The following is a 119,591-nucleotide window of genomic DNA, read 5'->3' as shown; positions in this document are numbered from 1 at the left end:
CAATGGCAGAAAGGCTCCAGAATTTTAAAGGGAGAAGAAACAGTTAATTATGAAAAAAAATTATGAAAAAATTATGCACCTCTCTAAGCTTCAAAGCGATATATGTGGCATAATGTAAGCTAAATATTTATAAAATGAATATAAATAATGAGAGGACTTTTTAAATTTGCAACTGCAAAAATAGTGCAGAAAATAGTTTATTGATGTATGTGAACACAGGGTCTTTCTTATGAGGAATCATATCATTATCATATGTGTGACTAATCTTACTAAATCAGAATCTCCACATATGGCATTAATTCATAAGCTAAAATTATAGTGAAAGATTTGTCTCTTCCCTAGACACAATCAGTGGTTTTCTTGTTATTTCAGAGTGAGAATATTTACTTCATTGAAGTAATTCATTGAATCATGATAAAAATGGTATAAGACATTTTTTTCTCATTAAAAAAAATTGTAGTTACAGTCTTATGATGGGTTGCCTTTGTACTAGAGGAAACATCTTTTGTTACTTTCCTAATATTTTAAAACGACAGGAGTCTCTGTTCAGAGCACCTTGAGGAAATGGTGAACATGAATAAAATTATGTAGACGATTTTTAGTTGGCTAATCGAATCACACTTTAGTTCATCCAAAGTGGTTCCTAGAGTCTGTAGCAAGTAAGTAGTTCATTTATTTTTAATTGCAAATTTAATTTCAGCTCCAATACTTTTATTTAGGAAAAGACTTCACAGGAGAAAGTATTAGGCAACAAAAAGAGTAATAATCAAATATGTAATAATCTTTAAGATTCCATCAGGCGGGGCTCATGATACTGTTTAGAGGGAATGAGGCCATTGTGTATTTTTAACTTTCTAATGTAACATATATTTGTAATAAAAATACATATGTATCTTTTTACTTTCTTAATGATTTAAATATATTTACAAAAAGAGCTGTGCGTCATAGTGGAAGGAGCACTGAATGGAAATCTAAGGTATTGGTTCTAGGTTGTACTCGGAAACCATCCAGCTCTATAATCTCAGACTTATAAGTTAATGTAGCATTCCTGATTCCTGATTCCTTTTTCTGGAGAACATACTCAAGAGTCTCTAATATATTTCCTGGCTCCAAATTTCTGTGATTAATTCCATAATCTTCAGGGTGTGCCTACACCATGAACATATGTAGGAGTTGTAATGAGCATGGGATTGTAGTCACACTAAATGGATCCCCAGTTCTGCCTCTTACTTGCAATGTAACCTTAGGCAAGTAACCTTTCTGAATTCCAGCTTATTAACTATAAGCTTCCAGTTTATTAACTTTAATACTATAACAGACACTGTTAATGCCATGGCCCATTGCCCCTCAGCCCACTGCTGCTGTATGGTATAGCTCTCATGCCCTGTCAGCTGCCCACCTCTGGGCCTGCCTCCATCTCCTTCGCTGCCCCTGGGCTTTTTCTGACACACAAGAACTTGCGCAGCCCAGAAGTACAGGGAGTTAATGTCTCCAAGTGAAAACCTCCACCAGTGAGAGACAGAGTCTTCCTGACTCTCAGTGGGGCAATTTGGGGCACATTAACAAATTCCTCAGTGTGTCTCCAACTAGACTGAGCCCCTGTTCCCCACAGTTTACCTAGCTCATCAATCAACCCTGTATTAGCTTTTCTCACCTACCTGTCTCACTTTTCCCACCATCTGCTTTGCACTTCCTGGGCTCACATCCCAAATAATCTATTTGCACACAATTTCTTGTCTCAGGTCTTGCTTTTAGTAATCCCATTTCACAATTGCTGTATGATTAATTGAGAACACGTGTATAGCATCTACTAGATCCTATATTAAGATGCTAACAAATTGTAATTATTATTATATCTGGCAATTGAAACAGAATTTCAGGGACGCCTGGGTGGCTCAGTGGTTGAGCATCTGCCTTCGGCTCCGGTCATGATCCTGGGGTCCTGGGATTGGGTTCCGCATCGGGTTCCCTGCATGGTTCCCTGCATGGTTCCCTGCTTCTCCCTCTGTCTATGTCTCTGCCTCTCTCTCCGTGTCTCTCATGACTAAATAAATAAAATCTTAAAAACAACAACAACAGAATTTCATGTTTCTAGGCAATGCTTAGATTGTGTTTCTACAGTTAAGCCAACGTTGACATCCTGCTAAAGTGTATTTACGTAATTTTATGAGGTTATCTAAAATGCATAGAAAATTTTGTAAGTGGTGAAACTTTAGGTTAAAAATTTGGTATAGAGGGAGTGCCTGGCTTGACTCAGTTGGTAGACCATGTGACTCTTGATCTCAGGGTTGTGAGTTTAAGCCCCAATTGGGTGTAGAGCTTACTTAACAAAAAGGAAAAAAAAAGTCTGGTATAGAAAAATAATATTTGGTAAGGATTTTTTCCTTTTCTTTTCACTTTCTCATTTCTCCTTTTCATTGTCTTTCTATATTGAGGTCATTGTTTTACTATTTCCTTGAAGAAATAAGTAGAATAGTATTAATAATATAAGAAACAGCCTGTGTATAAATATACATTTTTTGACAACTATTCAATGATTCCACAAGTGTTTAATCATGAAAAGTTCATTTATTTGACTTTATCTAACATGACAATTCTACAGAAGAATGGTAGAAACTTTGTTTTTTTCAGTACTAGGATTGAATTTCTTTAATTATTTCTTAGTCTATATCTTTCCTAGACAACTAACTGTATTTAACAAATATGCTGTTGTTTGTGGTCAGTATGTCCCAATTCAATTTAAAATGCATTCTTTGGGGGGTGTGCCTGGGTGGCTCACTTGGTTAAGCATCCAACTTTTTTTTTTTTTTTTGTATATAATTTTTTACTGAAGTTCGATTTGCCAACATATAGCATAACACCCAGTGCTCATTCCGTCAGGTGCCCCCCTCAGTGCCCGTCACCCAGTCACCCCATCCCCCCACCCACCTCCCCTTCCATTACCCCTTGTTCATTTCCCAGAGTTAGGAGTCTCCCATGGTTTGTCACCCTCTCTAATTTTTCCCTCTCAGTTTCCCTCCTTTCCCCTATAATCCCTTTCACTATTTCTTATATTCCCCTTATGAGTGAAACCATATGATGATTGTCCTTCTCCAACTGACTTACTTCACTCAGCATAATACCCTCCAGTTCCATCCACGTCGAAGCAAATGGTGGGTATTTGTCGTTTCTAATGGCTGAGGAATATTCCATTGTATACATAGACCACATCTTCTTTATCCATTCATCTGTCGATGGACACCGAGGCTCCTTCCACAGTTTGGCTATTTTAGACATTGCTGCTAGAAACATCGGGGTGCAGGTGTCCCGGCATTTTTTTTTTTTTGTCCCGGCATTTCATTGCATCTGTATCTTTGGGGTAAATCCCCAGCAGTGCAATTGCTGGGTGGTAGGGCAGTTCTATTTTTAACTCTTTGAGGAACCTCCACACAGTTTTCTAGAGTGGCTGTACCAGTTCACATTCCCATCCAACTCTTGATCATGGTTCAGGTCTTGATCTCAGGGTCGTGAGTTCAACCCCCGCATTGGGCTCCATGCTGGATGTGGGACCTATTTAAAACAAAACAAATAAAATGCATTCTTTGCTTATTTGGTAGTTCTAAAAAAAATGATGAAATGGAATAAAATGAATCTTGTAACAAGCAGGTGTAGGTATGTCAATACAACAAGTTCTTAATTACACATGCTAACTAAAATGACCACTGTAAGACTTCTGGGTTTATCTGAACAGGCTTAAATTCTCTGGGCTTGTTCCAAGAGCAGAAGGGCATCCCTTGGGCAGTGCCGGGTGCATGCAAAGGCATAATTTTTCTTCTATTTTTTTAAAATTTATTTTTATTGAGATATAATTGACATACAACATCATGTAAGTTTAAGGTTCAATTGTTCAATGATATCATGTAATTATCATTTCTTTTTGTGGTGGAAACAATAAAGATGAAACTCTTAGCAACTTTGATGTTTATAATATAGTATTGGTGTATGTAATTACTACTCTGTGCATTAGATCTCCAGGACCTGTTTATCTACTGGTTGCAAGCTTGTACCCTTAAACAACTTCTCCCCAATTTCCTCATCCTTAGGTAACCACTATTCAGCAGTGTGCAATGCCTTTCTGTAAAACATCAGTATGTATCAAAAGCTTCAAAATGTGCAAAATAATAATAATAATAATAGCTTAATTAAGACTTCTTAAAATTTTCTTTGTAGGAGCTTGTTTCCACCCAATGGTAGTTAGATATTGAATGAAAGGTAAAAAGGAAGTATGGGCATATTGCTATCTGGCAGAAAGTAATTCTGAAAAGGCTACATAATGTATGATTCCATTTCTGTGACACTGTGAAAGGCAAAACTATAAAGTCTATAAACAGATCAGTGGTTGCAAAGGGTTTAGGATGGGTTGAATAGGTATAATACTTGGCCTGAATAGGTATAATACTAAAGATGCTTTAGGGTGGTGAAACTGTTCTGCATGATGCTATAATGAATCATATATGTAGTGAATACATGACATTATGCATTTGTCAAAACCTATAGAACTTTACAGCATAAAGAGTAAACCTTAATGAATGCAAATTAAAAAAATATTTTAGAAGGTTGGGGATCCCAGGAGAGAATACAGAGTGTGACAAAAGAATCTAAGTGTATTACAAATGATATGAAATATCCTCATTAAAGAGGTAGTAGGAGAAAGATGCTGACCTGAGTAGCTTTGAAAATGAATGGAGTCTAAAGATTAAAGTGAAAAGAAACTGTACACAGTGCAGAGCACATAATAAACATCGTGCTCCAAGTGATACAGTTGTTTCTTATGGGGTATATGTTAACAATTCTGAAACTGCTGAACATGTGAACTAAGATTGAACAATGAAGTAAATGAGTGAGGGATATAATCTGAGCCCAGTTTCTCACTGCTGGAGTGAGAGGTGACAGACAAACAAGGAGGAAAGCTAGGATGTTCTAAGGACTAATGGATTTGAATTAGAGACATCGTATGCACTCATGTTTATCTTCATATAGATACAAATCACTACATAAAGAAATATTTGTAGATATGTGCCAAAACATTGGTTCCTATACACACATATTTGCTTACTCGGACAGCTAACGCCTCGAAGCAATCACATTCCAATAAGCAATGAGCACACCTAAGGCCCAGATCTTGGTTTCTAATACCATTCTCCAGTAAAAGAAACCAGAGCCGATTAGAGAAATGGTAGATTCTAGGCCTGGAGAGGAAAATATACAAGATAAGCCTGAAGCATTTTGTAAGTGTCAGAATTAAGAAAGTGCTCAAAACAACAACAAACAACAAACTCAACACACCCAAAAACAAAAACAAAAGCCAATAATGGGGTATGTTAAAGGGACTTAGTAGCCAACTGAAGGAGCTCCCAAACCTATTCTCATTATATTTTATCGAGGATACCAAACTATCAACATGACTCATTGTTGACACTGACCTTAGTCATATGGCTGAAGTAGTGTTTGTCAAGTTTCCACACTCTATGATGTAATTAGAATGGCACTTTACCTCTTTCATCTTCCTGCCACAGACACATAACCTTAGTCTAAGCTTGAGGGAAATATCGGACAAATGCAAGTTGAAAGACATTCTACAAAACATTTGACCAGTACTCCTCCAAACTGTTAAGGTCATCAAAAGCAAAGAAAGTTTCAGGAACTGTCACAGCCAAGAGAAGCCTGAGAAGACATGATAGCTAAATATCCTGGAATGGGAAAAGGACATTAGGTAATCTGAACCTACTGAAGGAATTTGAATAAATTATGGATTTAAACTAATAATAATTTATCAATTTGGGTTCATTAATTGTAATAAGTGTACCATACTCATATAAGATGTTTATAATAGGGGAGACTGGGATCCCTGGGTGGCGCAGCGGTTTAGTGCCTGCCTTTGGCCCAGGGCGTGATCCTGCAGACCTGGGATCGAATCCCACGTCGGGCTCCCGGTGCATGGAGCCTGCTTCTCCCTCTGCCTACATCTCTGCCCCTCTCTCTGTGTGTGTGTGACTATCATAAATAAATAAAAAAATTAAAAAAAAACTTTATAATAGGGGAGACTAAGTATGGGTTATATAAAGTATACTATCTTTACAATTTTTCTACAAACACAGAAACATTTTTAATAGAATTTTATTTTTAAAAAATGATAGCCAATAAAAAAAATAGCTTCTACACTGGGAAAAAATTAAAAGGACCTGTGGCTTATAGTAAACAAATACACAACACAGATCCCTTTCAAGGGAGGATTTGCTTTCTAGCCACTGGGAGTGCGGTTAGCAAACAATCTCAAGTATCCACTCCTTCAAAGTTTTCCTCAACTGTGAAGAGATGACCCTTATAAGGTCACAGCTTCCAGAAGCAGCCCATCTAGTGACTGAACAAGGTGGGTGTAAAGTCATGGCCATTTCTGCCTAAAGATGGACAACTCTAATGAGTAGGATTTGCTCTAGAACTCCTAACTGGATTGGCTGACTCTCCAGTATTTGCTCTAGAACTCCTTACTTTGTTGGGTCTATATTATGGTTCAAATTCCCCTGGTGCCCAATCCTGCTTCATCCCACTTCTTTTTACAAGTTTTATCTCTAATAAGCATCTTGCACTCCAAACTCTAGTTTAGCATCTGCTCCCAGGTTGCTCTCTGCCAATCATGAGCCTCCTCATTTAACAGAAGACTTTTATTTAGCATTAAAAATAATTTCCCTCTAAGCCTTAGCTGGATCCCCAACTTATGTTTAAATATTGAAACATATTTACTTAATGCCTTCTCTGTTATCATCTAAAGACGTTTTTAGACATGGACTTATATCCTAATTTCATACCCATATTCTGATACAAATAGCATCCTGATAGCACAACTTTTGCCTGTCCAGCAGCTCTAAATTCTTCTTTTGGAAAGAGTATTTCCATTTTTTCTTTTAGGAACTAAATATGTCTGTGCCTTGGGATTTTGGTGGAATCTATGAAGGTACACGTGCACATGTACATGCACACTAGCATAAGGATCTAAAATAGGCCAACCAGACTTCCACGCAGGCATTCGAATTTTGAGCAGAGTGACTGCAATTTGGGAAATGAAGCTGAATCCCACCATAGGTGATGTAGTGCCTAAAGAGTTGGTTCTCTTCTATGTGAGGCCTGACTGTTCACTCCTGTGTGAGCTACCCAGATCCTTGTAATGAATATTGGTTTTGCCAATTTTAGCCAGTGTTTCTTTCACTTGAACTAAAAACAATAACAACAAAAAATATGACCCTAGTGGATATATTTTTGCTTAATAATCTTTATACATAGCAATCCACAGAAATAAAGAATATTTGTAGTGACAGTTGGTAGCTACACTTAATGGTAAGCAAAGCTTACTGTACAGAGAAGTTGAATCACTATGTTGCACTCTGAAACTAATGTAACATTGTGTATCAACTATATCCAAATAAAAAATAAAAACACAAGAAGACTATTTGTACACTTCTGAAAAGTGGAGGGAGTTATTACAAAGTATTGAGGACAGTTAGAGCAAGGTAGCTAAAGGTGAGGATTTTTCTCAAGTCCCTACAATATCTACCAATCCTACTTCAGGAATTTCTTCTAAGGAAGTATTTAAATAAGCAGTGAAAGGTGTATGTGCTAGGCTGTTGACTCCGGAGTTACTTGTAAAAATGAAATATAGGGGCACCTGGGTGCTCAGTCAGTTAAGCATCTGGCTCTTAGTTTAGGCTTGGGTCATGATCTCTAGGTCGTAAAATGGAGCCCCTTTATTGGGCTTCCTGCTTAGCAGGGAGTCAGCTTGAGATTCTCTCCCTCTCCCTGCTCCTCCCTCCACTTATGCCTCTCTCTCTCTCTCTCAAAATAAATAACAAATAAATCTTCAAAATAATGAAATATAGAAATAATCTAGGTATTAGTTATGGTCATTAAAAATGTAATAAAGGCTTGTATGTATTAATATGAAAAGATGTTCTGTATACCTGTAAGTAAATAAGGCGATGTAAAATGAAATACCATTTTTGTTTTTACAAATATGTCTATATCTGTATATGTGAATATACATAGAAAAAATCTAGAAATGAATATGCAGAAATATTGACAGCAGCTATCTGAATGGTAGGATTATGAGTGATCCTGGTTTTTATGTTTTTCAGAAATTTTCCAGTTTTTTTTGCAGAGGTACATCTATAATAAGAAATAATCAGTGGATTATTAAAAAGTAATACTCTTGAAGGATCTTCAACAATATAAAAATAATGTTAAGTAGAAAAAGGAATAAAGTACTATTTTTAGTATCACCTTAATTTTTTATAAAAATATTCACTATTTTAGAACAAAATGCACCATCATATTAATGTGCTTTTTCTAAGAACCTAGATTATTAAAGATTCTAATATTCTTATGCATAAATAATGAACAAATAAACACACAAACATGCACACATATATAATTTATCTAAACAAAAACAAAATAAAAGTTAAAAAAATTTTTGAATCTAGACACAAATATAAACCCTGTTCTTGCATAAGACCAGAGAAAGAGTATTACACATTTAAATTCAATCCCTTTCTGATTAGCTGGTTTCATCTGACTGGGGAGGATGTTGATAAGAAGGATCAGAGAGAGAGAGAGGTAATCAGATCCAGTTTGGGATTAACCCTAAAAAGAATAAATGGACTTGACATCTTTTTTTCTGCCAATCACCTCTGCTGGGGCCAATTTGATTCATACCCGACCACTCTTCTAACTCCCCTTATTTCTATTACTATTATTATTATTAATATAATTTGCTCCTACTGAAACTAGAATGTCAATCAGGCATGCACAGTAGCCACATTAAAACTTTGTGTGTTAGCTTTTCCATTTTTAATCTTAATTTATTGGATGGATGAATAAATAACTACTGAATGTCTACAATATACATGGACTTATAAGAAAAATGAAAAATCACAAAATATGGTCATTCCAGAATTATTGTTTTTTTTTTAAGGATTTTATTTATTCATTCATGAGAGACACAGAGAGAGAACAAGAGAGGCAGAGACACAGGCAGAGGGAGAAGCAGGCTCCATGCAGGGAGCTCAGTGCGGGACCCAATCATGGGTCTCCAGGATCACACCCTGGGCTGAAGGTGGCGCTAAACTGCTGAGCCACCGGGGCTGCCCCAGAATTGTTATTAAACAATAACAATGATATAAAGTCATTCCAGGACAGTATGCCACCACATTAGAGGCAGGATAACAGTAGAAAGTGTATGGACTGAAGAGTCAGATTGTACTGGCTTCCCATCAGTCTCTGCCACTTCCTTTGACATATCCCATAGATATGACATATCCCATAGATATACTCTACAAGCATCATTTTTTTTCATCTATAAAAGGGAGAAAATAATACTATGCTATACATAGTAGTTGGTTTTCAAGAGGGTCTCTAGTGCATTTGTATCTTGCTATTCACAACCCTGTGTAGTCACCTCTGACACTGAATAGGGATAATTTGATAATCAATAGGATGTTGCAGAAATGATACAGTGCAATTTTCTAAAGCTAGGTTGTAAAAGCTTCCATCTTGCCCTTTTCTTTGTTTTGGGAAGATCAACTGCCATGTATGTCATAAGGACACTCAGCCCTATTGTAAAGTCTACATGGTAGAAGAACTGAATCCTCTTACTAACAACTGGTGCCAGTTTTCAGGCATCTGAGTGAGCCACGTTGGAAGCAGATCCTTTACCCCTCCAAGCCTTCAGGTGACTGCAGCCTCAACACTCTAACTGCAATGTCATCAAGAGATGCTGAGCCCAGAATCACCTAGATAGGCTGCTTCTGATTTCCTGACCCACAGGAACTATGAGATAATCACTGTTTATTAAGTCACTACATTTTGGGGTAATTTGTTATACAGCAATATCTAACCAGTATTTGAAATCATAATATATTAGCATCTTTTTGTTTTGTTTTCTGCTCCAACACCAGACAATTGAGAGGACAGGGTTTGAGGGCAGCATCTTTGGAACGAGGAGGGATGTTGAGGGCTACAGAAACATGTGCCAAGTTGTACCTGAGGGTGTATAAGGGCACATATACACTTATTCTGTGGGAATATTTGGTTTTCTCTCTAGGTAAGAAGCATGGAATAGTTGCTAAAGGAAATATCACATAATAGAAAAAACAAAAAACAGTGCTATTTGTGTAGATAGCACAAATGTGTAGTGATCTGATCTACAAGACTCTTTTTTTTTTTTAACTTTTAAAATTTATTTTTGATAGTCACAGAGAGAGAGAGAGGCAGAGACATAGGCAGAGGGAGAAGCAGGCTCCATGCACCAGGAGCCCGATGTGGGATTTGATCCCGGGTCTCCAGGATTGTGCCTTGGGCCAAAGGCAGGCGCCAAACCGCTGCACCACCCAGGGATCCCCTATGAGACTCTTTTCTGTTCTTTCTTCATCAGTTCTGTGGTGTAGGAGTATAAATGATGCAAATTGTCAGCAACTGGGGAAAGCCCAAGGAAAAAGGTCATCAAGAGCCAGAATATTTGGGGCATTGGTAGGGGATACTGATGCCCTTGGTACTAACATATGTATTTCTTTTATGTGAACCTCTAGTTACTAATTTATACTATAAAATTGTCAATATTTGACTATTCTGACATATAAATCTTCCTATACTTCAACTTATATTGACTCTATAAGGCTAAATCCACAGGCTCCTTGTAAAGCAGTGGAGACAGTTGAGCTCATTAGAGGAAAGAAGCAAGTCTCTTAAGAAATTACATCTTGAGGGGCACTTGGCTGGCTGGCTCAGTCAGTGAATGCAACTCCTGATTTCAGGGTTGTAGGTTTGAGCCCTGTGTTAGGTGTAGAGATTATTTAAAAATAAAGTCTTAAAAAAAAAAAAAAAGAAATTACATCTTGAGAAAAAAATCTTTAAAATTAAAGGGAATTTTCCTTGAATGCTCTCTATTTTCCAATGCCTGGAACACAATGAACTCTTAAGTCTTTTAAAAAGATGTACATGCACATGATTATGAAAGCAAATTACAGCAAGTATGTAAAAGAAAAAAAAAGTCTCTTACCTGCTTTATTTGTTTTCAGCTTCAAGTAACAGAAATGTGACACCTAAAACTGGCTTAGATAAATGAACTAAATACTAATGTGTTTATTTATCAGAGGTGGGAGATAGGGCTCAGAGTTAGTGGATTTAGCAGCCTAACAGTATTTTGTGTGTCTGCTCTCTAGTCCATGGGCTTTAGCCTAAGGCTGAATTTCTTTCATAGTTGTAAAATGAAAACACTTAGGCTTCATGCTTCCTTGTTTGCATCCAACAGAAGAGAGAAAAGCTGACCTCCTGTGAATTTCTCATAAGAGTGAGAAAGCATAAATCTGAGAACCTTCCAGCAAACCTCTCCTTTCTTTTCATTAGACAGAATTGGGTCACTCATACCAGGTCACTTTCGAGAGAATGGAACCGTATTTATACCAATCTCCTCCCTGGAGAAAAAGTCAGTCTTCCAAATGCATTTGAATAAAATGGCTATGGTTGAGTCATCCAGTGTTTATTACCTTGGCCCACACCTGCCCCGTGTGCCCTTTCTTCTTTTCTTTTCTTTTCTTTTCTTTTCTTTTCCTTTCTTTTCTTTTCTTTTTTTTTTTGGTCTTTTTTTCTTGAGGGGGAGGGGGAGGGAGGAGGAGGGTTGAGGTTCTTTGAGGGGTCGGGGATGCGGGAGGGGAGGAGTGGAGGAGGAGGAGTGCTTCTTGCTTATGCTTTGAGGAGGAGGGAGGAAGGAGGAGGAGGAAGGAGGAGAGGCGGAGGACGGAAGGAGGAGATGAGGAGGAGGAGGAAGGAGGAGGATGGAAGGAGAGGCGGAAGAGGAGCGGAGCCTTCTCCTTCTCCTTCTCCTTTCCTTCTCCTTCTCCTTCTTCCTTTCTCTTCTTCTTTCTTCTTCTTCTTCTTCTTCTTCTTCTTCTTCTTCTTCATTTTTATTCAAAATCTTTTAAATAACAAGGCAGGCTCTAGGGTTAGTTTCTGTAGCCTCGGCTGGCCCTGCGGCCTCTGGCATGCTCGAACTTCCGGCCCTTGGATCTCACGTAGGGTTTGGTGTGGCTGTGTGGGGTTGCTGGGGCCTTGCCAAGGTGTACACCTCTCGGCCCTTGCGTGGACCGGAGAGCAAGACGGTGCCACAGCCCTTGGGGGAGTCCAGGGCCAACTGGTCGTCGGTGAGGATCTTGCCAGCTTTGAGGACGCGGCTCCGGGCACGGCTACCCACGCGCAGTGCGCACACCTTCAGCTTGGGCACCTCCTGGACACGCACATCATCCGTTATGGTCCCTACAACCACAGCTGTTTTGTTTTCCCGGCCAGGCAGTTTCATCTTCCGGATCATCCGGGAAAGGGACAAACCTCTTCAACATAACCTGGTTAAAAGTGGAGTTGGCTCGTCTGGCCAGAAACCTGTACAGCTTGACCAACAGTCTCAGGTAGACGTCCTGAGCTCCTTGCTGTGGCAGATGTCGACTCCCATGACGGCACCTCCTGCTCAGCCGGTCCGGGAAGCCCCATGTGCCCTTTCACAGAGGCAAACACTACTGCCAGTTTCCTGTGCGTCCTAAAGATATTCTATGCATATTCATTTTTAGGAGTCCTTCTCTTTCTAGTCTCTTTTTAGAGGAATGGTAGCATATTGTCTCACATTTCGCTTTTTTGTGTAGTACATTATTCGTAAATGTTTAAGAAATGGTAAGAAGATATATTTTGTAAGCCAGATGGTTTTTATTCTAAGTGTTCACTTTGCTTACCTCACTAGCATTAAAGTTTTGTTTTGTTCTTGGTTTTTTTTTTTTTTTTTTTTTTTTTTTTTTTTTTTTTTTTTTGGTTCCAGCCAATTTCTATTGGGCTAAGGGGGAAATGAGGTAGTCTGGCTAGACTGAGGCCAGAGCATTAAATGGGATCAGTGGACCCTGGGTGTCTGTATGATAGTGGTAGCAGAAAGGAAGAGAATCTCAGAGGTTAGGTAAAATAATAGAACAACAATAATACCAAATGTATGTTGAGTGCCTCCGTGTTCCATGTTGTGCCAAACATATACTCAGTAAAAATCAAATTAGGTCTGCTTGGTTGCTATCTCTTCACATATAAAGATTCTCCTCCAAACAATAAAGCTTGTGTTACTATTTTAATAATGGAAGTTCTTCTTGGTAAGTAAAACTCCAAAGAAGTGTGTTTGTTAAGAATGATGCAAGTGCTGAGGAAAGGCATAGCATGATGAAGGATGTGGATGACGGAGTCTAACAAACCTGAATTTGAATCTTGGCTCTGCTTCTTACTAGTGTCACAATGATGATTGGACACTGGGCAATTTTCTTAATGTTTTTGTGCTTCACTATCCTCATCTGTAAAATAGGGAGATATCAGAGAGCTTGTTGTGATGATTAAATGAAATGCATGCAAAATACCTTACATGGTGCCTGACAGAGTAAGCATTCAGTAAGTCTAAACAGAAGTTTGATATTATGTGATGACTTCTAGAGAAAGAGACCTGTTTAGAGTTTTTTTTTTATTTATGATAGTCACACACAGAGAGAATGAGAGAGAGGCAGAGACACAGGCAGAGGGAGAAGCAGGCCCCATGCACCGGGAGCCCGACGTGGGATTCGATCCCGGGTCTCCAGGATCACGCCCTGGGCCAAAGGCAGGCGCCAAACCGCTGCACCACCCAGGGATCCTGTTTAGAGTTTTTGATATAAAAGCAACTACAGTAATTTTAAAAATAAATTTTATTGATATATGATTGATATATAATAATATACATTTTAAGTATATAGTTGAATGAGCTTTGACAAATTAATTCACCTATATAATCACTATCATAATCCTAGAACATTTTCCTTGCTCCAAAAATTCCTCTTGTACCCTTTTCAAGTCAATCTTCCCTACCTGGGACCCCAGGTCATCACTATTTTTTTTAATACAAATTTTATTTATTTATTCATGAGAGACACACAGAGAGAGAGGCAGAGACACAGGCAGAGGGAGAAACAGGCTCCATGCAGGGAGCCTGACGTGGGACTTGATTCCAGGTCTCCAAGATCATGCCCTAGGCTGAAGACGGCTAAACCGCTGAGCCACCAGGGCTGCCCAGGTCATCACTATTTTGTTTTCTTTTTTTTTTTAAATTAATTTATTTATTTATGATAGTCACAGAGAGAGAGAGAGGCAGAGACACAGACAGAGGGAGAAGCAGGCTCCACGCACCGGGAGCCCGATGTGGGATCCGATCCCCGGTCTCCAGGATCATGCCCTGGGCTGAAGGCAGGCGCTAAACCACTGTGCCAACCAGGGATCCCTGTTTTCTGTAACTATAGTTATGTTTTAAAATTTCATATCAATGAATCATATTATATATACTTTTTCTGTCTTGTTTCTTTCACTCAGCATATTTTTTAGGTTTATCCACATGTTGCATGTATCTGTAGTAAATTTTACTATTGAGTGTCCAATTATATAGAAATTGCACAATTTATCAACTAACCAATTGAGACTCTTGGATTATTTCCATTTTTTGGTTATTATAAATAAAGCTGCTATAAACATTCTGTGGATGCATGTTGTTATTTCTTTTGTGTAAATAACTGATTGGAACTGTTGAGTTAAATGGTAGATAGGTATTTATAAGAAGGTGCCAAGCTGTTTTCCAAAGTGGTTGTATATTCTAACAATGCATTGGAGTTCAGATACAATACATCCTACCTACCAATTAGTATTGCCAGTTTTTCTGATTTTCATCATTCTAGTAGCTTTAATTATGGTCTAATTTGCATTTCTGTAAAGACAATGATGTTGAGTGCCATTTCATGCACATTTGGCCAAACATATATCTTCTTTTATGATGTGTGTATTCACATATTTTGCTCATTAAGAAAACTTCTTTGCAAGAATTGCGGATATTTTTTTTCAGTATGTAGCTTGCATTTTCTTAACGGTGTCTTTGGAGGAGCAAAAGTTTGAATTTTGATGATATCCAGTTGGTTAGTGTTTTCTGTGTCTGAAGAAATCCTTGTCTAATCCAAAGTCATTAGGATTTTCCTATGATTTCTTCCAGAAGGGTTACATTTTTTTTTTTTTTTTTTTTAAGAAATCTCTAAGCCCACTATAGGGCTCAAACTCACTACCCTGAGATCAATAGTTGCATGTTCCACCTACTAAGCCAGTCAGGCACCTCAAAGTGTTAGGTTTATGATCCATTTGGATTCAAGCTTTGTGTATAAGTAAAATCAGTCATATGCATGTATCTGTATGAATACGTGAATCTTGGCTCTGCTTCTTACTAGTGTCACAATGATGATTGGACACTGGACAATTTTCTTAATGTTTTTATCCATATGACATCTAATGGTTCTGGTTTGATTTCTTGAAAAGACTATCATTTTCCATGGAATTACCTTGGCATCTTTGTCAAAAATCAATTCACCAGACATGTGTGAGTATATATTTGGATACTCTGTGCTCTTTTGAAGGACTATATGACTGTATTTTTGCCAATTCAACAATGTCTTGATAACTAGCTTTTTAGTAAGCCTTGAAATCAAGTAGTTTAAATTCTTCAACTTTGTTCTTTTCTTTTTTTTTTTAAGATTTTATTTATTTATTCATGAGAGACACAAGAGAGGTAGAGACATAGGCTGAGGGAGAAGCAGGCTCCCTGCAAGGAGCCCACTGTGGGATTGGAACCTGGATCCTGGGATCACGCCCTGGGCCAAAAGCAGACTCTCAACTGCTAAGCCACCCAGGCATCCCTTCCAACTTTGTTCTTTTTCAAAATTATTTTAGCTATCCTAGGTCTTTTGTGTTTCTGCATTAAATTTTAGAATCAAGTTGTCAATTTCTATTACAAATGCTCCCTGGAATTTCAACTATGATTATACTGAATCTATAGATTGATTTGGGGAGAATTACATTTTTAAAATATTGAGTCATCTAATCCATGGAGATGGTATATCTCTCAATTTAGGTTTCCTGGAACTTGTCTCAGCTGTGTTTTATACACACACACACACACACATATATATATGATTTTATTTATTCATGAGAGACAGAGAGAGAGAGAGAGAGAGAGAGGCAGAGACGCAGGCAGAGGAAGAAGCAGGCTCCATGCAGGGAGCCCGATGTAGGACTTGATCCTGGGTCTCCAGGATCACGCCCTGAGCCGAAGGCCCGCTAAACTGCTGAGTCACCAGGCTACCCTCAGCTGTGTTATATACGGTACAAAGCTTGTGCATATTTTGATAAATGTATCTCTATTTTATGATTTTGATCCTGTCTTACAATAGCTTTATATTTAGTTATTTCATTATCATAATGACCCTTTCTATGATGTAAATATGAGCTTCATTTTATAGGAAAATGGGACTCAATGAGATCAAAAGACTGGCTCAGTATCATAAGATTGGCTAATCTTATTTCTGGAAATGTACCTTAGAGATATGCTTTCTCATGTTCAAAATGACAAGCAAAAGGTTATTATTTCAGCATTGGTTGTAATGGCAAAAGTTTAGAAACAACACTGAATATATCAGTGGGACTGTTAAATAGATGATACATCTTTAAAAGTATTAGGCAACAGTATAAAAGAATGAGGAAGATAACTGGTCACTCATATAAAAGGATGTGTAAAATACAGTGCTAAGTAAACAAAACAAGGTGCAGAATGGTACACATTTTTTTCTTTTATGTAAAACATGGGATAGGGTGGGAAATAAGAATATATATTTACATTTACTTGAAGTTGCTTTAAGAAAACTCTGGAAAGATACAATAGACACTAATCAATTATCTTTCAGGGAAGGGATGGGGACTGGACAGATTGTTAATGGAGTGGGAGACTTCATTCTATACAATTTTATACTATTTTTTTTAACCATATAAATATATTACTTCTGAGACTGATTTTCTCCCAGTATCAATTTTTTCATTTCTTCCTTTTATAAATAGGGTCCTCTACCCAACTTTTAGTATGGCATTTGGTGCCATATAAGAGATTTAAAAAAAAAGAGGGATTATATATCCTAGCCTCCCCTAGAGCTGAGTACATTTATGTGACTGAGTTTTGCAATGGATTGTAAACAAAAGTGATGTGTGCTATGTCTAGGTCACTTCTTTAAAAGGAAATTGCTTCCCTTCCATTTCCTCTTTATCTTCCCCATGGGCTAAACTATGGCTATGGTGTTGGTAAACCAGCTTTGATCAGAGTAGATGAGGTAATGATCAGAACTTGATGGAGCAACCAGATAGCAACAGGAATGTGGACTCCTGGATGACATGCTCAAGAAGCATAGCTGTCAGGCCTCTGGACTGCTTACCACCTCCTGGACTTTTCATGAGAAAAGTCTTTTTCAGGTCACTGAGTTTTGGGGTGTTTCTATTATAGAAATAGCCTATACCCCAACTGCAATTTAATTCTTCTAAAGAGAATTAATGATGAGGCATGAAGCATAATCTGCCAAAATTTGGGACGCCTGGGTGGCTTAGTGGTTGGGGGTCTGCCTTTGGCTCAGGGCATGATTCTGGATCCCGGGATCGAGTCCCGTGTCGGGCTCTCTGCAGAGAGCCTGCTTCTCCCTCTGCCTGTGTCTCTGACTCTTTCTCTCTGCATTTCTCATGAATAAATAAATAAATAAATCTTTAAAAAAAATCTGCCAACAGATTTTTTTCAACAGAAGTTGATCCAGGTGGACTAAATGAAACAGAAGAAACCTGAAATATAATGCTGGTGACTTTTGAAGTCAGGTTGGAAAAGGAGAATTAATGGCAAAGCAAATTGAACTTGGAGAAATTAACAGAAGGAAATGAACACAATCCAATAGATCTTGGTAGATGAAGTTGTAAGGAACTTATGACTGAAATAAGTAAAGGAAGTATTACCTCATTTAAAAGGAACAAGTCTACAAGACAAGAAATGTAGTGCAGTGTAGCCCCATGCACTAGAATTATCCAGCTGGTGGCAATTGATAATGGTAGAACGGTAGCTAGCGAATAGGTTGAGATGAAAGGTGAGAATATAGAAGTGATATTTCTGTCAGAATATATAGGTGTGTATGTATGATTCTCTTCCCAGTGACAATGTCTAGTAGCCAGAGGGACTTCAACTACATAATTTTTTTTTTAGGCTCTCAAAGAGAAATAGTAACTGGCATCACAATGGCCACAGGGAAAAAGGAATTATCTGATAATTATAGGTGCTAGAACCAGGAGCTAGAACCTTGGAGTGACCACACTCCAAGGCTGGCTGCCAAAGGGAGTAGCCAGAGTCCAAGTCCTCATATTCCAGTGAGCATGTCATTTCACGGGGTGTTTCTTAAGATCAGAATTTAAAAGAGCATGCATTAAAGAATAGCATAAGCCTACAGGGACGGATACTTTCTTGTAGGCTTAAGTAATTTTTGCTTTTAAAAAGAACACCAAGGAATTTTCAGAATTTTTTTTTGTTGTTGTTGTTTTTCAAGTAATGCCAGAAGACTGTGAACAAGAAAGGATGAAAGCTACTATTTGGGTGCTGATGATATAATGCTATCAAAAGACAAAAAAAAGGAAGGGGCAAAATAATTTTTCATTAAAAATATTTTAATGGGGATCCCTGGGTGGCGCAGCGGTTTGGCGCCTGCCTTTGGCCCAGGGCGCGATCCTGGAGACCCGGGATCGAATCCCACATCGGGCTCCCGGTGCATGGAGCCTGCTTCTCCCTCTGCCTATGTCTCTGCCTCTCTCTCTCTCTGTGACTATCATAAATAAATAAAAATTAAAAAAAAAAAAGAAAAAAAAATATTTTAATGATTAAAAGGCTACTGAAATCCAATGTGGTAAATGAGCAACCAACTGTTCTGAGTTAAACATTCCAGGCCTAAATAAATTATTCTTGAAAGACTTTGCATAAGTGATTGTAGAATCCATACTGGTCACCTTTGAGAAACTAGAGAAAAATGATAAATGCCAGAAGATTAAATAGGGGCAAATACTGCTTTAATTTTCAAAAAGCATAAAAAGCAAGAGAGTCTGAGGATCACTGGTAAATTTACAATGTCTAAAATGAAAAAATTTTTTTTTCAAGTAATTTCTACACCCAATGTGGGGCTTGAACTTACAACTCTGAGATCAAGAGTCTGAGGCTCTACTGACTGAGCCAGCCAGGTGCCCCTCAAAAGAATTTTTAAACAAATGTTTTAGCAATAGGAAAAGCAATTGAGCTCATGAATGAGAGTTTCAATTTTTCATGTTTCCATTTATATTTGTCAAGGTCTTAGTGGAAAAAAGAACTTAATGCAGATTTTTCAAACAAGGAAACTTACATAAAAGTACTGCTTCACGACCGTAAACTTCTTAGTCTAGTATGATACCAGATCAGCAGTATCAGCCTCAGCTGGGAGCCAGATGGAAATGGAGACTTTCAGGACCCACCTAGACCTAGTGAATTAGAATCTGCATTTACACAGGATCTCTGAGTGATTCGTAGGTACTAAAATTGGAGAAGCACTGAAGAAGGGAAAATTAGAAGGACAATGAGATGGCAAGGCGCCTCAGAACTAGTAACATTTAAGAAGCCGGAACGATTCCCGGGGCTAAAAGAACAACGTGCAGGGTCTTCCTTGCTTGCTCTCCTGTCCCACCTCCTTGGTGAAGCCTTTCCCGTTCTGATGACAGGCAGAGTGGATAGTTCCTTTAATCCCATAATTCATGTATCTTTTCTAGGATTCGTGTTCTCCATCAGAGTTGTTTGAACATCTGTCTCTCAGCAGACTGTGCACACTGGTTAAGAGTCAGAGAGGTACCCGCATTTAAAGATTTTTAGTTCCTGCCACAGTGCTAGGCATAGAGCTATCTCAAAAGGTGATTCTAATCCCTTAGCAACTCTGTTAGGGAGGAACGATCATTAAACAGATTTTAAGATGAGAAAATTAAAGTGCTGAAAGGCTAAATAATTTGCCTAAAGTCACATAGTTATGAAGTGGTAGAGCCAGGATTTTTGAACGTAGGTAGTCTGGTTGTAGAATGATAATATATAACTTCATGATAAGAAATGACATTCTGCACTAGCCTTCCTTGGCCAAAAGTAATTATATTGTATTTTCATTAAATATAGTTATGCCTGTCTGCCAAAACAAACAAAAAGCACACGGAGGAGGGAATTTAAGGCATTACTTCTTGTCCACCAAAGAATTCACGCAGACGTGGGGTAAATTGCGATGATTTTGTCCTAAAAGGACAAACATCCTCAAACAGATGATGGAATAAGTGATTTTAAGCTTTTGCGATTGAGAGTAATCTAGCCTACCCACCAAGGCAGGGAGTTCATATTCTTCTGATCTAATCAAAGGTCTTCAACATAAACACTTACAAATCAAAGACATAAATCAAAATAAAAACGATTGATTAATTCAATCCTGCCATCTGGTCTGGTCAATGTAACAGAAAATGGAGAGCTGGTTTCCGAAGGCCCTTTCATCCCATTGGCAACATGCGGAGAGCGGTTTTCACAGGATTTAAGTGGGACCTCCTGGCCCGGGTCGGTGCCGCGGTTCAATCCTCCCTAAGGCAGAGGGAACCAAGTGGCCATATACCTAGAACAGTGCGTCCAAGTAGTTCTCTCTTCCCCTGCCCTTTGCATAGCAACCCCCCCCCCCCCCCCGTGGTGATCTTAGTTCAGCACTTAGGGTCTACTGTATTCTCGACACAACATTGGTCCTCCTCTTCAAAGGCTTTGAAGTCTGGGGTGGGGGTGGGGGTGGGGGGGGTGGGGGTGGGGGCGGGGCGGGCAGTGGTCGGCACCGCGCAGGTTCCCGCTCTCCAAGGCTGGGCCCGCCCTCAGGCCCAACACGCCCCCATCCAGAGACCCTCCTCCTCCGCGGGAGTGTTTCCGTCCTGTTCTCGCCCGCGTGGCCGGAATCCTGCTCAAGCCCCGGAGCCCTGCCCCGGGAACCCAGCGTCCGCCTCGCAGCAGCCGGGCCGCGCGGGGAACCCGCTGAGCCTGAGCGGAGGGCGGCGCGTCGGGCTGCTGCGGCCCCCTGGGGACGGGCGGGCGCCAGGCGGGGAGACCTGGGCGCTGGGTCTCGGGTCAGACCCGGAGGCGCCCCCGGCCCGAAGGCGCGCTGCGTCTTTCACCGGCCCCGGTAGGCCCGGGTTCGCGCCGAGGGCGCAGCCGCGTGGGCTCATCATCACGGCCCTCCGCGGCCGCCGCGCCCCCTCCCCGCGCTCTGGTCGGCGAGTCCCGGCCCACCCCGAGGCTCTCCCGCCTCCGCGCGCCCCGGGCCCCCCGCACCCCGCGCACCCGGCTCTGCCCTTGCGCTCGCACCCGCGGCGACGCCCCCACAGCTGCTGCTCAGGCCCCTCCCGCCGCCCGGGAGCCTCCCGGCCCCGCCGACCCCGCAGGCCCGCGGCCTCCGCGGCGTGGGGCCCGACCCAGCGGTCGGTTGAGGCCGGCCGAGCCGCACGTGTGAGCGCCCAGCTCGTTCCCGGGGGCCTGGGCCCGCGCTCCAGGGCGGCCCCCTCCGTCCGCAGCCACCAGGCCGCCTCCCTTGCCCCGTGGTCCCCCCGGACGCGCGCGGCGGCCACAGCCTCCTGCAGCTGCCTGCCCCGCGGTCTCCCCGGGGGGAGAGGAGAGTCGCGGAGAGGCCGCCCCTGCCCCGGGCGGCTCTGCCCAGCCCCAGCCCCAGCCCCAGCCCCAGCCCCAGCTCGGCCGCCCGCGGCCCTCCCAGGCCGGCCCCGCCGGGCGAGGCGCGCTGGCCCCGGGCTCGGATGCGCCCCCGGCCCCGCGCCGCAGCCTCCCGGCCCGTCCGCCGCGGGAAGCGCTCGGCGGGACCCGGGGGGAGCTCCGCGCGCAGAAGCTGGCTCGGGCTGCAGCACGCGGTCGAGCGGGGAGGGCCGGACGACAGGCTGCGGGGCCCCGGCGGGGTCGTGCAGGGTCGTGCAGGGCCCGCGGCCGCCCTCGCGGAGGGGAGCCCCCCGGCCCGCGCGCCCCCCCCGGCCGGGCCCGCACGCCGCCCCCCACCGGCCGGGCCGGGACGCCGGACTCGCACCCCTTCCCGGGGAAGCAAATGGTCCCTTCCAGGCGGGTGGCCATGTTGCTCCGGCGAAGCGGGCGGGGCGGCGGGGAGCAGATGCCGCGGGCTGCGCGGGAGCCGGGGGCGAGCAGCGCGCGGCCGCGGGGGAGGCGCGGGGGAGGCGGGCGGGGCGGGGCGGGGCGGGGCGGGGCGGGCCGGGGCGGGGGCAGCGGCAGCCCGAGCAGCAGCCCGCGTCGGCCGAGAGCACCCGGGAGGCGCAGCCGGGGTCGGAGCCGGAGCGGGAGCGGGAGCGGCAGCCGCGATGGCCGTGGCCGTGGGGAGACCGTCTGTGAGTGCCGGGCCGCGCCGCCCTCGCCCGCGGTGCCCGCGGCTGCCGGGATGGGGGTCGGCGCCCCGGGGCGGGCGGGGCCGCGGGCTGAGGTCGGGCGCGCCTGCAGCGGGGGCCGGGCCCGGGGGCTGCTGCGCTGCGGGATGCAACAGGGTGTCGGGCGGTCGCCGCGCCCCAGGCCGTGCCCGCCGGGGCAAGGGCCCTTCCCGCGTCCCTTTACAGGGCGCAGGGCGCCGGCCTCCCCGGGGGCGCGCACACCTGTCTGCGGTGACAGCCGGGCCGGGAGCCGGGAGCCGGGTGCGGGGCGCGGGGCGCGGGGAGCGGGCGCCAGGGTGCACGGGCGGCTGGAGCCTGCAGCGTGGGCGTGCCCTGGCGGCTCCCGGTGCATTGTGAGGCCCGGGCCCCCGGCCCTGCCCCGGACGCGGACAGAAGCCCGAGACCCCCGCGTTCTCACGGGGCCGTGCGGGTGCGAGCGCTACGGAGCGGCGCGGCTGGGAGGCCGGGGGCGGCGGACCCAGGAGGCGGGGGCGCGAGGCCGGGGACCGAGGGAGGGAGGGAGGGGGCGCGGGGAGCCAGGGAAGGACGCGAGAGGGACGCTCCCGCCCCGGGGGCGCCGGCTGAGCTCGCGGCTTGGAGGGCGCGGTCCCGGCCGGCGCTGGGCATCCCCGAGCGGGAGGCGCGGGAAGGGGCGCGGGAAGGGGCGCGGGAAGGGGCGCGGGCCGTGCCGCTTCCTCGGGACCGGCGGAGGCCGCCTCTTTCCCCAGGTCTTTGCCGATCGATGTTCAAAGTCCACTTTCTCACCGCGGGTATCGGGGCGCCTCGAGCGAGGTCCCCCCCCCCCCTGTACCACCCCTTTTTTCCTCTCTCCCCTCCTCCCCGCAACTGTGTAGCTGCAGGTGGTGGCTTGAGAGGTCTTAGGGTTATGCACGGAAGTCGGAGACCCTGGAAGCTCCGAAGCCCCGGGCACGCCAGGCGGTGCTCCGACTCCCAGGCCTCCCTACAAGTCCACTCCGGAAACCCGCGCCCTGTGCAGCCCCAGCCGCCCCTCCCCCACCCCCTCCCACCCCGCCCCGGGAGGTCCGTGGGGACCCTCTGCGTGTCCTCGCGGTTTGCTGGCTCCGCTGCCGAGGTGTCTTCGGACACGTTCCCCACAGTCACAGTGTGCTGTGGTCACGTTGAAGCATAACGGTGGGTCCTTTAGGGGTCTTAGACGCTAATATTTAATGGTATACGGTAAAGAACCCAGGTCTCCTCTTGCACACAGTTGCCTTCTTGACAATTCGTGGTCAGGGATTGTTGTCACCGAGGGAATTGCGCGGTGCATTTTGCTGGCGAGGAAGTTGAGGTCCAGCAAGGTCAAGTTTATCTGAGTAAATTACTCCCACCCCTCTCCCCTGTCCCTACGCTATACTTCTTTCCAGGGCACAGATTCCAATAACTAACAATTACCCACTTTAGATCATTGGAGAGCATCTAGGAATGCAAATCTGGGGCGAGGGAAGTGTTCAGTAACACCTATTGCTGGTGCGTTCTTGAGGCTTGGGGGATGTGGAAGAAATAATTTGTTGCACGTTTTCTATAAATTAGTTAGTTCATAGATGTCAGTTAAATGGGAACAGTATGTGGATTTAAGGTTTAGTTGTGTGGCCATAATCATATCCAACACCAGGTCTGCTAACCAGATGTGAGCTTAATCCCACACAATTCTTGTGTAAGACCTCTTGTATTCAAATAATGGAGGAGATTTTAAAAAGTGTATGTGTACAGAGGAGGTAACTGCTGTCTCTGCACATTCCCTGTTGGAATTAAGATTAAATTACAGTTTAAAAACAAGACTTTTTTTTGGACTGCGTTGTGGAATGGGTCATCAAGAGTTGACTACAGAGTTGAAAAGTCTTTTCATATAGTTCCAAGGAATTGTTGAATTGTTTCACTTTGTTCATTCAGTTCTTAAGTGTGGTGCTTTTAGTTGTGTCTTCAAAACAACCCTGGTGAATGCAGAATATTTCTCCAAACCCAGCTCCAAGGGATCAACACTACATCCTCCGTCCTAGAATTCTCTACCCCTCCTGTGCCTTTATCTATTCTATGATTTGAACAAATAGAAGGGTGTATTGAGAGAAAAGAATCATTCCGAAGTTGATTTATGTATGGATGGAGTTTCCCTAGTTACTCCTTTAGAATTAGACTTTTTTTTTTTTTTTTTAAAGGTGTTTAGGAAAACATGAACAGACTCCTTTCCCTACAAACTGCCTCTCCCATCCAGATTGAAAGAAAGTTCAGTTAGGATAATTTGCTCTTAATTTTAGGCATTCTTAACTTGGAACATCTTAGTGAGATATCCTAGGTAAATACGAGATTTTACTGGAGAAAATTCCTTATATGTCAGATGGAATATTTTCTGTCTTATGAAGTGGTTACATTCACTTACAAACGTTTAAACCTTAAGGCTGAATTCAGATGTTTCTAAAGCAGATTTGTCGGCCGGAAAACATAAAGGCTTCAGGTTAGTGTGGTTCTGTTTATTTCTGTTCTAATCTCGACCCCTAGCTTCTCCATTTTCTCGTGGATGGTCTTGGTCAGAGAAGATCCTGAAGTATATCTGCTGTTCCCAGAATATAAACTAATGATTAGCAAGAGCGTTCTCCCCTAGGGATGTGTCCACATTTTGGATGAGTTGGTATTTTTGCATCCAAATCCCAGGACAGCTATTATCTTTATTTCAAACAGAGCATGGTAATTTACTGTACCTGGGAATGAGGCTTTATGTAGCTGATCCACTCTCTTAAGGTGTGATGTTCAGGTTACAGAGTCTACGAGGTGAAAGGAACTTTTAGAGGTTATTCAGTTCAGCCTTCTTCCCAATGCAGAAATATTTCCTACTTTATCCCTAACAAGGTATGTATTTAAACTTTTCTGGCGGTGGAGAGTTTCTATGATATCCTTCAAGAGACATGTTTAATTGTTCTTTTTTCTGTTGAGCCAAAAGAAATGGAAAACCAAGTTCATTCATTCACTCATTTAAAAACCATTAATCGAGTACCTCCTGTATGCCAGGTACTGTTCTAGGAGCCAAGGTTATAGCAGTGGACAAGACAGAAATTCTCTTTTTTCACCTGGAGCTTTTATTTTCTGAGAGATTTAGTGTCCATGTGGATAAAAGTGACGAACTTCAGTGGAGTATGTAAGCCATTTAGGAAGAAAGGGAATTACATGCCTCTTGCTGAGTCAACAATTATAATGCAGATAAAGATCTTGCTTGGGAATCATTAGAGAAGTTCATGAAGATATGGTCTGTTTTCACCAGGAAGAGGCTGGGGACTGACAATGAAATGTTATTTTCTCCTGCTATAAGTTTGCCGATTACATCTTGAGGTTGTAGCCTTCCATGTGGAGGGCTCTGGTTCTTTTGTACCTGGAGAAAAATTAATGGAGCTGAGAAAGGTCCTGGGGTGGCTACCTAAAGGCTAAAGGGGCTGTCGTGGGGGGAGGTCTTTATTTTTTAAAAAAGTCTTTTTTTTTTTTTTTATTCATGAGAGACACACAGAGAGAGGCAGAGATGTAGGCAGAGGGAGAAATAGAAATGAGCTCCATGCTGGGAGCCCGATGTGGGACTCCATCTCGGGACTGCGGGATCAAGCCCTGAGCCAAAGGCAGGTGCCCAACCTCTGAGCCACCCAGACCTCCCTGGGGGGAGGTTTTTAAAAAAACTAAAGCTCTTCATTCAGTGGTAAAAATGATACATATTGAGACTCTAAAAACAATTATTAAGGAACAAAGGAAGTGTTTGAGGTAGTCTTTCCTTAAATCTTTTGAAAGTCTTAGGGTTTTTTTAATCTTTTAAAATATCTTTTAAAATGATGTGTTTACACCGCAATGAAAAACAGACCCACGGAACTGATTAAAAGAACAAAACTACCCACATCCCACCATCCTGATATAAGAGCTCATAGATTGTTAGTGTATTTGCATCGATTACGAGAGATTTGCATAGGTAAGCATAACTCATCTCGTATAAGCTGCAACTTAGAAACCAAACTGTGTGCCCAGTAGACCCTGTCTTTTTGGACACTCATATAATAGAGGAAACAGATGCTCGGTGCTTTTAAAGGGGCTACCCTGTGTCTAGACAAAGGAATGAATGATTTGGATGTCCTACTTTGATTGATTGCCAGAAGATCTAGTGTGTATGTCCACTGATGATGCCACAGCTGATAATGATCTTTGGGTTTAGACTCCCTGTGGGGCAGGCTACAATCAGAGCTTTCTATGCCACTAGTTTCTCTTTATAGGACCTTAAACTTGATTGGGGGTGGGGTGTATAGGGGCAATTGTTGGATTTTATAATTTATTGAAAACTCTTTCATTGTGCTAGTTAGACCTGTCTCAACTGGGGTCAGTGAAGCAGAACCATTATTTAGACAAAGACCCAGAAGATCTAAAGCTTCTACTCCGTTGCCCCAAGGAGACCTACTTTACAATATAATTGATACCCCCTTTGTTGTTGCTGTTTTTAAAATCCAGATTGACAGAAAACTCCCTTCGAACTAAACAGTAACACCCCTGACCCACTCAGGCCTGCTGGCAGCCCATCAATGCAACCACTGTAAAACTTAAAAACAATACTGGGGCCAAGGTGCTAGAGACAGGCTTCTAAAAAGAATTTGCTGGGTGATAAATCAAATTTGCATCATTGCAGGCCTGGTCCGAGGTAGAAATCCGGAGTCTGTTCTTTCATGTGACTGGAATCCAGGCATTAGAACCATCTTTTTTTTAGGATCTATGTCAGTGAGTGTGAGTGCCTTACTCCAGTCAAAGGGTTCAGGAAGTTTACCTGGTGGATGCATTCTCTCCACCTGTTGAACCGTGACTGTATGGGATGGTGATGTGTTGCTGGAGGGGGCAGGCAGAGGTGAAGAGGCTGGAAAGGCTTCATGCTCCAAAAAGATTATCTTTGGTACCCAGCAAGAAGCAGCTTTGGTCATACCCCTCTCCTTTTTTTTCTTTTTTTTTTTTTTTCCATTTTAAAAATTGTTATAAAAATATACATAACATAAAATATAAGCCTCTGAGAAGAGAAGAGCAGAGTGTGGGAGCAGCTGGAGGCTGGAGAAGCAAAGCTGAGATGTTCCCAATTAAGGGCCTTGCGCAGAAGCTGGACCCTAAGGAGATGAAAGGAAAGGTGTATGAGGATGTGATCGCCACCATATGAACTTTCTGGTTTATGTGGCCCTGCTGTGAGTCACACCTTTTATCCTAAAGAAATTAGGATATAAAGAAGGGCATCACATGTGAATGCATGATATGAAGAACCCAGTTACAATTTCTACTATCTGCAAATGAATGGGCCCAGAAAGATGTAAGGGATTCTTTGATTGAATGGATGTAAAAATTCTACTTGTTCAGAACAAATTTGGCTCTGGTAACTGACCTTCATGGCTAAAATTTAAAACTACTTGTGAAGTAAAGACATCTTGTAGTGATAGTACACCCATATGTCTGTGATGTTCAGCCTCTGGGAATGTTGATATAATTGTAAGTAATGTCAAACTCCATTTTCTAGCACGTATTAATTACAAAGGAATTATGTCTGCAAAACCCAATAAAGTATACCTGTTTTGATAATTAACATTACTTTGGGATCAATTTATGATTTTCTTCATAATTTATTCTTATAGAAGTAGAATCACAATAGTACAGATAGCTTAGAAATTGAAAAACAGAACAACCCTCAGCAACCTAAACACATCAGTAATTATGCTTAGCTTCCCAATCTATCTGCTTCATCAGATATTTTTTCCATCCTTTTCTCTTAGCAGATACTGAAGTTATGATGTTGAGTATTTGAGATGCCAAATACTGATCTCTGATGCTCTCTTTAGATTTCTCTGAAGGATGAGTAAGCAGTAGGAGGAGTGAGGAAGTGAAAGGATGAGTAAGGAAGGTGAGGTGGAAAAGTGTGCTAAGCCAAGGCGATAGCATTTGCAAAGCTCTGGATGTGAGGCAGAGCCTCTTAAGGAAATCCAGCTATGACATCAGCACTCAGGGTTGAGTAGGGAAAGTGGACATATGTGACTCTAGGCAGGTGGGGGGAGACCACATCATGCAGTGTATTCTTGACTGGGTGACGGCCACTGAGGTGGGCACTTGACAGGATGAGCACTGGGTGTTATTCTATATGTTGGCAAATTGAACTCCAATAAAAAATAAATTTATAAAAAAAAGTGCATATTTTCTATACAGTTTTTTTTTTAAGATTTTATTTATTTGTTTATTTGTTTCACACAGAGAGTGCACAAACAGGGGAAGCAGGACCCCAGGATCATGACCTGAGCCAAAGGCAGGCACTTAACCAACTGAGCCACCCAGGTGCCTCTCTACACAGTTTTAAATTTAAAATATTTTATATCCTATCCACTCCTGTTCCCCAACTAAGGATAACTCCAGATTTTTGGAATTGATTGGTAGAAGATTTTCAAAGTCTGTAGAGTATGAATTCTTCAGGATTCAGTAGAATAGAGGGAAGATGAGAAAGGATAACTAATTCCTTTTATGACCAAATTGCACCCTTAAGAATAGAGGAAGTAAGTGAAGACTGAGGAAGCACACAAAGAGGAGGAGGGGTCCAGTGACATCTCTAGCATAGTCTTCTTTATTGAGGCCTTCATTGATGTAGAACTACAGATTCTTGTTTTCTAAAACATTGAAGCAACTGAGTCCTAAAGGGTAGGAAATATGGCAGGACTCCTACCTTGGACTGCAAGTGTCAGTCAGTGTTCTCCATAAAGAAAATTAAAAATCCTTTGGATTCTGTGAAAGTAGGAAAAAAGTCTGTTAAAAGCCAAGACCTAACACCTTTTTCATTCTCTTCATCCCTTTGTGTATTGTCAACATAAATTTTGAGTCTCATTAAGTGTGCCCATTACGTTTATTCAGACCTGCTGTTGAAAGAAAAAGGCTTAGCTCAAACCCTCTGCATAGAAAGTCTGCTCAGCATCTTGATTTTTTTTTAATTTTTAAAAGATGAAAGAAATTGTAGACGACACAAAAGGAAAGATATACCATGCTTATGGGTTGGAAGAATTAATATTGTCAAAACATCCACGCTACCCAAAACAATCTATAGATTCAATGCAATCCCTATCAAAATACCAATAGTGTTTTTCACAGAACTAGAACAAATCATCCTAAAAGTCATATGGAATCACAAAAGACCCCAAATAGCCAGGACAGTCTTGAGAAAGAACAAAGCTGGGAGTATCACAGTCTCACATTTCAAGATATACTGTGAAGATGTGGTAATTAAAACATTATGGTACTGACACAAAAATAAGCACAGATTAATGGAACAGCTTCGAGAACCAGAAGTAAACCCACATTTATATGGCCAATTAATCTACGACAAAGGAGACCAGAATATACAATGGGGAAAAAGCAGTCTTCTCAATAAATGGTATTGGGAAAACCACAGCTATATGCAAAAGAATGAAATCGGATCACTTTCTTATACAGTACACAAAAATAAATTCAAAATGGATTAAGGACTTGAATGAGAGACCTGAAACCGTTAAACTCTTTAAGGAAAACATCTTTTGTACATTGACCCTAGCAGCAGTTTTCTAGATATGGCTCTTGAGGCAAAGGAAATAAAAGCAAAAGTGAACTATCGGGACTACACCAAAATAAAAATCTTTTACGCAGTAAAGGAGACCATCAACAAAACTAAAAGGTAACCTACTGAATGGCAGCCTATTGCAAATGAAATAGCCAATAAGGGGTTAATATCCAAATTATATAAAGAACTTACACAACTCCACACCAAAAAAAAAAAAAAAAAAAAAAAGACTCAGTTCAAAAATGGGCAGAGGACCTGAAAAGATGTTTTTGAAAGAAGACATGTAGATAGGTAACAGACACATAAAAATATGCACAACATCACTAATCATAGGGAAATGCAAATCAAAACCACAATGAGGTATTACCTTACGTCTTTCAAAATGGCTAGTATCAAGACAAGAAATAACAAGTATTGGCAAGGATGTAGAGAAAAAGGAACTTTCATGCACTGTTGGCAGGAATGTAAATTGGTGTGACCATTGTGGAAAACAGTATGGAAGTTCCTCAAAAAATTAAAAATACTGTATGATCAAGTAGTTTCATTACTGGATATTTACCCAAAGAAAATAAATACAGTAATTCAAAAAGATACATGCACCCTTATGTTTATTGCAGCATTATTTGCAGTCAAGATATGGAAACAACCTAGGTATCCATTGATAAACGGATAAAGAATGTGGCATATATATGTACAATGGAGTATTATTCAGCCATAAAAAATGAGATCTTACTATTTTTGACAACAAGGATGGACCTAGAAGGTATTATGCTGAGTGAAATAAGACACCGTATGATTTTACTTATATAGAATCTAAAAAAGACAAATGAACAAACAAAAAACTAAACAGTCATAAATACAGAGAACAAACGTGGTTGCCAGAGGGGCAGTGATGGGGGATGGACAAAATAGGTGAAGGAGATGTAAAGGGGCAAATTTCCAGTTACAGAGTGGATAGGTCACAGGGATGAAACTTGAAACAGGGAATATGGCTAATAATATTGTAATGGTGTTGGGTGGTGACGGATGGGAATTATGCTTTTGGTAAGCATAGCTTAATGTATGGAGTCGTTGAATCACTATGTTGTGCACCTGAAACTAAGATAGCATTGTAAATCAACTATAATTCAGTTTAAAAAACCAAAAACCTTTGTGCACTGAAAGCCTTCTTGGTATCTTGATTTTTAAATTTCTACTTAAACTGTCAAGATATTCATCTCACTTTATACTTAAAATTCCCAAGAAGTGACATAGACAAGAAAACTGAGGAAAAGGGAGCTGACCTCTAATGTGGTACGGCCAATTACTGGGAGGCCTAGGTTTTAGAGCTAAGGTCTTATACCACCATATATACAGACCTACCATTTGTGTCTGTCTTTTAGACTAGGTTTTGCTTAGGTAACACATTGGTCCCATATTTTGGTAGCTTACACAGCAAAGGTTTGTTTCTTACCCATAGTCTTTGTTCCATCCTTTGAGATCTCCATGCTGTGTTGACTCCAGGACCCAGGTAGGTCTGGACTTTGCTAGTTTGGTGGCAGAGGAAAAAGATACGGAATCCTGAAGCATCAAGTTCTTAGATGGATCACTTTGGTACAAACTTAATTGGCCAAAGTAAATTGGTCACTCCTAACTTCAACAAGATGAGGCGGATCATCCTTCTGCAAAGAGTGGCTGTGCCAGTCACTTGACCAGGCTTGAGGGCCATGGGATGGGGAAGTAAATCCTCTTCTAGAGAGGGCAGGAAACATTTTAAATAATAAGACTTCACCAAACTGTACTAGTTAGGGTATCTACTATAGAGGCAAGGGTCTTTATTATTATTTTTTAAATTGTTCCCAATCCATATGATTTTTCTCACTCCCTTTGTCCCTTACTCTGATTCCAGTTGGACATAGTAGAATGAGAAGTGTGTGTGTTAAGCAGCCAGGATGAATTGAAGGCGGAGGATGTGATTATTCCTATTGTTCACTCACAGGGAGCTTCCAGTAGCATCCTCACTAAGTAAGGGATGGGTGGTGACCTTCTGAAAGACCTCTGTGTTTTTCTCTGGTGGCCCCAGCTCTGGGATTGTTTTGGGAAATGGTTTTGAGGCCATTAGACTTCCAGCTGCTTGACAGAATTATTTCTCTTGGGATGCTTCCAAATCTGTCCTTTCCTGGCCCATCTGCCCCTAAATGCAGATGCGTCAGATGGCACCTTTCTTTTCCTTGTTTTCTCTCACTGAGAGGCAGTAGTACTATATCCCATTTTGGTTAAGAACATAGGCTCTGGAGCCAGACTGCTTGGGTTCTAGGGTATCAGCTCTGCCATTTAACCACCTTTGCAAGTTAGTTACCTTGTGCACCTCACATTCATCAGCTGTAAGACAATAATAGTACCTTCCTCAAAGATTTATAAGATTAAATAAGTTAAGATCCACAAAGTGCTTGCAGTGATACATGAAACATTCATCCTCAATAAAAAAAGAAATTAGTATGGAAATAATAGTGTCTTTATACCAAAGACTTGAGTTCCAAGCAGAACTGCCAACCCATTCCACCCCAGCAGGGAGTGAGCATTTGTCCCGTCTCTCACACACCTGAAACGTCTCTCACACACCTGAAACGCAGTGTTCCCTTTTTCTAATCAGAGCATACTTTGGAGGCACAGATCCAATAGACCCTCCCCTTGAAGCCTCAACTCGCTAACCCGTTTTTGGTTATTTTTCTTTTTCTGAATTCCTGCAGCAGTGATTCCCTGCAGCACCCATCTATCGCCCTAATGGTGTTCTGGAGTCTCTGCACCACCACCACTTTCTTTAAGTTCCTATTTAAATAAGAATGATCAAGTGTAGTAGGGAATATTTAAAAAAAAAAAATCTCATTTCCACAAGCATTTGTTCTGCTAGCCTCAACTATATTCATGAATTCTTAGCCTGTATTACCAGATATAAGGGAAGAGACTGTGTGGTACACTCCTCATTAATAAACATGTGGCTGAGTGAAAACTGATCCTTTGGGGAAGAGTTGTGCCAGTCCACTTCATCTCAGTCCACCTTTTTTTAAGATTTTATTTATTCATGAGAGACACAGAGAGAGAGGCAGAGACACAGGCAGAGGGAGAAGCAGGCTCCATGCAGGGAACCTGATGTGGGACTCCATCCCGGGACTCTGGGATCATGCCCTGAGCTGAAGGCAGACACCCAACCGCTGAGCCCCCCAGGCGTCCCCTCAGTCCACCTTTTGATTCAAACTGTTGCTGTGTGAATTTCAGGCAAGTGTAGACCTCGGAGCTTTCTGTTTCTCTGCTGTAGCCACCTGGGCTCTGTCTAGTTATTTTGACCTGTGTGCACATCTGGATGTCCAAGGGCATTTCCATCCCATGGGCTGACACTTGCCTGATGGAGGATGGAAGCTGGTGAACAAATACTTCTCCCTTTTGTAACTAACTTGGACAATTCAGAGCCACAATATATATGGCTCCTCAGAGGGTCCAATATGGTCCCCAGCCCCAGTCCGCACGGGTGATTATCTCCATGTATATACATTTAGGATGGCTGTGCCTCTCTCTGTTTTATCCTCCTCAGTCCCAACTCCTCTTTTGGATCACTTCCTCAAAGAGCTGCATGTTAAATAAATAAAAATTTATTTAAAAAAAAAAAAAAAAGGGATCCCTGGGTGGTGCAGCGATTTGGCGCCTGCCTTTGGCCCAGGGCGTGATCCTGGAGACCCGGGATCGAATCCCACGTCGGGCTCCCGGTGCATGGAGCCTGCTTCTCCCTCTGCCTCTGTCTCTGCCTCTCTCTCTCTCTCTCTCTCTGTGACTATCATAAATAAATAAAAATTTATAAATAAATAAATAAATAAAAGAGCTGCATGTATGCAAGCCCTTGTCGGAGAACCCTGCGTTTTGATGAAAACACCTTGTTTCCTGGTTCAAGGCTCTTTTACCTTATGTAAATGAGGGAGTGTGAATGTCACATTGTAACATACCAGATTACTCTGGACTTAAAAAAATATATGCTGAGAACAAACTGATCTTTCTTTAATCAGAGTCTTATTATTTATCGGAGGGAAGACTTCAGACTGTTGTCAGAAGCTAGGTTCAGAAAAGAGAAAAACTGGATACATCATCTAATCTTTTCTATGATTTTCATTTCCGCTTCCTTGGAGTGGAACCCACACTGTCTCAGGATAGAAGTGCTTGTCTCTGAGTGTATAGCGCCTACTTTGTTGTGTACTTTGTTCGGGAACTTCTTTAATGTACCCATTTCAAGTCAACTACATATCTTATAATCTAGAAACTAGGTACAGAGTGTATAGGGGAAATACGTTTTTGATATATGAATTGTAAACTTGGGCCAAGGCTTAAAACTATTTTTGAAAAAGAGAAATTTTGTGGCTTACACTGCATTGATTGGAAAAAATGAGGTAAAAATTTTTGAAGCAACTTTTAGTGAGGTAATAATGTTGAGCAATTAAAGGACCCAGATAAACTTTTAAGTATCTGCCTGAGAATTCTTCAGCTCATCTGAGTTGTTCAAATCATCTCTTCACTTTGAGCCTATCCCAGAAGCATTTCTTTCTTTCTTTCTTTCTTTCTTTCTTTCTTTCTTTCTTTCTTTCTTTCTTTCTTTCTTTCTTTCTTTCTTTCTTCCTTCCTTCCTTCCTTCCTTCCTTCCTTCCTTCCTTCCTTCCTTCCTTCCTTCCTTCCTTCTTTCTTCTTTCTTTCTTTCTTTCTTTCTTTCTTTCTTTCTTTCTTTCTTTCTTTTCTTTTCTTTTCTTTTCTTTTCTTTTCTTTTCTTTTTCTTTTTTTCTAGAGATTTTATTTATTCATGAGAGACCGAGACAAAGAGAGAGAGAGGCAGAGACACAGGCAGAGGGAGAAGCAGGCTCCATGCAGGGAGCCTGATGTGGGACTCCATCCTGGGACTCCAGGATCAGGCCCTGGGCTGAAGGTGGCACTAAACCGCTGAGCCACCTGGGCTCCCCCCCCCAGAAGCATTTCTGATAATGTAGGAGACATGCTTGGAAACACTATAGGCCAAACAGATTCATTGTTCAGTTTTCCCAAAATTTGTTACCTTTGCTCTCACTCTGAAGTTTGGTTTGACTTTTTGTAGGGGCGTGTAATATAGGACTGTACTTCCACCTGTTGGTACAATGTGATTGTTTATTACATACCTCTTTGTTTGCAAAGCCTTTTCCAGTCTTTTTCTTTTTTAATTCCAAAATAAAGGAAGTAGGAGGAGAAAACTTAAACTCAATACCGAAATGTGTGATTTTTCCATTTCTCAAACTAAAGCTGGAATTATTTTTCAGATTTCTTCCCTTCCTTCTTTCCTTCCTTCCTTCTTTTCTTTTCTTGTCTTTAAATATAATTTGAGGGTACCTGGGTGGCTCAGTCCATTAAACGTCTGCCTTTAGCTCAGGTCATGATCCCAAGGCCCTAGCATTAAGTCTCCTATCTGGCTCCCTGCTCAGTGGAGAGCCTGCTTCTCCCTCTCCCTCTGTCCCTCCCCCGGCTTGTGATCTCTCTTGCTCTTAAATAACTCAATAAAATCTTTAATAAATAAATAAATACACACATTTGGAATGTTGTTGCTAATTTGTCCATTCTCTTTGCCACCGAACTCATTGCACCCACTGCAGTGATGTCCTAACTGAAGTTGTACAATTCCATACATTTTTCCTGGGGATTAGATTTCAATGGGTAAACACTGATCTTCATAGTTTTCTCATAGTTTGATTAGATACTAATCAACCCCTTCAGCTCCTCTTTGATGAATCATGACTTACACTTTCCCAAGATAAACAATAATGATCTTAAGGTCAAGTCTTCTATTGATTATACAACCTTCTTTCCAAATGGAAATATCACTGCAGTCTGCAGAATAATGCTGTCAGAACTCTCTGAGATGATGGAAATGTTCTATTACTGCAGTGTCCAATATGGTAGCCACCAGCTATATATGGCTATTAAACACTTGAAATGGGACTTGTGCAAGTATAGAATTTGATTTTTTTGTCTTGCTTAATTATAATTAATTTGTGTTTGAATTTAAATAGCTACATGTAGCTAGTGGCTACTATGTTGAATAGTGAGCTTTAAGAGTATGGCCTAAACGTATTTATAATCTGATATTTCTTTTTCGTTTTTTAGAAAACTTTTATTAAGAAAAATTCCAAACATTATACAAAAAGAGGAGGTATAATGAATCCTTCTATTCCATCATGTAGGCCAATCTTAGGTCATTTCTTTCCCTTTCTCTCTGACCTCTTCTCTCCCTACTCCAAATTCCCCAAATTGTTTGTTTGTTTGTTTGTTTTTCAAGATTTTGTTTTTTAAGTAATCTCTAAACCCAACTTGGAGCTTGAACTTACAACCCTAGCATCAAGAGTTGCATGCTCTACCAACTGAGTCAGCCAACCATGCTGTTTATTTATCTATGTATTTTTAGTAATCTCTGCACCCAACATGGGGCTTGAATTTATAACCCTGAGATCAGGAGTTGCACGCTCTTCCAACTGAGCCAGCCAGGTGCCCCTCAACCCCCAAATTTATTTTGAAGTAAATCCCAGGTACTACCTGATCTCATTTTAAGAGCTAAGCTGATGGGCAGCCCTGGTGGTTTAGCGGTTTAGTGCTGTGTTCCGCCCAGGGCCTGATCCTGGAGACCCGGGATTGAGACCCGCGTCGGGCTCCCTGCATGGAGCCTGCTTCTCCCTCTGCCTGTTTCTCTCTCTCTCTCTCTCTCTCTCTCTTTGTCTCTAATAAATAAATAAAAATTTTTTAAAGAACTAAGCTGACAACCTGGGGGTTAGGAGGAGCATGGCATCAGGAAGAGGTATTCAGAGATCTTCCTGAAGTGAATTTGTGATTTAAAAAGAAAAAAAGCCTTCAAGTGTATGGATAATAAAAGTTACGGTTTGACAGAGATCGGTAATGAATATATAGATGAATAATATTCTATATCTTTAAGATACTTCATCCCCATCATCATCATCATCATCATCATGAAATGCTAAGCATGAGCCCATAGAGGGAACAGTTACTGTACCAAGCTTGCTTACATATGCTTTTATTGAACTTTTGAGTTCATGGATATTACTTTTCTAAGGTTTTATATATTTATTCACGAGAGACACAGAGAGGCAGAAATAGAAAGAGGCAGACGGAGAAGCAGGCTCCTGGTGGGGAGCCCAATGTGGGACTTGATCCCTGGACTCTGGGATCATGCCCTGAGCCAAAAGCAGCCACTCAACCAGTGAGTCACCCAGGTGTCCCTAAACACTGAAACGTTCATATGCAGTATTTATCATTGAGCTTTATTTAATGCCAGCAGTGCTGGTAGAGTCATAGGACCTTTAACAGTGGAAAGCAAGCTGAGGGTCATTTTTGGTTTTAGCCCAATCTCTTCAGAATGCCTAATCCCAGTAGCTTGCTCTGAGCTCCCTTTTAGTGGTCAGCACTGTCATACCACACTTGCCAGATCAGCTAATTGGCCGAGTTAAAATCTGCAGCACGAAGTCTCTCCTGCCTACTTTTTAAAATGGCAGACTTTTAGGGCCTCTTTTAGAGCAGACATGTTCTTTCTAAGTCTATTTGAGGTATTAAAGATATTCTTATTGGAGAGAAATGTTTTTTTAATTAACATAAAATGTTCTCTTTTGAGAATTTATGCCTGTTACTTGTGTACAATATTGTGGAAAATGTCTGCTTACTTTTTGTGTTTTGTTTATGAAAGAAAGTTACCATGTAGCAAGCACATTTTGGTCATGTAAACACATTGAAGGAAATAATGCTTGTATTGATGATATTTAAAAGTGCATTTTTAGTTCATAACATAAAGCAAGAATTGTTATTCTTTTGTAGTTGATTTAGGAGCTAATAATGATATTCTTCCTTATGATAGACTGCAGTATATGGATATTCTAAATTTGGAACTCTACTTAGGATTTCAGGGTTTAAGGGGAATGAATTTGTGATGGTAAAAGGTTCTTGTGTCATCAGAAATACTCTCAGGCCTTGGCTCAGCTGTTTTATTGATGGAAAAAGATGATATGCTTCAGAATAAGAGCTATTAAGAATTTCAGCAACGTTCTGAACAACTGCAAGCCTACTGTTGCAATAGGATGCCATTCCTTTTCCATGGTCAATTCTCCAACAGAATCTGCCCTTTGTGTTCCTTGGACTTTTGTTAACCACATTCCTGGGAAGGAGGGAAGAGCAATGTCTCATCTTATCATCTACATTGCAGCTTAGTCCAACCTACTTTTTTTGCATGGTTCCTAGAGATAGTGAATAGTTGGTTAATACCCTGCATGTTAACGTTACTACAACTCAAGGTTTATGCCATTTTTTGCAAATAATACTCCTGTGAAATGAGCTTTCTTATCTCCACATGACAAGTATTTGAATCCACGTTAGGGCTACGAACAAAATTTAGGAAGACTTTCTGTTAAATCACATGCATTGTCCTCTTCATGAAGGGTAGAGACAACCTGTTAAGGCTTATAACAGAACTGTCACCTGATTAGGAAAATACAGGACCTATTTTCAGCAAAGAGGGTGAAATATTAGTATGAGTAGCAGGGTTTTTTTTATTGTATTAAGTTAATAGATTTTGAAAAACTTCAAATTTAAACTCAGCAATAACACATCTTGAAAAAGAAAGTAAATTCATGTAATCTAGGCCTCAATTAATGATCACACTTTATTACAGTTAGAAAAATGCAGAACTTGATGTAGCCATCACATTAATAAGAAATAGAAGCTTATCTTATGTATTCTCTTTAAAATAGTTGATGAATGGCTTTTCACAGCTTTCAGTGGCCTGTTTGGTTCTGGATTGCTTTAGTTATGGCATGGTAAAATAGTAAGGTAAAATACCAAAGATGGTAACATAAACCATCTTTGACCAGAGTGAGCTTCATTATTTGGCTCATTTATTGGAGGGGGAAAAAAAATACCAAAAAGACAACTCTCAGATTCTTTGGTTCAACCAGTGTAAATGGGCAAGCATGTGCCCCTTATCTCTGCCTGGCAAATGAGGACCTCAGCAGAACCAGAGTTTTCAGTTTTTCAGGAGAACATGGAATGAACATTTAGAGTTTGAGGTGAAATTTCCCCACCTAAAAATGTTGGCAGTAAAGTGAAATATTTTTAAAATACTGTGTGGGCCACATAAACATGTTCGTGGGCTATAACTGCCAACTTGTAATCTGATTTCCACTGAAAATAATTCGTTTATTTTTCTTGTATTTGAATAAAGAAACCATTAACTCTTTTTTTTGGGGGGTATGTCTTTTTAAATGCTTTAACATTTGAATAAATAAAGTGCTTTTTGTAGAAAATGTGCTTGTTTTTAAAACAGAAGTGAAGCCATTACTTGAACTCTAAAATGACAGTGTCTAGATTGTTGGAGGGGGGTATCAAAACTTGAAATTTGTTTCCTTAACAGGATATCTCCAAACAGGTTTGCACTGTAGGAGATCTGATTGGGAGAAGCAGGACCTTGTGTGAGTATCGAGGGCCCACAGCAGAGAGAGCAGAAGGCACTCCTGAGTGTATGGTGTCCAGTGCCAATGTCCCTCTGCAAAAACATGTGCTATATATAGTGGGTTTTTTTTTTTTTTCTTTTTGGTTTAGGTCCAATGACAGTTAATGACTGTTCCTTATAGGCTGTGAAATTATTTATGAGTTTGACAGTAGGATGATGTAAAATACAAGTGGAGATAGGTAGAATACAGTCTGTGACCAAATCCCAATAAATTGTTAGTGCTAGAGCCAGGAGGGACTTCAGAGGTCATCCAATCCAGGGCCTTCCTTTAAGATGAGGAAACTTGAGTCCTAGGTTTCAGCTGAGGCTGAAAGTTCTCATTAACTCTTCCCTGCCCAGCCCTCTCCCTTCCTTCGCTCTCTTCTTCCTGCCTATAGGGAAATGTATCTGCCAGGAATTGGAGAGTCTCTCAGAAAAACAAAGAAGTCCGAGAACCTGCGTGGCTCAGTGGTTGAGCATCTGCCTTTGGCTCAGGGTGTGATCCCAGGGTCTTGGAATCGGGTCCCACATCAAGCTCCCTGGAGGGAGCCTGCTTCTACCTCTGCCTGTGTCTGTCTGTCTGTCTATCTGTCTGTGTCTCTCTCTCTCTCTCTCTGTCTCTCATGAATAAATAAATACAAATCTTAAAAAAAAAAAAAGATGTTTAGTAAACTGAATATTTAGAAAAGATCTTCCTGGAGTTTGATTTAGCTTGTCTTTGTTTTTTATTGATAAAATTTCTGTTACTTTTTTTTTTTTTTAAGATTTTATTTATTTATTTGAGAGCCAGAGATAGCGAGAGATAGCAGGAGCAGGGAGAGAGGAAGAAGCAGGTTCTGTGTGACCAGGGAGCCTGAGTAGGGAGCTTGACTTGGGGCTCAATCCCAGGACCCCACAATCATGACTGGAGACAGATGCTTAACTGACTGAGTCACCCAGGCTCCCCCTGTTGCTGTTTTATGAGTTTTGATATGCTTCTTTCCAAAAGCCTACTCTTCCATATTATTTTTTAGAAAGGAAAAAACCAGTTAGATATTTGACAGGAAAATGTAGCAATTTATTACCCTTCTGTAGCGTTTCATTGAACCACGTGAAATAGATGATTTCAGCTATTTCTAAAGTACAAAAATGTTAGTTTCATATGATTTAAGATCGTAGCTTGAGCAAAAGGGTTATGAGTACTTTAAAAGGGTAGCTTCTTATTCTTATGACATTGTTGGCATTTACGTGATCATTGACCATTCAGGCCTTCTCGATTTATCCTGCTCAAACATTGTTATGCTGGAGCATCTTTTTACTAAAACATGTGGAATTGAAAGCTCCATGTGCATACATGGAGCAGTCTTCCTTCCACTGGCTATGTTTGGCTTGAAAAAGCCTTCCTTGCCTTGAAGAAAAGATGACCACGCTAAAGTCAGATGCTGGATTTGTTTCTGATTTTTCAGGCCAACGGAAGCAAGTTGGAATGGGCATGATTTTCATTCTCAGTCTTGGTCAACAGCACAGTAGTTTGATATGCAGTTATATTAATATTAAACCCTGAATTGAGGATCTGTGACTCTTGAAAACATTGCCCTGTAATTGAACCCTAATAGTGATTTGGGTGAGGGGTGAGAAGGAAGCAAATGAGTCCACAGAAAGAAATGTCGTAAACTTTACACCTTCCAGTTTTCTGAATTGAATCCACTGAATATTGGCTTTGTCAATACAACTTCTGTAAAAGAAGTATCATTTTAGCATTTTGGAGATTCCAAAAATAAGTATAAAATAAGAAGCATTTGTGCTTAACTATGATAGGGGAAAATTTATTTGAAGGATGTTATGACCTCTGAATCATATTTGAGACCCCTGACCAAATAAAATAAATCTTTTGATTTTAGGCATCATGGAAATTAATACTAAATATATGCATGCTCATTTTTCTTAAGAAATTAGAAAACAGAAATCCACTCTAAATCCAGTCAATTGGAGAAAGCCAAACTACAAAATTCCTGATTTGTAGAGATCTTAGTGCACCACAGCTGAATAAATAACAACTAAAGAGTCATCACAAACAGCAAGTTGGAAATGTGATTTTTCTGTACTACTTTGAACTAGGGGGGGTTAGTTAGAAATTCACTTCTGACATTTTAAACTCCTTTTGACCATTACTTTAAAATTTGAATGCTTTACTCCAGTTCTTAAAGAACTGTAGAACTAAACTGTAGAACTCAAGGGCCTTTTTATTGGGATAAAAGGTTTTCCAAAGGAAAAAAGTATGAGACAGGCTGAATCTGTTTTCTCCTCTCTTAATTTATTTCGGCAAAAATGCCTTTCCCTACTCCTCTGTTCAGGATGAAGACTCACATTCCCCAGGATGGCATGTATGTCTCTCCATGATTTGATGCCTTTCTTTCCATAATCCGCAGTAGGCACCATACATCCCCTTCTTTCACACTCTGCCTTTGCACCTCATGTCCATGCCTCTCTCCTGGCCTCTTCCCACCTTCTGCAGCTACTCATCCTCAAGTTTTTACAGGCCTCTTTGCTTCCTGCCACCCCTGGGCATAGTTAGGAGAACTATCTTCTTGAATTCCCATTTATCTTAGGCTCTTAGAATAAGCAATACCTTGTAGAACTATAATAGTGTTCATGCCTTATTCATTTTTGTATTGTACATCCAGCAAAGAACGGTGCCTGGCAAAAGGAGTTCCTCAATAAATGTATAAAAAATAACTGTGCTGGCCCAAGTTTCTGCATGTGTAAGGGACTTTATCAGTAAAAATAATTGGCATAACATCCTAGAAGGAGATTACAGAACAAAGAATTTAATGATCTGCTAAATTTCCCCAGGAATTCTTAGCATTATTTGATGGTTTACAGAGGGAGCTTTGGAGGGCTGAGAGATGAACACAAATGCAGTGGGGCTGAAGATTTAATTTTCATTTCATCTGTTTCTTGTCTCAGTCCAAGCTTTCTCAGCCTGCGGTTGTTCAGGCCATAAGAACTGGAGTTGACAGAGCATAAGATTATTTGCTCCTTTTCATCAGAAAATATTGTAGAGTGACCAGGTGAGGCAGCCTCAGGAAATGGTAAAGGTAGTTCACGTTGTAGTTCTCTTTGATGCTGTATTCAGCACCTTCCCTGGGCTTATTTTTCCTAATTATTGAAATTATGTGTGGCAACGACCCCTATGTGTGGAAATTAGTGTGCTGCTTTCAGTATTTTCATTATTTAAAATCTTTCAGAGAACTCTGAACATGCTTGGTGAAAATACTATAAATTATAGCATGAGAAGTGGTTTTTCGTAGGTATCCTGTGGAAGTGAGGGTACAGCATTCAGGGCAAGAATAAATATTTAGAATATTTTTAGAAGTTTATGTATGATATGTAGATCTCACATAAACATACTCAGTAGTTAGCAAAATTAACATTAAATTGGTAGAGAAAAACATTTTAAATATTGTCTACTATGAAAATTGCTTAAAATGGGCAAGACTGTACCAGGGGCTTTCTATTATATCAGTTGAAACTATAGCAAGCCTGTAATATAGATAGTATCCCTATTTTACAATTAAAGAAAAAGAGACTTAGAAGTAACCTGCCTCAAGTCATTCAGCCCAAAAGTTGCAGAGCTGCAATTTTTTACTCCGGATTGACTTGCAGCCAATGGTTAGAACACTGTTCCATGCTGCTTTATGTTTTTTTTGTTTTTTGTTTTTGCTTTATGTTTTATATTGATTTCAGAGATATTTTTTTCAAGCCTGTCACTGAAGATATTGATATTTAAAGATTAAATCTAAAAACGGCACCAGAGACTTCATGCATCCCTGCCTGAGGTGTGTGTTGGTGAAAGGTAACACAAATTATTCTTAAAACTTAAGTCATTTTATGCATTGTTCTAGAACAGAATATTGAAGTTAGTTATTTTAGCTAAATATTCCTTAATTATGATCATTGAATCTTGTCTGCAGGTAGCACAACAGTTGTGAATATACCAAGACTTTTATGACCTTTTTAGAACAGTATAGTATTTGCTTGGGAGAGTGGGGAAAAGAAATCACCTTGACAGGGATGTGACCTTGGGGCTATTCAGTGATAACAGTGCACATCTTATTCAGTGATAACAGTTCGCATCTTAAAAGAATATTGGAATAAGCCAGTGAGAGTGTGGGTATGAAATGCCAAGTTGTTTCAGCGCCTCTTTTCTGTCCAGCTTTACATGATCTTTAAAAAATAGGACTTTTAAAATATAGGGATGTAAATTACTTTTCTGAAGTCATAATTCTTAAGATGGTCAGTGGCTCTGCAAGATACAACAAACTTTAGGTGGTTATGATATCTCACTACCATGATGATGGTGTGGTTGGACATCTTTTAATGTAGTCATTAGCCGTTTGTACTTACTTTACTATCAATAACCTATTTACATCCTTGCTCTTCCTTCATTTCCAACCCCTAGCTGGGCTATTTCTGTCTATCTTGTTGACATTCATCCTTTTATATGTGCAAATGATCTTCTCCCAGTCTGCCATGTGTCTTTACTTTTGTTTTTGGTGTTTTGTACAGAAGCTTTAAGTGTGCCATCTTCTGTTTGGTTTGTATTTTGGGTCTTAATATTTTTTTTTTTTTTTAATTTATGATAGTCACACAGAGAGAGAGAGAGAGAGGCAGAGACACAGGCAGAGGGAGAAGCAGGCTCCATGCACCGGGAGCCTGACGTGGGGATTCGATCCCGGGTCTCCAGGATCACGCCCTGGGCCAAAGGCAAGGACTAAACCGCTGCGCCACCCAGGGATCCCATGTATTTTGGGTCTTGTTTTAGAAATCTAGTTTACTCTTCACTGAAGTTCATTTAATTATGGTTAACAACTGTTTTTGTCTTTTGCTCAGTGGTTAGAGGGGACAAGAATGTAGCAACTGTTAAGAAACAGAGTCCATTCATCCAGTGTGAGATGTCCTGAAATAATAAATTAGAAACAACTCAAAGAGGAGACAGAAAGAGAAGAGGCTGGAACCCAGGACACGAAAAATAACAGAGCTCAAGAATCCAGCCTTTTTTGGAGACGCAGACATTCAGTGCTCTGTGACTTGAAGAAACTTTTATGAGATAATTAACACCTAACTTGTAATTAGCAGTTGAGTACACAGTGAACTAGAGCTAGATGGAGGAACAAGCAGAGGAGCTTGGGTTAGCGATGGGGTCTTTAAGTTAAATGGTTGTTTTTGGCGGGGGTGGGGGGGAGTGGAGAAATCCCCTTTTAACACTCCTTTCAAGTGGGTTATTTGCAGGTTTATAGATTAAAGTTCTCTTAGTAATACTATAATAATACTAATAATACTAATATTGGACACTGTGTTCAGGCACTGTGCCTAAGCACTTTATGTGCATTATCTCATTTAGTCAAACTTATATGTATGCTACTTTACAGAAGAAAAACAGGCTCTAGAAGGTTAAATAACTTGCCCAATGTCACACAGCTAGTAAGTAAAATGGTATCAAGATTTGAATTCAAATCTTTCTGAACTCCAAGCCTTCCAAATGTGATTGTTACGCATTTTTTTTTTTTTGTTACGCATTTTTTAAAACTAAAAAAGGTTTTGGGAAGATACTATATGATGAGTCCTTGAAGTTGATGATTGTGCCTGTTCTACTTGAAAATCAAGTTCTCTCAAGATCTGTTGTCCTGCCCTTGCATTAGTTACTCTTACTTGGAGAAGTTTTTGTAGGACTTCACTACTTGAAGTCTTTATTTTTCATTTTATTATTTTTTAAGTAGGCTCCACACCCAGCATGGAGCCCAGGGCAGTGCTTGAACTCATGACCCTGAGATCAAGGCCTGAGCTGAGATCAAGAGTCGGGTGCCTACTTGGGTGGCTTAGCCAGTTAAGTGTCCACTCAGGTCACGATCCCAGGGTCCTGGGATTGAGCCCCAAGTGGGATCCCCTGCTCAGTGAGGAGCCTGCCTCTCCCTCCCCTGCTGCCTCTCCCTCCCCTGCTGCCTCTCCCCTGACTTGTGGTTTCTCTCTTTCCCTCTCTCTGTTGAATGAATGAATGAATGAATGAATGAAAAAAAAGATTAATAAAAGAAAAAGATTTTATTTATTTATTCATGAGAGACACACACAGAGAGAGAGAGAGAGAGAGACAGAGACACAGGCAGAGGGAGAAACAGGCTCCATGCAGGGAGCCCGATGCGGGACTCGATCCCGGGACCCCAGGATCAGGCCCTGGGCCAAAGGCAGGTGCTAAACCACTGAGCCACCCAGGGATCCCTATTTGAAACCTTTAAAAACAAATCAAAGTCCCACTTTTCTACCCTGGCTTTGCTACCTTCTGCCCAAGTGAGGAATGGGCCAGTCTCCTTCTAAGCTGTGGCCTGGCTTTCTGTACCCTTCACTCAGTCAGGTCACAGGCAAGCCTCCATATTGCTGTGGTGCAAGGGGATTGGATGGACTTTGTTGCTGTGGCTTTATGAGATGCATACATGTGTGTGAGGCAGCCACACAGAGCATGCATGAGGGAAGCAGCCCCCTTACTGGTGCTCAGAGCATGACTATCTTCCCAGGACTTCTCTGTCAACAGTTAACTCCCCAACTTGGCATGTATTTTGTCAGACTATCCTAAACCTGACCTTCCCACTTCAGTGGAAATGTGACATGTATCAAGCAAACAGGGCAGAAACCAAAATTTGTTTATATGGAAGAAATGCTGAGGTAAATCACTGAAATAATTAAATAGTGATAAAGCATGTTTAAAAACTCTGGCTTCATTACTTACTTTGGCTCTGAGACTTTGGGCAAGTTTCTTTATATCTCTGTGACTTAATTTCCACATCTGTGAAATGCAGATAATAGGATCTTTCTTACAGGCTTTGAGGATGCATAATACTTTAATGCAAGTAAAGTAGTGTCCAAGATATAAACAACTGTATGAATGTTAGCAAGTTTTATCGGTTTAAAGCAATAAGCCGCTACTTCTGGAGTGGGGTCCTTGCACTGTTCCAGTACACTTCATGGACATCTTTGCATTCTTTTTTTTTTTTTTTTTTAATTTTTTTTTTATTTATTTATGATAGTCACAGATAGAGAGAGGCAGAGACACAGACAGAGGGAGAAGCAGGCTCCATGCACCGGGAGCCCGACGTGGGATTCGATCCCGGGTCTCCAGGATCGCGCCCTGGGCCAAAGGCAGGCGCCAAACCGCTGCGCCACCCAGGGATCCCCATCTTTGCATTCTTATCTCTGCTAGTTTGGGTGAATTGAAAGCACTTTTACCTCCTCTTGTAGATAAAGGCATTTCTTGAGGTTTCTAGAGAAGTAGGGTTTATTTGAGCCCCAGGAATACTACTTCTGGCTTTGGGTCTCTGTTTTCACCATGGCCATGTTCTTTTGATCACTCAGATGTAGTCTGCCCATTTAAGCCTTAAGAATTGGGTTCTCTCTCCTTTAATATTGGTGGTGGTTACACCTTCTACCCAGTAGGTAAAGTCTGTATTAAAACATCCTGGATGTCACATGTTGACGCTCCCTACTTCCTCTTCCTTTTTAAAATTAGCCCTTAGCTGTGGTGCTTGTCAACTGTTTACAGCTCAGTAACCCATGTTGATCACTGACATTCTGCCACACACTGTCCTAGATGCTGTGGAGACAAAATGAGCACCGCTTCAGGTTTTTGTTGCTCGGGCTTTCACAGAGTGTTTGAGCAGGAAGGATTTTAAAAGAAAATAATCTCATCCAGCTCTTTCATTTTACAGAGAAGGAAGCCAAGACCCGGGAGAGTAAGTGACCTGCTTTAGCCCATAGACTCAGAACTGGAGCCAAATTCCCTGACTTTTGCTTATACTACAAATCCAAGGACAGTAGAACTGAGGCATTCTAGATAGGTAGTTTGTCAGCAGATTCTTTGGTGGTTTCTAGTTCCCCAGTGGAGAAAACCTAAATCCCCTTCCAGTCTCTTATGTCATGTTTAGGATGCTGGTCACCCACTGATTTATGATGCAAAATATCTCAACAGTTTCAGAGCTGGGTTGCAGATGCTATGAATTGAGTTTAACTTAGGTCCTTAGTGCACTTAGACATTTATAGTCAGCCACCATTTGTAAAAAATGTGAGCCCTTGTAAAAGTCTTATGTAACATAGGTTGGGTTACCATTGGCTCTGCCTGTGTATGCCCCTCTCTCTAGCCTGCAGAATTAAGAGTAACCGGTGACTTAGAGACAGCACAGAACACCATTTGGAAGCTCTCTCTGCCATACCAAAGTACTTACTGGGACAATGTCAGTTTGGGACATTTTGGGTAGTTGGTATACTTTACAAAAGAAAGTATGTCCCATAGCCATTCCCAAGGGGTTTTTGTTACATCAATCTATTTTTTTTTTTTTTTTAGTTTTAACAATGTTTACTTATTAAAAATAACAATAATCACATTCTATGGTTTTATGAAATGTAATCATGTTTTTCAAAGAAAAAAATTAATGAGATGCATTGTTTTACATTTTTGCAGCTCTTTTTAATGTCTGACTTAATTAAATAAAAAAAATAATAAAAAGTTAAAGAAATAAATAATGTCTGACTTAATAAAAGACAGCTGAGTCTTCAGATCTGCTTTTCATTTAATCTAATGGTCTATATTGTTTTGGTTGAAGTACACAAAGATCTAGCCTCACACATAGATAGTTAGAAAAGGAAGAACTTACATACACCTAATAGGTTCCTGGAGAGGCCTCAGCAAACCTCTGACCATACTTTGATAACTACTCCTTTAAAGGAACTCTCCTAGGGCACCTGTGTGGCTCAGTGGTTAACAGTCTGCCTTTGGCTCAGCTTATGATCCCGGGGTCCTGGGATCTAGTCCTGCATCAGGCTCCCTACAGGGAGTACAGGGAGCCTGCTTTTCCCTCTGCCTTTCTCTCTGTCTCTCATGAATAAATAAATAAATAATCTTAAAAAAAAGAATAAGGTAACTCTCCTATCTCTGTCTCCCCATTCATTCCCCTGTAGTGAAGAGCATTGGGTGGCATGTAGGAGGAAGTGGGCACTTCTATTATTTTGAAGTTAGGACTCTTAGTGACTGTGCTGAGGGGGTGTATAAGTTAATACTGTAAAGAAAAACAAGAAAATGACAATGCAAATAAGGATAGTGTTTTCGTCTGGTGGTGGACATGAGAGACAGGGGTGCCATCATGTAAAGTACCATAGAGCATCAAAACTTTCAATAATCTTCAGTTACTTGGGCTAGGTACTGGGTGTACCAGTGTTTGTTATATTTTCTTTACATGGTAAGGGTATGTTACAGACCTATTTAAAGAAAGCTCTGGTTTCTAGTACCGAGGAAGCCAATGAATCTGTTCTTTTTCTCATTTAATCCTTTCTTTCTTCTTTTTCTTTTTCTTTTTTTTTCTTTCTTTCTTTTTTTTTTTTTTTTTCTTTTCTTTTTGCATGGATCTTCTGAATCTTTCTAGGTCTAAAAAATACCTGTTTGGATACATGAATTATAACTATATCCATCAGTCTTTTTTCACTTCCTGTACAAGGTATTAACACAAGGCCTAAGGCTTATCATTCTCTCATTGTGTGAATAAACAAAATTAGAGATTCTCAAACTGAAATAGGGGGCTAGAATCCTGAGCTCTCTTGATGTGGGAATGGTATGACAAAAGCCTCCCACTGCTTTGAGCCTTTGGTGTCTCATTAATACAGGTCCACAAAGGCTGGTTAGTTGTTTTGCTTTCTGCTAGAAAATAGGCTGGTTTTGTGGTTTCAAAACTATACTAAGGTTGTACTTCTTGGAGAGGGCAACCCACTATTTGACTTGCATTAGGATCCATCCCTCTGTTGTATCTTCACATTTGGCTTCAATATTTTATACTTGTTTTGGTGATTGAATACTTGTAGTAAGGTTTTATTTGAAGCCTGATAGTTACTCTAATGTAGGCTCTGGCAACTTTTCTTCTCTTACCACATTGTGAGTTACAGAGTCCCATAATTTAAGAAGTAGACATTATTCATATACTCTTCCTCAACCACTCCTTTCCTCTTATCTATCTGTGTTATAGATGATGAAACTGAAGCCCAGGGGAATGGTAGTATATGTCATTTAAAGTAGATCCTACCTGGAATAGAGCTGGAAGCCTTCGAGGATTTTTAGCTTTGGAATGTAATGGCTAAAGGAGTTTTATATGTGTGTGTGCTTATTTGCTTTAAGATGGATTAGTGGAGCTGCACAGTATAATATGGAATTAGGTGGAGAGGAGAGTATTCTGAAGGCAGCATATTGGATGAGAGAGAAATTTAGGCCATAGGAAAAATTCAGGAGAAAGCCAACTACTAGTTTTTATTGGAGGAGAAGAAAATGGTATTCAATAATATGTAACTTCAGATTTATAGAAGTTTGATTTTTAGATGGCTTTGCCTTTTTTGCCCACGCAAAAATATTATTGCCTAAATAGGTGAAATCTGAATATGGTTTCCATGGGCCTGAGTAAACTGTTTGTAATTGCCTCATAGATTGTTAAGGAAACAAAATGCGTATTTGTGTCAGTGCCACAGTGGCTAGTAATTTGAACATTTGCACAAATTGTAAGCTGCAGAAGTGATTGCAAGTAAAATGCCTTGCACTCTAGATGGGAGTCTGAATACATATTACAATAAATGAAACAACTTAAGTGAAATTGCCAAGTAATGCCTTGCTCAGGGTGAGCTTTAGGATTAGGAATGTTAGTCACCCTGAGGGTGACAATATTACTAGTTTGAAAAGGTCTAGTTTGTAATATAAACTCAGAAGAAGTGGATAATGGTGCTCCATCTGTATATCAACAGATACTTATTTTCTCTTTAGTCTTAGAGTTGTGGGTGATAAACCTCTTTTTTTTTTTTTTTTTTTTTTTTTTTTTATGATAGTCACAGATTGAGAGAGAGAGGCAGAGACACAGGCAGAGGGAGAAGCAGGCTCCATGCACCGGGAGCCCGATGTGGGATTCGATCCCGGGTCTCCAGGATCACGCCCTGGGCCAAAGGCAGGCGCCAAACCGCTGCACCACCCAGGGATCCCGGTGATAAATCTCTTTAAACCTTCTCCTCTAGACAGGATGAGGTCATGAATCTGGAGATGTCTTCTCATCTCAAGGTGCATTTGTTAATTTGTTTAGCAGAATTAAGTTGCTAAAATGGCTTGCCAGTTCCTTGCACACAGTAGGCAGGGGTACAGAAAATATTTCTTCTTCTCTAGTCCTTACTACTGGAAATTTTAGGGGAAACACAACTGTATTTGTCTTTGCTCCTCAGTGGTATGTGAATCACTAAGGCAGAAGGGAGGATACTTGATGCTTTAGTCATGTGGTTTTAATTAGGGCAGCCACTGCCTTTCTTACCCTTCTGTCTGATGCATGCATGTTCTTTGTATCTTCTGTAAGAGCTTTGGTTGAGTTTTCTTTGTGACTAGTTTTCCTAGCCCTGCCAGAGAGAAATAAGAAAAGAGGCTTGATATGTTTGCTTTTTAGATGAGCCAGTGAGTATTGTCGGCTGCTCAGCTTTAGTCTATAATCTTTAGGTTAGACATGTTCCTTCTGTGTGAGAAGTAAAGAAGTCAATTTGGGCAGTTGGTGGTAGAAGTGCACCTCTTAGACTCTCCTTTCTCTTGCTTGTTTCCACACTCCCCTTAGCCTCTACTTTCCTTGCATCCTCCCACATGGCAGCCTAGGGTTGGTGTGTGTGGCAGAGCTTCTAGTATTTCTGGCCTTGCGAGATGGTGACTTCGGTCGTGCAATGCACTTGTGGAAGCTGTGGATGTACCCCGATGGCCAAGACACACCTATCACTCTGGTGTATACCAGATTGACCAGGCCTTGTTAATGTTGTAGCATACGCTTTGGAGGCAGCCACTTTACCCATGAACCACTGATGTGTGCTGCATGACCCTGAGCAGCTCAGTCTCTGAGTTTCAACTCTAAAATGGGAATAGTAATAGTACATACCTCAGAAGTGATGATAAGTCAGATCAATGTAGGGATCCCTGGGTGGTGCAGCGGTTTAGCGCCTGCCTTTGACCCAGGGCACGATCCTGGAGACCCGGGATCGAATCCCACGTCGGGCTCCCGGTGCATGGAGCCTGCTTCTCCCTCTGCCTGTGTCTCTGCCTCTCCCTCTCTCTCTGTGTGACTATCATAAATAAATAAAAATTAAAAAAAAAAAAAGTCAGATCAATGTAAAGTATCCAGGTTGATGCCTGACATATGCATATAAATATATATAGAGAGAGTGTGTAAGCATACACAAGTGCTTTATAAGTGTTAACTTTAACTTTAGCAGAATAATTACGTCCTGAGAGCAAGAGCCTCTGTGATTTTTGACCTCAAACTAGGCACAATTGCTTGCCTCTGGTATTGGGAAGTGACCATACTGAGGCATGCAGCTGAAGCATTAATTCTCCATTTTCCAATGACCTCTGAAACCTCATCTCTTCCATCAAACGTATCTTGAGGCTTTTAGCTCATAATAATGCCACTCTTCTATGGCAGTTATTTTTTGTTAAAGTAGGCAGAGGAAGACTGTTAACTGTGTGAGAACTGAGTCTCTGTATTCATTCACCCTAAATATACAGCACTGGCACACGTGACCTTGCGGTAGGGTTCAATGTAAGATGGGCCAGACAGGTTTCCTGTCCTTAAAGAAATCCACATTCTTCTGGGGGTGGACCAGTGGAAAGCTAAGTGTAGAAGTGTAGTGCCAAATGCTGGATGTGCTGAGTGGCCCAAACAGAGTGAATTAAACACTTACAACATAGAGAACAATGGTGTGTAATTCAAGATCCAGGTAAAGCTTAATGCAGAAGAGGAATTTTTGCCTGGAATTTTAAGGATGAGAAGGATTTGACGGGTAGAGTTGAGGAGGGAAAAATTCTCTGTGCAGAGGTGGGTGTGCTTCGAAAAGAAGTGGTCCAGCTTTAGGTGTTGGTGGTAATGGACTTACCATCTGGCAGAACTGGTTTTGAATACTGGTTCTGTCATTTAATAGAGCTTTGATTTATTTCCTCATCTATAAAATGGAGCCAATAATATCTATTTCACAGGGTTATTAGGATTAAGTGGAGATTTTTTTTTAAGATTCATTTATTATTTGAAAGAGTGCGTGGCATGCGAAGATGAGGGAGGGAGGGAGGGAGAGAGAGAGAGTCCTTTAAAGATTCCCTACTGAGTGCAAAGCCTGACCAGGGCTAGATCCCAGGACCTTGAGATCATGACCTGAGCCAAAATCAAGAGTTGTCCACTTAACTGACTGAGCCTCCAGGTACCTCAATGGGAAGATTTTATATAAAGGTCCAGGTATTGTATGTGGCACAAAAGCATCCAGTGAACCATTATTTATGTAGAGGGTTGTAGAAGGAGGAAAATACTGAAATGCTCAAAGAAGAGACCACACATGGTAGTCTCAGAGTATCTTGTTTTTGCTAAACCACACTTAGCATTGCAGTCTTCACATAAATCTTCAGCTGTTGCTTCTTGGTTGATCAATCAAGGGAAATATTACCCCCTCCCCCCCTTTCTTAGTTTCCTGGCTAAGAAAGTGTTAGAGCCTGTTGCCTCTTTTTGCTACTCTGAGTATTTTAACCTCCATTATTCAGGTACTTCAGGCAACTTTGATTTGATACCTTTAAAAGATATCATCTCTGTCTGCCTGTGTCTCTGCCTCTCTCTCTCTCTGTGTGTGTGTGTCTCTCATGAAAAAATAAATAAAATCTTTTAAAAAAATAAAAAAATAAAAGATATCAATCTACTTTTCTACCTTGAGCCCAGAATATGAAGTACATTTATTAATGCTTTACTCTCCATAAGGAATGAAGCCTCACTAATAATTAGTGATTATTCTTTGATGTTTTTGTGCATGTGAGTAGCCAGATGACTTGTGGCTGTCACATTAGCTTCCAAATTATTAATACCTGGGCTAAAGAGTGTGTAGGTAGTTGGCTTGAGCAGGCATTTTGGGGAAAGATGCCAAGCCTGGTTTCCCTACATTGGTGGTTGCAGCTACCACAATGCACAAAACCCACTCTTGGTAATAACCAACCTCACTATGTACAGTTGGTGCAATTGTGGCAAAAGGGGTTTAACTCTGTGTAGCCATGATTATAGTAAGATATATGGTCTGACCCTCTTTATGTGGGAGGGATTTGAGCCTTGGGTTTTTCTCAAATCCAAATGGCCAAAGTTGCTTTTCTTGCTTTTGCCCGTATAAAGATCACTTTCCACCCCTCCCCCTTGCCTTTCATTTCACTATGTGAATAATAATTATTCTAATGAACCATTAGGCTTTGGAAGAGTTTAAAGGCAACTACTTGGATCGATGCCTAAGACTTTCTTTTACCCTGGATCCCATTTAACTTTCTCAGTTTCTTCTTCATACGGAATATATGAATTACAGCCAAGCTGTAATTTTTCAAGTTTGGATTTCAGCTTAATGCCTCCCTGTAATCATGCTATGTCAGAAACATATTCCCATTCACATATCCCCTAATTTTTAATCTGTTAATCTAGGAGCATTGAGATGGAACCTGACACCATCTCAGTGAGAAATCTGGGCTGTAGACCCAAACCCTTTGTGCTTTGTGGGAACAACATGCAAGAATATGTAGCCTCTGCTTTTTGCTGCACATATTATTTTTAAGAGCTAATGGGATTTTATAACAGATTTTGTATGTAGTATCCTCCTTGGGTTTTACTTGATTATTCAGAAATACCGTGATAATAATGATAATGAAAATGCCTCTTTAAGAGACAGTGGAGGGGGTAGAGGGGACTGTGGGAACATTCTTCTGTGGCAGCATGTGAAAAGAAGGTTTGTTTTGCATTAGTTGATCAAGACAAGAGAGCCAGCATCCAGAACCATCCATCAATAGCAAACCTTTGAGAGTAGAGGAAAGTTATAATCCCTTGGGTCTACTTTCCTAAGCACACCAATATGTATGGGAAAACCCTTAAACCAACTTTCTTGTACAGCTGGATGTATGCTTCTGTAATATGCAGTTAACATCTTTAAGGCACAGAGTTGTCTAGTCTCCTGATGGGAGTATGTATTTATTTTTTTTAGAGGTCACTTGGTTCTATTTTTGAGCAGAAGAACAGAGTAAGAAAGAAGAAAGCTTTAGCTTGATTAGAATAGCAGAAATTGGGCAGCCCTGGTGGCCTAGCAGTTTAGCGCCGCCTTCAGCCCAGGGTGTGATCCGGGGACCCAGGATCGAGTCCCACATTGGGCTCCCTGCATGGAGCCTGCTTCTCCCTCTGCCCGCCCCCTCAATCTCTCACTCTCTGTCTCTCTAATAGATAAATAAAATCTTAAAAAAAAAAAAAAAGAATAGCCGAAATTATAGTCCTAACTAATGGAGTCAATCTGTTTTTGTCTCTGCAAGATATGCTTTATTTTATTTTATTTTATTTTATTTTATTTTATTTTATTTTATTTTATTTTATTTTATTTTATTTTATTTTATTTTATTTTTTTAATGCTTTAAAGAAAGCTTGCATGAAATAGCTTACCATTTGAATGGTTACCCAGCCTTATAATCTGGGTTAAAACTTTGGCTAGATTTCAGATTCTTCACTTCTTTCAGATTTTAATTCTTCATTTCTTCATTCTTTAAACTTCAGATTCTTTGGTCTGCTGCTCTGGTGAGAAGATATGTTCATAAGTGCATTGGTTGGTAGGAAACGAAATATGATGTGACTGCTCAGTGACTGTTCCTAACTCCCATCCCTCATTCAACACTTGAGCCCCCAGTGACAGAGCCTGGGCATGTACTTACTTATGTATTGCTTATATGTATCTTCATAATACTTTAAGGAGTATTTCTAGTAAGCTGAAATGCAAACCAGTTTTAGTCTTATATCCTCTATTTCTAATTACTCTTCAGTTTTTCCATTTCATTGATTTCTATGCCCTTTGGATCTCTTTGTTTTCCTGCTGCTTCCCTTGACATACTACTCCTTTCTCTCCTCCTGTCTCCATTCCTTCCCCACAATAGTCTGAATCTTATTTTTATCTTATCATGACCTTGGCCAGATCTGTCCTCCTCTAAGAAAGCCTTACTTTTTTGCTATGGCCCATGTCAATCTCCATTGTCTAACCTTGATAACCTTTGTGCCATATTTCATCACCAAACATTTGGCACTTCTGTTTTATCTCAATGCTTTTTCCTCCTAATAAGGCTTAAGTTCCTTAAAAGCTTTTGCATTTCCTAGAATTCTTACTATGTAGAGTCACTTAAATATTTGGAAAGTTTACTTCCATTATTGGAAGGCTTCCTCCAAAAGCAAAATGACTCTCTAGCTAGCTAGTGGTAACTTGCCTTGGTAACTTGAGGGAGATCTAGTTTTCTATCCTTTTACTAATTTGTCTTTTTGCTATTATCATATCATAGGGTATTATCAAGCCTATCCTAAATTTACACAGAAAAATATAGGAATATTATAACCCAGAACCCTAAAATGGCCCCCAAATCCCAGCTCCCTGGTGAACACATCCCGTATAACATCCAGAACTTGGGAATATGATGGGATAGTCACTCATGATTAAGTTGTTATGGCACAGCTGACTTTAAGATATGAAGATTATCCTGGGTGGACCTGACCTAGTCAGTCCCTTAAAAGGAACTAGACTCTTTTTGAAGATTTGAAATGTGAAGAGGCACATGAGGGATTCTGTGTTGGCTGTGAAGAGGAGGTGGTCACATGGCTAGTAACTGGGTGATCTTTTGTGTCATTCCCTGGTGGATAGCAGACATGGAGAAAAGGACTTCAGTCCTACAGCTGCAAAGAATTGAATTCTGACAACCCAGATGAGCTTGGTTGTGGAATTCACCTACAGAGCTTCCAGATCAGAACTTAGTTTGTGGGATCCCTGGGTGGCGCAGCGGTTTAGCACCTGCCTTTGGCCCAGGGCGCGATCCTGGAGACCCGGGATCAAATCCCACGTCGGGCTCCCGATGCATGGAGCCTGCTTCTCTCCTCTGCCTATGTCTCTGCCTCTCTCTCTCTCTCTGTGGGACTATCATAAATAAACAAAAAGAACTTAGTTTGTCTGCCACCTTGATTTCAGCCTTTTGATATCCTGAGCAGAGAACCCAGCCACGCCACACCCAGACTTCTGACCTTCACAACCAAGAGCTAATAAATAGGTGTTGTCTCAAGCCCTAAATCTGTGATAATTTGTTACGTGGCAACAGGAAACTAATAAATGCTGCCAAATGTATGTAACAACTTCTATTTCACACTGATAGTGTTTCATCCAGGGCTAAGATTAAGATGAAGTAGAGCTCTTAGGAAGGCTTGAGAATTTTGGCCAGGATTAATAATACTTGCAGAGTGATATAAAATGTTAATTTGTATGTTTATTTCCTAAGAATGTATTTACCATGGCTTTGGTCATTTGTGGTAAAACCCCTCAATTTTCAGGGGCTGGAAATCTATCACTGCACTCAGAAATGTTCTAGGCCAGCCTGGTTTAGGAACTGTATATGGCCTGAATATGACTATTTTGAGTGGTTGGGACTGAAATATCCGTGGTGCTTTTGTTTATGGACTGCCTTAGAGCTGGTTTGGATTTTTCTTCTTTTTCAGGGACTACTATTACATGGTCATTACCGTAACTGAAATCCTCTTCTATTATCAGAAAGGGACAGAAATAAATTAGATCTTTCAAAAAGGAAGTGGCTAATTTATATCCGGTGATAGAAATGGTGGCATAGGGAAGGAAGTGTCCCATCCATAGTTCATTATTTGCAGATTAATGCATTCAGCAAATAGAAGTACGTGAATTGAGCCATGAGATTTCTCAGATAGGAAGCACTAAGGAGTTGATGTGTGAATATGAGGAGTAGAACTGTACGTAAGAAGTTGAAGGAAAAACTTCCAACTGATAAGGGCTCTTAATAATCTTTGACCTCCTATTCATCACTGTTCTGAAAAAGTTTATGTGGAACCTATACCACACTGTAGAGACAGGGCAAATGAGCAACTGTGAGACATTTGGGTGGTCTTCTCCTCTGCAAGATAGGTGATATGTTTGAAGTGGAATCCAGTTATTTGGGACCCCACCGCAGAGCCAGAGGGTTTTAAGATGATTATGAACCTCTTCCATGGTTTTCTCATTAACTTTCCTGGGTGGCTAGCCATGGGAAGAGCCTCTCATCATCTCTAGGATGTCGAGCAGTGCATGAGAACAGCTGTAGCATCTGTTTCTAATTGGATCGTGCCTTTATAAATACTTCATGACTGTCACATTGCTTCCCTCCCACCTCCTCTTCCTCTGAGCACTGCAACATTTGTGTCTGGAATGCACAGGTGGGCCTTGTCATTCTCAAACAGGGAGACTTTCTGCTGATCTACACTTTGTAACATTAGGCTGTTGCAGGCATTAGTCACTTTGACTCAAAAAGAAAGGGTAGTCTTTGGAAACTTAAGAAAATGCCTTTGTTGTTAATTCTTGGCATGCAGTTAAATTTGCCTCTCAGAGTTTACGTTGACTTTTAGAAAAACATTCTGTCTGTAAGAAAAAAAGTGCATCCTTCCACTTTTTACAATTTTTGGATTGCCAAATGTCTGATTTATTAATAATTCAGCTCTACCTCTCCCATCCCCCCACCTGTCCCCTCAGGATCCGGGGTGGTAAGCAGCTGCTGGGGCCCTCTTCAGTTCAGGTACCCATTTCTGGGGACTGCTTTTAATCAGAATTTTTCCTAATTATGTGAGAAATCTAATTTCTGTTGGGTCCAAGGTGGGAATCTAATCACAGACAAGCCAGGCAGATCTTGGAGGAAGTGTGGGCTATTACTGTTTGATGGGAGGGAGGATGTAGAGAAGATAGGAGCTAGGGGCACTGATGGAGGAGAACAGGAACCCAGGCAGTGCTGTTTCCAGCTCTTGGGTATCAGGCTTCTGATAGCAACCAGTATGAATTCTTACCTTCAAAGTGAGCCCGAGTGTAATGGAGAGAAGGGTGGATCAGGCGCGCCAGGGCACTAGGTATTCACTGTGGCCCTGTCTCTCCTCCACCTGTTCCAGTTTATAGGGAAAACCAGTCAGCCACTGCACCTGCCTCCTTATCTGAAAATGAGGCCATTGGGGAATATGATCCTGTAAAATGTCACACAGATATAAATTTTGGTGAAGTCTAATGGGGGTAGTTTTAGGAGAAGGGGACTATCCAAGTAATGAATCAACTGATAGACTGGATTCAGTCTGTTAAAGGGTTGGGTGGGAAAGATTTGGCTAAAAAAGGCACGGTAGGTGTTTGTTACATCTGGGCACAGAGGAGAAAAGCCAGCTTGGTACAGATGTCCTCGAGAAGCCTTGACTAGAATTCAGAGGCCAGCAGGCATTGAATGATTTATACAGTGGGACTTTTTTTTTTTTTTTTTCCTGCAAGAGGGTGGAAGCCTATAAATTTATGCACATTTTTAAAATCAAGGTTAGCAATATGTATGCTAATTGATGTTATTCTAGGGGACTCTCTGATACCTTGAAGTAGATGTTGCCATTTGATAAAAGAAAAAGTGAGGGAGGACAGATTAAATTTGAGAATGGGGAATAGGAGGAGTTCCACTTAGGAGATGTTGGCATAGTGAAGACCATGGATGCGCAGGAGGGAAGAGGAGCTGCAAGTTATGACTAGGCAGTAATTAGCCTATGGAAGGTCACTAAAGTGGGCAAGGAAGAAGTCATCTGAGAAAAGTGTGTAAACTGAGCTGAGGATAGCGAATTATGTTAATTCTTGCAATACCCCTCTAAAGTACTTTATCTTAAAGTTGACAGGACTGAGGCTGAAATGTTAAATGACTTACCCTGGTCACACAGCGAAACAATGGCAGAGTTGCCCTGAGTCCTCTGACTTCACCCATCAAGCAGTTTCCCACTGCATTGTTCTACCTTTCTGCTCACTTTTATCACTTTCAGTGTGGTTTAGTTCTGAGAAAAAAATAGATACTTGTATATTTTATCCTATCATCCATCTATTAGCTGCAATAAAAATTACAGCATTACTTCCTTTAAAAAGATTTTTATTATTTGTTCCTATTTTTAGCATTCCCTGATGTTTAAAATCTTTTATTTTGTTTAAAAGGTGTTTTGCAATAATTCAAATATAGAACTATAACTATAAGACTCAGAAAGTAAAATTGCCCTATAGTCATACACATTTCCCAAAGAAAACCCCCCTACACATTAATTTTGCAAGAATCTGGAGAAACAAAATGCGTTCCTTCTCTTTGAAAGAGACTTCACTTTGAAATCACACTTGAAATTAAGGCAATTATTCAATTTTAATCCAGATCTTTTCTGGTTATTTGGTGGTGTTTTCAAGGGTGGCTCCCTGGGTTTGTTGGTCAGAGCTGATCTATCTACCTGGCTGGCTGAGTTGGGGCCTGGCCCTTGGATACTCCTTAGTCACCGTTCCCAGCTGGGTTGCATTCAAGTTCTTTCCTCTTATGGTTTTCCTCCTGTTCCCTCTTCTTCCTGGCTTTCTCTGTTCTGCTGCTTGCTTGTGTGAGACAATTTCCTTGGTGGTTTTCTTGGCTCTGACCTTGAGATTTCATGGTATAGATGACAAGCAGAATCATAAATGTTTTCCAGGTCATCCTTAAAGAACGCGATCCTCACTGGTAATGAGATGCTTCAGACATTTTATATTATGGAAATTACCCCCGCAATGCCTAGCTTTGAAAACATCCCCATGTGGACTTCATAGTTGTGGTTTGGGATATTTAGCATTCCAATGTTTTCCCTTTTGCATGGGAACTAAGGGCGTTTCCCATCTTCCCACCAACTTTTCTTTCTTTAAAAGAGAATATGAAACCATTTCTAAATCTCTAAAATGTAGTTAGATAAGAGTGTGTATTTATGAAAATGACCAATCAGGCACTTGGGTAAAACTTCTTGTGAGGCCAGGATTTCTCTAATATTGGCTGGTGTTCAGTCAAGGATTTCATGTAAGGAATAGCATATTCTTCTCTGCTTATCTTCAGGTAGGTGGCATCTATCTGTACACTGAAACAGGACCTCAAAACATCTACCTAAGATGAAAAAGGGACATGTACCTCCTCTTTTCTCCAAGTGGGCATCTTTATGGAGGTAGGGGAAGAAAGAGAGCAAAGGGAGCATGTCATTCAAAATTGGACATTCATTTTCTTAAGACTTGAGTCTCAATCTTTTCTACCTCTTCCCATCAGGCAGTGGTGGTCAGAAAGACTCTTTGTTTTCATTTGAATGCATGAAACTTGCACATCAACCATCTAGGGACTGTCTACTGAATTAATATCCAACAATGCTACAGACTAACACTGTTTTTACTACTGCAGGCTGGTGGATTCACTGGAAAAATGACACAGCCAGTCACATGAGTTGTAAGGATGCATTGCATCCTGTACTTTTGGATAGCTTATGATTGTATATTGTGACTATTTGATTAACATCGATGTGCCCCATTAGACTATATGGTCTGTGAGTGGTCCATGAGTTAGGGATGCTTTATTTTCTCACCATCACTTCCTTACCATTTAGCACAGTATCTAGCACACATTGGTACTCAATAAATATTTGTTGAGTGAATGAAAGCATGAAAATTTACTTTTTTTCTTGAACATGGATGATTAACACTTACATAGAAGTGTTATTTCCTGTTTGTTTCAAGGCTATAAATCCACTTTTCAAAAATCCTGTGGAAGACTGCAGATACAGCTGAAGGAAAAAATGTTTTAAAGCAAGGCAGTTGTAAGGGGTGGACTTTTTTAAGTCATTAGAGTTAAGCAAAAATGAAAAGTTAAGCTGGAAAACAGAGGCATACACACAGATTTCTATTACGTTTGGAGTTTCCTAGGATAACCCATAAAAACTCACTTTCAAAGGTCATTTAAAAATTGAGCTGTCTTGATCTGGCAAAAGAAAATATACTACCAGGAATTTTTCACCTCCTGTTGGCTGTCTTTTAAGAATTGGATTTATGTATCTGTGACTTCCAGTTTCAAGAAACCTTGGAATTAGCATTATAACCAAAGACTTTGCCTAGAGGCCATTTGATTAAATCTCATTTACCAATGAGAAAATAGAAGCCCAGGGTTTGACTTGGGTCAATATAACTTACTATCTATAAAATGAGGCTTTGAGAAGAATGTAATTGCCACTTCTTGTCAACAAAATCTCCAGCTCTCTAAGTGAATGTATAACATTATTGCTTAAATTTAAAAAATATATCATTTTAAATGGGTGAGATCTTTCTAAATTGAAACGGTAATATCTACTTGTAAAGGTAAAAATCAAGTCTAATTGTTTGCAACATACATTAAAACATCTATCACCTTGGTAACATGCGCCCCTGCTTCCGCTGGCTGATAAGGATCAGCAGCCATAGATGACCTACCTACACCTCCTGAAGTCTTCAGTTTTGTTTTGTTTTTAAAGATTTTATTTATTTATTCATGAGAGACACAGATGGAGAGGCAGAGACACAGGCAGAGGGAGAAGCAGGCTCCATGCAGGGAGCCCGATGTGAGACTCGATCCCGGGAGTCCGGGGTCATGTCCTGGGCTGAAAGGAGGTGCTAAACGCCTGAGCCACACAGCGATCCCAAGTCTTCAGTTTTAAAAGCAAGGAAAGGGGATATCATTTCACTTTGAATGCAGTGAATAGAACCCATCTGGGCACATCCAGTTAATTTCAGGAGGCTCTGGGCTGGATTAAAATAAAGGGAAAAGTGAAGAGGGGACTCCAGAATGGTTTCCAGCAGTGGAGGATGTTGATGCCAGCAAATAGGAATGTGATTCTATGGCTTTTCCCTCAGCTCTCTAAATGGTTCTCCGGGTTGAGGTGAGTTTTCTTCCTGCCTAGATCCTGTCTCTCTCCTCTGCTTCCTTTTTGTTCTTTCTGTTCTTCCCTTTGTGATTTTTCTTTCTTGATTAGTTCTGAGGGTTTTGCTAATCAGCAGCTTCTCCTGGCTCGCCCAGCAGTAGTGCAGAGCTGTCTCATTTCAGATTTGAAAATCAGTTATCTCTTCCTCCCACCTAATTAGGGAAGGAAACTCAGGTTTCCTGAGGACCTGTTAAGTGCCAGGCACTATCATACTTATTCCTTAACTCCTCCCAACCACCCTGCCAAGTGCTCCATCAGAGACTAAGAAAAGTAGGAAGCAAAGCTGGGATTCAAATCCATGGCTGTCTTACTCCAAACCCTGTGCCATACTGTTCCTGGTTAAGCAAGAGTTGGAATTGTGGAATTTATTATTTTATTTTACTTTATTATTTTATTTATTTTGAGATAGAGAGTATACATAGGTGGTGGGGGGCGGGTAAGGGCTGAGAAAGAGAGAGAATCCCAAGCAGACTCCATGCCCAGTGTTGAGCCCAATGCAGGGCTTAATCTCATGACCCCGAGATCACGACCTGAGCTGAAATCCAGAGTCAGATGCCCAGCTCACTGAGCCTCCCTGGTGACCCTGTGGAACTTATTTTAAAGCAGCACTCAGAATGTAGGTGTTGGCACACATTCTTAAATAATTTACTTTATAATTATTTTAATGATGAATTTAGCCAGGGCATATTCTGAAAAAACTTGTCAATTCCTAGTAAAGTGACCTGTTGTACATAGACAGCATTTATCTAGGAGGCTTCTGCAAGCTGGACTTTTGTTCCCCTGGTAGAGTTGGGGAGCTCTGGCCTCCAAAAGGTGTTCCTTGAATTTCCCTAGCCAAAAGCTACTTCTCTCCTCATACTAACTGTAAAGTTATGGTGTTTATCACTTTCATCCTTAGTGGTATTATTAATTGATGTCCTGTCTCTACTGCTACATGGGAAACCTCTTTTTTTAAAAAAAATTTTTAAGATTTATTTTAGAGGCACCTGGGTGGCACAGTTGGTTAAGGGTCTGACTCTTGGCTCTGGCTGGGGTTCTCAGTCCTGAGATCAAGCTCCAAATTGGGATCTGTGCAGAGCATGGGGTCTGCTTCTCTCCTCCCTCTGCTCCCCCTGTCCCATAAGATATATTTATCTATTAGAGAGAGAGCATGTGAGTGCAAAAGTGGAGGGAGGGTGGGGGGGGGGAGAGAGAGAGAGAGAGAGAATCCTCAAGCAGGCTCCCTGCTGAGCGCAGAGCCTAATGTGGGAGTTTGATCCTAGGACCTGAGCTGAAATCAAGAGTCAGCAGCTTAACCAACTGAACCACCCAAGTACCCCTAAATGGAAAACCTTTTTTTTTTTTTTTTTTTTTTGCAAAACCTTTTAAGAGCAGGAAGAGGGCAGCCCCGGGGGCTCAGTGGTTTAGTGCCGCCTTCAGCCCAGGGTGTGATTCTGGAGACCCGGGATCAGGTCCCACGTCGGGCTCCCTGCATGAAGCCTGCTTGTGTCTCTGCCTCTCTCTGCTCTCTCTGTGTGTCTGTCATGAATAAATAAATTTTAAAAATCTTTAGAGAAAAAAAAAAGGAAGAGTGTTTATCAACGAATAACAAAGAATATCTGTTCCCTTAGTGCTTTGAGCAGTGAGTGTTTTTGAATGAGCAAATAAATAATTGTGTCCATGTGGAGGTGACCTGAAAAGAGAAAAATGAAATCGTTAAATTATTCTATACCATAGAATTAATCACAACCCATTTCAAGATGGAGTGGGCATAGAAATGTAAGTACAAATCCCTCCGTAGATAGCAAATGGAGGACTAAATCAATTAAGGTCTTGAGTTACTTACTTGGTGGCTCTTGTTGGTACTTTCATTTAAAGAATGGTCAAAACTAAGCCCTATAGTACTGGTTTCATGTGCTATGGCTGCAAAAATCAAAGGCTGGCCTTGGCATTGCCAGGACCAGTGAAAATATATTTAGAGCTACTTTGCCAATTCTAATTCTCGACTTCTATCTCTCATGGCTGCCAAAGAATTATAACTTCCAAGAATTTTTTTCCTACTTTAACATATTGTATTTTTTTTAACATATTGGATTTTAATAGCAGCTAAAACCATTTATATTGTCTGGGACTATCTGAGAATTTAGTAGGTCATCCTGCCATACCAGTGACTAAATGCAAGGCCTCCGGATTCTAGAACCTGACTTGTGGGCTCAGATTTCAGCCCCTCAGCTTACTAGCTGTGTGACTTTTGACAAGTAACTAAACTTCTGTGTGTCTGTTTTCTCATCTAAAGTTGAGGTTGGGTAATAATAGTAACCATCTAACAGAATTGTTAAGATAAATTAGTTCATTAGTAAGGCTTTTCTGGGACACTGGAAATGGTCAATAAACATTATGATGGTCATGGAACACCAAATGACGTGACCCATCTTTATCCAGTCATTATTTTTCTTTCATTGTTAAGGGGAATGTTTATTGAAATTCCCTCTGAGATTTAATAGTAAAGATAATGTTAGAGATCAAATTTCAGTGGTATCTGAAAGATTTGGATATGAAAACATTGGCTATAAGGTCTTCCCAGATGGAGGAAATGATGTGAATAAACTCTGATGGCAGAAAGAGTTCTGATGGGGAGAAATGTGTGGTTGTCTCAGGAATAGTAATTCACGTTAGCTGCAGTGTAAGGTGTCCTATGGGGAGAAGTGAGAGGTTAGGTCGGAGATTTGGGATTAGCTCATGGAGGCCCTGAGATGGCAGGCCAAGGAGTTTGGATTGGGGGCCTTTGAGTTCAGAGGTCCCTTTTGCAGCAAAGTAGAGAGAGGAAAGATAAGAGGGAATGGGGTGGAGGTAAGGGGACCAGCTGGAAGGTGGTTGAGTTAGTAGGAATAAAGAGGAAGAGGATGTGGTCTTGATAACACTTTGGAATTTATGAAAGGGGTAGGAGGCTCTCAAGCATAATTAAGTGCCATTAACAGAAAATAAGGTTTGGGATAGAGAAATATAGAGATTTTGGTTTCATGAACATCAGTTTGAGGTACAGATGGGACAACCCAAGAGAACCATCCCTTTGATAGAAATTCAGAACTGGAACTCAGGCAAAAAGTTCAGTATTAGAGATAAAAAGCTGAGAGTCATTTCCAGGTGTGTAGTAGTGGTTAAGGACATGAAAATATATGAAATTCCTAAAGACCATACCCATAGACTTCAAAGGGATCCTATACTTCTTGGGGAGAGACAGCTAAGGCAAGAAGCAGTAAACATGGTGACAAAATTCTGGAGCATAGGAATTCAGCTACTGTTGTGTGTGACTTAGAGCCTCTCCTTTGCTTTTCCTACAGCATTTCCTAGGTTTTAAGCCTGCTCATGAACCACAGGAGGAACTTCCTACTTCCCTTTTTCCAGTCACATACTGATGGCCAGTAACCCCCCAAGTTACTTTAATATTGGGCAGAGAATTAAGCTCCAACTATGGAATTTTAAAATGGCCATATAAAATTTACATATTTTGTATTACAAAGTTAGAAGACGGACTCTGAAGAAATAAATTTAAATTAAAAAAATTTCAAGACCAAACTGTTTTATAACCCTTCATTTTGTATGTGGTTTTCAGTGGATATAAAAATATTCAGTGGGTGTGTGGGTGGTTTCTCGTGTTTTGGAAATGGTGAGAATATGAGATGCTGTGCATGGGGTTCTGGTAGGAGAGCTATAATTACTAACTCTGATTCTTTCCCAGGATTGGCTTATGGGTGGATATCTATCTGAATCTAAAAACCCAACAATGTGGAATCTACAGTAATAATCCACTCCCCTCCCATCCCCGGAAATGAACTGTTGTGGTGGGAACGAGGGGAAGCATAGGAAGATGGTTTTTCCCTGTCTTGCCTCCTTTCAGGCCATTCACTGACTGTTCAGGTCAGAGGTACAACTCAAACAAAGGCTGGTGTGGTGGCATCTCCCAGCCTGATGCACAATAGCCACTGCACAGCTGTGGCGGAAAGAGTTCTAAATATAACCCAGACTCATTTCAAACCCTCCTCCCCCACGTCTTCAAGGATGTGGTAAACAGCCTAAAAATACCTGTGTCTGAACCTTTGAGGTATGGAAGGGAGGGGCAGGTGGTAGAATTAGGTCCATGTGGTAGTGTGAGGAGGCCTGGCCAGCTACTGGGCCTCCTGCCCAGGGGGCCTGCTATGAAAGCTGCTTGTGGAGCTGTCAACCATGCCATCCTGTTCAAGGAAGAGTGCCTACTCTTGAGTCTCCTATTCAGTGTTGGCAGGTTTCAAGGAAACTATTCATAGACTAGGCATCTGCTCTCTGCCCCTTTGACCTCAAACCTGCAGCTGCCACCATGGTATTAAGGCAGTGTGCTGATTTTTAGTTTTATTTCACAGAATTAGAATTTTAGAGCAGCAAGGACCTTACCCATTATATTGTTCATAAAACATTCCTTTAAAAAACACTATATTTGGGGATCCCTGGGTGGCGCAGCAGGTTAGCGCCTGCCTTTGGCCCAGGGTGCGATCCTGGAGACCCGGGATCGAATCCCACATCAGGCTCTCGGTGCATGGAGCCTGCTTCTCCCTCTGCCTGTGTCTCTGCCTCTCTCTCTCTCTGTGACTATCATAAATAAATAAAAAAAAAAAAATTAAAAAAAAAAACACACTATATTTAGGGAGTCCTATTTCTCTGCCTATGTAGTTATGTGGAAATGGAGTCTCAGCCCTTGATTATTAAAAGAAATCACTGTCATCATTATGTAACAAATAGAAGAATAATGAACCAGTCTTTTTAAAAATATCAATGATCCTGTGCAAAGCTTTTTTTCTTTTTTTTTTTTTTTAAATAGGGTTTTGAGGCTCATTTTCTCACTCAAACTTCAGTATTTTGTATATAAGGATCATTGGTAACAGAGCCAGAAAGAACACCAAGAGTCTTGTTTTCAAGGAGGCTTTCAATATCTAGTTTCTGGAATCCCAAACCATACCATGACCTCTGTTTTCTTGGGAAGGAAGGTTTTCACAGATTACCTCCAATACGTACGAGATGCATTCAAAGTCATGGAGGTAGTCAATGCCATTATAAAATAACATAAATCACCCAACTTTTTAAGTATGTGGTGATTACCTTACCCCAGTCTCCTTCAATAAACTCTGAGAAGGCCCAGCAAGTGCAGAGCCTGTGTTGGGTGCTCTGCAGGGAAATGCAAAGATGCCCCAAAAAGCCTATACGGTTAATGGTGGTGGAGTTGAGACCAATTCAGGTGCTGAGTAGTTTTAAATATGTTGGTTGTGGTGGTTACACAATTTTTATAATTGTAACGAGTATGTATCCTCTTCCCTGAGGGTCTCAAAATGCCTTTCTTTATCTGGAAGAGTGTTATTTATTTTTCACCCTGGGTTGAAAGGAAATCGAAAGTTCTTCTTGAATTCTTGAAGTCATCAACATGGTTGTTTTTATGTCACTTAATGCATATCTGAAATAGCCACCTCTAGAAGCTCATAATTCCCTGGACCAGTACACTTGTAACCAGAAGTGAGATACCTTGGGAGAGAGTCTGCTTTGGGAGTCAGTGTGGTTTTGTGAAAAGAGCAGGGCTTTGGAATTTTTAGTTCTTTCAGATGCGTAGAAGCCAAGGAGGATGTGGGTACAGAAGGAATCTTCTTTTTCTGTGCAGGTCAAGAAAAGAGGGAGGGAGAGGGTAATATCTAACAACGTGTGGTAACCCAGGTGGCATAGTTCCTGAATTCTCAAATATTTCACCTTTGAAATTACAGAATGAAGAGCTTCGAAACCTGTCCCTTTCTGGACATGTTGGATTTGACAGTCTCCCTGACCAGCTGGTCAATAAGTCTACTTCTCAAGGATTCTGTTTCAACATCCTGTGTGTTGGTAAGTGACTCATCTTTTGCTGCTGAGCAAGAAGTCTGATCCTTAGATGTTGGCAGGTGACTGTCAGAGGGGCACATTTTGGGGAAACAGGGGAATGATATTTTTACTCTCTTCGTTAGTAAAGTAGGGCAATAACACACTTATATATGTCACACAGTTACAAAGATTGAGACTTATATTTGGTAAATGTTTCATAAGCTTCCTGATGTTACTCAAATTGTTATTTTTATTTGTGCCACATAGTCCAATGGTCAGTTCAATATTGTTAATTAAAACTTACTTTAATTTTTGGTAGGGGAAGGGACTTAGATCTCAGCTGGACTATTGGAAGTTGAATGAAGGAGCTGATATGAACATGCATATAGTAAGATCATGCAAAAGCATTTTTAGAATTTATTTGTAGGGTCTCTGACTACAGGGCAATAGTAACCTCTATTGAAGTGTTTTTTAAAGATATATTACCTAATGTAAATAAAACCTGAAATGACTCTAACTTCCGTAATAAACTTGATATTTACATATTTGTTTTTTAGAGCAAAAGAATTTAAAATTCTATTTTATATTCGAAATAAATTTTATGCCCAAATTATCAAATCAAACTTTTGTCTTTAAATTGGAATCTAAAATTGATCTTTGTCTATTCCTGGCAGATAAACGGGAAAAAACCCAAGAGACTTGATTTATCTGTCTCCTCAATATGTTTGATTCATATCTTGTACATGTACATTAGATTAAGCCTCTGGCCTTGGTGTTTTTCTTCTCTCCAGCCATATTGTTTTTAAATGAAGAGAAGGAAAGATACAAAAGAAGGTAGGAAAAAAACGAGGAAAATAGAAGTATAACTCTGTTTGAAGCAGAAATGCCCCTGGAAGAGATAATGGTCTTTCCCTCACTGTCACTCGTGATAAATGGCCAGGTTGTAGAGCAGTGAAGTGGTTTGAGCTGCATTGTTTTGTTGCCATTGTCCCCTGGGTGTATATTTCTGAGACATCACTCTGAGATAGACCAGAAGAAATTCCATACAAAGCCAAGTAGACCATCCTTCCCCTAAGCTTGGCAGAATTTACCAGACTTATTTCTCTTGTCCAAGTAAAATGAAGGGACTTTTAAAAAGGCATGCATTGCATATAAGAATCATCATTTAAAAACTTTGTTAGTTATTAGGGGAAGGGACAGATATCTTCTTTTTCAAAAACTTGAACATATTAAATGTAGCTCTTGTACAGGGGGTTCATTTGTAGAAAGCCACAACTGACTTGTACACTAGACCAGCTCACACTGTGACATTATGTCTTAAGCATTGGATATGAGAATAACTGGAGAGAAACATGACCAAAGCAGCCAGCTGTCGTGCATTCCCGTTTTCCCTACACAAAGCTGTTTAAGATTCAGCAGGGGAGCTCTTGAATGGCAGCTAGTTCTACAGAGTGGCATAAATGAGTTGTCTTTTCTCTTAGGGTAAATGCTCATTGCAGAGCAGGGCAATTCTTCATTAGCATAGCAATTTGTTGGCAATTTGTTGATTTTCTATTTAAAAGTGTGCTAAATTATAGGCCAATTACTATTCTGGCTTCTCTTCCCTGCTTCCACCAGTTCTGTCTCCAAAATCAGCTTTAAGAATACATGTGAGAGTTATGTCCCAGCCCCTGCAAGTAGGATAAAGCCTTTCAGTGGGATTGGGCTTGCTGGAAGGACATGGTTTGACCCAGTGTGTGGTGTGCAGTGGGGTGTATTGGTTCATTGGCTGACCCTGTGTGTTAAGTAGCACAATCATAATGCTAGTTGGAATTCATCACGTGCTACATCCATACTGCCCCGATGGATTTGTAAAGTGGCTGCTGTTCTGACTCTCCTGGGTAAGTGATATACCTAAGATTTTTAGATTTTTATTCTGGGCTCCTTCTTAAACATGCTTAAAATTAAATTAAAAAAAAAAAAGATTATTTATTTATTTATTCATGAGAGACACACAGAGAGAGAGAGAGAGACAGAGACAGAGACACAGGCAGGGGGAGAAGCAGGCTCCATGCAGGGAGCCCACCGTGGGACTCGATCCTGGGACTCCAGGATCATGCCCTGCGCCAAAGGCAGGCGCTAAACCACCGAGCCACCCAGGGATCTGCTAAAATTAATTTTTTAATCTAATTAAAATAATACAAATTTGTTGTTTAAAAAATTGTAAGCTCTCCTCTACCCCCTCCCCCCTCCTGCCCTCATTTCCATTCCATAGAGGTAGCACTGTAGAATCCTTCTAGAAATCTTCTACATTTTTATGTACTTTAAAATGATTTTTGGTGGCTTAAAACAACACTGGCTTATTATCTTATGGTTCTGTAGAAGTTCCATATGTGTCTCACCAGGCTAAAATTAAGGCATCCTCAGGGCTGAGTTTGTTTCTAGAATCTCTAGGGGAATGACGTTTCCTTTTTGTTGCCAGCTTCTAGAGGCTACCTGGATCTTTAGCTCGCGGGCCCTTTCCTCCATCTTCAAGGCCAGCAGTGTTGTATTTCTCTCTGATGGTTTTTGTATTTGGAAAATTTCGACAGAGCATTCCAGAAATCCAGTTTAAACCCCGTTAAGAGGCCTCTGCAATTCCAAAACACACTAAAAAAGTAATATATTGAATCACGTAATTAAGAACAGCTGGCTCTAGGGATTCACAGAGTGTTTTCGAGGCTGTGTCTCTGGTTCTTGATCCTACTTGCTTCTGCTTGGCTTCATGCTCAGGCTTTTTCTTTGTAGGGCTAGTATGGCTTCCAGCGGTTGTTGCTGGCTTAGCAGCGCAGGAAAGCAGCAGCTGTTCCTGACAAGTCTCGCTGAACAGACACAGGACATCTATGATTGAGCAGGCCTGAGTTATATGCCCACTCAGGGTGGGATAATGGGTTAGGCCACTGCAAAACACAAGAGGTTCCCTGTGAGAAAGAAGACATGATCAGAAAGATTGGGCGTAGAAGAGACACACACTGGACAGAGATGAACAGCTCCCTCACAATTATATAAGTACTTTATGTTTTGGTTTTACACAGATGAGATCATGCTGTTCATATTCTTCTGCACCTTCTTCTTCTTCTTCTTTTTTTTTTTTAAAACTCCACAGCAAGTCCTGGCTGTCCTTCCATGCCAGTATCTAGCTGTCCAGGTTCTTTTCCCTGACTCTTTGGAACCCTTTGGTTGGAGCCAGCAAGGGACACAGGGGTGTCAGCATCAAGTATTAAGCATACTTATCCACAGACGGTAGAACACATCGAATCCTGTTGTCACAAATATTTTACAGCAAAATATCTGTATAAAAAAACATTTCTCACTGCCAATTAATGGTCCATCTATTTTTAAAGTAAGAGTCTATGAAAAAGTATTCTACTTGATCAAAATATTTTGACAGCCACTTAGAGGAGTAGGTGTCATTTAATTGAGGCATATCCATGGTACTTTGTTTTCACCTTGTCACCCCATTCGTATTTTTTTTAACACAGTATGCACATGTGTGGTATTTATAGCATCATTATTTTCATGTGATAAATATGGGAGGGAATCAAGAATTTTATTTATTTTTTAAGATTTTATTTATTTGACAGAGAGAGCATAAGCAGGGGAAGCTGCAGGCAAAGGGAGAGGGAGAAGCAGACCCCCCGCTGAGCAGGGAGCCCAATGTGAGACTCCATCCCAGGGCCCTGGATCATGACCAGAATTGAAGGCAGATGCTTAACCAACTGAGCCACCTAGGTGCCCCGGGAATTGAGAATTTAAAAAAAGAGTTATGATTCCAGTAAAGAAACTGATTGTGTTTAGCAAAAAAGTCTTGGGATTTTAATTTTGTTTTGTGGCAGGAGCTTTTAGGTTACAAAGAGGGGAAACAAACCAGGGCAGAAACTAATCCTGGCATGAGCTTAGTGTATCTTTAGAGGCCATGAGTTAAGTGTCTGGTATTAGAACCCATCTCTGTTGAATCCTGTAAAGAAGTGTAATAAAGAAGGGAATAGTGTTCAGTCAACAGGGAAAAAAATTCTCGATGTTAAATTTGGTGCCAGAACACTCAGGAGTTCAGAGCGCCCCCCTCTCCATCTTGCTTGCAACATACTAAATCACCCCCAAAATTGTAATTGTATTTAAATAAAGCCTTTTTCTTAGCCAGGCTGTATTTCTCTAGGGAATCTAAATTATTGTCTTTCTTCATAATTTTAAATTTATAGACCTTATTTGTTCTTCAAAATGGCATTAGCTCTATGTGAAGTTTCAACATTGATCCAGAAGTATGTAAGTTCTTTGTGTATATACAAAGATGGATAAAATACTGTAATATCCCTGCTTTTGAAGAGCAACGAGTTCAATAGTAGTAAATTAACAATATGTCTTGGAAATGGAAATCTTTCTTTTAATCCAACCATAGTTGTTTTTTGAGAGGATGACGGAAGAGGAATAGAAACCACCCAATTTTAAGACCTTTTTCACCAAGACTATAGTGTGAACATAAACTGGAATTTTACACTTAAATCTTTTTTTTTTCTCAAGAATTCTATTAATTTTTTTTAAATTTGGGTGTAGTAGACACAATGTTACATTAGTTTCAGGTTACATTTTTATCCCATTTTGCTTTTCCAGGAAAGAATATGAAATGATTTACAGAGTGAAATGAATGAGTAAATGAATAAAGATAAGATTAACCCCAGAAAATAAAGTGAAGTGAAGAATAGAATCAGAACTCAAAGCTATCAAGTCAGTCTGTAGCAGTTAATTCTATCAGGGATACATTTGTCTCTCAGCCAGTGGTCAGAGCATAGAATGAATCCATTCATCCAAAAGATACTCGTTTAGCATACATTATGTGCCAAACAGAAGTTAAAAGTTTAACAATGACAGGTTTATAGTATTTGCAAAGTAAAAATAGTTGCTCCAGATGAAATAGTTTCACCTATAAAAATCTCTCCTGTGGATTTTCAGAAGAGATATGGTACGTATCACTACAGTCAGGTCTAGATTCCCAAGTATTCCCTAGATCCTTGAAGTTAATCCCTGCAATGCCAAGCGTCATATGTTGTTCTTTCAAGTCTGTCATGTAGGCTGGTGGTATTAGCCAAAGCCTGTTTCATCAAAGGTGATCCGAAGAGGAGTTAAAACAACACAGCTTAGGTATATAGCTCTCTGATTATCTGCCTTCATCCAAAAATAAAATCTAGGATATTTAGAGGAGGCAGGCAGACCTTCATGCACAATTATTTGGATAATTATATAGGTTGCCAGACTTGGCAATCAGTAAAAGATGCTGAATCATGGATTGGCTCTTTGATCAATCTATAGTTACCTTCTAATTAATAATACAATCCTTCTGCGTCTTTTTATCTTTTTCTTTCTTCTTCCTTTTTTTTTTTTTTTTTTAAGATTTTTATTTATTTGAGAGAGAGAGAGAGAGAGCAAGAGAGAGAGAGTAAAAGGAGGATGAGGGGCTGAGCAGAGAACCTGACATGGGGCTCAATCCCAGGACTCCGGGATCATGACCTGAGCTGAAAGCAGACACTTAACTGACAGCCACCCAGGCACCACTCTTTTTCTTCTTTTTAAATGTCCAGCTTAGAGCTTGTGGTTTAAATAAGCCTGACAATAGAATGGAAGAGGTAGCATTGCTTTCTACTGTGATGTGGGTGTCATGTTCACCAGCATTGGCAGGAGGAAGAAAAACAGAAGCCACAGATAGCACTTTAAGACTAAACCTCTACTGGAACAACGGAATGTTAGGCAGATGTATTTATAACAGAATAAACAACAAACTCAGAAAAATCTACCCAAATGGCAAATCTCAGTATAAATTATCACCATGATCATTTTTTCCTTCAATTAACTTTTAATAAATGCCTGATCTGTGCCAGATAGTCTGCTAGGGAGTTCTGAAATGCTTCAAAGTTGGTGTTAGTCATTTGTTTTCTCAAAATATTGTTATGGTTGTTGGGTTTGAATCCAAATCTATGCCCAGTAGGCTTTCAGTTACTCAGTTAGAATGAAGCGTTTTTGTTCTTTTGGGTATCTCAAAATTCTAGAAGATGCCCTGCTTTCTGAGGATAGAGAGAGAGGCCTCACAAACTGATGCACTCAAAACTCCCCTAGTTCTGTAATTCCTTTTATTCCCAAATCTGTCATTTCCTTCTCAACTGCTTTTGGTGAATCACGCTGCTGCTAGAGTAGCTGTGTCTAATTATGGCCCTTGGAAGCACAGAGCATAGAAATGGAAAGTAAAGCGCTCTGAAATTTAGAGGAATGGTGGTTTTTCCAACCCATTGATTAACCCCATGCTATAAGTAGTGCCTGGAATGCTAATTGTTCATAATTTCCACCTTAATGTAAATGATAATTAAAATTACCTTGCCTTAAAAAAGGGGGCATGATATTCCTGATTCACATGTGCTTAACTAATTCTCAACCTAGTAAAATGAATTGGTAATTTCAGTCCTATCTAGGTAACTTAGAATCCTTACCATAGGGGATTCCCTGGGTGGCGCAGTGGTTTAGCACCTGCCTTTGGCCCAGGGCGCGATCCTGGAGCCCCGGGATCGAGTCCCACGTTGAGCTCCTGGCATGGAGCCTGCTTCTCCCTCCTCCTGTGTCTCTGCCTCTCTCTCTCTCTCTCTATGTCTATCATAAATAAATAAATCTTAAAAAAAAAAAAAAAGAATCCTTACCATGTAAATTGAAGTCTTCATTGTTGTTAGGGAAAGCAATGAAAGTTAAATAGGTCACTTTGTACTGAGAGAAACTTTAACCTTGTGAAGAGACCCCCCCCCTTTATTTTTAAGATTTTATTTATTTATTCACGAGAGACGTACAGAGAGAAGCAGAAACATAGCCAGAGGGAGAAGCATGCTCCCCACAGGGAGCCCGATGTTGGACTCGATCCCAGGACCCTGGCTCAACCACTAAGTCAGCCAGGTGCCTTTGGAGAGACCTTTATAAGGTAGTTCTGCTGTTGTTCCTTTGTCCATGTTCTGAAAAATGGGTAAATCTGGAAAAGAACTTTCCTGCACTTGTGAAAATTACACACATAGCAGATACTTAAAATGACTCCAGTGCTTTCAGTATTGAATTGCCTGCCAGATTCTAAGTATCCAAGAGTGAGAGCTCTACTTGTTTCTGTATCCATTACACAGTAACTTTGTTTTGCTGGAAGTTATTCTGTTAAGCCATGAATCATGGATATCAGCTCTTATGCTCTATCACATTAGGGAGCAGAGACTGGTTTAGGTATCTTTTATTGATGGGCTCTTTTGTAAGAATATTCAGGAAAGTAAGGAAGACAGGAAATAGTCTGAACCATTATACATCCAGACTTCGTGGCAGTCTGGAATGGCATTCGGGACATTACAGAAGTTCAGTGAGTGTCAGTTGTCTGTTTTTATTTACCATTTTGTCTCCAGCACCCATGCTTGTCACATAGTATGCACTTAAATATTAATGAATAAATTTTGGATACTAAGCTCTACAGTGTCTATCAGCTCTCTTTCTCCTGTATTTCCAACTAATTATCAGCAACACATCTTTTTTTTTTTTTTTTTTTTTAGGTGTATAAGCAACCTTTACTTATTTACTTACAGCCTTTTCTGCATCTAGGTCTCTGCTCATTCACTTCCCTCTGTATATCTTTTCCATGCTATTGCTTTGTGTGTGGACTGTGTATCTCCCAAAGAGAGTTCTGATTGGATGGACAGGTCACTATCCGGTATAGAGCACTCTCTTAGAGCATAGTGATCAGGTGCTATAGGTACCTTTGGTCAGGGGGCTAGCCCTGGTCCAGTTATCGTGGTCACTAGCAAGGTCACAGTCTATGGTCTTGTTCATAAGAGGAATGTAGATGGCAGACACTTAGACTGTCATTCCAGGGTACTAAATTAGAGTCTGACTGGTATTCAGTCATGTTCCAGGTCAGGTTCTAAGCAGTTGGGAGAGTACCACATCAAGCTATTTCATTGCTGCATTCCCAGAACTTGGCACAGAGCTTGGCACGTGGGAGGCAATGGCTGGGTGAAGCCTGATGAAGGAGGACGTTCTTTGATCTTAGATGTAACCTTTCTAATGGGAAAGGTTAAAGTATAAGGCAAATGTACTTACATAGTTTTTATCCTGTAAGAGAATCATTGTAGCCAGTGGTAAGAAACATAAAGCTGCTAAGGAGAGAAAGCTCAAATCCAGAAAGGCTCCATCCCACTTCACTTCCGCATGTGTTTGAAAGTAGTGAGTATTAGAGACCCTCTCATTAGTAAGTGGATTCTGTCATTGCAGTGGAACAGTTGCTTTAAGGCTACAAATCCCAGAGCCCTTCTTTCTCTTGTAGAATTGTCACCAGCCTAAAAGTCTTGGTAGCAACCCTTTAGAAGAGGAATATCATGGGATTTGGATTATTTATAGAAAGAGCTGCAACATATTGGCATGTTTAAACTGAGCTAGAAATGTAATTGGGAAATATTCCAGATTTGAAAAACAAAAGCCTTCTCATGGATAACGTTTCTTGATTTCTGCCTCCCTCTTTATACTGTCGGACTCAGTCACCGCCGCCACCACCAACGACAAGGGTAGGTTCTTTCTCATTGCCAGCTATGGTTCAACATAAGATTTAGGATTAAGTGAGAGTTTTGCTTGACACTATTTTGGAGGCCTAGCTAATGTTTTTTGTTGTTGCACATTTGGGTCTTATCATTTGATTACTGTAGTGGTACCAGGTCCCTGCCACTCTTTTTTGCACATTAGGGCTTCAGTAAATGCTGATTTGAATTATTGATGTGAAATAACAAGACCTTTGTTGCAGGTTGTTTAACCTCATTTACTTTCATTGTCACAGATATCACCCTGAAACTGGAAAAACTATCTAATAAATGTTTCCCATCTTCATTCCACTTGAATAGGGAAAGAAAAATGGAAGTAATGTGGAGCAGTCACACAGATGCATAACTATAACTGGAAAATCAGGCCATGGCTTTTCTCTATAATAGTAAAGTTAGGATGCTGTGTTGTTTGAGTGTAGGTGTTAGAACCACACAAACTTGGGTGAAAACCCTGGCTCTGCCACATAACAGTGTGACTTTAGACAAGTTACTTAAACATAGCTAGGCCTTACTGCCCCATCTGTGAGATGGAGGAAACAATAGTACCTATTTCATGGGGAATAGTAGTAGGATTTAAATGTGATAATGCATCGGAAGTCCTTGCTGCAGGGGATGGCACAAAACCCCCAGTTGCTTTAGCTGTTATTATTGCTGTTATTTTTTTTTTAAGATTTTATTTATTTATTCATAGAGATGCAGAGAGAGAGAGAGAGGCAGAGACACAGGCAGAGGGAGAAGCAGGCTCCATGCAGGGAGCCGGACGTGGGACTCGATCCCAGAACTCCAGGATCACGCCCTGGGCTGCAGGCATCGCTAAACCGCTGCGCCACCGGGGCTGCCCGTATTTGTTGTTTTGAAAAATGTAATTCTTTTCAACAATGTTAGATGGTATCAGATAATACAAAATGGGGTTAGTCTTTTTTTTGCTGGGAACAGAAACAGGAAACTTTTTAAAATTAATGTAATTTTACACACCAATGATTAGGGGAGGAAGAGATACGGTTTATGTCTTTGTAATGTACAAGATGCAAAGGCAAGCTGACAGGTTCTTTTTCTCTATACAGAGGTTAAGAAGAGCATCTCAGTCTATAAGTGCAAGATCTTTTATGCTAAATGGTTTCTGGAATTCATTAAAATATATTTAGAGGGGTATTTGGTAGATCACACATGCAAAGAACTATCTTTTTGTAGTGGGATTTCTGGTGAAACTTTTACAAAAGTTTACAAATATGAGTATGAGAAATTCCTGATAAATTGAACTGATGTCTGAGAGGCATTGACACATTCTTTCATGTCTCCCTTGTGGTCATGTAGGTGAGACAGGCATCGGCAAATCCACGTTAATGGACACTTTATTCAACACGAAATTTGAAAGTGACCCAGCTACTCACAATGAACCAGGTGTCCGGTTAAAAGCCAGAAGTTATGAGCTTCAGGAAAGCAATGTACGGCTGAAGTTAACCATCGTTGACACTGTGGGATTTGGAGACCAGATAAATAAAGATGACAGGTACATGTTGGGATTTCATGGGGATGTAAATCGACCAGGAGATAGCAGGATCTGTCCTGGGTAAATTCAAAGGCTAAATTGTTCACTAGTTATGGGGCTGGTCTTCTGTTGCCTAGAAGATAAGACATTCTTATTCTCTGAGAAATGTTCTTAGAATGTTCTTCTTTGAGGTCAGAACCAGACATCATAGTTGATTCCAGCTAGGGTAAGGAAAAAAAGGGATTTCTTAGAAGGAATAAGTTGGCTTATGGCATTTTTCCAGGACGGTCATGGAACTGGATTGGGGGGCTTTCCCAACAGGAAAAGCAATCTAGAGAAACACCCAACAACTCTACAGGATAGTTGGCAGAAGCCCCTACCACCAGTCACCTTATATAACTTGGTACCTGTGACACTGGGGGTTGGGGGGACGTCCCTAGAACCTCTACCAGTTCTCTCCCAAATAGCCAAATGCCTTTAGCATCACTTGCAAGGAGAACAAGTATGGCCTGTGTGTAGCCTGTGCTGTGTGTTGGCCATTCCCTGCTTCCAGGTCTCGTATGGCTGCATCTGCTTGATAGAAACTAAACCACATCTAGAACACTAGCTGCAAGAATCTGGGAAATGTGGTTTTTGTTTTGTTTTTTGCAACTCTGCAAAATAAGAAAGCATTAAAGAGTAAGAGGAATTTGGAGTGAGCATCTGCCACGCTCCCTTAGTCCTTGTGGCGGATTGGGATATTTGACTTAATCCCCAAATTCTTACAGATTTGAATGAAAGCTGAGAGGTGATGAGGAATCTTCCATAAGAAGCCTCACCCCAGGATTTAGGAGACCTGGGTTATAGCCTGGATTCCAGTGACAAGCTATTGGATGTGGCAATTTACCTCACTTTAAGGGGATGTCACTAGACGTTATCTGAGGTCTCTTCCAGTGTGTGATACTGTGTACAGCCCTATTCTTAGAGGCCTGAGAAGGACACTGTGAAAGGCAAGGCCTGGAAAGGGGGTGTGGTCATGAGGGAGGGTCATCCTGAATTTTAAAGTCTTTGGTCAAAGTGGTATTAGCTCCTAAAAACTTCAAAGTGAAGAAGACATTTCTATGGAAGATCTGTTGGAAAAATCTTGATTTCCAGCTGGGACTGGATCTTGCTGTTGATGTTAGTGTTTGGTGTGAGGCATTTTGAGTCCCTTTGTGAAGTGTCTGGGTCTTCCTCTAGGCCACTGGTAGTGGAGTGGGCAGCACACTGGGTGCAGAATTGCCAAATTGAGTCTGAATGATGGTGGTTTCTTCAGTTAGGAAACCTAATGAGGATTTAGGTCAACTGGATTGAACTTTCCCTCTCTACCCAGTGGGGTTTGTTAAGCTAATGAAGTAATATACACAATAAACTAGCTATGTGGAAGAAAGAACATGTTTAACCTGCTTAAGAAATAAAACAATTTCTAAGAAGTTTGTTCCAGCAGTTTGTATGTAGATAGAGGCTACTACCTGTAAGTCAGTCTAATATAGTCATTCATTAAATAAACCGGTTTGGTTTACAGGGACACCTGGGTGGCTCAGTGGTTGAGCGTCTGTCTTCAGCTCAGGGTGTGACCCTGGGGTCCTGGGATCGAGTCCCACGTCGGGCTTCCTGCATGGAGCCTGCTTCTCCCTCTGCCTGTGTTTCTGCCTCTCTTTCTCTCTCTCTGTGTCGCTCATGAATAAATAAATAAATCTTTAAAATACATACATATATATCGGTTCACATAAACTGGAAGATATAATTATAAAATACAGTGAGGTTTCATTTTTATAAAACACATACTCAATTTATAAAACCAAGTAGGTTTGGCTCTTGTGTCTATGAGTTGCAGGATGCCTTTATTTGAGGGAAGCTGTTAATCTTAAAATTTCCTGGTGCTCAATCCATATGTTAACCTCAGTCCCAAAATACTGTTCACATTCCTTCTCGAGATCACCTATCCTTATCCTATTCATCTTTCTTAACATCAAATATTTTATGACTACTTTAAAAATTGTATTCATTTTCAAAAGAACTTAGAGAAATTTAAATTGTCCCAGGTCCAAAGATTATTCTAGAAGGGGGCTTCCAGAGACATTTTTGTGCAATGACAACATTATGGGAATAAAACACCAAATCAGTAAGTTGTGTCTGCTTAGGGCTCAGAAATTTTGTTGGTACCAGGGTTTTTTCTTTCTATTTAAACGTTTTTTTTCCTCAAAACTGTTATAAAGAGGAACTTGAACTATTTTTATCTATGATGTATATTGCCTAGAGATATTTAAACTATCCTGATATATATATATATAAGCACCATAGTAATTAGGAAGAAATATTTAATTCATCCTCTAGCTGAGCACTGAGCTCCATTTTATCTATAGAGCAATTTAAATGCTCTTCAATAAACATTGTCCTATAATAACAGGAGCAATTGTTAGATGTAGTGAAAAGGATTTAATTTCACATCTGGTCAAAATGAACTATCTGTACATTGTGCAGGGTGGGGGCCAACTAAGCTCAGACCCTGCAGCTGGGCTTTTGCTCTTAATTTACTTCAATACCAAGGAACGATGGAGAGGTTACTGCCTGAAGGCTGTTTGTGATGCCAAGTGGAAGAGATGAAGGAGGAAAGCCTTGGCCCAATAATCAGCACAGATGCCTCATGGGAGCTGGGAGTAAGGGGGAGCGCCAGGGGTTCCCTGTCATTGGGCAGTCAGAGCAAGACGTATCTCCATCTCTCTGACCCGCCTGGGGTTGGAGGTTGTCCTGCTTGTGCATTCCCTGATTGGAAGGCATTAACTGCACCTTTTCAGGATCCTTTCATGCAGGAATGAGAGAACCATCTTCCAGTATCTTTCTGGTAAGATTCCATGTGCTCTTCCCACTGAGAGTTGTTGCCTTGGTACTGCCACTGAATTGCTTCTCCCCAGGTGGGGATTGTCCTTCAGCCTGGTGGTTTTCACTGGCCACCACCGAACAGCAAGTGGCTACTACAATACCAATTCTCATATTTGCAGTTGGAGGCCTCTTTAAGAAATTATCTGACTCATTTGGGTCAAATAATCGTTTCCAAGGAGATTTAGAAGAGAGGAAGTGTGATATTAACCTAACCTAGATACCAAATATTTTTTTTCTTCTGAAATTTCTTGACAGCTGTTGCATAACCTCTTTAAATGGCATTTAGAACTCTGTGCCCCAGAAGGTATTGTTGACACTGTGACTCTAAACCCAAATGAATATTGTTTCAAAAAATTTTTTTTGGACTCTTCGCTTCCATCAAAGAATTGGAAGTGAGCTATGCATTTTTGCATTGATACGTAACCATATGGGAAGCAATATGCTGTTTCTCTAAACCCATGATTATTTTTTACTACTTTGGGGACGAGGCAAGCTTTTCTGCCATGAATACAGGACTTCAAGAATGTCCTGGCTTGTTTATGTAAGCTTCAGTCATGTCAGCATTCCTGCATGAGTATCTGCCTGGGACTGGGCTAGCTAGAAGGAGGCAGGAAGAGCGATCTGGTGAGATTTCCTGTTATGTTTAATAGCATGATTAACTCTTCATGGTTTAAGGGCTCCTTTGTTTTGCTGTCTGTACTCTTCAGTGAAGACGGGAAGGGGTCTGGAGAAGAAAGTAAATCAAGTCTGTCATAGAACTGGAAATAGAATGATTGATTTGCCCCACATTTGGGGGATGGGAGATAGAATGTCAATGGTGTATCACTAACTGTAATGATAATCAGCCCTGAAAAGCATAAATAATTGAAATCCTCAAAGTCCCCAAATCTTTATATCAGAGTTATAAAATGGTAGTGAAGTGGACCATTTGGTCTTTAATTTCTGTTTTACTGTGCTTTCTGATAGAGGGAGTTGAAAGATAAGGAAAACTAATGTTGACTTGCAGCAAGATAGAGAAAAATAAATGGTAGGTATCTGGCCATATATGAAATGGAGAGTTGGTCCCTGAACAATGGCACTGGTTCTTTTGCAATGAGCAATGGGTATCTGGGGTGGATAGAAAAGACTCTATAAAACATTTTTTCCATCAGTTTCAGGGTCAACCTCTGTATTTTGTGAATTCTGTGGCTGGAGGTATATGAAAAAAAATGAGTTGTGGGCAAAAAGGACTATCCCCATGCCTTAACAGGAAATGATGTGACAATGTAAGGAGCAGGTTTGATTTGCCCTCCTTCACTTTCCTCTGCTGGGTGTGACTACAATCCAGAGAAGTTGGAATTGGCCAAACAGAAAATAAATGGGTATCCTTTCCCTAAGAATGGAAACTAGCAAAAGGCAAAATTGGGATTAAACTCCCTTATCTTTATGACCATGAATGTAGATAAGAAGTAGAAAGGAGTAGGAGAAGAGGTGCAGATCCTTTGTTTAAAGGATTATGAGGGGAATACAAAACTGCTGGCTGACTTCAACACAAGGAATAGTGATTTTTGGTAAATGGTTCTCCTGGAATGCATTTCTTTAAATTTGTTTATAACAATTAGAAGGTAAAATTGGTGGAACTTCATGCTTGATTAGTTGGGGGGGGGAGTAGAAGAGGAGGTCCCTGGATATGTGGATGGAGGTGCCATTCACCGAGCGGAGGAATGAAGGGAAGTGTGGGTTTGGGGGCAAGATGAGGAAGTCCGATCTTGGACACATTTAGTTAGAAGAGCCAATGGAGATACCTCATAAGCAGTTGGATGAATGGGGCTGAAGCTTGGGTGAAAGATCTGGGCTACAAACAGAGATTTATGAATTATCATTACTTAGATAGTAAGTAAACACAGGAATAGATGTGATTTTTCAGGGTGATCCCATAAAGGGAAAAGAATGAGATTGGAATATTAGCCAGAACTGCCTGACAGGGGAAGGCAGAAAGAAGCCCTACATGTCAGTGGAGAACAGAAGGTTTCTTTGGATATATTGAATCCAGGGCAGAAAGCATTCCTGACTGGAAAAGGAGAGATATAATGCCTCCCATAATCTCGGAGGATCAGAATCAACACCAGAGGCAAGAGGGAAATTAATAGAAAGCAGAAACGTACTTGTTACCCTGTTGGGGAGGAGGTGCTGAGAAGCTAAAAATCAGGAACTGGTGTGGCAGGAAGGAGCAAGAGCTTGTGAGCTGCTTTTCCTTTCCTTTCCTAAGAGGGTTTTAGAGAAAGATCATGGTTCCCCAAACACGTGCCTCTGTGTCAGGAGACTGAAAAATTCAGGCCTTGGACTAGCCTGGGTGGACCTCAGGGGACTGGCCTGGTTCTCTTCCCTACAGAGCACAAGCTCAGTAGCAGAATAGTTACCATGGAATCTGGCGACTGTAGGGTTCCTCCCACACCCCCTGTCTAAAAAGTCAGGCTTGCTTTGCTCTTATTTGTTGTGAATTATTTTCTACTATATTATTGTGGCATAGTTATATCTTACTTTTATATGCTAGTCCTTTACATATATTGGCTTGTCACAATACTTCTCTGCTATAGGTACTTTTTTGTCTTTGATTTACCTATGAGGAAATTGAGACACAGAGAGGTTAGTGAATTGCTCAAAGTCACATATGTAGTAAATTGTGAAGTTGGAGTTGGTTTGGCTTGAATCCAGGCCTCTAAGAGCACTATCCTATGATAATATTGGTTATTTGTACTGTTATGTAATACCTGCCTGTGTTTTTGTGTTTTTTTAAGATTTTATTTCATTCTTTATTAGAGAGAGAGAGAAGCAGGGGGAGGGGCAGAGGGAGAGGGAGAAGCAGACTCCTCACTGAGCAGGGAGCCCGACCCGGGACCCTGGGATCATGACCTGAGCCGAAGGCAGCCGCTTAACTGACTGAGCCACCCAGGCACCTCCCTGCCTGTGTTTTAAAGTGGAAAACATAGAAGAAACTTACCACTTGTTCATTCTATTAGAATATATTGGGATTTCTGTTGTCATATTTAGAACTATATCATTACTGAGGAATATCCTTTTTCTTTAAACCACTAGAGATTTTGTCTGCTCAAATTGAATCAGTGTATTGTGATGAATCACCAAGGAAAAATACCAAATTTTTTCTGAGTGCTTCCAGTTTTTGATTATAAATGTGTTTTTTGTTTTGCTTGTTTGTTTTTTCTCTTAGGGTGTCTGCTGTCATCCACATTATCAAAGACTTGTAGTTCCTTTCAAGGATTTCAGTTTAATATGAATCAGGGGAGTTGACTGTTGAAGGGTTTTCATTTTTCTTAAAGCCTAAGTCATTCCTCAGCAAGGTAGTAAGTTTGGGGAGAAGTAACCCATTGTGTTCCTAGTAGACCAATCTCATTGCAGCTAACACTGACTTCTGAGCAGTCCCCGAGAGACCTCAAAGCTTAGAGCTTTTTCCACAATGACTTACTTCATGTTTTGCTGAGTCCCTGGAGAATATATGGTTTATCAAATGTTCCTGATATGTTATTCATGATTATGGTCAGTTAACAGAATACTGACCATAGATTTGAATTCTGGTTTGGTGAGAAGAAAGGGTTATAGAGTTTACCTTCAAATTATAAAATTTCAGGGTTGGAAGTAATCCTGAAGCTCATAATCTCCCAGGCTCCTCAGTTCGTAGATGAAGCTGTAGAAGGAGCATAGGGCTAAGAGGCTAAATAAGAGCATAGAGAGTCCCCTCATCCCTGGTGGAAGGAGGCAAACCATCAGTGGAAACCTCCCACTAGGGTGATGCCATTGCCAGAAATCAAAAACCACTTGCTTTTTGTGCACCAAAACCAATCTGCTGGTAGAGGTAGAGGCTGTCAAAATCACTTTATTGAGACAGATTTTGAGACTCTGATTTGGCCCAGCAGGAAAGAATGCCACAATCTCTTAGCAGGATCTTCCGTGGGAAGTGACGGCATAGTTCACATATTTATAATCTCTGTTTTAAAGGATGGATGTTAGCCAGGAGAATACTAGGAAGGAGACTGTTCCAAGTAAGGGGGCTAGTGGGAGCAAAGATGCAGAGACAGATGAGAGCTTAGTGTGTGTGTGACTGGGACAGAAATGGTGAGCCAGGGAGGGAGTGGGAGAGAGGAGCTTGAGACATGTTCAGGAACCAGATCATGGAAGGCCTGGGAGACCCAGATAAGGCACTAGGGCTTCAGCTCTTAGGCAAGGAAGCCATCGAAGACTTTCCTGAAAGATTGTCCCACACTGAACTGCACAAGAGGTTTAGGACTAGAGAAACATGGCTGATTTGAAGATGTATTTTAAAAACCATTCTTCTGTGTTCTAGCTATAAGCCAATAGTGGAATATATCGATGCCCAATTTGAGGCCTACCTGCAAGAGGAATTGAAGATCAAACGTTCTCTCTTCAACTACCACGACACCAGGATCCATGCATGCCTCTACTTCATTGCCCCCACCGGCCATTCCCTGAAGTCTCTGGACCTAGTCACCATGAAAAAGCTGGACAGCAAGGTACTCCCTGCTGCTCTGGTCGCCATCTACTCTCCTTTTAGATCACCTTTATCTGAAGGCCCTGCTTTATTTTCTCCTTTTAATGTAATTTGGTTATATTGTTTTGTTTTTACAAGAGTGTTTTTCACAGAAGTTTTATGTTCTCAGCAAAGTTAAGAGGAAGGTACAGAGATCCCTTTATTCCCCTGCTCCCACAGCAACACCCCCACCCGATGGGCATGTTGTGTAATGGTTGATGCACCTCAGTGACTCATCACTCGCCCAAGTCCAGTGTTTACATTAGGGTTCACTCTTGGTACTACTGTACATTCTGTGGGTTCGGACACATTTATAGAGGCCTGTATCCATCTTTACGGGATACAGACCAAGTTTTCCTGCTCTAAGACTCCTTTGCACTCTTGCCTATTCATCCTTCCCCCTTCCTCCAGCCCCATAATTGTCTTTTCTGGCTTACAGAACAATAGGGTTTAGCAATGTGAGAAAAATGCTTCCAAACCTCCGGATGTTAGGCTAAACAAAATAAAACAAACAAACAAATAAAACCATGGAACTCTTTACCAAGTATTTTTAGTTCTTAAATTAGCACCAGTGGATACTCTGATGAGGTTTGGAGAATTATATACTGGAGACACCTAAATGGTCACAGGAAGGGTTAAATTTAGGGAGATTGAAACATGAAGTCACAATTTGTTTATTTCTTTAAAAGTTTTCTGAATTTTTTTGAAAGGTTTTTAAAAGTTTGGCTTTAATACGAAGTTCTGAATGGGAAAAAAAAAGGTGTTAATTTTTTTTTTTCACTTAGGTGATAAGGACAGTCCAGCTTCTGAGATTTAAAACTGAACTACAAAAATAAATAAATAAATAAATAAATAAATAAATAAATAAATAAATAAAATAAAACTGAACTACACCCACGTGTTTTTAAAAAGTAGTTTCAGCTGGACACCTGAGCATTCCACATTAATAACCTCTCCCTCTCACAACATTGGAAGGGAGGTCTTGATAGGTTTGGTAGCATTTAGTGATCTGCTTTACAATCAACTTGGTTTTTCCATTTTGAAATAATGGAAACCAGTACATTCTGAAAACAAAGACTCAAATGACGGTGGGAGCTGCCACAGAAAAATCTGTGGTATTTTCTAAGCCTCGTTGTTGAGTTCAGTAAAAAGTCTTATCATCTTGAGAGGGTTTTGTTGGGTGTTATTTTTGGTCTAAACATCAGTGTTTGAAAAATGCTTTCTCTCCAGAGAAACATGATAGAAAACACTCAGAAGACCAGCCTGTCCCCAAGGTCCCCATCTGAATTGGCTGCCAAAGTGCCTGCAGTGGCTGAAGCAGAGCCAGGCTCCTTGGGCTTCCAGCATGTGCAGACACATTGGTTTACAGAAAAAAATAGTCTAATGGCATGAAGGGATTATTGCAGCTGGAGTACTCTCAGGAGAACAAATAGAAACCCTGCTTCATGCATTGTTTCAGCTGCAGTTAACCTGGGCCGGTGGAGGTATGTAGGCGGTGAGGCAGGCTCCCCAGTGCCCTCATGTCCTTGCAGCAGGGCTGGGGGAAGGGCAGAGATGGAAGCAGGGTCCAACAGAGGCCATGGTTGTAGACCAAGCCAGGCTAATATTCAGCAAGAGGGTGATGCTTAGTAGAGTTGGTTTAAAAAGAGAAAGAAAATAAGGCAAAACAAACACAGCTGAGGGGGAAAAAAAAAATCCCCAGAAAGCAGGTTAAACTGCTTTCAAAGAATTGCTGTTGCTGTAGAGCCAGGAGTGCTAGATAGCATCTGAAAACAGTATTTGCAAAAAGGTTTGTCTCCGCGAGTAAAGTGAAGCATTAAGGCTCTTAGCTGTGTATATCATAAGCATATGATAATTTCAGAAAAGATTTTCGAGCACCTGCCACCAAGGAAAAAGATTTTTAATCTAAATTGCTTGGTTTATCTATCTACTTTGATCCAATTGGCCCAAGAAACTATGAACCTCTGCCATTTTGTCCATGTCATATTAACTAAGTGTATACAAAAGCTAGCAGGTAAGAACAACAGGAGACAACAGGAAAGTGTTTTGTTCCTCAGGTCCTGACCCAGACACCACCAGTGTTTTTCTCTGTCTGTGACTTGCTGGATAAGCCTAAGCATGATGAGGGTAGGAGTAGATGGAGGAATAGGTGAGGAACAAGTTTTTCTCTCCACATGTCTTCTCATTGTGGTGTATCAGGGATTTTGATTTGGGTCTTGGAATAAAAGGAGGAGCAAAGGAATGCAGACATGACCAAGAAAACCTCCCTAAAGACTCCCTCTTCTCTTGCTAGGACGGCTTTCTCACTGAGTTCATCCCCCTTTCCCCTGAGCTGGGCGGAGAGTGTGGTTCCCAGGTATCAGATGTCAGCAGTGTCTTCCTAAAATCTCTGTACCTACCATGGAGTGGAAGAAAGTTAATCTTAAAAAGGGAATTTTTAAAACTGTGCTATGTGGACAATGCTGGGGAAAGTTGGAAGAATGGCCCACGTTGGAGTTTGGGGCTTGCACCTAATGGTGTCCCTGGCTCTCATGCTGGGCTTTCTGCCATGGTTGTCAAACTCTGCCTTCTTCTGGTCTTTGTAGCCCATGTTCTGAGGGCAAGCCTTGTCTTTGGTGCTGGGTCTCATTCTGGCATAAAGCAGTGATAGAAGCTGGGAAACGAACTAGGGGTGGTAGAAGGGGAGGAGGGCAGGGGGTGGGAGTGAATGGGTGACGGGCACTGGGGGTTATTCTGTATGTTGGTAAATTGAACACCAATAAAAAATAAATTTAAAAAAAAGCTGGTGTTTCAAAAGAATTAGTTGGTGTGATTTTGAAACTTTAAAAGTAGGTGGAACCTTTTTTGTTTTGATTAACACATAGGTTGTCCAATCCTAGCAGTCATTAGAAAAAGGGAGGATGTTATCCTGTGAGGAGCCGGATATTCCACTATTCTAACCAACATGGTCTTGGCTATTATAAAATTAGGAACATGTAAAAATCAACCTCCTAAAGTAGCTGGGAGGGGTCTAAAAGGAGGGGTTGGTTATTCAAAGAATAGACTTCTTTGTTATCGCTGTCATAGGATAACTCTTCCTTCTACTCTGTTAAACAAACAAAAAAAATGAGGTCGCACAGAATTGGAAATTACAAGTATGCTCTCAGTGCCGGATGGGAGGAAGTAAAAGTGTTCACAGATGGAGCGAAAAGATTACCCCATACCTTCTTTTTTTTTTCTTTTTTTCCCATATCTTCTTAATATTGCTTCTGGGCAGAAAGTCTGATTTTCAGTATTATCTCTTTTTTTTAAGTGAAGGCTTATAATTTTTGTTATTTATATTTCATTCATTTGTCTTAGGATTCTTACATTGGAATTGTATAAAAATGGATGTGTTTGTTTTATAGGTGAACATCATTCCAATAATTGCAAAAGCTGACACTATTGCCAAAAATGAACTGCACAAATTCAAGAGTAAGATCATGAGTGAACTAGTCAGCAATGGAGTCCAGATATATCAGTTCCCTACAGATGAAGAAACAGTGGCAGAGATTAACGCAACAATGAGCGTAAGTTCTCAAGTTAGGAAGCACCTACCAGTAATTTTCCTGAAAGCTTTTCTTGGTAGCAGCATTGTAGAGTGACTAGAACGCTGGACTGAGAATTGGACTCTAGCGTGGCCCAGCCCTGCCACTATGGCAAGTCATTTTCCCACCCTGCTCCTCAGTATCGCCATCTATCAGATGGGAAAGTGAAGCCAGCTGACCTCTGGTTTCCTTCCTGCTCCCACAGGTAAGATTTCTACGGCAGATCTTGTGGGAAGGGAATGCCAGCTTGGCACCATCTCACACAAAGCAGCTTAAAAAAATAGATTTTTGTGTGTTTCTATCACTGTTGGCAGAAATATGTTCACCTGCCTCACGTTGGCTTCTGTGATGGGTTCCTGCCTTTCCCTCCTTTCTGTTTCTCCTACCGTTTCCTGAATCATTAGGTTAACTGGCAGTTGAGGTATGATTTCTCCACCTCACAGGTAGGATGGTCAGAAGAGAAAGGAGTAGAACTTCAGCAATTCTTTTTTTTTTTTTTTTTTTAAGTTTGGTTTGTTTGTTTGACCAAAAAAGGGAGAGAGAGAGGGGGCACACAAGCAGGGGGAGCAACAGAGGGAGAGGGAGAACCAGGCTTTCCACCAGGTAGGGAGGCTGCCTGACACAGGGCTCGATCCCAGAACCCTGGAATCATGACCTGAGCCCAAGGCAGATGCCTAACCAACTAAGCCACCCAGGAGCCCGAGCTTCGGCAATTCTCAGCGTGGCTGCAATACGATGTCTCATGGTGAGCCTCCAGGCTGCCCGCGGATACCCAAATCTCTCCCACTGCCTCTTTTGTATCTCACAGCCATGGCTCATCTCTGAGCCACAATTACTATACTTTTTTTTTTTCTATTTAGAAATGCATAACTTCAGTAAAAGTAGCATTGTTTGCTCATAGTAGATGCTTAGATGCTTAGTGATGGTTTTTGGAATTCTCAAAACTGTGGATTAGCTTCAGTGAAAAGTAATTAGAAGTTATTAAATAAGTTGCCTTTCCCTGAATGCTAAAAATGATTCAGAAGATGTTAGTGGCAGCAGAAGACAGTCTAGATTTTTGAATTGTGGTAGGGTGAGCTATGTTCTGCTTTCCCTAGATCTGGTCATGAAAAGTGTCTAATGAGGTCATTATTAAATGCACTAAAGATACTCTTTTTTTTTTATTAACAGCTTTATTGAGTTATAATTGATATACTGTACAGTTTACCCATTTAAAGCACACCATTTCATGGTTTTTAGTATATTCACAGAATTGTACAACCATTGCCACCATCAGTTTTAGAACTTTTCATCACCCCAAAAAGAAATTGTGTACCTTTTAGCCGTCAGCCCTCTAACCATCCCAGCCCTAGGCGACCACCACTCTACTTTCTTATCTCTATAGATTTGCCTATTCTAGGGATCCCTGGGTGGCTCAACGGTTAAGCATCTGCCTTCGGCCCAGGACATGATCCTGGAGTCTCGGGATCAAGTCCCATGTCAGGCTCCCCATGGGGAGCCTGCTTCTCCCTCTGCCTGTGTCTCTGCCTCTCTCTCTCTTTCTCTGTGTCTCTCATGAATAAATAAATAAAATCTTTTTAAAAAATTAGCCTATTTTAGACATTTCATATGAAGGGAACTCATACTGAAGCTCATCTGGAGAATTAAATGACTTGGTCAAAGCCAGCTAATGGCAGCACTGAGATTTTAACCCTGGTCCCACATCCGTGTTGTTTGACATCATAATTTAGGAGAACAGGGTTGTTCCACAAAACTATTTGTTATTTCTTCAGTTCAGTATATGGACTTTTCTATATAGTGCTGTTATGCTTCCAGGTGGAATTTCTTCCTTAAGTTATTCCCAATATGAGTAGGACTCTGGGAGCAAATGTAACTCCTCTCCTCCCTGGGGCTGTTGTATGAATTTAAAATTTAGGAGCTCATTAAAGCACAGGTAGTCCAGCTCCACTCTGCTCCAGTCTGGCCACACTCTGAGTTGTGTGACCCACTCTGGTTGCCAGGCTCCGGTAGTCAGACAGTAAAGGCTCTGGAATTTCTGGAAACTGGAGAGCAGATTCTTCCTGGGAAGATGGCCTGCGAGCGTGTGAAAGGAAGCTTGTCACAGGGGAGAGGGACTGCTCTTATTCAAAAAGGCAGCTGAAACTAAGGGGTAGGTGAAGGGCAGTGAGGTCAACATTTGGCCACCTGTGCCCCACAGTGTAGCGCACATCCCGTTGAAGGCGCATGTTCTCATCACAGGTAGGACAGCAGATTCTGTATTAGCTCACTTGGAAGGGCTATTGTAGAAGGAATTCCTAAGCACGGTCAAAGCCAGTGGTGTGTGAGGCCTCATCCACATGTAGAACTCTCTGGTCATGGGTCCTGAGAGCTTACTAGTGACCATAGCAACTGACATTTTTGCTATCTATGGAGCATTTACTGTGCACCAGCCGCTGTGCGAGGCTTTATTACGTGCAGCCCTCACATCAATCCCGTTGGTAGATACTGTTATTTTCTACCTCCCCTGGGGCAGATTGCAGACTGGCCTTTCACGTGGCACAGCGCGGGTGGGATGCGAATGCAGGCGGCTTGGCTCCAATGCCAGCAGAGCAGCAGGCTCCTCTTACAGCCTTGTTTTTTTTTTAATTTTTTTTTTTAATTTTTATTTATTTATGATAGTCACAGAGAGAGAGAGAGAGAGAGGCAGAGACACAGGCAGAGGGAGAAGCAGGCTCCATGCACCGGGAGCCTGATGTGGGATTCGATCCCGGGTCTCCAGGATCGCGCCCTGGGCCAAAGGCAGGCGCCAAACCGCTGTGCCACCCAGGGATCCCCTCTTACAGCCTTGTTAAAAGCTCGAGCTGGGCTAGCACTTGTTTGTTCTGCTGTAGAACCATTTGGGATGGCGGTGTAGGGTTTGAGAAGTCACATGAAGGAATATCAACTAATTTTCTCTTTATGCCCTCCCCATCCTTTTAAGTCATTTTGGATGGTCATGCCACTAACTTTGTGTTAAATTTCTTGGAAAGGAAATATCTCTGAATCTTGACTCTTTCTCTCTTTATCAGATTAATCGAGCTGATAGTCCCATTTTAATCTTATTCTTCAATGAGAAATATTTTTTTTTTAGGCCCTCCATTGCGAGCAGTTCTTGGTAATGAAATCCCATATGATAGGTGGAAAACAGGTAACTTTGGCAGTCGCTCTTGTCACTCTGTGAGTGGAGAAAACAGTTTCCTTGGGTCATTACCTCAGAGTGTTGGCTGGAAGGGTCTTGTTGCTCGTCAACTTCAGAGAACTTCAGAGAACAGTCCCAGACTCAGAGTCTGAAAAAGAGAATGTGCTTTCTTCCATCCTATAGAATGTGAGACGAACCAGAAAATAGAAACATCTTGAGCATCAGATGAAATACCCCTTGGGCAGCCTTGGCTGAAGGTTATGCCTTCTGTGGGTTATGATTCGGCTTTAAAACATTCTCGTGGGCAGCCCGGGTGGCGCAGCGGTTTAGCGCCGCTTTCAGCCCGGGGCGTGATCCTGGAGACCCGGGATCGAGTCCCGCGTCGGGCTCCCTGCATGGAGCCTGCTTCTCCCTCTGCCTATGTCTCTCTGTGTGTGTCTCATGAATAGATAAGTAAAGTATTAAAAAAAAAATTCTTGTTTTTCTCAACTTTTCTGCAGTGTAAGAGCAGTGGATCAAGGAACTCGAGATAATCATTTTCAGAGCAGCCATTTCACAGTTTCTTATTCTTACATGCTAATAGAAAAAAGATGGATTTACTATCCCCCTACCCCCTGCCCCACTCCCAGAATGTAGCCGTAGCTACCAAATAAACCAATGTGGAATAGTCCTTTGTCTTGAACACCACCTCTGTCTAAGATAAATCTGGGTTGCAAGGCTTAGGCCAGAATTTGGGCTAAAGTGTATTTCTGATTTGAATTTTGCACCATGGTCAACTGTCTCAAGCAATGCTGTTCAATAGAAGTAAAATATGAGCCACACAAGTAATTTAACATTTCCCAGTAGTCACATTAAAAGTGATAAAAGGGAGGCGCCTGAGTGGCCCAGTCAGTTAAGTGTCTGACTCTTGGTTTGGGGTCAGGCCATGATCTCAGGGTCATGAGATTGAACCCCACATTGGGCTCAGTGCTCAGCACAGCAGTCTTCAATTCTTTTCCTCTTCTTCTCCCTCCCCCTCTGCTAGCTTGCTCGCTTGCTCTCGCTAAATAAATAAATAAATAAATAAAATAAATAAATAAATAAATAAATAACTTTGAAAAAAAATGGTAGAAATGGCATTATAAAAAAAGAGGAAATGTAAAAATAATTGAAAAACTTAACTGAATATATTCAAAATATCATTTCAACATGTAATCAATATAAAAATCAATGAGATACTTTCATAGTAAGTCTTTGAAATCCAATGTTTATTTTATAATTAAAGCATACCCAATTTGGATGCATACTCAAGTTGCTCCTAACATACTTGAAAGTGTTTCAGTATGAGATAAGTACCAAAAGATAATTTTCCTTCAACACTTACATCCACGTTGAACAAAGTGGTTGTTTTGTTTGTTTTTTTTTTGTTAGATTTGAGTTTGAGCAAAATGAAGTGCAGTCCTCAAACAACAGAGTTTTAGTTAATGGGGAAATATTTTATCTTACTTTTTTTTTTAATCTTACGTTTTTAAATTGAAATGTAAGTTCATTAAAAGTAAATCAAATAAAAAATTCAGTTTCTTAATCTCACAAGCCCCATTTCAAGTGCTCAGTGGCCACATGTGTTAGTGGCCGTGGTCATGTACAACATGTGTCTGAAGCATCCTTCGTGGTACAGAGACTCCCACGGTTTCCCTGGACTCTAGCTCATTTCACATACCCTGTATTTGGTTGCAGAAGGGGTGGCGTACACGCAGCCCCTTCCCCCCGCGACCTGCAGAGCCCTGGCCCTCTTCCAGGTCCCTCCCCGTTTGCTTTTGCCGCTAAGTGAGGCCTGCAGAAGGGAGAGAAGGTAACTGTTGTCCCCTTGTGTTGCTTCACAGGTCCATCTCCCATTTGCTGTGGTCGGCAGCACCGAGGAGGTGAAGATTGGCAACAAGATGGCAAAGGCCCGGCAGTACCCCTGGGGTGTGGTGCAGGGTACGTGCGTGCGCAGAACAGGGAAGGGCGTTTTCACACTTAACCCCCGTGGTGACCGTCCAGGTTTCCTCCCTCCCTGCTGTGTTTAGGGAGGTCCTCAGCTACAGGCAAGAGGAAGGGAGCAGCAGGGTGGTGCACGTGGCAGTTGTGAAGTGAGGAAGTGAGACATGAAGACCAGGTAGGTAGACAGTGGGGAAAAGTGAGTGCAGGGCTCTAGTGCCAATGAAGCAGCCCCGCAAGGATGTTGGCTTATATGGCAAATTCAGTGTACATTGCTGAGAGAAGAAGAGTTCTTCCCTAAAAGTGTCAGCCACTTTCACACCAGTTTCCTCAGCAGGGTATAAGAAAGCTACAAAACGTTTCTTGTAAATAAGAGGATATTTGTTTCTCCATCATCTCTGGAAAACTTGCCTTCCAATTAAATGTTATCTCGGTAAATATCGGAGAATTCTAAGACCGTCCGACCCACGTTTGGCACTGTAGGACGTGATGACAGTCTCTGACCTAAAGAAGCTTCTCGTACGTCACTATGATGGGCAAGAACTCTGTTACCCGCCCTTGTGCGTTTTGAAGGAGGATGTCTAATGCTATACGTTAAGTAGGATCGCTATAGAAAGTTCCTTCACTGGTTCACATCAGTCCTCCTTTTTCTTTTTTGTTCTGAATAAAGGCAATAAATCTGCGAGAAGTGAGAAGAAATGACACGTTTGGGATCTCTAGGAAAATTAAAATTTTTGTGAATCTTACCTATTTCTCTACAATAAAACTTTTTTTTCATAGTGTTGATAAAACTTAGGAAGTGGCATATAGAAAGTGGCTGGTATGCTTCCAGGGGGCATGGAGTAGAAGAATTAGACCTGGCTTTGCGGCCACATGTTGTGGTGCTTGAATGCAGACTTCGCTGCCTCTACTCAGGAGGTGAGCGTGCTTATGCCAGAGGCACAGTGCTCCTTGGCAGAATTCTTCTGAAGGCCAAAAACAATATTTATAAAGTTCCTCCCACAGTGGCCTGCCCTGAGCAGGCTGCTACAGTTACTGTAGTCATCACTATGACGATCTGCATCGTCAACAATCTTGTCCGCACCGTGTATGTGAGGTGAATTCAGTAAAGGTCCCGGTGGCTTTGAGACTTCAGAGATTTCGGGAGCAACGGCGATAACCTCTTGAAAGTGCCACTTCAGATTTTCAGGAACATGGTTGCTAATAGCCACCCCACCTTCCTCTCTCTTGCAGTTGAGAATGAAAACCATTGTGATTTTGTGAAACTTCGAGAGATGCTGATCCGTGTGAACATGGAAGATTTGCGAGAGCAGACTCACACCCGCCATTATGAACTGTATCGGCGCTGTAAGCTCGAGGAGATGGGGTTCAAGGACACTGACCCTGACAGTAAGCCTTTCAGGTAAGCGGGCACCTACCAATCAGCTGTTTCCCAGGTAGTGGCTTCAGCGATATGTTCACGTATCATCAAAATCTTGTCAGACTAGGGCACCTGCGTGCCTCAGTCAGTTACATAGACGAGTCTTGGTTTCCGCTCAGGTCATGGTCTCAGGGTGGTGAGATCGAGCCCCACATTGGGCTTTGCACTAAGCAGGTGGTCTGCTTCCAATTCTCTCTCTCCCTCTGCCCTTTCCCTTGCAAGGGTGCATTCTCTCTCTCCCTCTCTCTCTAAAATAAATATTAAAAAAAAAAAAGAAAAAGAAGGAAGAAAAAGAAAGAAAGAAAGAGAAGAAAGAAAGAAAGAAACAAAGAGAAGAAAAAAAGAAGAAAGAAAGAAAGAAAGAAAGAAAGAAAGAAAGAAAGAAAGAAAGAGAAAGAAAGAAAGAAAGAAAGAAAATAAGATATAAGTGGCGGAAGGACCTGGTGAGGACACGGTACTAGCATACCTGCCAAGCATCGTGATAGCACTTTATTGGCATTATCTCAACTAAGCAATGTAGTTGATGTCATTATCCTCCTCATTTTACCGGTCAGGACACTAAGGTGCTGAAAGTGTAAGTAACATAGCCCAGGTCCTGTTAGGAGGCCATGAAGCCCTGCTCCGCGCCACTGCACTCACGGAGGCACAGAGCCTGGCCGGGCACTTACAGAGCTTGGCTGCTCACTGCAGTGTGCTGTGCTCGTGGCTGCCAGCTGGGTCTCCTTTCCCAAGGCCCTTAGTAGTTCAATATGATGCTGACAACTAAGGACACAAAGGCGGATAACTCGTAGAAAATTTCTTGTGTGTTTTCTTACATCATCCATAGGTGGAGATGGACAAGTGACATGTGAAGGGGAGACTATCAAAGTTAATGTAGAATTAGTGGCTTTCCAAAGGCCCAGTCACTGTCAGAATTTAGTCGTGGGGCCATGGAGCTGTGAGGGGAGGTGGGGCTCCCAGGCCAGATTTGCCTCCTCCGGGCTCAGGAGAGGGTTGCTTTGTCCAGCCTGGGCCTATACGGTGTCTCAAAGAAGATTTCAGTTGAGGTGATGTGAGGTGTTTCTGGGCATGGATTAGGGGCTGAAGTTCCACTGGAAAAGACTGTTTCTTCCTTTGCTGCCTCTGCTTTTGGCATTTAAATTAAAATACCTCTGGCAAGCCTCGGGTAGCTGCCCCCCGGGAGGAGGTGTTTGCTGTGTAGGTCCAGCAGGGCTTCTGGAAGGCCTGGTAGAGCCAGGTCCATACTGCTCTGGCCTTCTTGACTTCGGGGACTTCAGGATGGTGGCAGATGTCATCCAGGCCTTTTGACTGGTAGAGGATATGCTTTATTCACATGCCTTCTGCTCCCCATTTGGTTCCATTTCTTCTGGCTTAAGGTTTCCTTTTTTTTGTTTTGTTTTGTTTCGTTTTTATATTTCACTATATTCACTTTTTTATTGAGGTATAATTAACATATAATATTATTAGTTTTAGATGCACAGCATAGTGATTCAGCAATTCTATACACCACTCAGTGCTTGCCACAGTAAGTGTAGTCACCACACGGTATTACTACAATATCGTTGGCAGTATTCCCTGTGGTGTACTTTTCATCTCCGTGACTTGCTTATTTTATAACCTTTAAGAGGTACAAACTTTATCTGTTTCTATCTTCCTTTTTTTTTTTTTAAGGTTTTATTTATTTATTCTTGAGAGACACAGAGAGAGAGGCAGAGACACAGGCAGAGGGAGAAGCAGGTTCCTTGGGGGAGCCCGATGCGGGACTCTGTCCCAAGACCCCGGGATCACAACCTGAGCTAAAGGCAGATGCTCAATCTCTGAGCCACCCTGGCACTCCTGTTTCTATCTTCCTTTATTTATATCTATCTTTTTTATTTCACCTATTCTCTCTCTCTCACATACACACACACACACACACACACACACACACACACACACATATTTTCATAACCACCAATTGGTTCTTTGTATTTAAGAGTTTGGTTTTGGTTTGTTACTTTGTTCATTTGTGTTTTGGGTTTTTTGTTTGTTTGTTTGTTTTAAGATTTATTCACTTGAGAGAAAGAGAGTAGAGAGAGAGAGGGAGAGGAAGACAGAATCTCAAACAGACTCCCCACTGGACACAGAGCCTGGTACGGGGCCTATCCCAGGACTTGGGATCATGACCTGAACCAAAACCAAGTTGGACACTCAACCAGCTGAGCCACCCAGGCAGCCCTGTTCATTTGTTATGTTTTTTAGATTCCACATATAAGTGAAACATATGGTATTTGTCTTTGTCTGACTTATTTCACGTAGCGTAATATCCTGCAGATCCATCCATCTTGTCACAAATAGCAAGATCTAATTCTTTTCTTTTTTATAGCTGAGTAATTATGTATATATGCCTATATATGCCACATCTTTATCCATCCACTTACCGATGGATGCTTAAGTTGCTTCCATATCTTGGCTATTGTAAATAATGTTCGGTAAGCATAAGGTGCATATACCTTTTCAAACTAATAATTTTAGTTTTCTTTGGGTACATATCCAGTAGTTGAATTGTTAGATTATATGGTAGTTGTAATTTTTAACTTTTTGAGGCACCTCCATTACTGTTTTCCACAGTGGCTGTACCAGTTTACATTCCCACCAACAGTACGTGAGGTTCCCTTTTCTCCACATCCCCACCAACACTTGTTATTTCTTGTCTTTATACTAGCCATTCTGACAGGTGTGAGGAGATATCTCATTGTGGTTTTGATTTGCATTTCCCTGATGATGAGTCATGTTGAACATCTTTTTATGTGTCTGTTGGCCAGTTGTATGTCTTCTTTGGAAAAATGTCTGTTCAGAGCCTCTGCTCACTTTTTAATTGGATTGTTTTTGGTGTTGAGTTGTATAAGTTCTTTATATAGTTTGGATATTAACCACTTATCAACTTGCAAATACCTTCTGCCATTCATAAGGTTGCCTTTATTTATTTAAAAAAATTTTTTTTTAAATTTATTTATTTTTTCATGAGAGACACACACATAGAGAGAGAGAGGGGCAGAGACACAGGCAGAGGGAGCCCGACATGGGACTCGGTCCCGGATCTCCAGGATCACGCCCTGGGCTGAAGGCGGCGCTAAACCGCTGAGCCACCCGGGCTGCCCATAAGGTTGCCTTTTAGTTTTGTTGATGGTTTCCTTTGCTTTGCAAAAGCCTTTTATTTTGATGTCGTCTCAATAGTTTATTTTTGCTTTTGTATCCTTTGCCTGAGGAAACGTATCTAGAAAGAAGAACAAAGCTGGAGGTACCACAATCCCAGATTTCAAGATATACTAAAAAGCTGTAGTAATTGAAACAGTGTGGTACTAGCACAAAAATAGACACAGAGATCAGTGGAACAGAATAGAAATACCAGAAATAAACTCATACTTATGTGGTCAGTTACTTTACGACAAAGAAGGCAGGAATATGCAATGGGGAGATGCAAGTGGTGCTGGGAAAACTGGACAGCTGTATGCAGAAGAATGAGACTGGACCACTTTCTTACACCATACACAAAAATAAACTCAAAATGATTAAAGGCCTAAATGTGAAACCTGAAACCGTAAACTAGAAGAGACCACAGATAGCTTCTCTGACACTGGCTGTGGCAACATTTTGTTGATAGTCTCGTCTCCTAAGGCAAGGGAAACAAAAGTGAAAATAAAGTATTATGGGACTGAGGTTTCCTTTTTGATAATGCAAAGGGGGGAGAATATATAATAAATATACATCCAAAGCCTTTATTCTTTTCCCTACACAAAAAAATAAGAACAGGTAGATCTTCTGAAATACTTGCTATCATCTCAGTTACTGGGAACGCTGGAAATGGTTTGTCCTCTTAGAAATCCACTCATTTAAACCCAGCTGTCCGGCGTGGTGTGAGCAAGGTCATTTGGAGAATCAAAGCTGGCTTTGAATCAATTGTCTTAGCAAATAGGAAGCTGAAATTAACTTAGTTTTCCCTTTCTTGAGAACCGCTACTTTAAAAAGGGCTCAGACTTTCCCTTTGAGGCATTTCCAGCATCCCCAGCACTTCTGTGAGCCTGGAGCCACACTGTGAGGGGTGATGCAGTGAGGGGACCCTGCATGAAGGATGACACAATTGAGGTAAAGCCAAAGCTGCAGCTGATTTGAGTGGTTCCCCAGAATTTCATCTGTGGGTGTACAATGAAGTCCATCCTTCCCTTTGAGCATCCCGTGTCCTCCAAGCCCCTCTGGTGTTTATAAAGCAGGAGGTGATCTCTAAAGCCAAGGCTAGTAAGGGGCAGCCATTACCCAAATGTATTGTACGCTGTGAAACAAAAGTAGGAGCTGGGCCTGCACAGTAACAGGCTCTATTAAAGGCTTGGAAGTACATTGGACGCCCTAGAGCTAACTGAGACTGTCCCTGGCGGTGTCCTCGAACCTGCCTCATTTCAGACTTGTCTTCTAGCAGAATCTCTGTATCTGTCTGTCTACCTACCTACCTATCCAGGTGTCAGCTTGCTTTCTCCTGTGCCCGCCTTTCCCACCTGCTGCCCTATAGCCTTCAACCCAACTAGACCACCGTGCCTTCTCAGGACCCTGGTCCCCCTTCCCCACACCTCAGCTGCTTTGGGGTTGGTGTTTGGAGAAGAGGGGAAGGGATGTAGGACACAGGTAGAGACTGGGCCGATCTTGTTCCTGCTGCTTTTCTCCTGAGACACCATTGCCCTTTCCTCAACAGTCCCTGTCCAAACGGGAGCGGGAGCTGGGCGAACACAGTAACGGGACTCTGTCTCCTGCAACTTCTCTTGACTCTCTCAGGTCAGAAAAAGGGCTTCGTTACCACCATCCTCTCAAGAGATCACAATGGTTTTTTCAGGTCCATGAGACCCATGTGTATGTTGGGGGGGATCACGTAGACGCCGGCTCACCAGCTGTGTGGTGCAGTGGGCAGAGCTCCTGTCTCAGTTTGGTGGCCTGAGTGACAGAGTGAGCTTCACACCCTCCATTGTGTGACCTGGACAGATTGCCAAGCACTTGTGTCCACGTTTCTTCATCTCTAAAGTGGGAGATGGCTAGTAAATACCCATCTTATTGGGTTGTTGTGAGGATGAATGAATTCTTGTGTATAAAGTGCTTCATAAACACTGGTGATGTGTTCTTCCTGGCATGCCCTTCACCAGATGGTTCCTGGGGATTTTGACAGAGAGAGGATTATGCTCTGTCCATGATCAGAGTGAAGTCTGAACTGAGTACCTCTACTCAATTCTTCTTTCCCTTGATCTCCACGAGCAAAGCCCACCTCCGCCTAGGACTGTTAAGAAAACAAGAAGAGGGGTGCCTGGCTGGCCTCCATCGGAGGAACATGTGACTCTTAATCTCTGGGTTGTGAGTTCGAGTCCCACATTGGGTGTAGAGATTACTTAAAAATAAAATCTTATTTAAAAAAGTGAGAAAACAAGAAGGTAAAATCTGCAGCTTCAGACTAGCTCAAAACCTCGTGAAAAAATTGCACATTTCTCAATGGGAATAGGGTGTTAATAACTGCGATTAAAAATTAAGTTGAAAGAGCTAAAAATTGCCAAAGATGTCATCCTGGTGCCGTAGAACCAGTTCCTTTCAACTTGTGTTTACCGACTGGAAGCATTAGTGAAGGTTTCTGGTATCTCATTTACGGCTCAACTGGCAGAGGCTCCTGAGGACTATAGCCCCGTGAATGTGTGGCTGTTGTCTGAAGGCGTTTCTAAGTATCTCACTATAGTTATGACTCCTTGGAGTAGGGTCTTAGGTTTTCTTAAGTGTTGCTTATCATTTCCAGGGTCAGAGTTCAAAGCCTGGCTCATATCCCAGGACACAGTGATGGCATAAGTAGCATTTGTCAAGGCCACTTTGCTGTCGCAGCCCAGATGTCAAGGCTACTGGCTGTGTCTCCTGGCCGAGGCCGTCTGGCTGGTTGCTTGATAATCTTTTTCTAGGACGTGGGCTTTCTGACTTTGGGTGGCAACCTTTACTATAAAATGTGTTCTGCATCATGATCCAGTATACAGACTTTGAAGTACACTTGTCTTTTCTTGTTTGCAATGCACTCTGGTATTTTCTATCCTATTCTGTTAAACGTTTTCATTTAACATATTGGTTAAGACCCTTGATTGGGTCATGACCTGTAGTTTGAAAATGTATCTCCAGAAACTGGAGTGTAAACTAGGTTGTGGTTGGGACTGGATAGGGCAGAGTCATCCCGAGGGTTCTCATGTTGTAGGTAACACTACCTAAACTGCATTCTCCCTGTGGGTTACTTTAAAAAGTTTCCATGAATCAACAAATTTGGGGAGCACTAAGTTAATAAACTTAAACAGGTTCTTGTATGTGAGGACTTCTAGAGCATTTAAGACAAACAGTGGTTGGCAGATGAGTTACATCAGATCACCTGGAAGCATTTTAAAAATACAGGTTAGGACCCTTGGGTGGCCCAGTGGTTGAGCATCTGCCTTCGGCCCAGGGCGTGATCCTGGGGTCCTGGGATCGAGTCCCACATCGGGCTCCCTGCAGGGAGCCTGCTTCTTCCTCTGCCTGTGTCTCTGCCTCTCTCTGTGTCTCTTATTTATGAATAAATAAATAAAAGCTTTAAAAAAAATACAGGTTATTCTGTCTTTGCCTGATATCCTGAATCAGCCCCTACAGGAGTAGGATTAGAACACAGTTTAGAAAAGTCCCATAAAACATGTCCAGCTGATCCTGACTTGCTGCTGGTCTTGGGAACCACTTTGACTCTCTTAACTGGAGATCACACAGCATTTTCCCTGGACTCTCTTGCCTTGGGAACCCTTCTTTTGAAGATCTCTTGAAACTAGTGATCTCTGGAACACATTTTGAGTAGTGTTTCTTGGTACTGTTTCTGTAAAAGCTATTTCCACTCCTTGTTAGAAAGAAGTGGGAGATACACTCATTATCATAAGAAGGTCTCCCTCAAAATAGTATCTCCCATGCTATTAATATTAGCCAATATCAACATTGGCCAAAATCGTTTTTGTTTCAAAAGATAATATGAAAGCTAAATATACCTCTAGAACTCAGAGTACTTGATTGTTCATTAACAGGTAGTGTTGACACTTTTGAAGGTAAGAGAACTTTTTTTTTGAGAGTGAGAGAGCGCCAGAGTGGTGAGGGGGTGGTGGTACAGAGCAAGAAGGAGAGAGAGAATCTTAAGCAGGCTCCATGCCCAGTATGGAGCCTGACCCAGGGCTCAATCTCATGACCGTGAGCTCATGACCTGAGCCAAAATCAGGTCAGCCAAAATCTCTGTTTGTGTAGGTGTATGGGGGTGTGTTTTCTTAAATTGTGTTACCAAAAGCAATTTTTCTGTCAATGTATTTGTTCTTGGAGGTAAAGCTGAGCCTGGCATTCAATTTAAAATATTGGGCTCAGGGACGCCTGGGGGCTCAGCGAATGAGCGTCTGCCTTTGGCTCAGGTCAGGATCCCAGCCAGGGTCCCGGGATCAAGTCCCGCATTGGGTTCCCCACAGGGAGCCTGCTTCTCTCTCTCCCTATGTCTCTGCCTCTCTCTCCATGTCTCTCATGAATGAATAAATGAAAGCTTTAAAAAAATAAAATATTGGGCTCAGAGTTCTGTAGAGAGTCAGGGGGAGAATGGGGTTTAAGATAAAAATAAAACTCCTGCCTGCTCTATTTACAATTGTCAATAGAACATGAAAAGTAGCAATTTTCTCTAGTATCTTTAGATAAACTATTGTTTAGATGATTCACTGGGTCTGTTTTCCGAATCGGGGACTGGCGGGAGGTGATCGGGAGCGGGGTGAGATTTGCTAAGCCCTGACGATTGAATCCTGCCCTCGCATCGCCCCCATGTAATTCCCACGATCCTGTCCTGAGAAGGAAGCACTGTTGTAGCCACATCTGATACAGGGAACACCGAGGCTTAGGGACTGTGCCCTTCCCAGGATTGGCCAGTAAATTGCTGCGGCCAAATCCAATCCCTGGTCTGTGAGGCCCCGGTGCTTTGCTTCTCTCCCTACACCGTGCTGCCTTCCTCTTCCAAAGTCTCCATCTTCCTTGGTGTCTACCTTGTTTGCTGATCTGGCGGGTACCGGCCAGCCCAACCCGGGCCTTCCCCGTGTGAGCGTATTGGCACAAACGTGGCCAGACATGCCCGTCGTGCTGTATTGTGCACAGTGACTCCTCCCGATGCTCCACGTGCCTGCCTTTCCGATCACTGCGTAACTAAGGAGGAGACGGTGTGCTATTCTGTGTGTCCTGTGATACAGTAAGTGGAGCCTTGGCTGTATTTTTGGAAGCAGTGAGTAGAAATTATATGAAGTGAAATGTCCTATTCAACTTCACAACACTCTCCTTGGTTTGTGGCTTTTAAATAGTCTTCAGGAGACCTATGAAGCAAAAAGAAATGAATTCCTGGGAGAACTTCAGAAGAAAGAAGAAGAAATGAGGCAAATGTTTGTGATGAGAGTGAAGGAGAAAGAAGCTGAACTTAAAGAGGCAGAGAAAGAGGTAAGTGAGCCATCTCACCTTACCAAGCCTTCAGGCCGGAGGCAGGCAGGCCAAGTATGTCCTTAATCCATCACATTTGATAGAGCTTCGTGCTCTCCTCGGTTCTTTCTGCATGGATCTTGTCACACGAGCAGCACACTAACGTGGTGAGGGCAGCAGGTCAGGTATTCTTATCCCCATTTCACAGATGATAAAACCAAGAGTCCTCGACGTTAGGTGATTTCTGCGGTCAGACACCTAGTAGCAGAGCTGAAACTAAAACTAGGCCTTAGGTCTTCAGATGTGGTCCCGTGTTCTGTGGGGCTCCATATTTCCTCAACTTACGACTCTTGCAACATAAGATTTGGGATTCCGGGACTATAATTTTTTTTTTGTCTGTCAGCCAGTCTGTGGAGGGGCCCTTGTGCGCAAGCTGGTGGGCTGTGGTCTCTCTGTACACCATGTCTGTACGTGTGCTTCTTGCTTTGTGGGCACGTACTCGCTGTGCCAGGGTCCTTGTGACTCCGTCTCGCTGCCCATGACCAGGCCAAGTGAACTGCCTCCTAGAAGCTCACATGGATTTCTGCTATAACACTCATCTCGTTGAGGCAGAGACGGGGGGAGGCAGCGAGGGAGACAGAATAATCTATTTGTCTCTCTTGGTACATAATGAGTATCTCAAGTGCTTGACCTGTGGTTCTGTACATTTCCAAATTGTCTACATAATGTCCTTATCATTCCCCTTTAATTATCTTTAGAAAGACTACTGAAATTCAAAGGTTATTTAAACAGCTAAGCACTCAATATAGTTTTGCTGCAGAGAAAGTTGAGAGTTGTTATCATTGGTCCATATTGTTGGATGCTGGATAGAAATCTAAAACGATCTAGTAAGAGTTTTTTCCTTAATTCTTTCCTTCCTTCCTCCCTCCGTCTCCTTCCCTTCCTCCTTGCTTTTGTTTCTGCCTCGTGACAATTTTCTAAATTCAATTTGTCAAGAAATTTGCCAGAAACTTCTCAACATACCATTTGAGTAGCCTGTATCACCTGTGGTCACTGTGTATGTCTGTAAGTAAGTGTGTATTTCACACTTTGAAAAAGGACCAGAAATAAAGATCTACTCTTACCGCTCAGGTGAATTTCTAATTAGGAGTATGGATAACTTTTTAATTTTCTTCTTTATGCTTTTTACAATGACTATGTATTTTATTATCAGTGAAAATGAACAGGACTCCCTTTAGTGCCCAGGCATCCAAGTCTCAAAGGTGTGGAGCGGGGCTGGGAAGGATGCTCTTTACCAGCTCAGCCTGGCTCCCCCAGCAGCACCTCATGAGCTGGCTCCCCCAAGGAGCGCCACACGGTGCTTCCCTCGTGGGGGTGGGGCGACAGCACGTGTAGCAGCATGAAGCCCATTTTGTTTTTGAATAGATCCAAATGGCCTTCACCAAGCTTACCCTCCTCTTTTCTTCCTCAGCTTCATGAGAAGTTTGACCTCCTGAAGCGGACACACCAGGAAGAAAAGAAGAAAGTGGAAGACAAGAAGAAGGAACTGGAGGAGGAGGTGAACAATTTCCAGAAGAAGAAAGCAGCAGCTCAGCTACTACAGTCCCAGGCACAGCAGTCTGGGGCCCAACAAACCAAGAAAGACAAGGATAAGAAAAAGTAAGCGCGTGTCCCCCCCCCATGCTCTGGGGCCCTCTAATAATTTATTCCTTTTGCATGTTTCTACGTTCCCATTTACAGACTGGAAACTGGTCTGTTACCAGAGAGATAAAAGCAAGTCTTTTCTCTACAGTGCAGGGAAGATACTACAGGTTTTTAAAGTATTTGTAAAGGGCACACAAACATTAATTTATAAAACTTGACCCCTTGACCAAGCAATCAGGGCTGGAGGAACCTGCTGTCTCCAGTGGTGTCTTCTGCATCAACACTAGGACTTTGGAGAAGACGGTCTATTTCTCTTCACTGCCCTCTGGAGACAGTCCTCAGGCCTCGTGATGAAGGGCATCCTAAAATGATGATTGTGAAAATTTTTCTATTCTGCGTTGTGAGGCTTGATAAGCCAGTCACTGCAAGTCTGGTTTCCAAAATGGGAGATTGGAGCAAACTACCAGTGGCCGCTAGTTTTCCCCTAAATTCCACAAGGTGGTGAATTGTTTCATTGTGGAAATGGGATCAAAACACCCTTCCAGTTAAGGCAGCCCTGCCAATCCTCAAAGCACACAAAAGAATATTCTAAGATATGGCCTTGATTTAATGTGCCAAAGGGTCCGTCCAATTCTGCTCGTAAGCTAGTCGCTTCCTTCAGTACTCAACAGCGGCTGCCTGAGGGAGGCGGGGGCCTGCCCTGACATTCTCTCACGATCGGAAGCTCTACAGCAGACCACCTTCATGCCTCGAGAATGCAGTCTTAGGACCATCGCTTCTGACCCGACAGGAGGCTCAGCGGTCCGTACGAAACCAGATAGTAGAGCCTCGGTGGCGGCTGCGTGGCGGCCCTCCTGTGTCTGTTTAACGAGCAGTGCTCTTAGGGCAGTGATGAGGCAGCTCAGACTGTGTCTCAGGATCCTTCCTCTTTACCCTGAGGTGCCAAGCTTCCAGAGGAAAAACTGACGATTAAGTGAACAGTGCAGATACTGGTAGGCAAAAAATTAAATCTTAAAAAATAGAGCAGATAGGGTTGGATCTGCGCAGTAGTGGAGACCTGTCACGGGGGAGTGAGCACAGTGGTGCTGTTCTCGTATTCTTGGTGAACACATAGACTCACCCCTGAGGAATATCGTTGTGTTGCCTGTAGGCAGAGGTCACAACGCGGCACCATAGTGACACCGGAGTTTTAAATGATACCTTACAAACTTGGACTTTCCAAGCTCTGAGACAGCAGAAAAGGTGTCAGGAGAGCCAAGAAGTAAGCACATTTTCTAAACAATTAAAAGGAGTTGGTGTGGGTGTGGTGTGATGTTCATGGGGTTGGTAGATTCAAGTGATCAAGAACTCCAAGGGCTGAAATTTTAGTTATGCTGGATAATTCTGAGCGTAACAGTTGCCTAGATTATAATCCAGTTCAGAAAAGTGCTTTGTACAATGCATGTTGGGGGAGCATCAGTCACTCGTGGTGACACTCCCCAGGCAACATTGAGAGATTAGTGAATCCAGTAAGATGAAATGAAAGTCATTTGGCATCATACCCTTGTTGATCCTAACTAACCCAAGATAAAAATAGGGGTGTGTGTGTGTGTGTGTGTGTGTGTCCGTCCGTCCACATCTATAGGCATGGATGAAATTAAAAAAAAAAACTGCTGACTCAAAGCTTAGGAAATCCAAAGTTAAGTTTTTCTTACCCTGAAGCGCTAATGTGCATAAAGGTACACGTTTTAGAATTAAAGATGTCTATAAAAGACCAGCAATGTTCCAAAAATATCCAAGGATATTTCCTGTCCGCTGGATGTGCCTTTAAGCAATACAAGTTCCATGAGCTGATCCGTACTGTGCCTCCACTAAACAAAGTCTATGTAGTAACAGACTTCCCAGTGTAGGGGGGTTTCTCCTTGCCCTTTTGAGCATTTTAGGTTCTTTTCATCCCAACCTTGGGCCTTAGCGATATATAATGCTTTTCAAGTTTACATGAAGTATGTGTAAATTCAATTTTAGCCTTATTTATGCATTCTCATGTATTCTTAATAGAATTAGACTTAATTTGGTGCACTGTAGTGACCAGGTTTTGTACCTGACAATGGCACATATTTTTTTGTTAGGTTCTTAACCTTTTCTACACCTTTCTCATTTGAACACTGAAAGCGACTGCCACTTGGGGGCCTGAAGTGTAAAAGTTAAAGAACTCCCCCTCTTAGGGCCAAGGGAGAGTTTTGGTTAGAGAGGACTACAGAAAGACAGTCACCAGGGTCACCAGAGCAGCACTTTGAAAACAAACGGAAGACTCTTGCCTCCTCACCTAGCTGGAGGAGATGCCGAAGCCCCATATGTGCCGCTCAGGAGCTGGCGTTTCAGGGAAAAAATTGTTATAAAAGAGATGCTTATTTATTCGTTTGCTCTGCTTCCACCTTGAAAATTAACTTAGGTTTTCTAATAGTTTTAAATTGTTTTTCTAATGACACACTCCCTTTTTAACGTAGGTAAGGCTTTATGCTTCTTGACCTGTAGTGGCATAAGAGCATATAACATTTCCTAAGGTTACAGACAAAGTAGAACTAACCCTGGCACTGCCATTAGTTGGACCCCATCTCCTGCCCTCCCTGGCCAGCAAGGCACTTTCCTTGTCAGCGGCTACACCGCACGGTGGGACTGCCCGAGGGTAAGTTGTTCAGTGGACAGTGTTCTTTCCTGAAAACTTTGCACAATTTCCAGTAGGCATTGGTGGTTACGTTTCATCCATCCCCAAAGAAGGTTTTAAAATCCATCATTTTAAAACTGTACCTGGCATCTGATAACTATAGTTTATATAGTCATCCACTCATCTTTTCAAAAGAAAACTTTTATTTTTGATTCTCGCTAATGAATGAGGTTGCATGTTTTGGACTCACCTAAAATGAGACCTGTGGATCTCGGGTTTGGTGTTGCATCGTACCTAAATGAGGGGAAGGCTCCTGGCACTGCCGTAGCTGTAACCAGAATGACTGTCCTGTTTTACCTTTCCAAGTGGATTAATAGCATGCCCTCCACCCACTGTATTCCAGTCCCCAAGTTAATTGTTCAGACATTGTTGTAGATTTATTCTCTGACTCCAGCCACTCAGAAATGGAAAGATGTGGCTCCTATTCAATACCAATGTGATGACCAAATCTAATAGATGTTTTATGTTGAGAAAATGAAAATCAAAGGGTATATCCTTCTACTATAACATGGAGTGGTTTCAAGAAATCACTCAGAAATTCTAAATTACAGGCAAATGGAAACTAACTATATGTTCTTTAATTCAATATTAAAATTTTGCTTTTGCTTGTTGTGTAGAATAGCTTACTCAGATTCGTGGTTTTAATTTCTGTCAATTCCATAATCATTGCATGAGTATTCACCATCACCGAATGCTGGTGCTGGAGCTCCTAATTTTCCTTTCTTTTTTATTTATTATTATTTCTAACTTTTTTGTTTTGTTTTTTAACTTGCAGTGCAAGCTTCACATAAAGCCTGGCAAGCCAAGGATGGTCCCGCATTCACCTGCTTTTGCAGTAATATTGTATCTCTGCCATCTGTGTCCTTTTATTTTATTTTTTTTTTTACCCTTCCCCAGACACCAGTAACTATTAACTCATTTCGCTAAATGTTGTTGGGTAGTGAAAAATGGTAGAACAAGAGAATAACACCAACAGCTATGTGCAGCTGGACTTTGTTTCTGGAAAGTAAATGATTTGCCTTTTATGCCTGTTCAGAGTGGCAGCAGGAAGCATGCCTGTTGCTTGTATGTTGCTTTGGACCGAGGGACGGAGGGTCAATGGCTCCATGTACGTCTGTCAGGAGAACTTCTCACCGCCTCAGCAGCTGAACTATAACCCCGAATACCATGACAACAATTTGCCTTTCTTGATTTCTCATCTCCATGGTGGCAGAAGCCCTGAACTCACTCTGCCTCTTTCCACACCTACCCCAACCCAAGGTAGCTTCGTATGGAGGCAGAATGATGGTTCAACTTTTTAGGACTTTTACATTTGCATGGATTTTTCATTACTATGATAACATTATTTGACCTGTGTTGTGGGTCTCATCAGATTGTCCCCTCTTACAGCTTTAAAAATGTTTCTGAACCACCCCCCCCCCCTCAGATCCTGGCCAAGTTGGACCATAATGAGAAAGCTGATCATGTTCCCTTTTATCAGCACATTGACCCTCTCATAGAGACCTGCAAGGTCAGGTCAGGTAACATTGCCTAGTGGGCTGCCCACAGCCTCCCTTTGCTTGTAGTAAGTTAGCACTCTTTCATACTCTCTGTGGGCAATAGCTGATTCTAGGACATCAGAATTTCAGATAATACTTTTCAATAATCATGAGACAATTTTCAGAAATATATTAAATAGAAAATTTGTTATAAACTCTGTATCATTTGCAGCACCAATTCTGAGGGGACCTTGTCAATTCCAGGTAGGCATGGGAAGGAACGTATAACACAAGCCCATGAGTGGAAAAGGTAGAAATTCAACGGCACATCCAGCATCCTTGCATGGGCTCCTTCCCATATCTGGCAATAAAGGGAAGAAGCAATAGAAGAGCTGACCTTGCAAATCCAGTTGTCTTGAAGGAATCTCCTCACCTTTTCGCTCACCATGACTAGCTCGACCCGAGCTCTGCATCCAAGCATCGTCCCGCCACAGGGATTAGGGCCAATGCACACACCGTGACAGACTACATACCACATTCGTATGGGGGGGCATGTTTAATCTGCCTTCTCTATCCCTTTGTGAGGCTTATCTTTTCATCATCTTGATTCCCCCTCTGCTAACAAGATTGTGCCGCCTCCTAACTCTATAGTCTCCTGCTCCTCACTTGAAAGAATAATACATCTCATGAACTTGCTGCTCACATCTGCACTTCCTTCTGGCCACCATTAGCTGTACTTTCGGTAAACAGAGTGGAATATGCTGTACCCTACCCCCCCACCACACCATTTTTTTTTTTTTTTTTTAATAAGTCTTTAGTTGATTCCAATAAAGTTTTCTTCCCTTCTCATCCTCAACCATGCTTTTCAGGGAAAGATTTTATGATTTTTCATGAATTGATTTGACCTATAATTAGGCAAAGTAAAAATTCAGTTTCACTGAAGGCCAAAGCTAGAAACTGCCAAATAGAAGCAGCAGTGGGGGTATAAAGACAGGTTTAGGAGCCAGTGGACTAATGGTTTTATTTTGCTTTGTTTTTTAATTATTCTAGTCCAACACTAGTACTGGAGCAGCCAAATACTAGATGGCATGCCGATTCTAACCATGGCTGAATTTGCTCATATGCTGTGCACCAGACAAAAGCTTGAATACTTGTGTGCTTGTCCCAACCGCTGCTTGTGTAAGCATTTTTGTGCCTTGTAACAGTACACTTCTAAAGTCCAAAAATGGTCACTTTAAAATTATCATTTTTAATGCATCACTAAAGCCTTTTCAAAAGTGAGCCTTGCTGTGAAAGGCATCCAGCTGACTTTTTGATTCCAAGATTGTTGATTGGTTATTCCCCACCCCAGTGAAAATTTTCACAACAAAATAAACCATATGGAGAGTCAGGGAATAAAAAGTCAAAAGAAAGTTCTAGAAGCTTTTTTTTTTTTTTCTTTTAATATGTTGCTTCTGAACTCTTTTCTGCCCCCACTCCCTGGCCCCGTTTGGTTTGTTGCTGCCCTTCTCTTCTTTCTGTATCTGTGCCTTTTTTCACAGTAGTCCTTGGCTCTGCACGGAATAAATGATACCCTCAAATCTAATTGGATGTGCTTTCGCCTTTGCATGTAAGTACAGTAGTAAGAAAACTTTGGGATCTTTCTGACTTTTTTAAATTAGAGAAACAAATGGGATAGATGGATTTTATTTTTTTCCTTCTTGGAGGGAGGTAAGGAGGTAATGGTTTGAGTAGCCTTTATTTAAAAAAGACACTAAATATATTTAAAGTAGCCACATTTGTACCTTTTCCACAAGAAATTCAACTTTTCCTTGATACCAGTATGAAAGTCAGAAATTATTCTTCCTAGGCTGTGTCCTACACAGTATTGTGGGCATCACTGGATATTACAGAGGGCCCTTGGTTCTGAGTTTGTAATAAAGTTAGTATAAAAAACTACCAGCTTTCCTTTGCAGAAATCCAAGAGGATAATATTTTTTATGTTAGATTGCCTTTTTATGCCTGCTTACTTTTTTGATGATCTTGGTTTAATGGTTTTCCCTCCTGCTAACTGCTGGCAGTGAACACTTTTTTTTTTTTTTTTTTTTTTTCAGTCAGAAGCTCTAAGTAGCCTCTCCCCATAGTTTCTGCTCAACCTTAATGACCATTGCTTCTGGACTTCAGGTCCCTGTAACAGTTGTATAGAATGTAGAATGTGATGGAAAAACATTTGTGAGAATTTTCTGGCAGTTAGAGACTATGTTTTCCCAGCCTAGGCTCCTTATTGGTCAGTTTGTCCAGAAAATGCATCTCAACCAGGGGAGCATTTAATGTCACACTGGGCACAGGTTACTTACTATCTTCCTTCTCTGCTTTGTAATATCACCAGCAATAACACTTATTCTTCATATCTTGTGCACCTCAAATGGATTGAGTTTCTTCACTTTCTTGACATATCCATAAGTGTTTCACATACAGACTGTTGAATTTGGGTTTCAGCTGTTACCAACCCATGTCATACTGTCTCTGTGTAGTCCTTCCAAACCGTCCTTTCAGATCCCTCTGCTTTGCCATTTGCAAGTGTCTGAAATCATCAAGTCTCTGCTTCCAGAAGTCTTGGTTCCATTGACAGGATACATAAGTGATGACTCTTTAGTAGAAATTATGACCTACAAAGTCTAGATTGTATGTAGGTATGAAGGGAATTTTCTAAATAAAAGCTGTGAACAGCATTAGAACTTTGTCTATTTCTTAATTTTAAAATATGCTGATATGCCTTAAACTGTAGTTGTAGATCATTGTCATTTTGCTGTTTGAAAATAACCAATGTGTTTCTAAAAGTGTTGTGTAATCTACCTTTGGTGTTAATACAGAATTGTCATATATGTAAGCTGCATGTTAGACACTTGTCTTTTTTAAAAACTAAAATAATTGTATCGATATGAAGTATATCATTTTTTCAAGTAAGAAAGTAATCACTTAGCAAATATGCTCAGTAATTTGGTGTCTGTTAAGGTAGGAGAGTGGTGGACAGGTAATCTATGCATATATCACTAGTGCCAAGACACAAAGTGGGGGAAAATATATTTTTACCCAAACAACGTGTGCCCTTTTGTGAGTTCTTTTTAGTCAGTGTTTGGTATGCATATGTACACATGATTATTATATTGGATAAAAGAAATTGGAATGAGAGTCTCATGCTTTCCAGCCAGGTGGATTTCAAACGCTACTGTCCGGGCAGCAGCAACTTCTCTGAGATACTTGCCATGTGGTATCCTGTACTTCACATATGGTCTCTGCCACCCTTTCTCTCCCCTGTTCCCCTCCCCTTCTGTCCTGATTATTGTCCGTGGCACCCCACTGCCCCGGGGCCCAGTTGAGGTATCCTCTTCTTCCCCGGCCTCTGGTGTCAGCGCTGCTGGGGCTGCTCACTCCTGGCTCTGCTCACGGAAGTCATCCCTTTTACTGACACGCTGCTGTTCTTTCCCAGTTGTTGTAGAAAAGCTCCTTTTTTTTTTTTTTTAACTTGAAGAATCAAATTTGAATCTGAATCTTTCTTTTTTCTCTTCTGTAGCTTCTTCTTTATGTAACCATCCTGTTGACAAGCCCTACTCTCTCCTAATGGACATAGAGCATTAGAAGAGCAGGAGCTGTCTGTTCACACGTGTTGGGGAAGAGTTACCTCATTTCCACCATCGCCTCCTATTCTTTTAAAGTCCGGGTCAAATACCGCATTGCTGTTTGTATTTGTCAATGTCTGTTTACAAACCACTGCCTACGGTGGTTACCTAAGTGACTTCTCACTACCAAAACCAGGAATACTTAATAATGCTTAAAAGGAAATTGAGTGAAAAAGAGAACTTGGGCCAAGACCCAAGGTAGCCATGTGTTGGGATCCTCTCGCTTAGCTGTCACATTCTTGAAGTTGCTGATCCGAGAACTCACGGATGAAGACAGCTCGCACCTTCTTCAGAGGTGGTCAGCCACCTCCAGGCCCCACAAACTCGATCTCATGTTAACTCGACTTCTCTGTCCCATAAGCAACATTTTGAGCAGCCCCATCAGGACCCTCAACTGTCAATCAGGTCATAAGATCTGGGCAACACTCTCCCTTTCGTTAGTTTTATGGGTTGTCTTGGAGTTTGGGATTTTTTTTTTTTTAACTTTTGATATTGCATGAATGAACAGATGGCTACAACTTTTTTATTTGGAGTGTTCTATTGATGCAATGTTTTTATTTTTCAGCTGACCATCTGCCTCTTGAGAGAGAGAAGTGGGCATCCTTCCTTTAAATTCAGGAACCACTGTTGTTTTATTTAACTCTTTTTCTGTGACCTGCATCTCTTACATAAGTTGTTTTGGGTTTGGGATTCTGTTTTCGGGAAAAAAAATTTTTTTTTTCCAGTTAGCCAGTTCTGCTTTATGTATTGATTATTCAAACTTAGTTTGGTATCAAAATTACACCAGTTTTTAAAGGGGAAATTCAAGTGAAGTTTAAGTCACAATTCTGTTTAAGAGAATATCTCATCTCAGATACAACCAAAAGAAATCCCTCTGCTGTCACTGGGATTTTGATCTCCAAGTTGTAATCATGCTAAAAATGTGCCAGTGTTGGGCAGAGGACTTTTCCCTCTAGGACTCAATTTATACTTAAAGGTACCTTAAAATAACTTTCTGGCGCATCCTTGCCTTTTTATTTATTGTGAAGCTGTGCTTTACCTTGTTTCCAGAGTTTTTGTGTCCCGGTCCATGGGAACAGCGAAGTATAAAACCTGTCCCAGGTGACAGCATCATTACAATGTGGTTCTGATCCACATTGTCCTCCAAGTTACTCAGATGGTTTTCTCTACCATGGCTGTGAAAAAAGATTTTGCTGGAATTCACTTAAAACACCCCCAACGTACAAACACACACACTTCCAGCCATTGAGGCTATGATTTCGAATGCTGACCCATTTGTGAGGGGCTAGAGAGGCAGGGCTACTTTTACTTTATTAGCAGTCACCTCTAAGGGGCAGTTTTCATAATCAAGGGACAACTTTCAAATTCATTTCTATTTTAGACCATGAACATGCATTTTAAGTTACCTTATAATTTTATTACTGGTCCACAGTCTTAGCTTATTTCCTCATTTTTCAGCTCCCTATAGGGAAGACCATAAAAACTATTGGTGGCATGAGCTGCGTTTGGTAAAGATCTGTAGGAGTGTTCCCCTCTATTTGAGAATGGTAACATGGTTTTCTGTTGAAAGGTGAAATGATGAAGCAAAAGTCCCTGCCTCTTGAGTCCTTTACTTTTTGGAAGGAGGTCATTTAGAGCAATTGGATGAGCATGTTGGCAAGAGGCTTTCTTAGATACATTTAAATGCAATAAAGTCAAATGCATCAGAGCCACTACATGGTCAAAATAAAAGCGTCAAGAGCCATCCTCCCCTCCATATTACATTATAATCGATAAAGGTATAAATCTGTTAGTGATGTCACCAGTGGCTTGGGGGTAGATAAGTGGGTCCCAACTCCTTTAACTGATGCCAGAGCATGACATATCAGTTTTGTAAGTCAAACACAAACACCCTATAACGTGAAACCACTGTAAGCACTAAGTATAATAATTGATTTTATTTTTAATATTTTAATATGAACTTAACCCTGTCACTCATTCTTTAAAATTCTGCATCAAGGTGTAAAGACATTTTTTGAGCAACATTTAAAAGTCAGATCAGGCACCTTTTTTTCTTTAATTAAAGAAATGTGTAGTCTATTGTTGCTAGTCCCTTGGCCAGGTTAGAGGAAGTATGGGGAACAGGTTACTCTAGCTTGGCCTCTGTTCAGCTACCTAGGGCAAGCTGATCACGGACACCACTGATCAAGTGCACTGTCCTCTCCGTTGATTTGGCTTTTTACCCTAGTTGGTTCCTTTTCTCAAGTGTTGATAAAACAGATAGTTGGTCATCCAGCAGAACTTGAGAACCTAGGAGCTGTGTAAACCACTCCAGGGCTAACTATTATCAGTAATAATTATTTGCTTATCCCAAGCTAGATTGTGGAAAAGCAGAGCAAGAACTGAGTCATCTGAACCGGTTTCCATTGGTAACGGGTATTTTTCATTTAGTCTTTTAAAATAAAAACATTACTCGATTTCAGATATAGACTGCCTTATTACTTTCAGCAAGTGTAGTCTAGATGGTCAACTTGAGATTGGCACAGCCCATGTATAGAGAGAAATCTTCTGAATCAGTATCTGCTGAGCTGCTGGGACAGAAAAAAATTAGGTCATCTTCCCAATATGCTTCACCAAACTCTCCCCTCCGCCAATTCCTGACAACTATAAAATGAAACCTCTCTCTTAGTTATTGATCATTTTTGCCTATTGGCCCAGCTTATTATAAGTAAACAGTTCCTAAGTATCTGAAAAACTAAGTACATAATTTTCATTGTATTTAAATGCTTCTACGCAAAACCTTTTGCTTTGCAGATGACTGTCGTCTTTCCGTCCTGGAGACTGACAGTGATGTCAATGTGGATCGCTTTGAAGATCCTTGTACTTGAGTTCTTAAGACCATGCCATTTAGTCCTTGTGATGGATACCATCTGGCCTTCCGATCAGTTTCTACCAAGTAGCTGAAACTCCCCGGTTGGTGAAGGGATTTAATATGTTCATTTGAAAAGACTAATTCTGAGCCTACAAGTCCACTCCTCCCTTTCCAACCTTCCTATTCTGACAAGTAGCTGTACACGAATGAGATCTTTGGGTAGTCAGTAGAACATAGTGTGAGGCAGGCACAAATGAAGATCTCATGTCTGCCTCCAATCGGTTACCACAGTGCTGTGAGTTGAATGGCATTTCAGCCCACTATGGAAACTTTTTCAACACTACAGCACCTAGGTCAGAGAAGGCAGAGACTATTATAATGAAGTTGGTCCCTATCCACTCCCCCCCCCCCCCCAAACACACACACACATGTACGTGTGTATATGGGAAAGGGAGTACAGAATAAAGTGCTGGGGTTTGGTTCAACTGTGTACCCTCTGCACAATGCTCTCAGATCTGTGAAGGTGCTGTTCCAGTTCTCCGTGCTATTTACATCCATCCATCCACCTTCCCTACCCCTTTTCTCTCTCCCTTCCCTAATACGTCATTTGCTTTACTGTACCAGGCCTACATTAGATGCTGGGGATGTAGCCAAACACTATGAATTGCACTTGTCTCTGTATAGCTCATGAACACAGAAAAGTTTTGGAGCAAAAGAAAAGGTAAGCCCTTTCTCTGCGAAACTGCTAAAGACAGACTGTATTCTGAAAAGCAGAAGCCCTCTCCTCCCCCACCTTGCCCAGACTGCCTCTCAGTGGTTGCTTGCTTAAGGTTGCTCTTCATTTTAGAGTGTCCTCTTGCCTACCAAAATAAGCTGTTTCAGAGAAATGAGAAACCAGTTCACTGGGCCTGTGCTTTCCTATTACTGTACTGTTGTGTAACACAGTAAGATCAACAATTCTGACATTTGATGCGCTGATTATAGTCAAGAAAGGGAGAGGTTTTTCCCATTTTACCCTTTACTCAGAAGCTCCTGGAAACTAAAAATGAGCTGTAAACTCTTCCCCAATTTCTCTGGTAAGACATTCTTGGTTACCTCTTACTATGCCTTTTCAATAATCCAGAGATAGTAAGGTAATAGTACATTTTATATGGCCGCTAAATTTATTATGGTGAGAGAAAGCTTTTAATTCCTTGATGCATCCAATGTTATATATGCCTGTACTTCATCTTTTCTGTCTGAATGAATTGGGTCAAATACAGTTCAAACTGAAAGCAGCAAGGTTCACGGATGTGGGAACAAGTCTTCTCCATTTTATTTCTAGGTTACTTTGCAGGGCTAGGCAACTTGGAAAATTTAGGATTCGTTTTGTAAAACTGGTTCTGTTTTGGGTTTTGGTATGAGACCTAGCTAGACACAATCTGCCCCATACTACAGCAGATCTTGCTCATTTTCCCTCAGTCCCAGATATACAGGACTCCCGTGCCTTAAAAATTGTGATTCTGCAACTGCAAATGTTAATGTTTCGCAAAGAGACGAGTGTTCAACTGCTCATTCTCATGCAGTAAACCTAAGTAACTCAGTTTTTCCCCAAAACTCTAAAAAGATGCTTTGTTTTTCTAGAAGCACCACCTAGTGGCCAAAGCTCAAAACATTATTTAATACTGGGCATAGATAGGAGACCCTCTCAAACATTTAAAGGCTAATTTCTAGAGTTTTGGAGGCTTCAGAGATAACAATCATGTTAAAAAAAACTTCATGTTAGCAAATACAATGGGTGAAGATTGAAGTGAGAAATTGAACCTTGTTAAAAATTCTTAGCTATGTGGCATGAGACGATTCTCTAACCCTCAACTTGCTAATGCAGGGATATGATCTTTCAGGATGGTTGTGAGAACATCTGGCACAATACCTTCCCTTTTCCAGCTGAAAACGTACAAACTACCTTAAGGATAAGGATAAGCGCCTCACCATGTTGGCCAAGTGCCAGCAGCTTAATCACATTGTTAAGTGAAAGGCCACTGTCCTGCTCTGGGCAGTAATGCTCAAGCATGACTGACTTTATTTCAGGAACTCCAGAATCAGTAAATTAGGAAGCTTATAAATCCAGGTATGTAGACTACAGAGGACACACATACATGTTGTTTCTAACACAAGAGAAAAGAAATACTACTTTAGGGGGCAGGCACCCAAGTCTGGATCCAGAAGTCATTAGGAAAAATAATAGGTAGGGTAATTTTCATCAAGAAAATCGAGACAATGAACAGGAGCATTCTTAATGAGAAGTTCCATGCTGTTCAAGAAAACTGTGCTTTTTCTGTCTAAATTCATGAGCTCAGGCCCCTCAGAGCCAAGACCCTATGGTAGATCAGGTCTTTGGGACAGTGAAGTGAAATAGTGCTCAGGAAGGTCTGGTCCCCAGCGTTCCATCATTTAATTGAACTATGGGTTAAACAGGTTTGAGGCATTAGAGCTAGCAGCCCACCCACCCCAATTCAGTTTCCCATGAAAACAATACCATGTTCCAAACTGATTCATCATCAATTTTTGGTAAGATTAGAAAACCTCCAAATCAACCAATTGAAATTTTACTGCCCTCTAACTTTAATTCAATCTGTAGCAGCTGACTAGAAACATCCTGACCCTAGACTCAATTTTTATCATTAGCTTATACAACAAAAGTGCTTATTATCTGTTAAATGGAGGTAGGAAGGATTAAGTGCCATTTATTCTGTAGAAGTGATGAATATATGTAGTTGTAAATTTCTCAGAGCTCCCACAATGCAGGAGAATTAAGAAACCGACCAGATGAAAATTAGGATAAGGGGGATTTTTTAAAATGTGTATCTACAAAGCCAATCTCCTGCTATCTTCACCCATAAATAGTT

At 41.3% G+C, this 119,591-nt stretch overlaps 1 protein-coding gene, 1 long non-coding RNA gene and 2 pseudogenes across 20 annotated transcripts; 2 read left to right on the top strand and 2 right to left on the bottom strand.

Annotated features, from left to right (window-relative positions):
• Positions 1–11,934: 11,934 nt before the first annotated feature.
• LOC119867222 lies at positions 11,935–15,482 on the bottom strand (annotated as a pseudogene).
• A 5,663-nt stretch (positions 15,483–21,145) lies between these two features.
• SEPTIN11 (septin 11) lies at positions 21,146–117,980 on the top strand. Of its 19 annotated transcripts, none has more exons than XM_038582374.1 (11): positions 21,146–21,164; positions 68,149–68,263; positions 78,163–78,358; positions 85,578–85,764; positions 89,168–89,329; positions 94,367–94,463; positions 95,697–95,865; positions 104,256–104,388; positions 105,839–106,026; positions 111,735–111,802; positions 113,747–115,560. In XM_038582374.1, the coding sequence occupies exons 3-10, from the start codon at positions 78,192–78,194 to the stop codon at positions 111,757–111,759; spliced, it is 1,128 nt and encodes a 375-aa protein (XP_038438302.1). In that variant the 5' UTR covers positions 21,146–21,164; positions 68,149–68,263; positions 78,163–78,191; the 3' UTR covers positions 111,760–111,802; positions 113,747–115,560. The 19 variants fall into 19 exon arrangements, with proteins under 19 accessions (XP_038438302.1, XP_038438287.1, XP_038438290.1 ...); XM_038582359.1 differs by lacking the exons at positions 21,146–21,164; positions 113,747–115,560 and adding exons at positions 22,272–22,383; positions 116,646–117,980; XM_038582362.1 differs by lacking the exon at positions 21,146–21,164 and adding an exon at positions 22,272–22,383 and having other exon boundaries at positions 111,738–111,802; positions 114,418–115,560.
• LOC119867167 lies at positions 26,031–27,678 on the top strand (annotated as a pseudogene).
• On the bottom strand, positions 28,730–81,396 carry LOC102155869. Its single transcript, XR_005382937.1, has 10 exons — positions 81,146–81,396; positions 78,240–78,558; positions 59,891–60,068; positions 59,332–59,455; positions 58,454–58,624; positions 55,031–55,159; positions 51,476–51,659; positions 50,873–50,954; positions 31,452–31,729; positions 28,730–29,193 (listed from the first exon to the last, which is right to left on the bottom strand). It is a non-coding gene; the product is annotated as an uncharacterized LOC102155869 (long non-coding RNA).
• Positions 117,981–119,591: the final 1,611 nt, after the last annotated feature.

This window comes from Canis lupus, chromosome 32, assembly GCF_011100685.1.
Source record: "Canis lupus familiaris isolate Mischka breed German Shepherd chromosome 32, alternate assembly UU_Cfam_GSD_1.0, whole genome shotgun sequence".
Taxonomy (NCBI): Eukaryota; Metazoa; Chordata; class Mammalia; order Carnivora; family Canidae; genus Canis; species Canis lupus.
This window is presented reverse-complemented; position numbering and strand designations above follow the sequence as displayed.

Excerpts from the sequence above, each read along its gene's own strand:
- SEPTIN11 (XM_038582359.1), top strand. The coding sequence starts at position 22,357 with ATGGCCGTGGCCGTGGGGAGACCGTCT. Across the intron at positions 94,464-95,696 it reads CCCCTGGGGTGTGGTGCAGG|TTGAGAATGAAAACCATTGT; the intron begins GTACGTGCGTGC and ends TCTCTCTTGCAG. Across the intron at positions 95,866-104,255 it reads CCTGACAGTAAGCCTTTCAG|TCTTCAGGAGACCTATGAAG; the intron begins GTAAGCGGGCAC and ends GCTTTTAAATAG.